At 41.2% G+C, this 144,179-nt stretch overlaps 2 protein-coding genes across 9 annotated transcripts; both read left to right on the top strand.

The window, feature by feature from the left end:
- The first annotated feature begins 11,832 nt into the window (after positions 1-11,832).
- On the top strand, positions 11,833-65,314 carry NUDT4 (nudix hydrolase 4). 6 transcript variants are annotated; one of them, XM_073327555.1, is made up of 5 exons: positions 11,833-12,303; positions 33,150-33,260; positions 51,688-51,732; positions 58,006-58,094; positions 61,429-65,314. In XM_073327555.1, exons 1-5 carry the CDS (start codon positions 12,205-12,207, stop codon positions 61,625-61,627), a joined length of 543 nt encoding a protein of 180 aa, XP_073183656.1. In that variant the 5' UTR covers positions 11,833-12,204; the 3' UTR covers positions 61,628-65,314. The 6 variants fall into 6 exon arrangements, with proteins under 6 accessions (XP_073183656.1, XP_073183654.1, XP_073183653.1 ...); XM_073327553.1 differs by having other exon boundaries at positions 58,003-58,094; XM_073327552.1 differs by having other exon boundaries at positions 11,834-12,303; positions 58,003-58,090; positions 61,425-65,314.
- Positions 65,315-73,622: 8,308 nt separating this feature from the next.
- On the top strand, positions 73,623-128,023 carry MRPL42 (mitochondrial ribosomal protein L42). 3 transcript variants are annotated; one of them, XM_073327546.1, is made up of 7 exons: positions 73,623-73,774; positions 96,050-96,267; positions 120,899-121,086; positions 123,977-124,040; positions 125,169-125,253; positions 126,016-126,179; positions 127,899-128,023. In XM_073327546.1, exons 1-7 carry the CDS (start codon positions 73,697-73,699, stop codon positions 127,942-127,944), a joined length of 843 nt encoding a protein of 280 aa, XP_073183647.1. In that variant the 5' UTR covers positions 73,623-73,696; the 3' UTR covers positions 127,945-128,023. The 3 variants fall into 3 exon arrangements, with proteins under 3 accessions (XP_073183647.1, XP_073183649.1, XP_073183648.1); XM_073327548.1 differs by lacking the exons at positions 73,623-73,774; positions 96,050-96,267 and adding an exon at positions 116,149-116,314; XM_073327547.1 differs by lacking the exons at positions 73,623-73,774; positions 96,050-96,267 and adding an exon at positions 116,346-116,561.
- Positions 128,024-144,179: the final 16,156 nt, after the last annotated feature.

Here is a 144,179-nt window from a genome sequence, read left to right as displayed (position 1 = left end):
TAGAATCCCTGATGGTGGAGGTTTTAAAGAACAGGTAAAACAAACACCCATCAGAGATGGTCTAAATATGCATGATCCTGCCTCAGTGCAGGGGAGCTGAACTAGATGACTTCTGGAGGTCCCTTCCAGCCTTACATTTCTCTGATTATATGTATCCATCTAGGGTGACAACCTCATGTCTTTGGGGCAACATCTTGTGACACCACTGCTGTTTGCAAACAGTATTCCCATCGCAGAGATGCACAGCCTCATTTTCATGAAGTGGTGCAGCCATTCCACACAGCTGCTAAACTAGCCAATGCAGCTGTGGGGGGTACTGCAGCCACATGCACAGAGATAGATTTGAAACCTCCCTCCAGGTCTAGTCTCTAGATCAGTGGCTCTCAACCTTTAGGAGTCTGATTTGTCTTGCGTACCCCAAGTTTCACCTCACTTAAAAATGACTTGCTTACAAAATCAGACATAAAAATACAAACATGGCACAGCACGCTATTACTGGAAAAGTGCTTACTTTTTCATTTTTACCATATAATTATAAAATAATCAATTGGAATATAAATATTGTCCTTACATTTCAGTGTATAATATATAAAGCAGTATAAACGGGTCATTGTATGAAATTTTAGTTTGTACTGACTTCGCTAGTGCTGTTTATGTAGCCTGTGTAGTAAGAAGAGAGCTTCGTGCACATGCACAGCCAAACATCTGTCAACAGCCTCTTGTAAAACCAGGCAAATATCTAGATGAGTTGATGTGCCCCCAGAAAGACCTCTGCGTACGTACCCTGATGGGTACGTATACTTCTGGTTGAGAACCACTGCTATAGATTGCCCACAAACTGCTCTTTCATGTCAGTCCCTTGTAGGTTGGCGGAGAGACCAGCTCTGTGGTGTGCTGGGGTACCCAGGCACCTGTCTATGATCACTCAGTTAACTTCACCCTATAAAACCCTAAGCTGGGCTTTAGTGGTATCTTGTGCTGGCCCTCCACATGGAGCAGAATTTCACTGTGTGCGCAAAAAGATAAATCGCTGTATGAAACAAAGTGATAGTAAATGAACAAAATGAAATAAAATTGATAGTATCAGGCTACCCAGTGATTTGGCACCAGAGTTTGGAACATATTCAAACATCACCTGCCAGCTCTGCTGCTTGAAAATGCAGCAACAAGCTGATGTGTGTGTGCCTACCTACTTCCAGATATCTCATAAGTTTTAGGCTATCAAAGGCATATCCTTTTGTAATATAGCTTGTTATGACAAAGTTCCATAAAAAGCTGATAGGGCAGATGTGATGAGTCTTCCCAGACTCACGTGTAAACTTGCAAAAGAGTGTTTTGTAGGAGAAAGGTTGTGCTTGACTAAACAAAGTGGGGGGGGGTCAAAAGTCAACATTTTTGAAGAGAAGCTTTCTGATGAAAACAGCAAAGAAATTAGGTCCAATTTTTTTATTGCTTTTTCTGCCACCTCACCCCTGCATTAATTTTTTTCCAATAATCTGGTTGATGTTTAAAACATAACAATCCTGCAAAACATTATGAGGTGATACAAGAGGTACATTTATTTAGGAGAATTCATCATTATGTTCTGTCTACTAAAGTTTGCTTCACAAGTTCTATTGGGTATAATGTGGTTCATCACTGCTTTCCCTGCTCTATTGTATAGAGTTCCCATCAACTGTTAAAGGACTGCTGCATTCCACTGTAAAGATGGTTGCATTTCAAAGATTCTAGCATTCAACATTTTGCAGCAAGGTGTCCGAAGTTTGCAAAAATCTGGAGATTCTTTGGATGAAAGTATTCAAGAAAAAAATTCCTAGATCAATGCACAGTGTCATTTGATCTACCTTAGTGGGTTTTTATCTCGGTACTCATGGAGACAGGATATAATTTTACTTATGTTTAGTTTGAATCTTTATCCAGTGTATTGTAGTCAACCACCCAGTACATTTCCATTCCAAAAATAACCACAGACTCCTCTGCTTAAACAAAAGAAAGTGCCCCTCTTTGTTAGGAAAAACCTCACATATTAGATTTCTATAACCTCATATCAGAGAGAAGTTCAAATGCCCTGCCCATTGCCTGGCTACACAAACATATCAACATAAATATAACAAATAAACAAAACCACCTAAGCTGTAGGGCTTGATTATCAGGTCTAGCCAAGTAGATTCTCCAAGCTTCCTAGAGAAAAGGAAAGAAATTTGCTCAAGCAATCTTTTGTCACTGGTCTGTGTATCCTTTATAAGCTCCTCTATTAATAAGAATAGCACCATTGCCTTTCTAGCCAGAATGACCTTCCAGGGGAGGAAGCTCAACAGGGAAGTTCTCTGCAACTGGGGGCCCAACCTGGATGGGACAGGTCTTTATTTTGATATTGCTGGCAGGTTTTACAGAGCAAGGTTGGCTTCAGACCCTGCCTCCAAAGAGACCATTAATCTCTTCCTGCCCTGGTCCGGGGTAGGGTTCATTCACCCCACCAGAAGAATTTTCTTGTAATGGTGCTTCCTCCTACAAGTTTTCTTGTACGGGGTACAGGCTGGCACAGGGACACATCTGCATGCTTCACGGCTCCGCTTGGTATTATGTCTTTTGAGAGGATGTAAAAAACTCAATAGCTAATGCTAGATACAAGACTGGTGTCATTAGAAGAAGCACATTTGGTGCCCAGCTCATTGATTGGTTTCTGTTCTAAATCATACTATATTGTACAAAATTCTGGAAATCCAAACTATGAGTGCATTACTGGTGTAAATTAGTGTAGGAGATTGGTGCTCTGGAGCATGAGGGACAATCTTCAACAAAAAGAGGGCTAATTTCCCTGTCTGATCCATTCGGTCACTGGACCCCATCATATAAGTTTTTGGCATTGTGTCCTGCCCAAAAGGATTATGTATGTACCAGCATTTTCTATATTTCCATATTTTGAGGTGTACTTTCTTCCCTCCCTCCCCCCGCATTACCTGTTTAGAGCAGGATTATCCCTTACCCTATGCACCTGCATAGGAGAGTAAGGGGCATAAAATTAATCCTGAGTGTGAACTACCTACATCATGGGTCACAGTATGGGATGGGTCGCAGTATGGGTCCACTGAGCTGCTACAATGGTACCAATGGTTTTTCAGACTGAACATGAATCTGCAAAATACTGGATTCATATCAGGAAATGTTACTAAATTAGTAATACAATACACCGAAAACACCTATTCCCCACCGCTGATCCTTCCCCAACATGCTCACTGTGCTAGGGATTGGAACAAAGCTATTACATCAGCTCTACACCAGCTTGGGAGGCCTCCTATACAGGGGATATTGCTGGGGACTGTTTCTCCCCTTTCAAGGCCCATTTATGTCGTCGGCAGAGTACAAAGGGGCCATAAGGTAACTAACAATGAGGCCCATTACTCACCAAAATATTTTTCAGTATTTATCCAGTTGTTTTATGGATAAATAGCATCTGAAGTATCTTGTGACATTTTTAAGAGAGTAGCTATCTTCACAGGAATACAATGATTATAATTTTCAGTAACAGAATCACAGAACTATCACCCAGGCCGTTTGACCTGCCTCTCAATAACAAATTGGCTGGAGATATGATTATCAACAACTGCAATGGTTCAGCCTGAAAAAAAGTGATGATATGCATATTGGAAGTTCAATCCACATATCTGGTAAACCTGTACATTTGAATTAAAAAAAAATATTTTTCTAGTATATTAGATTCAAGAAAACAGATTGTAGATCTGGGGCTAAGGAACATAGGACCTAGTATTAAAAACTGCTTCAATGGGGAGTAATAGTTGGAAATAAATATTTACTAGTTTCCTATGTTGCATGTTAATTAAAGAAGCATGTGTGTGTTTCTTGGTAGGCTTCTCTGATGGCAGTGGCATTTACAAAGGTTGTAAGTCTAATGTTGGCACATTCATAACTGGTGAAAGCATCATAGAGATTCTCTATTTACAGTGAAAATAGATTGGCATTTCTCCTGATCACTTCATCAGGGCTAACAAAAAGTGGCATTATTAAATCTCAGAAGAAACATCACCCATTTCATTTGTAACTTGGGAAAGGTGAACTGTGTTAAAATAAGAACCTAGCTAATGAATCTTTGCTCTTCCCTCACTCTGAACCTTTTTTTTTAAGATAAAGAAGATACAGTTAAGGCTGTGTCCTGGCATAGAAAAGGAGATAAAAGTTCTGCAATATGACTGTCTAGTTGACCTTCCCATTCCTGATCACTACAATTCTTGGTAAATTTTATTGATATGATTACAGGGCAGCCTCTTTACTGGGTTGTGATGCAGCTGAATTAGGATATAGTATTCTCTGAGGCATTCAGTGTGCTCCAAAGAGGTTGTTTACCTCTGGACTATAGCATTTCTGTGGCAGTCTAACTGATGATATACCAAAAAGGGTTATAATCATGAAGGAACAAATGGCAATTTAGCATGAAGACAGTTAAAAACAATGAGATCTAATTAATCTGACTCACTGATTTGAGAACAAAGTTGGGTTTTCTCTGGATTCAGGATAAATGGTAAACAAATGACTAAAGCACCTCCAACACAAATATCTTATTTGTATTAATCATAATAAAATACATGAGTGCAAAATATATTTTTTTCTGGTATCAATTCCCAGAATACAGTTATTAAACCCTGCAGTTTCTAATCTGGGCAATAAATGTAGGTCAAGGAAATCAGAAAACCTATGTCTGTAAATTTTTAAACCATTTCTTCAATCTCAAGGAAGAAAAGGTTTGCTCGTAGTCACACCAAGGTAAACTTTGCTTCACTCAAGATTTTAGTTAAAACTAGTTGGAGATCTATTTTTGTTTGATTACCAAGGCTTTTTGAACCTTTGTTACATCATCATTACATATAACATTGTGTAAACTAGTTCTAAATAAATTTGAATTCAAGGTGTCCAATTTTACTTTATAACCAAATCATTATGTTATTGTATGAGCTCCAAACAGAGACACTTCAATAAAATATTATTTTGAATCACTATGAAGTTGAAATACAAGTGACAGATACTGTGACTGCATGGTAATATACAATGTATAACCATTATTTACTTTATTTCTTTTAAAATATGCCATAAGGGCTCCACATTACAGCTACTGGTTTAAAATTCTAAAGTTTAATGATATGTAATTCTAAATAACATGGCCTTTTTACAATTACAAGACCATAAAATGGTCAAAACTTGTAAATTTAAAAAAAATAGACTTTAAAGATTACAAAATCTATAATAATTTCAGATTTCCATCCGTAATGGAAGCCACATCACTCCAGACATTTAAAACTAGACCATGATGTTCAAAAATCATGACTCAGGCTCCTCAAAACTGTGTAATTTTAAAAAAAGAAATGTGTTCTTACTTCCCTTCTGTTTTTTGAATCTTTAGTATATGCTTGGGTCACATTTTCAAGCTTTTTTCCACAACTAGAAGGGTTAGAAACTTTTAAATGAAAGCCTAATCACATGCCTCTCGAAACTAAGGCTTCTGGGAAAACACAAAAACAATGAGACTCATGATTAAATCATAAGAATTGGCAACACTGACTGGACAAAACACAGAAGAATATACTGTTGCTGCTTTAGAAAGGATATGGACTAGATGAGGTAATAGGTCTTTTCCATCTCTAGCTACTATGAATCTAAAGTTTAAAAGGAATTACACACGTTGTTATTCTGCTTCTCTGAATGCATCATCTTGCAGGATTCTTATTCCTGGCTCTTATCTCATCAATACAATATTAATGGAACTACCTAGTTTTTAAAGTTTTTTTGACTCTGAAGGGCAGGGAGTTCTCCTGCTGGCATAGGTAACGCAGCTCCCCAAGAGGTGGTAGCTAGGTCAATGGAAGAATTCTTCCGTCAACCTAGCCAAATCTATACCGGAGCTAGGTCACCTTAACTACGTCTCTCGGGTGTGAATTTTTCACACCCCTGAGCAACATAACTAGGTTGACCTAAATTTTAGGTGTAGACCAGGCCTAAGAAACCTGCAAGATTATCTTTTTAGAAAAGCAGAATGACTCAGGTCCCTTTTAGAGTAACAGCCGTGTTAGTCTGTATTCGCAAAAAGAAAAGGAGTACTTGTGGCACCTTAGAGACTAACCAATTTATTTGAGCATAAGCTTTCGTGAGCTACAGCTCACTTCATCGGATGCATACTGTGGAAAGTGTAGAAGATCTTTTTATATACACACAAAGCATGAAAAAATACCTCCTCCCACCCCACTCTCCTGCTGGTAATAGCTTATCTAAAGTGATCACTCTCCTTACAATGTGTATGATAATCAAGTTGGGCCATTTCCAGCACAAATCCAGGTTTTCTCACCCCCCCCCCACTACCACCACACACACAAACCCACTCTCCTGCTGGTAATAGCTTATCTAAAGTGACCACTCTCCTTACAATGTGTACCTGAGTAATTATGTTGAACACAGTGGGACTACTCATGTATCTGAAGTTAACTACCTTATTGAATTGGGGTAGGGGACAAAAGTAAGGGCTTGGCTACACTCACATTTTATAGCGCTCTAACTTGCTGGCTCAGGGGTATGAAAAATCACCCCCCTGAGTGCAGCAAGTCACAGCCTTTAAAGCGCCAGTGTAAACAGGCTCTGGCACTGGGAGCTGCGCTCCCAGCGTTCAGAGCTAATCCCCTCATGGAGGTGGATTACCAGGAGCACTGGGGGAGCTCTCTCCCAGCACTTTCGCGCGACCACACTCACACTTCAAAGCGCTGCCATGGGAGTACTCCCGCTACAGCGCTTTGAAGTTTCCAGTGTAGCCAGGCCCTAAAGTTACCATCTGAGGAGGATTCCAACTCCTGGAGCTCAAGGGGTGTCCCAAAAGAACATGTGAGCACAACTGCTATGCTAACAGTCTATACAGGAAAGCTTTTTACATATACACAGAAAGAGACTATGTACACGCTATGGTTATCTATATTATATTAAAAAACTATGTAAAGAGAATGTTATGGTTGCCGAGTCAATGAATGGGTAATTACTCAATATTTCTTTCTATTCTCCTCATTCAACACGTAGACACAGGCAGGCTTGTCTCCACTACAGAGCCATTGGGGTAGAGCTATGCCAGCAAAGCCTCCTGATGGAGATGCAGCAAATGCTGGCAAAGGAGTACTTCTACCCATGTAGCTATCCCACCTCATTGATTCCAAGGCCAGAAGGACCATTGTGATTATCTAGTCTGACCTCCTATATAACACAGGCCATAGAACTTCCCCAAAATAATGGCTAGATCATATATTTCAGAAAAACATCCAATCTTGATTTTAAAATTGTCAGTGATGGCTAATGTTAGCTATGCAGACAAAGGCACTCTTCTGTTAGTATAGTTGGGTATCTACTCTAGGGGTTCTACTGGCATAGATATGTTGCTTAGGGGGTGTGAATTTTTCTCCTAGCTGCCATAGCTATGCTGGCAAAACTTTGTAGGGTAGACACAGCCCTTATTTACCACAGACCTTCAAACCCTGCACTGAATACAAAACTAATTACCTCATGGGAATTTCTAAGGTGCTTTCACTATAGTATCTGAGTACTTCACAAATATTGATGAATTTATCTTCACAATGCCCCTGTAAGGTGAGGTGGTTTTAACACCCATCCATACCCTTTTACAGTGGGAGAATGGAGACACAGAGAGATTGAGGCCCAAAACTGTCAAAGTATGCACTAAACTTGGATAGACAGCTTAAGACATCTAAGGCTCTGATTTTCCAGAGTACTTACCATTTTAATAGGACATTATATGCTCAAAATACAGTGTCAATTGACTTCAGGTGAAGTTGTGAGTGCTCAGCACTTCTGCAAATCTGACCTCAGGTGTTTCATGTTCAACACTCTGAAAATGAGCAACACACAATTAGTGGCTAACTGTGAAAATTTTGGCTCAACTTGTTAAGACTAGTATTCTCGTAGGAACTCTGTTGCAGAGGCAGGGATAGAGTCCAATTCTCCAGGCTTGCATTCAGCAGCTTTTGCAACAAATGATAAAGGGGTACTAGAGCCAACAACCTTATTCACTACACAGTCCTGATTCATACCCAGCGTAGGTCCATCCTGTGCACTGAGTGTGCAAAAAATAGCACACAATCATGTAATTAAATACTGAATCATAGTGCATGCTGCACAAGCAACCTTAATGCTGGTATTTTCCAACTTTTGAGTCTTTGACTTTGCAAACTTAATGTTATTTTAATGTTTTATTTGTTTATTTTGGGTGTACTTTCCTAAGTTTCTTAGAAAACAAACTGAAAAAACAGAAATCTGATCATGTGGATCCCAAACTTAAGTCATCAGCAGGGTTTGGACCTTTAGATTCACAGCATAGATTTCTGCCAAGGGAGCTAACAGAGTAACTGATAGTAGTCCTAGGCTGTTATTCTCTTCATGCCCCTGCCACTAAAGCCGTGGTTCTCAACCAGGGGTCTGTGTATCCAGCTACTTTGCACTAAGAGATATAAAATGGCTGAAATGGAACCAAGACTCAATCTATCTATTTTAGGGTTTTATACTTCTGCCCATCACTGTAGTAGCCAAACACCTTCCACATAAAATCAATAACAATACAGTAGTCCCCATGGGAGTTCATGCAGTTGCTAGTTCTTTCCCCTTTTGGGGGTAAAAACCTCCATTTCAGGTAAGTTTTTGTTTGCTTGTTTTTAGGGATTACGGGGTAGAAGAAGGTGTCAGTACAGTGAGTGTAAAATTCTTATGGTGACTTTTTCAAAGATGAAGGTTTTGCAACATTTCATGAAGACAGTCAATCTGCACTGCCTGATTTCCTCTGCAAATTCAGTGCAGAGCCAGACTGCCTTGATTAAAAATGTTTTGTTCCGAGTTCTCATATGCTTCATCCTGGACTTTGTGATCTTCATTGGACCAGAAGAATGCAGCTGTAAGGCCAAATCCTAATAGTAATGCTATGTAAATGTGTAGAGAGAGCAGCATGAAGCTGTTTTGAAGATGTCTGTGTAAAGAACTTCCTTGGGTTAGGCAATGATGGTCTTGTCTCAAATCAAGTGAGCCTGATGATTTTAGCAGCTGATTCAGGATTTTTGAGTACTTGAGATTGACAATACTGTGCCACTCACAGCAAATTGTTCAGATCTTCCCACTTCCTTCTACATACTTTGATCAAAGTGAAATAGTTAATGCTGACATTTAAATGACCACTAACAGGCATCTATATTAACACCCATCCAGATGACTGGTCAGCTCACACTTCTCTGAAGTATTAAATCAGCACAGTATTACTAGAAAGGGTTTGGCTGTATAACTGTATTGGTAACTCCTCCTTTTGTGTAGATGCATGGGCTATACCAGTTCCCCAAAGAAAACTTAACTGGCAAAAGCATTTTGCTGGTACAACTGCATCTACACGAGGGCTTTTGACTGTATAAATATGTCATAAAAAACACACACCATAAGAGACATTACTGGCCAAAGTTTATAGAGTAGATCAGGCCTCAGATACAACCAATGGCATGATGTTTCTGTGAGTTTGCAGAATTGTAATAATTGAGGTTGGTCTACAGCCAGAACTTGCCCCAGTTTAACTAAAATCAGATTTCAAATTGATTTAGGGCTTGTCTACATGAGGAAGTTATACTGGCGTAAGGTAGGGTATGAATTTAAAGCTCTATAGTTATAGTGGTATATCTCCCTGCCTGAACACTTTTATTCTGGAATCAAGCTATGCTAGACTACGGATTTTACAATGGCACAGCTGTGTCGCTGTAAGGTCTCCTATGTAGCTACTTTATGCCAGGAGGAAAAAGCTCTCCTGCCAGCAAAATTAAACCTAAGAAGCAGAGGTAGTTATGTCGGCAGGAGAGCATCTCCCACAGACATAGTGCTGTCCACACCGGCACTTTTGTCAGTGAAACTTTTGTTGATCGCGGGATGTTTTTTTCACACCCCTGACTGACAAAAGTTTTACCAACAAAAGTGCTAGTGTAGACATAGCTTAAGTCTAGTGCCTTTTTCCAGTTTAGCTTATGTCACTTTGAAAGTGTTTTAAACTAAGGGCTTGTCTACACTTAAAATGCCGCAGCTCCACCACTTTAGCACTTCAGTGAACTTTCCTATCGACCTAGCACTTGATCTTAGCCAAAAGGCCGAGAAGCCCCGAGTCTACACCGGGACTTAGACCAGTTTAACTGCATCACTTGGGTGTAGATTTTTCACACCTGGGAACAACATAGTTATATTGACTTAATTTCCTAATGTAGACCAGGCCTTGGAGCATGGCTACACTTGGAGATGTAGAAAGCTTTGAGTTTAACCAGCCTTTGTAGAGCACAGTAGGGAAGGCGCTGCAGTTTGTCCACATCGACAGCTTCAAGCGCTCTGGCGTGGCCACATTTGCGGCACTTACAGCGGCATTGGGAGTGGTGCATTATGGGCAGCTATCCCAGCATCCAAGTGGCTGCAAGGTGCTTTTCAAATGGGGGTGATGGTGGAGTGTGACAGAGAGTGTGTTGTGTGGATGTGAGGGGAGAGAGAGTGGGTTTTTGGGGGGCTGAGAGCAAGTCAGCATGCTGTCTTGTAAGTTCAGACCCCCCTCATTCCCCTGCCTCGCTCTCTCACACGCAGCATTCCACAGTAATGGTTGCTTTGCCTCGGAGGAGACAAGCAGCTGGCTGTCAGAAACAGAGCTTTCAACGGGCATTTCCGCATTCCTACAGCTGATTCCAAACAATGACAAGAGCGGCCACTTGATTTAAGGGGATTATGGGACATTTCCAGAGGCTGATCAGAGCGCAGTAAAGCAACACTTCGTTCACACTGGCACTGCAGCTCTCCAGCAGGGGTGCAGCAAACGTTATTCCACTCGCCAAGGTGGAGTACCAGGAGCGCTGTAGCCGTGGAGTCAGAGCGCTCTACGTGTCTTGCCAGTGCGAACGGGTAGTGAGGTAGTGCACCCAGGGCTCCTTTATTGCGCTGTAACTTGCAAGTGTAGCCAAGCCCTTAGCTAAAAAAGCCACGCTTATTCCAGAATAAGAGTGTTCACATGAGAGAGTTATACCAGTATAGCAGTTTAACTACTAGTATAACTGGAAAAATCTTGTGTGGACAAACCCTTAGTTATTCCCGTGCAAACCCTTAAATGGGCAGCCTGACATCAGTTTGCCGGACTTATCTTTTTTAGGCCTGGTCTATGCTTAAAACTTTTGCCAGCGTAGCTAAGACATTCGGAGCATGATCAACCCCAGTCAACACAACCCTGCTAGCAAAAGCCCTAGCACCCACAAAGTTATATTGGCAAAAAGAGCCCTCCCCCCAACACAGCTCCTTGCATGCCAGGAACTTGCACAGGAGTGAATCTACAGCTCAGGGGTGCTGAGAGCCATTGACCCAAACTGTAAACCATGTATATGATGGAAACTACTTCAAGCCAAGGGGTGCGGCAGCATCCCTGCTTCCAGCACTTATGCTATAGCTAAACCACTAAGTAGACCCGGCCTACCGGTTGACTAAGCAGAGAGAAGGATGGGCCACATCCACCAGTGCCTCGGTCCCTGCTCTGCACTCAGGACACCATCCAGTGACGGACTGGCCTCTCCCTCCAGCTGCCACTCATCGCTTCCAGCCAGCGCTACTACGCCCCGCCCTGCGCTCCCGTCCCCTTCCCTTCCCTTCCCTTGTGCTCCAGCTCTGCTCGCCTCCCTCCGCCTCGCCAGCCCCGCCCGCCTCTGAGCTCCCTCCCCCTTCTCTCTCTCTCTCTCTCTCTCGCGCGCGCGCGCGCGCTCCGCTCCCCCGCCCCTCCCCGGGCCTGGCGGCGCCTGCGCAGTGCGGCGGGGAGGCGGTGGCGCGCGGGGGGCCGCGCGGGCGCAGGAATGTGCGTTACAGTTAAATAGTGGGCGCAGGGGCTGCCGCCGCGGCGCTCGGAGCTGGGCAGCGCAGGGGGGCGGCGGCGGCGAGCCGCTAGGCTAGGCTAGGCAGGGCAACGCAACGGGCGGGCTCCATGGCGCGGTTCCCTAGGCGGTAGCAGCAGCGGTGGCGCCGGCGCCTCGCTCCTGTGAGAGACGCTTCCCCGCCGGGACCGAGCGGAGCTTGGCCGCGGCCGGTGCCGGGCGGAGCGGGGCCGCGTGTGCCGGGCGCGCCGGGGCTTGGGGCGGGCGGGTGGGCGGCGGCCGGGGCACCTCCGCCTCTATGATGAAGCTGAAGCCGAACCAAACGCGGACCTACGACCGGGAGGGCTTCAAGAAGCGGGCGGCGTGTCTGTGCTTCCGCAGCGAGCGGGAGGACGAGGTGAGCGGCCCGGGGCAGCGGCGGGGCAGGGCCGTGAGCTGGGCACTGGGGTGGGGCGGGATCTGGGGCTCCCATCGCCCGTCCCCGCCGCTCCCTTTGTCCCGCGCGGGGTGTCGGGGGAAGGGGCTGTTCCGTGGGGAGTCCCGCTCTCTTTCCACTTCCCTGGCCCCGGGGCAGCGTAGCGGCAGCCGCATGGCTGGGTGCGAGACGCTGTCCCTCCCAGGCTCCGCGGCGCTTGCCTGAGGCCCGCTCGGATCGCTTGGCGGTCTAGGGCGCCGGTCCTAGCGCGGCGCTTCGCCTTGGCGAGCCCGGGGCGCTGGGAGGCGGGCGGCCAGCTCCGGGTTTCAGACAGAACATGTCCCGGTGACGCTGTGAAGAAAGGTTGCGGGGGGGCGGGGTGTCTCAGACCTCTCGGCTGTTGTACGGTGGATGGGGGCTAAAAGCCGCCTGTTCACATCACTGGTTCCGCGCATGTGGCAAAAGCGGCATCATCTCGGCATAACCCGTGCGCATCGCCCTGCCGGGCGTCTCGTTCCACTTGCGCGCCCGTCGGGCTCCAGCAGGCGAAGACCTGTCTCTCTTTCAAAGTATAACGTCGCGAAACATCACTTCGATTACTTTCTTTCATGTGTTTCAACTTCATTATTTCGGGGGACAGATATTTGGGACTGTCACCATTTTATAATCAACAAACCCAGCGTGTAAAGCGGAGTGCTGACAGATAGGCGGCACCAGCTGTGATTTGTGGCCAGAATCGTTATAGTGGGCGAAAACGGTTTCTCTGAATCTATTGTGTTTTAGTTTGTAGGCTATTTAGAATTATGACTTGACTGTACAGCAGTCTTCGTGCTGACGTTAACCAGAACATGATTAGCTTACAATAACTTCTTAAATGCTGACTTTCTCTTAATTAAATGTATATTCATTATTTGCACTTTTTTTACCAAACATTTGATAACGGGATTTGTAATTTAACAGATTGTACTGCATATATTTGAAGATGAGGCATGCTTGGTGTGTGACAACATAGTGTTATGATGAATTTGGGATAAACCTGATTGTGCCCTTCTAATGAATTTGTGTAGTTGTCTTGGATTTTTACTTGTCATTGAAGGAACTTTGAGTCTTTAGCACAGAGTTTTGTGGAGAATGAACACTTTACAGTTTAAAAATATTGCATAGACATTTTCTACATTGCACTGAATTTTAGAGGAAAGTTGAAATGGTGAATTTAGATGTGAGCAGGGTCTTATGTTGCAGCAAATATAGGCGGTAACCAAGTTCTGTACCCTTAATCAAGGTCAATTGCGCAGGCAGTCATTTAAGAACTTTTTTTGATGGTTGCATTGCACAATGTAATTAGACATTATCTGTGACTTGGAAGCATGAACACTAGAAACTTGAGTTAATAATGTTTTTAAATAACTAAAATGGCCATGAAACTTATCTACCAGAAATTTAAGACTTGGATGTTCCCCCCCGCCCTTCATCTGCATATGGGAAGATGTCTTTTCTAAAGACACCATCTTGCAGGTTTCTTATTCCTAGGACATGGCACCTTAGTTTGAGACAGCAGAAGTTCCTTATCAGAGTATCGACCCTTGAGGTCTGCAATAGCTGGGGAGACTATCCTAACTTCTGGACATTCCACTCAATTCCTCCTTTACCATGGTTTGTAAAGGAGCAACCTGCAAGAGACTATGCCTTGGTCCACACTACAAACTTGTCAGTATAACTGTGTTGCTCAAGGGTGTGAAAAATCCACACCCTTGGGGAATGCAGTTATACTAACCAAACTCTCAGTGTAGATAGTGCTCGTGCTTTCTCTGGTTGGTCGCATTTTCACTAAGTGCTACAGCAGCATTGTAGGTATAGACAAGCTCCATGTCTCCTCAGCTATTGCACCACCTTTTCTTTGGATCCCGGCAGCACTTCAGGTGTTCTGGCACACTTCAGTGCTTCTGCAGTTGTTTTTCTCAAATTTGAGTGCCTAGCTCAGTACTCAGGAACTGCTGGTTTTTGCCTTTCTTGGTGCCCAAACAACTGTTTTGTTCAGCACTGTTACAGCTTTCTTGTCTCACTGAGTCAGAAAAAGAAAAGGAGTACTTGTGGCACCTTAGACTAACCAATTTATTTGAGCATAAGCTTTCGTGAGCTACAGCTCACTTCATCAGATGCATACTGTGGAAACTGAATCAGGTGACATTAGCCAGTTGTAGGTGTTTAATTGCAGTGTAGACAGAACCTGTTTTTTCACAGCCCAGAGCAACAAAAGTTTTGCTGACATAAGTGCTGCTGTAGACATGGCCTTAGTTTAGGTGTTCAGAAATATACTGTTTCTTTACATTCCACATACTCCTTTCCACCCAGACAACTCCATTGAACAGCTAGTCATTTGTTGAATTAACTCTTAAGTCACATGAACTATATCATGTAACCTCAATAGAAGGTATGAAAAAGCAGTAACTTAAAATTCTTAATTTCATTAGATTCTTTGTGTTCCTCAAACCTCTTGTTAGGCTCCTGGTGTATGTTCATCACTTGTTCATATTACTTAGCCTAGTGCTTTCAGGAACACTTGGGGTGTGCTCTCTAGTATAGCCTCCCCAGTTTGCTTTTGAGATGGGGCTTGCCAAGTGCTGTAGTAAATTCCAAACAATTAGCTGCTGTAATTAGAGTTCATCCATATCTGCATTTAGCATGCATTAACCTCTTTTTGGTACTGTCCAGGACACCCTGAGAGTGTACACTTTTTTAAATGTGATGCAGTCAGATTGTAAATTAAATCTTTTATGTACCATATTCAAGGCTGGCAAACTCCCCAAACCAGAAGTGTATAGAAAGATGCACAGGTTATCTATTTTGACTTACGTTGAATGTCAATACATTTCTTAAAAACAATGTTGTTGCCTATGTAGCATCATATATAAAAGCATTTACTGTATAGCATAATATAAAAGCTCAAAGAAGCAACTAGCATGTACATGTAGTGAATGTTTGCCTCCTTTTGTATTGTAGCTCCTTATTGATCTCTGTATTCTTTTTTGTGGGGAACTTAATAAAATAGAAGGATCTCCTGCCTGATTTCGTCTGAGCTGTTTCGAACAATGTCTCCTTATTAGTGGGATCACTTTTTCTTCTGTACAGGCCTGGATTGAATGAACTTTCCAAATGGTTAGCTTTGATGTAAAAATCTGTCTGGCTTCTGTGCATTTGAAAGACCAGTTCTGTTCATGTTGCATCCCTGCAGACTGGAGTTACTTAGGATATGTCTGCCCTAGGAAAAAAGGTGTAGTTTTAAAACTTTATCTGATTGAATTAGGGTTTACCTGAGCTGTGTTTAAAAACACAAATGTCTTCTGTACACTAAGATTTTAATATTTAGCTAATACATGTTAAAAATGCGTTCTTTTGCCTAGAAAACGTGGCCACATACCCTGTCTTGACTATGGGAGAGTGTTTTTAAAAATTAGCTAATCTGACATTAAGGTGTCATATGCGCTGTTGCATCCGTGTTGGTCTCAGGATATCAGCGACACAAGGTTCAATAAAAGATATTTCCTTACCCATCTTGTCTCATCAAGATGTCATGTTTAACTTAATTTTAAAAAAGTGACCTTGTTTTTAAAACCACCATTTCCCCCAGTAAATAAAAGTCCTAACTGAGTGTCTGAAATGTGCTTTAGGCAGTATATAATACCTAAATCTGGGGGCATAGGGCTTTTGACTGGAACATATTCTGCTCCCTTAACTGTCAGAGTAGAATTTGTTCACAGGTATATTGCAAAGTTTTTGTTCAGTGGAGTTTTCTATTAGTGCTGGCTTGACAGAGGATGGTCTTGGTTTTGTAGTGTTCTATAATGTTGATATTAGGCCAGTTTGACGTGTTAAGTTTTTGATTTCTTTGGACCTAAAGAATTTTGGAGCCACTCTCTAAATTTAAATACTAATAAAATCAAATACCTAGAAGCAAAACCTCTCCTCTGCAAAAATGTAATGTGCTCTTCTAGGTATCTTAATGCCAAGACAGGTCAGTGATATTTAATTGGTCCTTCCTAAAGCAGTGAAATTATTTTACGCACAACTGAATGATTCTCAAAGGTATGGAACTTCTTCCTGCTTCTGCAAAGGAAATATTGACATGCTGATCCGTAAACCATACTCTTTCCCCACTAACTACAAGCGGCGGTAAGCACAACACAAAGAGGAAAAATGGCTCTTGCAAAGAGCCCAAAGTGATTGTGATACTGAATTACCAGTAAAAACCATATTCTGCTGCAGTTTGGGCTCATTATTCAAGCTCAAGTGAGAGCCTATTTAGTATGGCTGTGGTGTGCATTTAAGGTGAGGGAGGTCTTTGCATAGTGATCTAAGTCTGTCATTTAATTTTCTCAACCAATTTTCAGTAGCGTATAGATCTGTCTAGCTTAATCATACAAAGATGGTCCTGTTCAAGCTCTTGGGTATTAACATATGTAAAGGAACTTGAGTTCATGTCACCTGTAAGTAATGTTGGCCACACCACCCTGTTATGGTGGTGGGGCCTTTCAGCACTATAATTAAAAAAAAAAAAAAAAAATCGGGGAATCTGGTTACAACAGTTTGTACTCAGGATGGATTTAAGATTGTAACAAAATTGGGCAACTAGAGTACAGCTTGGGGTACAACTGTAGGACTAGTAGGATCATGTGATCACAGGTACAAAGATAGTGAAAGTGATTAAATGGAAGGATATTTTTATTTATTGAACACTAATTTAACTTAAATGCTTTACAAATAATTGGGAATGTGTCTGTCAACATTCCTGAATCATCAGTTAAGGAGAGCACAACTTCACAATTTGGGACCTCCAACAAAGTTAGGCTAAACTTCCATGTTTTGTTTCCAAGGGTGGATGGGTGTGGGGTGTGTATAAAGAGGGAAGGTGGTGCAACCGGAAGAGTTTGAGACCTTTCTGGCCTTCATACAACATAAGGGCAAACTCTTTTTTTCCTTTAGAGGTCACCTTTCAATGCAGCAGCTGCATGCTGATTACTCCACATTGTTTAATCTAACTTTAATACGGTCTAAAATGCAGGTAAACTTTCAATTTAAAGTTTTGGTAACTATAACAGTGAAAATGTAGCTAATGAAGTTACAAACTTAATGAAATATTTGTAAAAAAGTGACTTTTTAGCCCATTCACAAATACAGCTACTTAGTGTTGTCTGAGTTAAGAGCGGCACCTTTTAGCATTTCATGTTAAATCACATCAGCCAAAAAGACTGCTTTGCAGTTCTGTCATAGTAACATGATCATGAATTTAGCATGGCAACCAGTCTGTGGCACTTTACATGGAACTGAAGAAAACAATGCCCCCAAACTTTAAGTAAAACTTAAATACCTTACCTTCTTTGCCACTAGCAAACAGGAAGCTTTCCCTGAAAAATGGGGTGGACCAATGCTATCAGGTGTGCATCTAAGGTTTTATTAAGTAGCATTTCACATATATTGATGTCTTAGGGCAGTGGTTCTCAACCTTTCCAGACTACAGTACTCCTTTCAGGAGTCTGATTTGTTTTGTGTACCCCCAAGTTTCATCTCACTTAAACTACTTGCTTACAAAATCAGACATAAAAATACAAAAGCATCACAGCACACTTACAGAAAAATTTCTTACTTTCTCACTTTCTGTGTATGAAATTTTAGCTTGTACTGACTTTGCTAGCTTGTACTGACTTTTATGTAGCCTGTTGTAAAACGAGGCAAATATCTAGATGAATTGATATACCCCGTGGAAAACTGCTGCATGCCCTAGGGGTATGTGTACCCCTGGTTGAGAACCACGGTCTTAGGGCTTGCCTATGTGGGAACATTTACTGGCATAACTATACTGTTGTAATTATCAGTATAACTTCCCATATGGACAGTTATTGCAGAATAAGAGTGCTTTTTTCCAATTTAGTTCGTTGCGAAGAGGAAAAAGGCTCTCTGGAGCAAGTGTGGTGACCAGAGTTACACTGATAACTAAGTTATGCCAATAAATTCCCCATATAGACCATTCCTGAGGAATCAACAGCATTTAAAGTGCTACTTAAAGCTGCACAGCCTGATAGCATTGGTCCTTACTAGTCTTCAGGGGAAGCTTCAGTTTTAAAGTTTCATTGCAGTCTTCTGCAGACTTCAGTTTTCTGGAGTCCAAGCTGAAATGGTAATATTATGGACCCATGGTAAGCTCAGTTACAGAAGAGAAACTGAGAAACTATTTTAGAATTACAGGATTCTTAAAGACAGAGCAAGGAAATATCTAATAGTATTTTAACTTAACTAGAGAAGCAGGCTTAACAGAATTCTTAAGTCCAAAACCCCATATACATCACTTCTTGAAAATGTGATAAACCCTTTGAACAAAATACCACAAGAAGCTGTAAAAGCATCTACTGTGGCATGCAGTCAAGAACACAAGCTTTTCTATGCTCTGTGATATGGGGCGTATGTGTATTACAGGTGTATTATAAGTTAAGGCTTCACTATACTTCCCATTATAAACTTTAACCACACAAGCTGAAATTTTCCATGATGAAAAGGAGTACTTGTGGCATCTTAGACTAACAAATTTATTTGAGCATAAGCTTTCGTGAGCTACAGCTCACTTCATCAGATTCGTTCAGTGGTTTGTTTATTCTCAAATTTTGTTAGTCTCTAAGGTGCCACAAGTACTCCTTTTTGCACATACAGACTAACATGGCTGCTACTCTGAAACCTGTCATTTCCATGATGGTTATCCATCTTGGATTTATTTAAAAAAAAAATCTGAAGTGGCTTCTTGGTTTTTGAGAGTAGGGGAAAAATGTTTGGCCCATATTAAACAACATTTTCAACCATTTTGTTGAGGAGCTCTAGCTTTGGAGCAGAAACTTGAAATCTGGCATAGGAGTTGCCCTGTGCAAATTTGACCAAGCTTCATCAAGTTACAAGATTGTGCAAACTTAGATTTTTCGGATACTCAGAATAGCTAGTTCAGTAGTAACAATTCTCCAAATATTCTGTCTGCACTGAGTAGGGTTATGCATTTGACAAGTCAGATACTGTCAAATGTCAAAAATGGTGTAGTAATTTAAAGCACTAATTTATTAAAATAGTAATAAGAGTAAGAGTTATGGTTCCAGTAAGCTTTGCCTTAGATACTTAGGCCTAATTCCAAAAAACAAGTTGTTGTTTTAACTCAGAAAAATGGGATAGGGAAGTGAAGTTCTAAAAAAAAAACTACCTTTTAGCAATGTTAGGTTAGCACTTAAATGCTAAAGTTTTTTCAAACTAAACAGTTACAAAAGATGTATGAAATTAAACAAATGCATATCAACTGAGACATTTTTAAATGCAGTTATGATAGGTAGGTAGCCTACCAAATTTTCAAGGAGCTAATGGCTATGCATCTATTCTTTTTGTTGAGGGATGAAGTTTAATGACTGAACTCTTCTCCCTCCCCCCACTCTGAGTTAATTTCTGTATGTTTGTCAAGTCAGTTTAGATTGTAAGCTCTTTGGGGCAGGGACCATGTCTGTTTAATGGGCTTTGTAAACTGCCATGTACAGTAGAACCTCAGAGTTACAAACACCTTGGGAATGGAGGTTCGTAACTCTGAACAAACCACTATGGTGGTTCTTTTAAAAGTTTACAACTGACCGTTGACTTAATACAGCTTTGTAATTTTACTATGAAGAAAAGTGTCTTTCCCTTTATTTTTTAGTAGTTTATGTTTAACACCATACTGAACCGTATTTGCTTTTTTTTCTCTGCTGCTGCCTGATTGTGTACTTCTGGTTCCAAATGCAGCATGTGGTTGACTGGTCAGTTTGTAACTCTTCTGTTCCTAACTGAGGTTCTACTGTACATTGATGGCCTAGTATACAAATAAGGAGTGTTTGTTGTAGAAGATTCTAGCCAATTAAGATGCTCAACTTTCAGTTAATTCATCTTGCTAGCAGGTGGCAACCAAAAAGGCAGGCTGCTACCTACATTAGGACTTCCTTGCAGGAGTATTTACTGATACCTGATTATGGTCAAATTGACCAGCTTGCCAGGCCTAGCACTGAGCATGAGTTATCCCCTCTCAACACCTGTGTGCTGTCCAAACTGCATGTGCCATCCCCATAGAGTGATTGAGCATTCCTAGGGCTGCAAGGGCTGAGCAGGACTTACCCTGCAATTGCTTTTTCTAGCTGTTGTGGGTCACTATGGCAATAAACACTGGAATTGAGAGAAGGGAAACGCTCCTGTCTTTCAATAGTCTTCCTGACATGCAGTCAGAGGAGGCGGCGGCGGTGGCAGCAGGTTGAGGAACAGGGTGGATAGAAGAAATGTGTGGGGGAGAAATTGTGGGGCAAGAGCTGCCCAGGAGGAGATGTGTGAGGGAGAGGATACAGATGAGTCTCTAACCACTAGGACATTCCCCCTTCAGAACCTGGTGAAACTGAACAAATTATTCTTGAGTATAAACACACCTTTGCTATCCAGCAAATAGTAGTGAAACCCACTTGTGAAGTGTCTCCATCCCCCTCTAGTGGCTAGACCACATGGAATAACTGGCAGTAGACTGCTATTTTCTATTAGCTAAAGTGGTAGAGGACTGTGCTCTGGATCTAAAGATCCCAAACCTGCTGATTCCACCGTTTGGGGATGGGTGATATGGTTCTACAAGACTGGATTTTTTTTTGTTAACCTTTTAAAAACTGTATCCAAGGAACTTGAGTGGTAAGTTTCCAAAGACAAGCACTCAAAAATTAGGATATGACAGTATTCTGGTACAAGAGTATGCGCAAGGCAACTTTGATTTTGGCATTTTCTAACTTGGAGTGGCTGACTTTGCAACCTTACAATTTAAGTAGATTTTGAATATTATATATAGCTTTATTACATAACATGTTATTCCAGAACATGAGGTGTTGTATCTTAAGCATTTTATTACAAGCCAAGAGATCAAAAGAGCCCAAAAGAAACATGCAATAATGTTTCCTTCAGTTACTAAAGACTAGTCCAGAACTTTTATAGCTGCGTCTTGAGTTTCTTCCCAGAGATTTTTAAATCCTCCTGTTTTTCTAATAGAGCTTTCTGCATAATGAAAGCCCCATGATGCTACATGTTCTGTCAATTGGTATATACCTGTGACTTTTGGTTAACCACAGCTGTGCTAGGCAGCTTCCAATTGCTTCTTATAACCAGGAGATTGCTAGCAGCTTCTCTTCCTCCTTGAATGCAGGGTACAACTATTTCCGTACTTCAGATACGGGGTAAAAACTTGCTCAGTAAGACCTCCTGGGAGACTAGCTTTTGCCTCCCTGCTGCCACACTGGCTAACTTATCTTCTGTGGCAGGTGGAAGAGATTAACTTTCTCTCAGCTTCTGGGAGAAGTTAAATTTAGAGGTGGGTGTAGCTAGCTAACCTATCCGAATCACCTTCTTTTCACAAAGAAAGAATCTCCAAAGAGGGAACTGGTCATCAAAGGCAAAACCTCCCCAGGCTTTTGGGAAAGGGGACAAAATTTGGGTCAGGGATCCCAAATAAGTGATAGTATGGCAAGAAATCGAATTCCTTGCTATACAATTTGAGAGCCTTCCTTCATGGACAAGAAGAGAAATTCCTCAAGCTGTGACCATGTCAAATAAGTGTTGCATTGTGTTCTGAACCTAGTGAGATTTTGATGTAGAACTCCAGGAACTGTCGAAAGCCATGTGTTAAAGTTTGCTTTCTTGCTTGCATTCATCTCATCATTTGTAGTTGACAGCTCCATTGTTTCACTAAAACAGAATTGGTAACGATTATGTAGAGAAAAGCCTTCGGCTAGCATTTCACAGGTTGTCCCAGGTTATCAGAACCTGGAATTTGATTCTCTGAAGAACAGAGCAGTGGGGGAATGGGTTCTTGGCAACTTGTGCAGCTGGGTTGGTGAGCTGCTGTACTCTGAACAGTTGGAGCTTTTCAGTGCTTTCATTAAGTCACAAATGCGTGGATCACTGTGGTCAAATCAGTCTGATGGGGTGGGATGCATCTTCTAGCCAGCTATAGGTGGCAGGTGGTGTTAGTAGCTGTAGTTAGTCTGATATCGAGAGCTAGTGAGGAGTTGAGTCCAAAATTGCATGTTGCCTTCATTGGAGGAAGTGAGCTCTCTATGGAGATTGTATATGTGGTGAGTTCTCCAAAGCACTTCCTTCTCCCCATCAGCATAACCTATTATCTCCCACTTCATTTTCAACCAGTTATTTATTCTGGGGCAGATAATACTCTGCTGGGAGATGGTGCTGGTTTTTATATTGGTAAGAACTAGGTGCCAGTGAATTGGTGACACATCCCATAGGGTCTCATGAATGTCCCAGTAGCTTCATGTTTAATAGGATAAGGGGGAGTATTTTGCATTGTGGAACTTCACACGTGAGGATCCTAGGTGTGGTGTAGTCATTTCTTCATGCTCTGAACCCAGAGGATCATGAAGAGTTGCAGATTTTTGTGCTCATTCATTCAATACTGGTACATCTCTTGAGGCAGGACAGAGATATTTGGTGACTCTCTGTATCAAATGAGAAATCCAGCAGTATGTCTGCCCATTGAAAGATGAAGTCATTCATTGGCACAATAAATACTGTTTGTCCTGTGTCCTGGATGAAACTTACTTGTCAATATTCTGGGTCCTTTTTACTTAACAAATTAGAAGTGACTGTTAGCACCTCTATTGGCTTGCTCACAAATGTGGTCACTGAGTAGCATGTGATAATTTCTTAAGCGTTCGCCATGTTTTTGCCTGGTTCAATTACACTTCCTCCTTCAAAGAAGGTGCTAATTACTTATGGTAGGGGTCCCAGATATTACTGACGGTTCCACTAGCCATGAAGAGTATGGAACTTGCAGGATTTCCTCATCCATGAATGGACCAGATTCTTGGATGGAGATACTCTTATGGTCTTATGTTGCAAAATTAGAATGAACTGAATGAGATCTGTGCCTTAAGATTTTTCTCTTGGGGGGGTGTGTTAATATTTTTGGATATTTAATCTAGTTAATATTGCCTCACATTACACACTTCACAAAACTTTCCAGGACAAATGGGAGTGGGAGGAGGGGTGTGAGCCAGACAAAAGCTTCAAAGTGAGTACTGCTGACTTGTAACCAATGACCTTCACACTTGTGGGTTTCCTTACTGTACCTATAATTGTGAAGTCTATTTGGTAATCTTAACATGCATTTGTGTCAATTTCTCGAAGGGTATGTTCACTCTATAAACAATCCATCATACAAACACAATTTAGTGCTAACTGTTCAGGTCAATGGTAAAATCAAACATTTTATACAGTAGTGTAAAAATGCATGGCTTTATGCTAAGCTTCCAGTCAGGGCAAGCAGTCTGATTTATCCTCTACTAGTAAACTAGAATTTGTTTTCAGTCCTTAACTAAGCAATAAATGCTGATTAAAACCATTCCACTAAGCACTGAATGATTTAATGTAATAGTCATCACTATTACTAGTTGCTTTCACATAAGAGAGCTTTAAACTAGGAATTTGGGGGAGATGGTTGGGAGATGTCCAGGTAATCTCCACGCTGGATTTTAACATTGAGAGGGAAGAAAACAAAGTAAGAAAGGATATAGCCGTGGGTAGGAGAATGGACAAAAGGACAAAGGGCAGTGTGGATACCAGTCTAATAGGTCATACTGGCTGTAGAATGTCAGTGCCTAATTGGGTAAAGAATGTGAGCGAGGCCAAACAGCAAAAATTAAGATGTTTGTACACCAATGCAAGGAGCCTAGGTAACAAAATGGAGGCATTAGAGCTACTGGTGCAGGAAGTGAAAATGGATATTATAGGGATAACAGAAACCTGGTGAAATAGTAGTCATGACTGGACTACAGGTATTGAAGGGTATGTGCTGTTTAGGAAAGACAGAAATAAAAGATGAAGGTGGTGGAGTAGCATTATATATCAGTGATGAGGTAGAATGTAAAGAAATAAGAAGCGATGGAATGGATAAGACAGTCTGTCTGGGCAAAAATCACATTGGGGAAGAAAACTACTAGAGCCTGACCTGGGATAGTGCTTGGGGTGTGCTATAGACCGCTGGGATCTAATTTGGATATGGATAGAGCCCTCTTTAATGTTTTTAATGAAGTAAATACTAATGGAAACTGCATGATGATGGGAGACTTTAACTTCCCAGATATAGACTGGAGGACAAGTGCTAGTAATAGGGCTCAGATTTTCCTAGATGCGATAGCTGATGGATTCCTTCAAGTAGTTGCTGAACCGACAAGAGGGGGATGCCATTTTAGATTTGGTTTTGGTGAGTAGTGAGGACCTCATAGAAGAAATGGTTGTAGGGGACAACCTTGGTTCAAGTGATCATGAGCTAATTCAGTTCAAACTAAATGGAAGGATAAATAAAAATCTGCGACTAGGGTTTTTGATTTCAAAAGGGCTGACCTTCAAAAATTAAGGAAATTAGGGAAGTGGTTTGGACTGAAGAATTTATGGATCTAAAGGCAGAGGCGGTCTGTAATTCAAGTCAAAGTTGCAGATGCTATCAGAAGCCTGCATCCCAAGAAAGGGGAAAAAATTCATAGGCAGGAGTTGTAGACCAAGCTGGATGAGCAAGCATCTCAGGGAGATGATTAAGAAAAAGCAGAAGGCATACAGGGAGTGGAAGATGGGAGGGATCAGCAAGGAAAGCTACCTTATTGAGGTCAGAACATGTAGGGATAAAGTGAGACAGGCTAAAAGTCAAGTAGAGTTGGACCTTGCAAAGGGAATTAAAACCAATAGTAAAAGGTTCTATAGCCATATAAATAAGAAGAAAACAAAGAAAGAAGAAGTGGGACCGCTAAACACTGAGGATGGAGTGGAGGTCAAGGATAATCTAGGCATGGCCCAATATCTAAACAGATACTTTGCTTCAATCTTTAAGGCTAATGAGGATCTTAGGGATAATGGTAGCATGACAAATGGGAATGAGGATATGAAGGCAGATATTACCATATATGAGGTAGAAGTGAAACTGGAACAGCTTAATGGGACTAAATCAGGAGGCCCAGATAATCTTCTTCCAAGAATATTAAAGGAATTTGCACATGAAACTGCGAGCCCATTAGCAAGAACTTTTAATGAATCTGTAAACTTAGGGGTTGTACCATATGACTGGAGAATTGCTAACATAGTTCCTATTTTTAAGAAAGGAGGGAAAAAACGTGATCTGGGTAACTACAGGCCTGTTGGACACCTATAGAATGAAAGGTCTTGGAAAAAATTTTGAAGGAGAAAGTTAAGGACATTGAGGTCAATGATAAATGGGACAAAATACAACATGGTTTTACAAAAGGTAGATTGTGCCAAACCAACCTGATCTCCTTCTTTGAGAAAGTAACAGATTTTTTTTTTTAGACAAAGGAAATGCAGTGGATCTAATTTACCTAGATTTCAGTAAGGCGTTTGATACAGTGCCACATGGGGAATTATTGGTTAAATTGAAAAAGATGGGAATCAATATGAAAATTGAAAGGTGGATAAGGAATTGGTTAAAAGGGAGACTACAGCGGGTCCTACTGAAAGGTGAACTGTCAGGCTGGAGGGAGGTTACCAGTGAAGTCCCTCAGGGATCGGTTTTGGGACCAATGTTGTTTAATCTTTTTATTACTGACCTTGGCACAAAAAGTGGGAGTGTGCTAATAAAGTTTGTGGATGATACAAAGCTGGGAGGTATTGCCAATTTAGAGAAGGACTGGGATATCATACAGGAGGATCTGGATGACCTTGTAAACTGGACTAAGAGTAATAGGATGAAATTTAATAGTGAAAAGTGTAAGGTCATGCATTTAGGGATTAATAACAAGCATTTTAGGTATAAGCTGGGGACGCATCAATTAGAAGTAACAGAGGAGGAGAAGGACCTTGGAGTATTGGTTGACCATAGGATGACTATGAGCCGTCAACGTGATATGGCTGTGAAAAAGGCTAATGTGGTCTTGGGATGCATCAACAAGGTATTTCCAGTAGAGATAAGGAGGTTTTAGTACCATTATACAAGGCACTGGTGAGACCTCACCTGGAATACTGTGTGCAGTTCTAGTCTCCCATGTTTAAGATGAATTCAAACTGGAACAGGTACAAAGAATGGCTACTAGGATGATCCGAGGAATGGAAAACTTGTCTTATGAGAGGAGACTCAAGGAGCTTGGCTTGTTTAGCCTAACTAAAAGAAGGTTGAGGGGAGATATGATTGCTCTCTATAAATATATCAGAGGGATAAATACCTGAGAGGGAGAGGAATTATTTAAGCTCAGTACCAATGTGGACACAAGAACAAATGGATATAAACTGGCCATCAGGAAGTTTAGACTTGAAATTAGACAAAGGTTTCTAACCATTAGAGGAGTGAAGTTCTGGAACAGCCTTCCAAGGGAAGCAGAGGGGGCAAAAGATATATCTGGCTTAAAGATTAAACCCGATAAATTTATGGAGGAGGTGGTATGAGGGGATAATAGGATTTTGGCAGTTTGATCTTTAACTATTCATGGTAAATAGGCCCAATGGCCTGTGATGGGATGTTAGATGGGGTGGGATCTGAGTTACTACAGAAAATTCTTTCCTGGGTATCTGGCTGGTGAATCTTGCCCACATGCTCAGGGTTCAGCTGATCGCCATATTTGGGGTCAGGAAGGAATTTTCCTCCAGGGCAGATTGGCAGAGGCCCTGGGGGTTTTTCACCTTCCTCTGCGACATGGGACATGGGTCACTTGCTGGAGGATTCTCTGCACCTCAAAGTCGTTAAACCATGATTTGAGGACTTCAATAGCTCAGACATAGGTGAGAGGTTTATTGCAGGAGGGGGTGGGTGAGATTCCTACATTGTGCAGGAGGTCAGACTAGATCATAATGGTCCCTTCTGACCTTAATGAGCCTGAGACTCCAATGAATGCTAGTTTGATCAGCATGAAGTTGTGTAATGTTCATGTTATGTGGAATATCAGCTGTGCTTAGCATTTAATCCTCTTGTAAGGTTTTAACGTTGCTCTTTGAGCATTGTTTAAGTGGATCCTACTCAAGGAAATATACATGCCCTCAGGTTACAAGCGCTAAACTTTCTGAATAGCGCCATGTATGTATGCACCCTGCCTATACACCCATACCAAAGGATATAAGGGGGAATCAGCCTTAATACATAAGCATTGAGCAGAATCTTGGTGATGACCATTGCTTAACTCGGTTTTTGTCTGCTAGGAAACTACTCTGGGCTTTCAGTTAAGTAAGTAACTTTGGGGGCCTTGTTTGGCTGTGTTCTTCAGTCTTTATGGTTGTCCACTTGTTGTTGTGGTTCTGCTTCCTTGTTTGGGGGATGGTGGAGACAGTCTTCAAGCTATGTCCCCCTGCATTAGCACATGCTGATGACATGAATACTCCTGGTGTTTGCTCTGCCTTGGAAATATACAATTCCAAATTCTACTCATGTGCCTGAGCTTCTCCAAATTCATATGTGGAGCATGAGCATAGCTCTCAAGAACAATTTGTGGGAGGTGGCAATGCAGGTCTTATTGCCTGCATGGAAGGCACTGATCTGGAACAGACCTTGATGTTGAGTCCAGCATCAGCAGTCAAACACTCTACAGCCAGAGAAGCCTTGATGTTGGGGGTCTCAAGGTCCTGTAAAGCAAGTTCCAGTACATAAGAATATTCTAGAGAATTCTCAGGTACAACTTTCCCATTCCCCAAATATTCTCTTAATGGTTTTAGAAGAGGTAAATGCTGCCATTGAGCACTATGTCAGCATCGCTGTAAAGTCTTCACAGCAACTTTGAGGTGCCTTCAAGTGATGCTGTTCTGACACCATTATTCTTTGGAACCAAGGGAGAAGGGGTAAAAAGTCATGAGTCTCCTGATTCTTTCCAACATAGTAACTGCTTCCACACTGAAAGCTTGGTGTTGGGGAGGAGGCAGGGTTGAGGGACTCATTTAGTGACCAGAATCTGATGCCTTGCTTTTGGATATAATCTTGATAGGCAGTTTTCACTGCTGGATGCGTCTACACCATCAGATTTGGTGATTCAAAATGTCTCTCGCATTTGTGGTGGTGATCCTTTTTATTGCCTTTCCATATGGCAATTTCTTCCTGTGCTGTCCTCAGGAGAGGGCACTCTTATTTGCCCTTTCCATACATCTTCTATTTAGTTCACAAAGATCAGATTGAAAGACCCAGAGGATTAGTCAACCTCACCCTTAATCATGATGGGGATCTGATTTTGAGAGAGATCCTAGAAAAAACATTATGCACCTGTATTTGGGTAAAGAGATGTGCCACTTACAGTATTTGTTAGCCCTTGGATTTCAAAATTGAGATACTGTGAGCTCCTTGACCTGATTGGCAATACAGGCTAAGCAGTTTGAGGTCCAGAAAAGCAAAAGATTCCCCAGTGTCACAGAAGAATTGCCTCCAGTTAAATCTTCATTTGAGCTTCTGTAAGGACTCATGCATCTCGGGTGTCCTTATAAAGGTTGTCCATTCTCTGAACAACTAGTAGCTGCATTTAGAAGAGCTGTTGCCATCTTCAGTTTCTGGAGGGTTGTCCCCAAACTTAGTCTTTCCATCTGATTTCAAGTTTCCATGAACTCTTAAAGGTGACTTGCTGAACTTTTGGAATTATCTGTATAATGAATGACAAAGATCTGACTTTTCATCATTCTTCAATTCAAGCAGTCTTTGAGAGACTTTCTTCAGCTAGATCCTGCATCCCAACTAGAGGTACCAGAGTACAACAGTCTGGTTGCTGACTAGTTCAGCAACTTGGACATATTCTTCTGTAGAAGTCCAGAAAATCGTGTTAGAAAGCAGAAAACTTTCTATTAAATTTCCTTTCATCTCAACAAGATAAAGGATATGCTTCGCTCCAGTTTTCCATTCGTTCCCTTTATTCTGGACTGCCTGCTTTGCTGCAGTCTATTCTCTTCCTGGGCTTGAGTGCACACCTGGCTTCAAATTTCTGTCTTCAGTCTCACTAGTACAGGAATCTTTGATCTCTCCTTGTTAGTGTTGAGACTTTCAAAAGGCATGTGTCTCATTTTCAGGAGTTGTCCCTGTCCTGGAACTTGCATGTAGTGCAAACCAAATCAGTGGCACCACTTATCTAAGATTTTTTTACATCAATTTTTTTTCAGTCTTCATTCCTATTAGACTGTCCAAGCTGGTGCATACTCCTTTTCCATTCTCCATGCTGATGCATCAGTGTGTTCTATAAAGATAAGATGCTGCTCTGACCTCAAAGCTCTTAGCAAAGCCTCTTTATATTAATCTAACCATACTGTCTTTCTCCCACACACCACTTGAGACCAGGGGAGGAGACTAGGCTGCAATATTAAAGTATAGAGAACATTTTGTAATGCATGAAATTTCCAAAGTCTTAGATTTGTAGCACTTGATGTGAGTTGGCTTTCTCCTAGACACTAAGTGGTGAAGACTGACTTCTTGCTTGAGACCAAGGGTATCACTAGGTTGCTTGAGCACATTGAGAAGCCCAGGAGGTAAAACTGTCTAGTGTGGGCTGGTACTCTTTCTGGGAGATTCTATCTTGTGCTTAAAGAAAAAGAAAACGTATGTGACTGTGGCTCTTGTGGTTGCAAAATCTTAAATGCAAATAAAGGCATTCCTGATAGAATAATGGTAAATTAACACACTGATGTCTGCATGAATCTACAGCCTTAAGACAAATATTGTGAATGACTCCATCTCCGTGTTAACTTTAGCATTAACTAATGAAAGCACAGAGGTACCCGGCTGTAGGAGCAGCTTGGTAATCTGCCACTGTTCCTTTCCAGCTCCTACCCCATCTGTTCTAAGGTAGCTTCAACAGTTTCAGTAAGACTTATTCCTGGGGGAATTATGTGCCACTGTGCAATGAATTTTCACAGAATTAAAGTTCTGTGCAGAATTAATTTTTCCCTGCAGAATTGGTGCCACAGAGCTGCTGGGCACCAGTGGGAACCGCTGGACCCAGCAGAGCCTGGCTCTCTGGCTTGCAAATACAGGACTCTGTCAGGGAGAGGGAGCTGGAGGGTTCTGGGCAGCTGTGGTTTCCAGCATGTCCTGAAGGAAGCAGGTGGCTTTATACAAGCTCAGGACCAACATCAGGCTGTTTCTCTCTTGCATGCTCTCGAGATCCCTGGGCTCTGGGGAGGGAGTGTGGATGTCTGAACCAGGGGATGCCTCACAGCTTAGGCTCTGGGGGTGGGAGGGGTGTGTCTGAGACCACAGGGGCATAGTTCCCACACGCACGCACATGTGCCCAAGTGGCATTTGTAACACGCCCAGACTGAGGCACCCAACAAAAAGCATAAGAGGAACTGGAACTGGGTTGTTGTAGGGGGTTTCTTTAATTCTTTACTCCTGGGGGGAATCTTTTTTTCTTTGTTTGTATTGGTACAGACATACTTGCTGACATTTATTTTGGAATAAATTACCAAAATAATTGAAACTGGTATGATTGTAGTATTCTGACAATTAAAATTCTGCATATTTTATAATAGTGTGCAGACTTCCTCCAGGAGTAAATACTGACCCTTGCTAGGACAGCATTTTAGCCATCTTCTTAAAACACACCTTTTCCCCAGAGAGGCAAATAGGCTACCTGGATTTATACTGATATATTTACACAGCATTACCCCTTGTAATTAGCTTGTAGAGCAGATACTTGAATAGGAGAGCAGTTCCACAATCATTGTTCAGTGGGTCTTCACACTCTCCTCCCTGGGTTAAAGACTACTTTGTAATCATCTTGTCTGGGAACCTCGCAGGTAATGCTCTTACATTTAATTAACATAACTGATTTTTGAAGACTCCCTATGTTTGTTCTATATCTCCTTCCCCATAGTCTTATAATAGATTATTGATTTAGTAGGAAGAAATTAGGGGTATAGAGTATGGATCCATATAGGCAACTCCATGAGCCATAGTAATCTCTATTACTAGTAGTTTTAGGTTTTAAACAGCTATGCTAACAAAAGTAGGTTGTAAAATATGTGGGGTGATCCTGTGGTCAGTATTCTGGCCTTCTATACAAGAGACTGAGTTCACTTCAGAGGCCCAGTAAGTAGTGGGTTTCCTTCCCTGCTGTGAGAGAGTCCAACTTAGTTCTACTATACCACCAATAACTGGACCATAGGAGATACTGCAGAGTATTATAGTGCTGTAACTGTCTCCACAAATTAGGACTTTTGTCTTTGACAAAGTATTAAAATAGAAGCCAGTTCTGTCTAAAAATCACTTGAGTGATAGTGGGGGAAAATGTCCACCATTGGTGGTAACACTGGTATGTATGTGAAATTAAAACAAGCTCTCTCCCAGCCGCCGCCCCCCTTTCCCCCCGAGAGTACAAAACACCCCATATCCCAGCCTTAGGTTGTTAAATTGTTCTGTTTAACTTTATTGCAATTGGATAGTAATCTGCATATTTTCTAGAATAATACATAATTAAGAACTCCTTACTGATTTATTTTTGTTCTGTAAAATGTCTCTGCACCCCTCCTCTCCCTGGGCCAATCTCCCAGTAAGGCCAAATGTGATCATCCAAACATCTAGCATTGCTAAACTGAGCAATATGTAGTGGATCTGAATTTTCAATAGAACATAATTTGGTTTTTTGCACTTATTGGCTTCATTTCTGCAAATAGCTCGCTTATAGTACATGTTTGTATTCCTTTCCATCCTTAAAGGAAAATGTATTTCCCAAGGAGAAAAGTGGTTACATAAGCTATCTTGTGCTAACTTCCAAGAAGCTTCATACTAAACTACTATAGATAGAATCTACTAGTCAGAGTGGAAATGACCGCAAATACAGGTAATCTTTTACTAACTCCAGATGCTCTTTCCATCAGAGTTCCATTTTCATGGTCCTCCTTACCATATTTGACTTTTATATAAAACTATCCAATGTAACCTTTAACTTCACTACATTCTTGGATAAATGGTAAAATAAGTATTTTAAACTGCAATGGCTGGCTAATGGTGAGAACTGCACAATGCTAAAATTCTATTGTGGCAACAGTTATACAAGAAAGCTCCTTGGGCGAGAAGCCATCTTTACCCTCTTTGTACACTGCGTAGCACAGTGGAGTCCCACTCTGACTTGGGGTCCTAGGCACTATACTAGTTTTATTAAAGGTCTGTTATACCTTTCTGCCCAAAATGTCCTTTCCAATTTTAATGCAAAATAGATGGCTAAACATGAAGACAAAACACATTTTAAATAGGTTTTTCCTAATTTACTAATAACGGATTAGTACATTTTGAAAACATTTTTATAATTAACTTGTTTTTGATTCTTGCTTTTTGTATTTCTCTAACTTGAACAACAAGTTCCAGTGAAGTTACATCATTAAATCATGCAAAGTAAATATTGTAAAAATTCCAGGGAAATATCTAGTTTAAACTTTATATTTTTGACAATTCTACTTATTTGGACTTTTTACAGAAGCCTCGTTATCAGCCGTCTAGAAAGGTGTCCCTCTAAATCAACTTGATATATTTCATTGTACAACAGTCAGGAAAGTTCTCACCAATATGATGTAAGAAAATGCCCTATTTAAACAAGTGCAGGGAGGTGAATATACGACTGAGGACCTTGACTCTTAACCTTCATTAATCTCAAGATTTTTAATAAGAGTTAGTACTTCACATGTAAATCTAGGTGCAGGTTATTTATTTTTGATTTACGTTTTTGAAAGCTGTAATCCATCTGGCATGAACAAGTACACTGTAGGAAAATGGTCAGTAGCCTTCAGACTCTCCAATCAGATTATTTTCAAATGACTACTTAAATGTGTGTATTTTGACCTTTCAGGTGCTGTTAGTGAGTAGTAGTCGGTACCCAGATCAGTGGATTGTACCAGGTGGAGGAATGGAGCCAGAGGAGGAACCAGGAGGTGCTGCAGTCCGAGAGGTGTATGAAGAGGTAAACCTAGATTTAACAATCCCACTCATATTCAGATAGGGATCCTTTTTCCTTTTTTAAAAGGAACTTCAGCGACTTTTCACAGTTTAATTTGCCAAAATTCAAATGATCCACAAACTCCGAAGAATTTATAGCTTATCCTATTTCATAGACTTAATTTGGATTCAAAATGAGATGAGTCATAAAATAAATGATCAGAATATGTTGCTCTGGAAATAGGTTATAGTCAATATTTAGATTAGATTGAAACCTGGATTTTGCAGATGTTATAGTAAATTCTTAAAGAATGTGACATGCAAAGAGTAAAAGGGGAGTTCCTTTTTTTTCCTGAAGAGTTGTAAAGAAGCCTGCAAGATGGTGGTGGGAAAAAACCCTTTCTGATTATTTTTACCTTGATTTCAGATTTTTCAGTCTTACCTGTAAGACGTTATGGACTACTAGAGGACTAGTAGGTCTCTTAAATCAAGTAACGAGACCTGAGTAGTTGGAAGGAAAGGGATTCTTAGTGTGTTCCTCAGTTTAAAATAATCTGACTCAAACTCCTGACAAAGTATTGAGAAAATATTTTAATAGTTAACCTCTGCCTCTTCATTTGAGGGCTAAGTTTCTATTTTAATACTACAAGAAAATCTAATGTTTTGGCATCATGTAATGTTTGTATACTTGTGTGAGAACACTATATAGGCAGTAGCTTAGTACCTAAAATTTTTGTAAAAGGTTCTGGCAGTGAATATTTTGTTGACGTGCACAGCTGCTAAAAACGTTGCACCACAACATTTCTTCAAGATCATATATAGTAAGTTAAACAATTTACAAGTGGCATGTGGTGAACACCAATCGTGGTAATTCTTAAAGAAGAGACTTGATATTTCAGCGGTAAAAATAGTGCTTCTGGCCATTATCCATCAATAAAGCAAGACGGGAACAACCCACATTTTTCTTCTAAAGACAGGTTTAGATGTCTAAGTTTTGATGAACAAACAGTTCCTTTCAGTAGCTTGACACTTAAAGCAAATGAGGATTTTCTTTAAGTAAACTGCTACTCAAGTTTTAAATATTGTTCTTAGGCAAACTAGTTAAAAATACTAACTAAACACAGTTACAGGCTTCATCTGTATCTTTAGTCTGCAGAAATACTTCAAGAATATCATACTTAATTTTTGATAGCTACTTCACAACTACATTTGCATTGCTAGTTTCTAGCTAAAATAAAATACATCAATGATCAACTGCAGTAAAGTGAAATGTGTATAATTAAACTTAAAGTGAAAGTGTCATGAACTAATAAATGTCACGACTGGAATATTGGTATAGAGGGTTATAACTTCAGGAAGGACAGTCAGGTTAAAAAGAAGGTATTGCGTTGTACATAAAAAAATATGCATTTGTTCTGACCTCCAGAAGGAGGTGACCAGTGAAGTCCCTGGTTGACCATGAAAGGGAAAAATACAGGGATGACGTCCTGGTAAGGGATTTCTGTAGATCCTCAAATCAGGAGGAAATGGAGGAGAGATTTCTAGAACAAATAACGTATCCAAAACACAAGGTAATATATCTTACTGAGGAGGAAGGGGGGCAGTTCACAATTCTAAACTGTTCCAAGCTCTCTGTAGACTCACCAAAACATCTCTCCATTGGCTAAACTAGTTTGTTTTTATGCTTTCAACTATGGTAGCTAGCTTTATTTTAAATGAATACTGAGATTCTAGAGAACAAGTTTGAGAGGTACTGGTAACTGTATTGCTGCATATTCATTTTCCTAACCCTTGCTGCGTGTATCTCGTGAACAGAAGTAGAAACTAGCTGGCTTCTTTAGTAAGCTTTCTGCCTGTGTGAAAGACTGCAGTCTGCACTGGCATTCTTTCAACCTTTTATTTAAAATCATAAAAGCCACAGATTTAAAATATTTAGGTATTGTAAGCAAATGTTTAATCTGGGCTTCAATTAAATTAATTTACATTTTAAATCGCACTCTTATTCCAGGTTTAATTATTGCTTTTTTATAGCGTAAAACTAGCTTTAAAGGATGGCTTCATCTGCTGATAAAAGCAAGTAACAATCTTTAAGATCCCTTGACACCTTGAGTTTTCTATTGTAGTTTGCGTTTAAAGGAAAGAAACTTTGTATGTCCTTGTACAGATATCTATATAATGAGGCATCTGAGTATACTTAAAAAGGAATGCAAAACCTCTTAAACAGCACTTTAAAAAAAATCTGGGTTAAGGAAGAGGCCTTGGCAAGCCACTCCAGTAATTAAGGGTTTCACTTAAAGGATGAAGCCCTTGATTAATAAAGTATGGAGGATGGAAATAAAACAGGCTGTGATTGCAAAAGGGAAGGGTCTCCAAAAGTAGTGAAGGATTGGCCAGCTGAAAGGACCAGGCCCTGTCTCTCAGCAAACTTAAATAAGAGTACCTGAAACAAAGTGAGTCTTGGCATTGTAGAAGATTGAATATAAGGATAGAGATCTATAATTATATTAACCTCTATTAGCTGTAAGCACCTGACTCCTCCCCATCGTCTCCTTCCCCCCCTCCCCCCCACACATGACCTTCTGCAGAAATTTAACATATTGGTAGTCCCATGTCTGAGAGAACTTTCATAGGGGGATTAATTTAGACTAGGAAACTCACTCCAGCAATTCTTAAATACATGGAAAATAATGAAACACAAGTGGTGGAGGGATACATAAGTGCCTACAAAAACTTTTCCTAAAAAGTGTTCTGCAGTATGTATGATATCTACTGACTGCAATTCTTCATTATTTGCAGCAGTTGTGTTCCCTGCAGGAGAAACTCATTGGATTTTACTTTATATGAGCATGCAAAAAAATGCAAGAATAGTGTCATGTCAAAGTAATTTACTGCTTGGTTATTCAGTGTCTTTGGAATATAAATCTGGCAAAGCTTGGATGTCATCTTAATTTCAGCTCACAAAATCAAACTTTTGTAACTGTGTTATAAAATATACAGGAGTTCGCTTCACTAAACTAGATAACTACAGCATGTGTTTTGCTCCACCTAGAGGAAGCAGGAGGTAAGACGGTTAGCATTGTTGCCTGACACTGCAATATATGTATAAATCAGCTGATGGCTTATGACTCCTAGGCCTGAAAGATTACAGGCTAAAACTGAATTTATCTTCCAATTTAGATGCATGTTAAAAGCTACCAATATTTGGGAATGCATAAAATCTGATAAAGCAATGTCTTTCCTGCATCAGGTATTTCAAAGCCATGACTTGACAGTCCTATCCTGCATAGGAGTAACAAGCTAACACTATTTGACTCCCAAAACCTGAATAAAGGCTCTAACTTGCTATTGCAACTGTGAAACAAAATTCTTTTCACATGCAGGAATAACTATTTTTTAAATAGTTTACAGCACAGCTGTTTTTTTACAACCAAGACTTTGCCACCAATATGCATATGGTGGCAAAAAGAAAACTATATATTGGGCAGCAGTAAAGTGGCTGAAGGGTTGTGATTCAACTGATGGATTAGAGTAGGAGTTCACACTCCAGAAGTGTAGTTCTTACCTTGCCTCCTAGGACAAAGCATAAACTACTTTGAGCCTCCCTAACATTTAAATCTTACCTTCATATGCTTAAAACAAAGTGTGGGGGGTGGCAATTTAAGGCAAAGGTCATGTAAACAAAATCAAGTTCTCATATTCCAGGGCATGAAAATGTGTTTATTTTCATACTTCAAGCAATGCTGTGACTTGGACAAGCAAAGAACTATTTATTCTACAAGGAAAACCTCAAACAATTCATCTTAATTCTCACCTTTTCTGTTGTAACTAGTAGACAGCTTCCAACAAAAACTACACTTCTCTTTAGGCAAACTAGAAGAGCCCTGGAGATGGACTATAACAAAAAAAAAAAATCAGGTGGTTTGACTGCTTATCCTACTTAATCCAGTCCTGGTTAGTTGCTCAAATAGAAGCTCTCTTAAGAGTGGGTTTTACTAGAACCTTCTAGTGTATATTCCTGGCCTTTCCTCAAAATTAGAACGAGGAAATGCTCTTTAATTCAGTTCTTCAAAGAAGCTACCTATAGCTACTTAACACAACCTATTAAACCACTATTTGCATAGTAGCTTGACACTTGTTGTTCAGTGGAAATCAAGAAATCAAATAGAATGCCACCTAATGTTTATCTTGAGAGAAACCTGTTCACTTATCTTCAGGAGCATATTGTCCATTTAGGATTTAATAGAAGCTTACCCAATAAGCATAAAGGTATTCAATATTGATCAGTCCAACTTGTAGTATTGCTTATGCAGAACATCCTTAACTGAAGCCTGGTGCTGGATGCCAGTGATATACTACAAAGTATCACTGACTGAGCCCTTTAGATGAATCATTTCCCCTTTCTCTTAATGTTGAAGAGTTGCCATAAAATTGTCCTAAGTAACATGTCAACAGCTTTTGTGCTGACATGCTTGTTCCCAGCTCTGATTTATCTTGGTTGATCCAGAAAAGAAAGCCAAAATGAATTAATGAGTTTGAGTTGGGTATCAGTCTGTTGGCTCACTAACTAGTTGACTGGTCTCAGTTTCTTCAGCAGTTGATGCATATAGATCAGGTAACCTTGTCAGGAGGGAATTTATGATCTTTCATAGCAGAGATGCTCAAGCCTTCTCTACTCAAGGTTTGCTGGCATAGTTATGTCTGGGGGGGAGAGGGAGGGGGTGTATCAAACCCCTAATGAAAGTCCTAGTATAAAAGCAGCATATCAGCAAAAAGGTCATTTGGCTGAGTCTATTTTATTTAGGGGAAGGTGAACTGGTGTAAGTGACACCAGCAAACCCTTCCTACTGTAGACAAGGCTTTAAGCTTATTTGAAAATCCCAGCCTGAAGTCTCCTCTTCTGAAGCATCTTATAATTTAGTAAGTGTCTGAGTATTTGGAAAGAGCCTTTTGAATAAGGTTTTGTAACCTATATTGGACTCCTTTCGGTTTTACATGAAATCCTGAAATTCATACTAAAATATACTTCTAAGCTGTTTTTCATTAAATAGTTCTCTAGGATTCTTGTATAGCTTGGATTTGGGAATAACTGAATGAACAAACCACGATCTTGCAAGTAAAATTATAGATTTGAACAGCTCACGTATTAGCTAAAGGAACACTTAAATACTTGGTGTTGCTCACCGTTCATACTGAAATATCAAGGAGATCATGACAAACACTGCTTTTAGTCATGAAATATTTGATATGAACTAAAATTTAAAAAAAGTAGAGGCACAAATTAATGACTAAATATTTATGCATGAAAAAGTTCAAGTGATTGTCCACACAGACTACACTGTGGTTGTGCATGCACCCTCATACGTGCAAAATCAGATTTTGAATAGTGTCCATTGGGACCATGCAGGAGCTTTTGCAGCCACCGTAGCTGACAGTATAGTTAGACCTTTTTGTTATCTATGAACTGTTAATTATTAGAATAAGTTAGTTTAGACCCATTTGTAAAGTTTTTATTGTAGTTAGTGAGGTTCAAGGTATGGAGGTGGTAAGAAAATCCATCTATCTTCTGTGCAAGGGCTCGACTCCCTGCACATAGGTATAAATGGGCAAAAGCAAGTCTACAGGATTTAAAATAGGCACTGCTGTATTGCGAGGTGCATAACAATGACACACTTGAGGTGCCTCATGCTTGAGAGGGGGACATGTGCTGAGCACTGTTCAGTGTGCAGAACTTCAGAGCACACCCTGAGGGCAAGAAAAGTCAGATGGAAACTTAAACGTTCACGCAAGCATCTGATTCCAGTAAGCAACTGAAGAGGCCACCTTCCTATCTCTCTCATTTGTCCAGTGAGTCATGTCACCCCAAATTTGAGGCACATTCAGAAACCTTGCTCCTATGCTCTGATTTTCCCCAGGAGACGGGAGGTAAAGAGCACCCCTCCAAGGATCAGGGAAGGGACCTAGTTTTCGCTTCTCAGCCAGAAGACGCAGCCCCTCCTAAAGCTCCCATGTGTCAGGGCTTCAAGGCTGAGTCTTGCCTAAGCTCCAAGGCAAAATTTGTACAAAAGATGGTAGCTTTCCACAACAAGCACCACACTGCTACTGGTACCATTCAGGTGGCTGACTCTACACTAGCTCTGGGTGGTGCTGTGCTGATGAATGCAGTGCTGTGGAAAACTTTGGCATTGACCACTCAAGAGCTGGCAGTGTGTTTGGTACCAACAGTCTTATCTGCACTGACAGTTCTACACACCAGCAGACTTAGCTGTAGGAACAGTACCAGAGTCTCCAATCCTGGACAGACTTAGAGGCAATCAGTAGATAGACAGGTCCCTCATGACTGATCAGAACCAGCCATAGATCTGCCTGAGAACAAGACACCTGAATGGGATGCCCCGCTTATGGAGGAGGATTTTGCTGCCTTTGCCTCCCAGGGAGCACAGCAGACAATCCTCATTGAAATATGACCCATCTCCACTGAGGATAGCACAGTGGGACATGGCTACACAATGGAGGAAGGAATCCTATCATTTTTCAGAGTTCAGAAGAGCACCATCAAGCTGGTCTACACGTCCCCACTCCCACAGTGCTCCTATCAACATTGGCTCTATTGGGGCCCCTTGAAATGTCAAACCATACGTCATAAAGTAGGCTTCCAAAATAAACAGATAAGTACTCTGATATTTGGGTATCTTTTATGAATACCCTTAAGTACACTCACCTGCAAGAAAAGTATACCTATCTAATTTCTTCAAATATTAATATTTCGTAGACCTGCCTGGTCTATTAAGTGAAATCTCTACCTATACACATTTGTGATTTTATTAAATTGACATGTTATGCTTGAGAGGTCATCTAGTCCAGTCCCCTGCACTCAAGGCAGGACTAGGTATTATCTAGACCATCCCTGACAGGTATTTGTCCAACCTGCTCTTAAAAATTCCCGATGATGGAGATTCCACAGCCTCCCTAGGCAATTTATTCCAGTGTTTAACCACTCTGACAGTTAAGTTTTTCCTAATGTCCAACCTAAACTGCCCTTGCTCCAATTTAAGCCCATTGCTTCTTGTCCTATCCTCAGAGGTTAAGAAGAACAATTTTTCTCCCTCCTCCTTGTAACAACCTTTTATGTACTTGAAAACTTATCCTGTCCCCTCTGTCTTCTCTGCTCTAGACTAAACAAACCCAATTTTTTTCAATCTTCCTTCATAAGTCATGTTTTCTAGACCTTTAATCATTTTTGTTGCTCTTCCCTGGACTTTCTCCAACTTGTCCACATCTTTCCTAAAATGTGGCGCCCAGAACTGCACACAATACTCCAGTTGAGGCCTAATCAGAGTAGAGGGGAAGAATTACTTCCCATGTCTTGCTTGCAATACTCCTGCTAATACATCCCAGAATGTTTGCTTTTTTTGCAAAAGTATTACACTCGTAACTCCTATTTAGCTTGTGATCCACTGTGACCCCCAGATCCCTTTCCACAGCACTCCTTCCTAGGCAGTCATTTCCCATATGGTAACACCTTGTCAAATAGAAGGATCTGATGATTATTCTGTATAATGTTTCTTTAAAACAAAAGCTATAATGAGGTTTCTTAAAGGACTGACCCATGTCTTTCAACCAGTTGATTCCCCTGTTCGGTAGGATCTCTGTCACACTAGCTGGCTTAATGGGTCCTCCCTTTGAGCCCATGGCTACCTCTCCATGAAGACTACCTTCCTAATGCGCCGTTGGCCAGAAGAATAGGAAATCCGGGCTCTTATGTGGAAGGCTCCTTCTTAAACAAGTAAAGGTTGCTGTGAGGTAGTATCTGAAATTCCTGCCTATGAATGTATCAGACTTCCATATTCATCCTGTTCTTCTGCCAGTTTCTCTTCCCAAACAGTGTTCTTCACTGAAAGCTGCTTGTGCTGATGTAGTTAGAGCATTGTCCTTTTGCCAACCTAGGATCTTGCCAAAGCTATTTGTCACATTCGCAGAAGATGAGGACAAACTCCTAGCCGTGCAGATGCTGTCGAAATGGGTTTTGGACTGCACAAGTGCCTGCTGTCTAAGAAATTCCCTTGGACACATTAAGTCTGATTCGACTCAAGCCCAGGTGACGACTGCTGCCACCTTGAACAATGTCCCCTTGACTGAAATTTATAGGGCATCAACTTGGAGTTCACTCCACTCCAAGCTTCTACCACCCTACGTCCATACCTTGGTGCAGGCCTCTGGATCAGATGCAAGCTTCAGAAGGGTGGTCCTCCAATCTATAGGTAGGACTCTTACCCACCTCCAGGAACAGGATACTGTGAGGACAATCACTCAAAAGAACAAGTTATTTACCTTACAGTAACTCTTATTCTTTAAGATGTGTTGACCATACAAATTCCATGACCCATCCTCTTTCCCTGCTAACTTGGGATTCTTCATTGGCAAAAGAACTGGGGTGTTGAGGCTTCCCCACCCCTTATACCCTCAGCACTGGGGGTCATGAGGGTATCCAGGGCCCAAGCACTGCTCCAAGACGTTGCTATTCAAAAGAATCCAATCTTGTGTGCACATGGTGCATGAGTCTGTGTGGACAACTCAGAACCATGGTAACTGTAAGGTAAACAACCATTCTTTTCTAACCTTTGGGTAAGTGAGTTTTGTAAATACCCTTAAACTTCAAATCTAGGCACATTCTCCCAAAGACTTCCTTTGTTTACTAAACATTCCAGGAGTAAACACTAAACTATTCTAAAACTATTAAGATTGTCTTGAGTAAGAACTTTTAATGAGTTTAAAATCTCTCTCCTTGTTAAGAGATGGGGAGGAGGGGAAAACTTCTATTTCTACCACAGAATAGTGTCGGATATAAAATTGAATAATTTCACTCCTGTCTTTAAACTGGCATTTTGATCAAAACAAGCTCTTTAAGAAACATAAGTGACTTATTTTTGTGAGAACTTGACTGTCATGGGTGCCACAATAGTTTTAAGGGACAGGGTTCTGATATTAAAAAAAAAAGTCAGTGGCATTGGGACAAACAATATAACTTGCGGAACACATTTACAAGGCTTTATGCTAGCTAATGGATAAGCATTCCATAATGAGCAAATCTGGTGACACAGCTGACCCTTTTAAGATCAGCATAGGGCTTCCTTCACCCTAAAAGTGCTGCCCAGCCACCTTGATCTTCTGCTAGTGGTTGGATATTCTAGTCCCCACTACTATGTTTGCAGCAGCATCTGCAGAGGGAACTTTTTTTTAACAATTTTAACAGGGCTCCAGGTACTTCTTTGTAAAGTTCTGGCCACTTATAAAAGCAGCTGGAAACATCTGCTCCTTTGAAACTAGCAATCTCTGAAGACAACCACTTGGGAATCACTAAACTAAGATAAACTTCAAATTCCTGATATCAACTCAGTTCAAAAGTTTGAAATTTATGTCTACAATATATTTAATTCTTGGACATAATTTCAAATTAAGATTTTTATAATGCCGCCTCTAATTGAAACTGAATCACTTTTTGAAGGGATTTTCTTTCATAAGGGCCATTTTGTAGAAAATCTCTAGTAAAAGAAGCCAGACAAACCAGAATGCTGACTGCCTGGGTGTTGGGAGACTTTCTTGTTCACAACTTAAATCTAAAAGCAAACTAAGTTCTTAAATGTGATTCAGTAATTGAGATTTTGAAATATGAAAACAGGACAAGTAATTTATGTAGATGTTGCAACAATACATCCTGTGTACACAGTATTCAGGCAACAGCTCTTAGTCCCTGAAACCCAATGTCACGACAAGTAAGATGAAAGCTAGCCTGCTTGACAGCATGTCAGGGGCGTCTTACCTAATAGTATCTCAAAACTGAAAGCATGTGGATTGCCTTTCTGTATAATTTAATCTAATTCTTTGTAAAGAATTCAAATTTTCACAAATAGAAGTGGCTTAAATGGGCAAAAAGCAGGAAACTCTAAACTGCCAACTCTAAACTGCCCTGTGTTTAGTAATATGTTTCCATTTTAGGAGACTTTTATATACTTACACACTACAATATTTAAGCAGAAAATCTTAGACTAGGACAACTGTCAATTTAAGAAATCGGGTATACTTAATAACATAGGGAGTAAAACTTAGGAAACATTAAGTTGCTATTGTGTAGTAGCAGTTTTCAAAACAGCGGCACCACCTGTCAGAGGCAAAAGCACAGACCATACTGTCCCTACGAAGATTGCCATCAGCACGGAAATCTTCTGTACAAAAACTTCTAAACAACCCTTGTCAGACTGTCCATGTTGAGTAAGGTTGCCAGTTGCCTCAGTACAGACAAATCAACCCTGACAAACTGATCACCACGGCACTGCAGGAGTTTCATTTTTCCAGGGACCTGGTGGTATGAGATCCCAGTAGTCCCCTCTACTTGGTACCAGTACCAAGTGCATCTCAAATCCCAGAATCAACAGCAGCACCAAGGCATTCACTTCCACTCTCCTGATCGGCTCCATGAATATCCAGCAGATCCTCAGATAGGATGTCCTCCTGGTTACTTTCTCTGTATTCTCACCATGGTTCCGCTGTCTACCAGTTGGGGACTTCCCAGATATACCCTTGCTCTGAGCCTCCACTCCTGTGGTATAACCAGCCAAGGGTTCCACCACCCCAGGGGCCATATTGGGATCCGTGGGCAGTCTACAGGCACCATACTTCCTATGTATCTATTGTCAACAACTCTGAGTCTGAGACACTGTCTTTTCTGAGGCTCTAAATACAGAGCCTCAGAACCTTGATGAAACTTTTGAGAACAGGAGACCAGACTAGCAGAGGAGGCCACACCGCAAACAAATCTCATCCTAATCCCCAGACGTGGTGATGCCCCCTCAACTGTCCATAGCAAACTATTTCAGACTCTTTCAGGATTTCACAAAGAGGGTGACAGACACTGCAGATCCCTCTCCCGGAGGTGAAGGACACCTGCCATAAGTTGTTGGACATACTGCACCATCCTCGAGGATTACCCTCCCAGTTAACTTGGTGCTTTTGGGTCCAGCTGAGGTAAGATGGCAAACACCAGCCTCAGTCACACCAACGTGAAAATGGGCCGACTAAAAACTACATACATGCCCATGGATACAGAATTATTTTTTTCACACGCTTCATGTAATTTCATCATTGTGCATGCAGTGAATTCCCATGGCCACCAACATCACACAAAATACCCCCCATAATATAGGGACTGGAAAAGACTTTACTACTTTGAAAGGCAGGCATACTTCTCAATAACCTTGTGCTTCAGAATCACAAATTACCAGGCGTTGGTGGCAAAATGTGACCACATGAATTATGCCAAACTTAATGCTTTTATTGACCACCTGCCAGGAGCACAATGAGAACAGTTTTAGGCCATCATTCATAAAGGGCAGTTAGTGGAGAGAACAGCACTCCAGACTGCACTAAATGCTGCAGATACAGCGGCCTGCTATGCATCACACCTTTCAGAGCTGCCAAAGAAGGTATAGACAACATTTGAGGGCTCCAAATTGTTTGCAGATAAGAGTGACGCATCACTCCATCCTCTCAAAGACTCCAGGGCCACACTGAAATACTTGAGGGTCTACACACTGGGACAGAAAAGAAAATTTAGTCCTCAGTCTTCTGACAAATTATGGCTGCCCCAGTACCTGCTGCAGCACTACTGTGAGCCACAACAAAAGAAGTCTACAGTGAGAGGTGAAAACAGTCAGCCTCTCAATCCTCTATCTCAGCCTTTCACCTCAAAATACCAATTTTGGTGCTCTGATCAAGGCCCTGAGAGACCACTCCCTAAAACAGCTGCAGCTCTCAAACTATTTGCATCCCTTTGAATGCTGCCTTGCTCTGTTCCTCCACACTGGGAAAACTACTGACTGATGGGTCTTGGAGACTATCTCCAATGGATTCTCTGTCCATTTCACCTCCTCCTCCTCCCCATCCCTCTTCAGGGACCCCTCTCCAGAGTGACTGTTAAGATGAGAAATAGGTTACTTGCTATGCCTGGGAGCCATAGAACCCATTCCGGTACACCTCCGAGGCAACTGCTTTTATTCCCAATGTATCCTAATTTCCCAAGAAAAGAGATTGAAGACCAATACTAGACCTCATAGCACTGAACAAATATGTGAAGGCACAAAAATTCATGATGGTCACGCTAGCCGCAAGAGATTTTTTTTTTTTAAATTTCTAAAACAAGGAGATTTTGGTTCTTGCTGTCTACCTCCAGGATTCCTATTTCCACATACCCATTTAACCATTCAAAAGACTATTCCTGAGGTTTACCCTAGGTCAGGACCATTACCAGTACAGAGTACTTTCTTTTGGCCTTTCATCAGCTTCCAGAGTATCTTCGAAGGTCCTCTCCATAGTAGCAGCTCATCTACACACCTGGGAATGGTGATTTACCCATACTTAGGCAGCTGTCTCCTCAGAACCCTCTCCTTTGAAGATGCCCTACAGGGAACTAAGGATGTATTCACAAAGTTGGGTCTACAAATCAGTGACCAAAAATCAACCTTAACTTCAGTACAATGCTTGGAGTTTATAGAGGCCAGTCTCTCCCCAACACAGATTTCACAGCCTGGCCACTCAGTTCAGGCCAGCCCACAAATGTCAGACATTGCCTTCAGCTTCTTGGGCATGTGGTGGCAGGCATGTTTGTAATATCTCATGCCAGACTACACATGAGGTGCCTACAGACATGACTCAATCTGTCCTACAGACCAGACACACCTCTGTCGACGCCCTCCAGGGTCACGCTCCCTGGAGTGGTGGAAAGACCCAACAAATGTCTGTACAGGAGTCTTATTCACGCACTCTCCCCCCCCCCCCAAAACACACACACACACACACACACACACTCTGCTTCTGACTAAGGACACATTCCTAAGAGGCTGGGGAGCACATCTGAACAATCTCAAGACTCAGGGCAAGTGGTCTCCCGTGGAGGCGACTCTCCATATTATCCTACTTGAATTCAGTGGTCAAATGTGTGCTCACTTTCTCCCACTGATCAGGGACACGCACACAAAAAACCATGACAGACAACAGCGTGCATGTACTCAAACCACCAAGGGGATGCCAAGTCATCCCCATTGTGCACAGAAATGCTAAAGCTATGGAATTGGTGCATTTGCCACAATGTTTTGATGTCAGTGGCTTACCTACTGGGAGTACAGAATACAACAGCAGACAGTCTGTTGCAAGTTCTCACATGACCACAAGTGGGAAATAAACACAACAGTACTCCACAGCATATTCTATCAATGGAGGACCCCAACGATGCTTATTCACTCATTATCTGAACAGGAAATGCCCACTCTATTGCTCCATAGCTGGACTGCGAAAACATTTTGTTAGGAGACTGTCTCCCATGGGACAAGGGCCTCCTATACTCCTTTCCCCATTCCCTCTGCTGCAGAAGGTCCTGATAAAAATAAAAAGAGAAAAAGCAAACATTATACTAATTGCTTCTACCTGGTTGAGACAGATATGGTACCTGTACCTGTCACAGCTTGTGATGTGTCCATCAATCCTTCAACCCACTCCTTAACTCCTCTCACAGGACAAACTCTCCATCCAACCTGCAGATACTCTGGCTCAAGTCTTGACTCCTTCATGATTCCAACACAGAGCTACTGCTCTGAGGAGGTACAGGAAATGCTACTAAACAGTAGAAAATTAGCTACCCACCTCACTTATCTGCAAAAGTGGGCAAGGTTTCAGGTTGGTGTGATTCCGAACAAATCACTGACATCTTCCGTCCTCCCCGTGATGTTGGACTGCATACTAGATCTCAAGAGGACAGAGCTATCTCTGTTTGCTCAAAGTAAACCTTGCGGTCATAATGGCTTTCCATCAACAGATAGGGGGAGACTCTGTTTTCACTCACCCAGCTACAAATAGATTCCTCAAGATTTTTCCAAACCAGACACCCCGTTCCAACATGGGATCTAAATGTAGTTTTAAAAAGCCTAACTAGACTGCCCTTTGAACCTGTGGCCACCTGCTTGATTACCTACCTGTCCATGGAGATGGCATTCCTAAGGGCTATCACCTCAGCAAGGAGAATAGGGGAGATTGCAGCACTAATGGCACACCCCACCCATCCTTCATGGTATTCTTTAAAGACTAGGTCACTCTTTGGCCATATTCAAAGTTCATCCCCAAGATGTCCTCATCTTTTCACATAAACCAACTCATTCACCTCCCCACCTTTTACCCAAAGCCTCACCATGACAACAGGGAGGCTATACTAGATACACTCAACATTAGGAGGACCGTGGCCTTTTATTTTGACAGGGCGAGGGCCTTTAGGAAATCACCAAAGCTCTTCCTCTTCATTGCAGAAAGGTCAAAAGGCTCTGCAATGTCAGCTCAGAAATTCTCCAAATCAGTCTTGAACTGTATTAACCATTGCTGTCATGCTTGCAATAGGTTATCTCCATCTGGAATCCAGACACATTCCATGAGATCAGTTTCCACATACATCCCTTCCTCAGGAATATTCCTATCATAAATTTGCAAGGCAGCAACTTGGGCATCTGCTCATATATCTGCAGAACACTATGCGATTGCTGGAGACTCTGCTTCCAATGCTATCTTCGACTCCACAGTGGTGTCATCCATAAAAGACTTGACTCTGAAGCTGCAACCTCCCATCAGAGATACTGCTTGGGAGTCACCTACAGTGGAGCACCCATAGGGACTCTACTCCAAGAAGAGGAAGTTATTCATCTTGTACAGCAACAAAGGCTCTTTGACATTTGTCCCTATGGGTGCTCCAAAACCTCCCCTCCTCCCCTCTACTTCAGATTTCTCAATGGAGACTTTGCAGCAGAGAGGGAACTAAGGGTGGTTTACCCATGCAGCGCTACTTAGCCTCAACACAAGGGAGGGAGAGCATATGTGTGGGCCAAACAGACACTGCTACCAAAGATCTCCAATCAGAAGTGCAGGGATTCAGACACACCTAAAGTGGAGCAACCATAGGGACACAATCTCAAAGAACCATCATTATTATGCAAGGTGAGTAACTTTCTTCTTCTCAGGCTCAAAAACTGAGTACTAAGTCTCCTTTCCTGTCTTATGGTGGAGCCAAAACCTTTTATCTTCAAGTCCTGGTAGTCTGACACACTGTGTGTCTCTGTTCTCTTCTTCTCTCTCCTCCACCCACCACCCCACTCCTGGGAAAGAATATTCTAGATTGCTGCTTAGTGTCAGTCCTCAGTTAGGACCTGCTGGCCTTAGAGCTTTAAATAGACTTGCTCCAAGAAGCAGATGCCAAAGATGGCATTGGAGTCAGGAAGGGATGACCTGCCAGCTGATGTTGCTCCAGTTTGAGACAGGAAAAACAGAAGCTATCTACTTTCTCTGAATAATTTGTTTTATATACTTTTGTCACATCCCTTCTTACTCGTTTCCTAAGGTAAATAATCCTATTTTTTCCCCCTTCACTTCATACTGCTTCTTGGAATCCCTCTATTTCTGCAATATTTTTGAGATGAGGTGACCAATACTGCAGGAGTTGCACCATGTGTGTATATATAAGGCATTATAAATTTACACTCAATCCTATTCCTTATGAATCCTAACACCACCTTTTTTTTTTACACTGCACCTAGAACCGAAGTCTTCATTGAGCTGTCTACAGTGACACTTAGGTTCCTTTCCTGTGTTTAATTTAGAACCTTCTAAAGAGTATGAGCACTTCAGTTTTTCCCCCTCCAGCGTGCATTATCTTGCATTTATCAACAGTGAATTTAAATGGTCATCCTGTTGCCCATTTGCCCAGTTTGCTTAGATCTCTCTGAAATTCCTCTATCCTTCCTGGTCCTGACTAATCTAAACTGAGTCATCTGCAAACTTTGCTACCACACAACTTGCTTGAATTTCCAGTTGATATAAATATATTGAACACTGGACCTAGTATGGAACCTGGAGGCACCCTGCTTGTTGTTAACCCTTTATTGGTGAAAACTGATCATTTAATTCTACTGTCTTGTTTTCTAGCGAAATCTTTTACCAATGCCTCAGGACTTGCACAAAAGGCTACTAAAAATCAGAACCTTTTTGGAAGTCTACATTTGTTAACCAGTTCCCCCATATCCATTACTTTACTGACATGATCAAAATTCTAAGATTGGTGAGACATGATTTTCCTTTGTAGAAACCATACTGATTAGATCGGGTGCATCATGATCTCCTAGGTGTTGGACTAATTAAAAATAGGAAAAATCCTATTTGCCAGGAACAGGTATAAGACTTACTGATCTGTAATTCCCTGGATCACCTCTAAAGCCTTTTTCCAGACTTTCCAATATAAAATGCAGCTCTCCTATAATATAGACTAAGTCATTTGCAGACTCAACCCTGAGTTGCTGGAAGATTTGACTAATACTGCTAAATGATTAAACTAATATGTTATTTTAAAACTTACTACTCTAAGCCAGCAGTTCTCAACCTGCAGCTTAATTAGCACACAGCTGCAGCCCACTTGTTTGCTAAAGGCCGTGGCTGCGCAGGTCCAGGTTACCAGCTGTCCAGTGCCGCAGGGTCCAGGCTGCCCAGCCAGGCAGGGCGGGTCAGGGTCACTGCCCAGCCCCTCATAGTGGGGCTACCACTGAGCCCCACATAATCTGGTTCAGTGTTGGGGCTGCCGTTGGGCCCCCTGCCCAGAGTTTCCCTCCTGGCCCTGCTTTGTGGAGGGATCTCTGGGTGGGAGGTGCATGGGGGGGGTAGAGGGGAGGAGTCTGTGGTTTTCAACCTGTGGCCCAGGTAACATGCACCCCACAATCATAAATAGGTTGAGAACCACTGCTCTAAGCAATTGAATACTTCCTACCGATTTTAACTGGTTTTGTAGAAAAGTCCCTGTACCTTTTGAGGTAGGGAGGAGCCATACTGATGTATTTGTAGTGAAGTGCGCTAAGCAACTCTGCCAGACTTCTGGAACCCAATTTAACATGGTCTGTCAGACTAGGGTGCTTTAGAATCGGGACAAAGTTGAAAAACAAGCAAGCAGAACAAATCAATTTACTTAGAGCTTTTCTGGGTCAGATGAAACATAACCTAACTATATACTAAAAAAGTTGTCAGTAGGGTAGCTTCTGGAATGACACAATTTTCTCAGTTCACTGAACCATTCTTGTTTTCTTTTTTCTGACTTTCTCAAATGACACCCACTGCCTATCATTTTTGTCTTGGTACAGTTAAAGAGAATCAACAGGTTTCCTTTATTTGCCTTAACTCTAGCCACACTCTCCATTAACTTTACTTCCAGTAAGCTGTCATTTTTACTACAGAATAGCTGGTTCTTTCAGGCTTTGGATTCTAGGAGCAGCAAGACAAGAACTTCTGGAGAGAATAAAAAATGAATACTTCTGATCTTGTACAATAAAGTTTAGAATTGACACATGCTAAAAAGGGTATGGTTAAAAATACAAGTGTGTTTCAGGCAATTTACTAAATTGCCAAGTTTTACTTATACACTAGGAGAGTAGACTGGTCAAATAAGAATGTCTGGGCCGCTGCACCTCAGCAGAACAACCAGAGAAATTCCATCTGAAGTTACAATAGACACAGGGACCTCCAATGAATTACATAAGGTGGTAAATATTCTGAATCTCTGCTGTATTGTTCAGTGGTATACAAAGAATTATTTAGTAAGTATGCTCAACAGATGGCTCACTGCTGTTTTCGTTGAGGGTATGACTACACGACAAGCCGCTACAGCAGGACAGATGTGGCGCTGCAGCTGCGCTGCTGTAGCGTAGACACTCACTACAATGACAGGGTTTTTCTATCACTAGTAAATCCAACCCCTCACGAGGTGGTAGCTAGGTCAGTGTTCTCAGACATCACTGGCTGGACTTCTACTTATGGAATGACGAATGACCCGTTAAAGGGGTTTCTGTTAGTTCTTTAGTTTTAATTTATTACTCAACCTCAGTAAATTATGCTTCTAATACTTTCATTTATTTCATTCTACTCACCTTAGCTTGCTGTGTCCATTTGGTTTCTTATTAATGTGTAAGCTTACAAGGAACATGGCAAATAAAATAACATTTAGGTCCAGATGCATATGTGAGTTAAGCTATTCTTTGTTCTCTGCACTTTGGTGCTAATATACTCTTGCACACCACCTTACGTCAGTAAAATCAGATCTGTACCTTCCTATTCCTATTAGGCCCACAAATTATTGAATACGCAAATTTGTTGCACCACAAGCATATTCAGATGCCAGAAAGTTTGGGGTCATTTTGAAGTAACATAATGGTGTCTAGGTAAAATTTCTCTGTGAACTAATATTCTACAGTATCTTCTAATAAAACTCTGTAATCCACTTCTATATGGCTTGTAACAACTCCATTACAAAAGCACAAGTCAGACTTCAGCTTTGAACTAAAAAAATTGATATGGTAACAGTCTTTTTTTTTTTTTTTTTTTCTTCGTAGGCTGGAGTAAAGGGAAAACTAGGCAGACTGCTGGGGATATTTGAGGTGAGCTATTTAAAAACAAAACAAAAAACCCCCACATACCTAACTACAGATGTGTTGACTGTGCAAGTAGATAGGCTGGTGAAACTGACATCTATGCAGTAGTACCAGATTAGAAGTTCTCTAAGAAAAGTTACTTGTTTTAATCTTCCAAAGTAGATTTAAACATGGTTGGAAAAGGAGGAGGGGAAATGGGCTTGTGCTGTTTTGCTTCTCTAATGTGTAGGGCCTGGAAAGCAGAATTTCCAACATCTTGAAGACTTTCTAGTGTTCTTTTCCCTATTTTCTGGGAAGAAATGTATGGATATCTGAAGAACTAATAAGTTTGACACTTGGAAACCAAAAAAGTGAAGCCAGACTGAGCAGGGAGAGGCTTTTTAATTCAGACTAAACATTTTGTTCAACACCCAACTTTCTAAAATAGCCAAAGATCTTAAGCCCAGAAAAGACCACCAGATTATCTGGTCTGACCACCAGTATATCACGGGTCACTGAACACTACCCAAGCACCTGCACACTAAAGCCCACTGGAACTAAACCAAAGTATTACTGCCGTTGTAAGACTTCTCTGTTGTATGCCACATAGAACAGGAGAGACTGAGGTGAACCAGTGCCTGAAGCCTCTGAAATCGGAGAATGAGACATCCAGGTGATTCTAGCAAGTGACTAGTCCCATGCTGCAGGGAAGGTGGTTGTGGGTTTGTTTGTTTGGGGGGGGGTGTAAACCAGAAAAACTAGTCACTGCTGGGTGGGGGGGCATTCCTTCCTAATATGAATATGGGCATCAGTTAGTTGTTGAGCAAGACCTGAGAGAATGGCTGATACCACCTTAGACCACTGGTCAGTACCATCCAGTGTCCCTTCTCCAGCTGTGGCCATCTCTGGTGCTTCATATGAAAGACCCCCCCCAAAAAAAAGTGGGGAAAACTCAGATTCAATACCTAGGCCTTTTAAGGTCTCTGAGAGCTTTCAGTCCATTTCCTTGGTTTTACTTTTGGCTTCAGGCAAGATAAGATTAAACATTCTTAGTATCTTGGAGATTTCATAAATCAATTCTAAAAATCAGGCAAAAAGAGAACAAATTCCTTTTCCCTTCAAGTGTGGGTGACAGAGACCCAATCTAGTCCACTTGAGTTACTTTTTAGCTTCTGGTGGTACAACTGCATCTTCCAGTTTCTGTGGTTTGACAATCACTATATATTTTTTTTTAAATGTTTCCCCTGATGCTTTGTGACAGACCCACACAAATGGGGGAACTGATACAAAGTAATGTCAAATGCTCACAAAGAATTGGGGAATAAAACCTCTAATTTTTTCTATAGTTATTTTAAATGTTGATTGCAACAGTAGCAGGCCAGACATTATGTTCTTTATTCCTTGAAAAGATTACCACATCAATAGTTTGAGACAAGTGGAGTCTTCCCCTGCTCCACAATCAAAGCAAACCTTGAGGTAGATGTGTTAATTATATCTCCCATATAAAAGCCTTTCCAGGTACTGTAAATAAATAGCTTATATTAACAATGCCAAAATAACTAAAATAGTTTATATGGTCCAATTTAATACATAATACAATATGCACCTGAAGCACCACTTAAGTGTGTGGTGGGATCTATTAAATGATGTCAGGCTGTCCGGGAAAAGGAATGCTATACAAAATAAAGGTGTTTACTGAAAAAGGCATGTTGAACACATTGCATTGACTGGCCACTGTATGAAAACCGTTTTATTAGGAGAAGGTGTTATGTATAAGCTAACAGATGCTGTCTGGCACAGGAAATTAAGTTATAAGGAAAGGTAGAGGTGAGTTACGTCTACTACAAAAGGTTCTAAAGTGATAATTTTACCATTATTTCATGGCTGAAATCTAACACATACACTTGAACTCATTGCCAGTATGAAAAATAAGTGGTGTGATCTTAAACTAAATTGGAGTAAGTAAAAAGATAGTCTCAGTATAGCATTGCTGCTTTAAAGAAAATTAATGTTTAGGATTACAGATTGTTAAAGAATAGATTAAAAATTACAAATCTTATTTTACATAGACCCTGAAAATAGTTCTCAATTTCCACCTTATTTATCTCCCCAAACTATGTCTCTCAGAGTCTGATTCTCAGATAGTAGCTTAGCTGATGACATAACACACCAGGAAGTGCAGTGAATGTAGCTCTATTTTAGATGGTTATGTCAACTGTTGCACAAGTGTCTGAACTGGAGTCTTAACAAGTGTTTAGAAACCTGTAGCTGCCTCAGAGGCAGACAAAGATAATATACCTGCATACTTCGATACCATGCAGAGCAGAAATTCCTTGAGAGAGCTGATAGTAAGCTGGGATGTATAGTACCGATGTTCAGAGTAACTCTTAGCCCAGTTAAACTACAAGTGCTTTTATTTTAATCCGGTTCTTGTCTGTTTTCCATATTGTGCACCAGTCAGTCCCATAGGCTGATCATACCCTGTTTCAAAATTTCCAGTCATGTGACTGTCAGACTTTATGTTGAACTGTTATGAATCATCAACAGATTAAAAACTAGAAATAAAATTAAAACAAATTCACTTGATTGTCAGATATTTAGTTTTAAGACATGAGTTAAAAGATACGGCTTCATATACCATCTGAGATAAAATATGGCTTCCGTGGCTAAATGATGTCTGAATACTCGCATTCCTAATTTTTTCTTTCAACTTTGAAAACCCAGATGGCTTGAAATTTTCTTCCTCCTTTGGATCGTAAATGGCAGTCCTAGTAGAGACATACTATTTTTCTATTTGGTGGTATGAAATACATCAAGGAGAGACACTCAGATTACAAAAGTTCTGAATCAAATATTAGGTGGAGTTTATCTACAGCAGCAATCTGCCAGTGAACAGACTTAAAAAAAAAAAAAAGGCATTTTATCCTACTCACAGGCTGAACAACAAACTTTGAATTAGCTAAAACATAAATGGCCCAGGGATACACCTCCATCTTTAGAAATAGCAAAAATCTGTCTCCCATACTTAAAATACCTCTTCCACGTTCCATGTCAAATGACACCAACAGAAGTTGGTCCAGTAAAAACTATTACCTCACCCACCTTGTTTCTCTAACATCTTTAACAGTATAATACTCTTACCCCTTGAGGAGGATACTGTGGAACTGATGGATTGATGCCCAAGTCACGTAGAGTGAGGCAGTGAGATTACTGCATCTGCCATATCTACTTTAGCTGTAGGTTTCCAGAAACCAATAATGTTGGAGATCAGCCTCATTGGTGAATATTTTCTCCAAGTTCAGCCACTGTTCGTGCGAGTGTCGCCATAGTATCCAAATATTTCAGAGGTAAACTAGATATGCATGAGATCCCTAATAGGTAGACTTTTTGGAAGCTTCTGTGCAGTTTTCTTCCTAAACTTGTAAAGGTTATATACACAAACTATCATTTCGGTACAAAATCTTACTCGGATAGGATTTGTGGCATGCCCTAAAGGTGGTCAGATTTGGATTAGCCTAATTGCAGGCAGCCTATTCCTGTGGATCCCCCCCCTCAATGGAGAACACCCAAGATTTTTTTTTTTTTTTGGTACCTCTATTCTTTGGTTGCTTCCACTTTATTGCTCAGATTGTTTCATAGTGTAGCCCTTGCATTTCTTTTAGGCTGCATCTAACACTATAGGACTCCTAGGCCTGGCTCCACTGCCGCTCAAGTTGATGTAAGTTATGTCGCTCAGGGATATGAAAAAATCACCCCCCAAGCAATGTAGCTTACATCGACCTAGCGCGGTGTCTGCACTGCGCTATGTCGGTTGGAGATGCTCAAGGAGGTGGAGCACTTAAGTCAACAGGAGAGCGCTCTGCCATGAACTTATCACATCTTCACGAAACCTGCTAAATCAGTGCTTCTGCATTGATCGCAGCGGTACCAATTTAGCGTGCAGATCTAGGTAACACAGCTGTACCATGTCTGTCTAGTTACTCATCCCTTATTTGGCTCTTCAGCTGGAGGCCTGGCCACACCTTAAACAGCTTCACTCCCCCTAGGTAACTGACTTCAGTTTTAGGGCACATTGGATGGAGCTCCTTACCAGCTAATATAGTTAACTTTTTAAATCAAAGGCAGTTTGTGATGCCTCATCTCTAAAGCAAGGCTAGAAGGTAAGGAACTAGCCACTAAGTACAACCTCTTTTAGGAGAAGAGTTTAAAGCTAGGAGTTAAGCTACATATTTGAATGGTTTGTTAGGTTGTTTTTGGGCAGGCATGCTGGACACCAGTGGTAAAGCAATAAAAGATGCCTACACTGTGAGGACTAAGTTGACTGAATTGCAGAAGTTCCCTCTACCACTGTTGCGGTTACATGGCTAACTACACCTTTTCCCCCCCTTTTTAGTCTGAGTTTACCCACTTTAGGTGTTTGGTCTCTTGTCCTTATCTGTCCCTGTGTGGAATTTCTCAATTCTTCTACCCTTAGACTGGGATCTGGGTACACTACTTGCTTATTAGCCTGCAGCTCTAACAGGGTTTTAGGAATTTATGACTGTGATGTTGACCAACAACCTTCTTAGAATGTTATTTAGTAATTAGAACAAAACATTAAACTATTTAAAACAGCCTACATGTGCACAGTTAGGGCATGTCTACACGAGACAGTACTGCATGGCAATCTAATACACTGTAGATGCACACCTCTGCTTGCCACACAGTAACATCCAGTGTAGATAAGTTAGAAGTCTCATATGTCACTACATACCAAGTTAGATGGTTGAGTTTTGTTCCAGTCGCCAACTTAAAAATTCCCCGACAAACCCTCCTGTCTCTGATGCTCAATCTGTTTCTCTATTCTCCCTTGTCAAAACTGGCTTTGGAGCTCCCCAAAGAGCAGCCGTTAACAGTACTTACTTTGATATCGTCCATGAGTTACCCATAATTGTAAGGTGTTAGAGCCTCTTTCCTTCTTCCCTAGTCACCCTTCTAATAGGTTAGTGGGGGGTCTGCTAACCAGTCAGACCTCCAGGGTGAACACAGCATTCTGTTACATAGTAAGTCACCTGTGTTCCCTCTAAGCTGTGCAGTTGGGCGGCCGCCCAGGAGTGATTCAAGTGCTGCGCACTTGATTAGCAGAGCTGTGCACATCCGGTAGCTGTGTGTTCAGGTGCTCCTCCCCCCAGCTGCTTTGCAGCCACATTGCTCTTGCAGCTGCTCCTGGGACCCTCCTGCTGGCTGTGCAGGGAGGGGTGGAGTGGGGAAAGGGGGTGCTGATGGCAGGGTATTCCCCCTGTCCCCACCCCATACCCCATCTCTGCAGAGCAGGGGAGGGGGGACATGGCTCAGGATAGGAGCAGGAGAGCCTCCAGTGAGTGCCTTAAGGAGACAGCACACAGTGTCTCAAACTTCCCCAGCAGCCAGCACACCCAGTCTGTGTCACACTCACCTCCCAGTACATACTTATGGTATTGTTGTTGTTACTACTTGGTACTTCCTGCAATGCACATATATTCTCTGTAATTTTATTCTTTCCAAGTGTGTTGTTTTAGTGTTTTGACTGGTCTATGCATTTTCATAGCTTTTATTTCTTACACTTAAATTTAATTTTTAGTGAGTTCTAAAATGCTTAACCTGTGCTGGCTGGAGTAATTATCCCTATGATAACTTAAAAAAAAATTAATCTAGGTTTTTTGTTTCTACTGGTAGCACACATCTGCACATTATCTTGGTGTACATAAAAATTATTCCACACGGGTGAAAAAAATTAGAGGGCGCATTAAGTCATACCCTGCTATTGGCAGATCTAGATACAGTATTAATTATTAGAGTACTCAGTCTTGCTCATGAATCTAGGATACTTACCCTTGTCAATTTCACCTATGCTGAGTGAAATTCTATAGTCTCCATTATGCGTGTGGTCAGACTAGATGATCATGATGGTCCTTTGTGGACTCTCTCCTAGGTGTAGATGTTTGAGAGTTAAGTAAATGAATATCATCCAGTTTTCACACCATAGCATCCACTATGCTTTCAATTTTGATTCTATTCAATACTAGGGGTGGCTTTCCTGTTTGATGGGAAAATGGAAGTTTAAATACTCTTGTGTTTCTTACTGCAATAGTAAGACTTATGAAGGATTTTATAACCATATCAAATATAGTAAATAAGAGTTGGTTTTGTTGTCTAGCAGATACATTGCACACTTTAATCTAAGGTAAATTTAAGAATATGAATTTTAAAAAGTGTATGTCTTTTTAAAAATAACTTCTAAATTACTGTGAATTGAAATGTGTGTTTCTAACATTCAAGCAGAACCAAGACCGGAAGCATAGAACTTACGTTTATGTTCTTACGGTGACTGAAATATTGGAAGACTGGGAGGATTCAGTTAATATAGGCAAGTTTTGTTTTTATCCTTGCTATGTGCTAACTTTAAGTGTATTTTATTTTCTGGAACCTACAACAATGGATTCTTTTCTAAATCTGGAGAGAACCCTAATCTGTGGCAAAACTGAAATGATTGTAAATGGTTTTTCCTCAGCTGTACAAAACTTAACCTTCAAATATAATGTAGAAGTAACACAATCTAGGAAGTAGGCCTTGTAAAGCAATAAGATGGGGGAAAACAGCAACTTTTTTAGACCTAATTGGAACTCCTAGTTGTCTAGTCATAATTAGTCTAGTCTTAATTGCAAGTGTTCAGAAAATGGGTGTGTTTTATGGAAAACTATTTGTAGCGGATTTTTGCTTTTTGTTGAAAAATTTTCAATTTCTTTCCAGAAAACAGAAAGAAAGATGTATTGATTTCCATAAGAAAACAATAAAAAGGCCATTATCAAACTTTAATGAAAAACTTTGACTAGCTTTTAGTCAAACTTATACTTCATCACTTCCCTAGCTCTTGAGCAATGCCAGTATTAGTCAAAAGTAAGGATAAGATTAGATCATGGAAGTCACAGGTTCCGTAACTTTGAGACCTCTGTGACATTTTCCACTTCAGGCTCAGGGCGGCAGGGCCAGAGCTCTCAGCCAGCAGTGGGGTACTTGGAGCCACTGGCTCCCCCTCCCACAGTGGGGCCTGGGCTCTCTTCCCCCTGCTTGGGCTCTGGTCTCACACACCTCTCCCCCCAATTATTTTTAGTAAAAGTCACGGACAGGTCGCAGGCTTCTGTGAATTTTTGTTTGCCTACAACCTGTCTGTGACTTTTACTAAAAAAACCGTGAGAAAATTTTAACCTTAGACACAAGTTATGTTTACTGGCTAAAGCCTGCTAAGTTTAGAGGCATAGAGTATCTAGTCCAGTGGTTCTCAACCCATTTACCATTGTGGGCTGCATATGCAGTTCCCTGTATTATGTGGGCTGAATTCACACAATGTATACTACCTGTATGGCCCTGAGGCCATCATATGGGCTGCAGCTCTGTGCTGATTGGACAGTAGGCGGCCCGTAGATTGAGAACCACTGATGTAGTCAGTCTAGTTAAACAGCATTTTTTTGAAATGTATCACATGACTCTACCCTTTTGCTAAAGTTAATCAGTTACAGAGATCCCTAACTATTTAGTCTGCCTTCCATATGGCTTTACCTAAATATTAACATGTTGCACTCATTGAGCAGTATGTTGGTCAGTTATCTGATGGATCACAAAGGAATCTGCACCAAAACAGTATCCTTGGTTGGTTGGTTGGCTTTTCCATTTCAGGAACTGAACTTTAACAGAATACAATAAATTATAGTTTGTGTTTTTGTTTTTTTTTCCCCCATCAAGTGGTATGTCAGTCATGACTGTGTCCCTTTAAAAGAATGTTTTAAAAATTACAATAGCAGCACAATATATGTAATGCAAGTTGTACAGAAAATGAAAATGGAATTAACAGATTTTTCATGTTTTCAGTGCAGAAATAACTCCTTTAAAAAAAAAAAACACCTTAGTGCAAGGGTCCCCAAACTGTGATAACTGTATCCCCAGGGATATGGAAGTCATCTCTGAGGGGTATGTGGGAGAAATTGTGCAATGGTGGATTTTATTTATTGCATTTTCATAGTAGGCTACTCAAATGAAGCTTTAAAACGCTGAACATTTGTTATATAAAATATGGTAGTTTAATTTACTTCAAGATATACCAATGAAAACACAGATGCTGACGTACAGAGACCTCACCTCCAATCACTATACAGTGCGGGTTCAGTTGCCCAACAACTGTCCAGTGTACTGAGCTCAGAATTTAAAGGGTTTTTTCAGTACTATACATTACACTATAACTATATCTGTACGTAACAGTGAAATATGGACAGATGGCTTAAGACAGTGGGATAGGGGTATGCAGGCAGCTAGTAGATCTGGAATAGGGTACACAAAAGTTTGGGAACCTCCGCTTTAGTGCGTTATGGTACTTTCTGGATCATTAAAGGTGTCACAATCATGTGTTTTGTGGTATCAAATAAGATTGTATAGGTTAAAATGAATACTAGAGTTTGTTTCATTTTGGGATACCCTTCATGAACCAGGAAGGAACACATTGATTTCAGGATACAGTAGCAACATTTTTGCAGTTTTAGTGGAAGAGGATTGGGCTTGTGGTTCGAGTCTGGTATACAAACATCTTCAAATACAAATGGTAAAGAAATACTGACAACTTTTGTCAATATATTTGAAAAACAAAATGGAATAACTTATACTTAACTAATTCAGATATTTTTAAAATATTCGTTAAAGGACACACTTCTTAACAGCTGTGCTTTAGATGGCTTCAATTAGTCTGATCAGCGGAGACATGAGGTTTAAGAGCATTTTAGCAACTTAAAGGGGTTGCTTCGGCAAACTTCCAGGTTGCTCTGTTCTCATTGGCTGGAGGTATTCCTCAGGAGTTGCCTGTTTTTCCTTATCAGTTACCAATGCCTGGAGTTCTGCTACTAATCGATCGTCTGACAAATGTCCGATGTTAAACTTACTACCCCTCTATCATCTTGAAGAAGGCAGATTAATATTGCATCATCATAATAATAATGAATAATGTTCCCTCTGGTATGTTTAAAGTGAAATAGCTATTCCAGAATAACTTCAGGCATGAACACTTAAAGTGGATTATGCTACTTTGGAAAAAGGCACTGCTTTCATAAGTGTTCACACACAGTTATTCAGGAGGAGTTTGTGTATACATGCCCTATGCCATAAAGAAGCCAACCATGAATCTGTTCCTGTTCCCAGCCATTAGGACTAGATGTCTTTGTTTTAAAGAGCATGGATTCTGCATAAACTGATCTACTGGATAGAGTAGGTATAGGACCTCTGCAAAAGAGACCCTGTGTCTAAAACGTTTTGTTAGCATCTATTTAGTTTCAATGAACAAGATAAATTTGACTAAATCTTTGTTGTCCAACTTGCTCTTGATGTCACTTTCCCATTCTCCAGTTGTCAGTCTAGCAGAGCACAGACACCCTGGATTTCCAATGTAAAGAAACAAGGGAAAACGAACCTTTTAGAACTCTATACCCTAAAGAGGGGGAGGCACAAAGACCACCTTTCCTCTGCTCAGCTGTTACTCCTGTGTTACATGCTACCCCCACTTACACTTGTGGGGAGGATGCATGATCTTAATTCAGTTCGTATTTTTGCTTTGCACTTTTAAGTTTTTGGACCTGGAGTTTTTGGAACTGGCTGTTGTAGCTGAACTGCTATTGAAACTTGTTTGTAACATATTTTTCTTTGATTGTAAATTACTCCTTCAGGAAGGAAAAGAGAATGGTTTAAAGTAGAAGATGCTATCAAGGTTCTCCAGTGTCATAAGCCTGTTCATGCGGAATACCTGGAAAAACTGAAACTGGGCTGCTCCCCAACCAATGGGAATTCTGTGGTCCCCAGTCTTCCTGATAACAACTCCTTATATGTCACTTCTGCACAGACTTCTGGGTTGCCCTCTACTGTGAGATAAAAATTTGGATTACCTTTTTACTCAAGCGCCATCACAAGGTGGGGGGTGGGGGAATGTCTGTGTTCACATGCAGACACCTTTGACTGTCAGTCCTCAGCAAAATGTGTGAATACATCATAACATTGACACTGACTTTTTCCCTTTTAGCAATGTAAAATAGTATTTCAGCAAACTAAAGCCATATATGGATCTTTTTAAGATGCCTTAACTGGCCATTTTTTAAAAACTATCAATATATAAATTTACACATCTGCTAAAATAGTGAACATCTGGGTTAAGTGGAGCTTATTCCAGATTTTGGTTTAAATGTTTTTAGTCAGGTAGTCTTAAAAAAAAAAAAAAAAATTTAAAAAAAAGTTTAGTAGGAAAATTCTTGAACAAATGGCAGTGACATTTCTCTTAAACTTCCACTCAAAGTGTACAATTAAAGTGCTAGATGACCTCTAAAATACTACCACTATCTGGGAAACTGAGCATGCTATTCAGCTTAGATTACATAAGCATGACTACAATAAAGCACTAAATACATCCAGCCAATCACAGAAAAGGATTCAGTCATCAAGCAATGTTTTCCCCCGTTACCTGGACCTATGGAAACTTAACATACAAAATGTAGTCAGTTTGAGCAAAGATTCGGAAAAGAGGCTCAACCGTTGATGCTCTGTTGCTACAATTCCGAAAGCTGTTCTAAGACTTTTTTTTGTAGTACTTGGCCAAATACGCAAGAAATTCATAATTGTAGAAAGAGGTACATGAAAACTGAAAACATGCTGCTGATCTCCCTTCCCCCTCCTCCAATGATTAAGTGTTGCCTTCCTCTGATATCCTAGCATTCATTTTGCTGATGATGCGATCCCATAGTTTTCTAGGATTGTTCAATTAGTAAAGAAATAGCATCAGTTTCTTCCAGTTTTGTGTCTCTTGTAGCTTCTGTGGCATATAAGACTAAAGTACAGGGTTTGGAAGAAAATTATACCTATAAGGGAACAACCTGGCTAGGTCTAAGTCTGTTAGCAAACTAGTGATCAAGAGGAAATGGCACTTTGGACTAGGAGCAGAAAGGGCTGGTGTTAACGTTTCAGATGTACCAAAATTTTTGTTACCTTATTAATGACTGTGCTGGATATCTCAATTAAAGTTGTAATATTCAGAAATATTTTTGATCATTCAAAATAACTGTTTTTGCTCTCTGAAGTGAAAGTAGAGCTAATGCTACAACTTAGCTGGAATAAACTTGGGACAGCATCCTGTCATAATTACCATTTTCCCCCCTGTACCTGTCAACCAAAAAAGGATGGAAACTGAACATGGGTCCCAAACATGTTCTTGCCACTGTGCCATTAAGACAGTTTTCTGCAAAGAATGCCATCTAGCTCATGCAGATACTTAACTTTTGGAATTTGTAGGATCTAAATATTAATTCCATCACCGCCTCTTTCTGGGCAGCAAGCCAAAACTGAGGTTGTGGTAAACGTGTCTTGTGAAGGTTGTTTTGGGTAAACTCATTCTTTTACATAGCATTTGAATCCTTTGTAAATAGTCCAACTGGTAAATAGTGAGTGTAAAATGAAAAGTAAATGTAATTTAAACATTTTGTTACTCAATACACAACTTCTACTTTTTTAGCACAAATTGTGTACAATGCTGCTATAAATTAAACTTTTGCGTGCTGTTACACTTTTTTAGGAAAATATTGGTGCCACAAGTGATCCTTTTTGAAAAATGAGATCTTTGTGCCATATATAAATGCATTTAAACCATGGATAGTAATGTTTTAGAGGTTTCACCTCATGTAAACTGCTCTTTGAAGAGGCCATAAGTACTACTGATTAGAGATGGCCCTGAACATGAGCCACAAAACAGAAGCCACCTGAACTTTGAGGTGGGGTGTTTTTTAAATTGCTAGATTAGCACTAGCCCTATGGTTCTAGTTCCAGGTCACTTCTAAAACGGGAAGAGCAGGCAGGTCTTTTATTTATAGTTCAGATGCACCACAAAATGGTGGAATCATCATGAACAGTTGATCTCATGAGACTTCAGGTATTTGAGGGCCAAAATCTCAACAATTCATGAGATTTTAAACCCATTTTAATTCTTCTGATCTAAATACCACCAACATTGCCTAGCTTTTGTCCTGACTGAAGGGCTTACAAAATTGGAGAGACTTACTAACTAAAACATCTAGAGAGCTGAAGTCAGGTGCTTTGAAAAGAAGGTCTAATGTACTATGACAGAGAATGGTTTAATGGTAATAGAAATGTCATTAAGTTGATCTAGTCTGCCTATTTGAAACAGTGAACCATTTAATGTTTCAGTCATGTACATGGACACTCATTTTTGTGCAGTAGTCATTAACACACTAAACTGAGCTCATAACTATTAGCCTTTTGAGAAGTTGCTTTTGATTGTACAAAATCCATGAAACTACATACAAAAGTCCAAAGTAGTTACTTGGCTTCTAGTTCATAACTGCTTCTATCTCAAAACCATTTCAGACTCCTGGAATTAAAAGAAAATCCATACTTGTATAAGATATTAGTGGTAATGCATGATCTTTCTTTGTAGCTCTCTGTATTTGATAATGGTGTAAAAATGTACAGAATTGCTGTTGCTAACAAACTGTTGATTGCCTATAAATATTTTAATATTTTGGTTGCACACATTTGGACTGTTAATAGTGCCACTTGAATTCTTAAATGCCATTCATTGTACAGATCTCTTCAGTCTCTATGCAGCTTTCAAAATGAAGCCCCATATTGTTCAATTTGATTTCCTATGCTTTTCTATTCACAGAATTTTGCAGTATGTGACCGTAAAGGTAAACGGACAATACTGTGCAGGCTGTTTTAAGTATGCTACAGGAAACTATTCTAGCAAATTCCTTTTGTATGTTTGAGTCTTTTAAGAGTCAGTGAACACTAAAGTTAAATTCTACAGAAATGGATGGTGTAAAACTTGGGATAAGACAGATAAAATTTTGCATCAGTTCCTGCTGTCAAGATTAAATATAGAAGCATGTTGCTGCTAGCAGTTTCCTCACATTCTTACAAAGGCTTCCAGTTTGGTTTATGAAGTAAACTAGTGGTGGTTTTATGACTTACTGTGGTGCATTATTTGTGCAAATAGGACTGAATTTACATTTTTAATCCCCCCTCCAAAAAAAAAAAAAGTGAGCTGCTGGCAGCTCTGAGGCTTGCCTGGCTATGTGAACAGAAAAAGGAATCTGATTTGCACCAATGGTTTTCCTGTAGCAGCCATGGTTTGGGATAATCATGACCTAAGATAAAATAGATGTGATAGGTATTGCCAATGGAAATAGCTTCAGCTCCACCTGAAGTGGAAGTTTTGTTACAATAAATACCTACTTGAAAATGGATGTTTTAACACTGCAAAAGTATCAAGTGTATTGCACAGAGGCTGTTAAAATGAAAAGCATAGATTGGTGATTCATTGCACATTAACTTTGCCCAAAGTTGGCCTATTGACAAGTCACTGTGGAGAAAATCAAAAGGAAAAATCTAGTTGGTCTGTTTATCAACTGGGTTCTCAGAAGAGAATTTGAAGAAAACCCCCCTAATTTAAGTTGTAAACATTTTGAACTGCTTGCATGGATTTTCTTTAAAGATTGATGTAAGAATTTTGACTTTTTATATTTGAGATAAATATCAAAATAAAACCTGAACTAGTGCTGTGGGTGTCATCTTTTGGTAGGCACTAGTTTTACCAGTGATGGCAAAGTGCTGATATATAATGCTTATGCCCACCTGAAAAGGGTTTAAGGCCTACTTAAATATAGCTCCATCAAGAATCTTTATAACCTTGGTTAGCCCTCTCCATGCTCCAGTTCAGACATGGTAAATGTGGCCTAAAACTGACAGTCATGCACATGTGTTCTTGTTGTGTTCTGAATAGTCCAGGTAATAGTGTGGGTGTGCAAATGTAATTGAGAAATAAAACTCTGCTTCTACAGATCTGTGCTGTAGGAGTTGTCTAGCCACAAACCTTTTTAAACAGAACTTGGCTGAGTTAAGCTGTTTTAATTTTTCAGGTCACCTATTTAATTGCTAGGGTGTGTAAATGTTCAAGACCTCTGCTCCAGCCAGATCAGTCATATTCCTTACTCCTGTCTACTATGTAGACATTTGTTGACAAGCCAAACTAGTGCTACTGTTTAGGACTTTTGTAGGAAAAGCAGTTTTGAAGTTTCCTTTTTGTCTTTTAGTGCCAGCTTTGGAGGGCAGGTTCTCTTCCCCCATCATGGCATGTGTTCCCATGTTGAGAGAGGGAATCTTAACTAAGCTTCATACTCATTCATTCTCCCATATGATAAATGTCTCATGTAGGACACCCAGCAAACAGCAATGCTACTTTCTGAGAGAGCCATGGAGGCTAGCACCAAAACATTTCACTCTTTTCCTGCAGGAAGGCCCTAGGCTAAAAGGAATAGTGTTGGAGAACATCTAGAAAGGTCACAGCCATTTGCAGAGGCTGAGGTTCAAGCACCATGTTTGTGTACCATTCTGAAAGATGGGATCAAGGGCAGTCTGTATTTACTGTCAAAGTGCTGCTCCCAAAAAAACCCCATCCTGACAACTGCCTTTTCCTCTTGTCTCCTCTCTTCTCCCCCCATATACTCCCAGCCCTGTCTATAGGAGATGAAAGAGGGCAAGGATTGGCTGTGTATCATGCAATATTCACCTCCCTACTGCTCTCACTGTGACAAACCACTACCAGTTAATCCTGTTGCACTCAAGACTGAAGCTGGAGAATTTTGACATAAATGGGTGCATATGGTGTGTGTTGGGGAAGTGTTATAGAAGAGTATATTTTAACATCTCTATCTGCTGTGTAGGTTTGAAGCTCTGACACAGGGCCTTGATTCTGGTTGACTTGTAATAAGCTAGTCAGAGTGGTCTTAAGCAGCTGTTGTGCCCCTTTGGTCTGCTTGGTTACATGTAACCTAAGCAAATTGGAAGCCTGAGAGCATTCTAGTCTACCCTGTTTCAGTTGCTGCTGATTAAGCACAACCCCTACATACATGTGATATTTATAGCTAGGTATCTCTTAAGACATGAAGGTATATTATCTCAGTTTGGGCAGCTGGTCCTCTGCTGTAGCATTTTTTTAATTGGTATGTACTAGTGATGAGGCCTACATTTGTATTTGATTGTCTGCCTCCTAATGTAGAAAAAACAAATGGGTATCTCAACATTCCTGCTTACCTCTGTGGTATTGCCAGAGGTGGCTTTGCTCAGCAACCCTGCAGGCACAAATTGGTCTGATGTATCTAACCTCAGCACCTAATAAAGCAGCATATAAACTAGAGGAGTAGGCCAGCAGTAGTTTTCATCTCATCCCTGACCCTAAACTACATCCTTACTTTTTTGAAGGCTGCTTCAGCAACACAATTGAAATTAGGTATACCTTAGAGGTGAGAGGCACCAATAGGTCTTAAGTGCTATCCCTGTGTAAGGATGTTATCTACCTCACAGGCATAAAGCCAGATTTCTACTGTAGTCCCCTACTGAGCGCAGTGGAAGTGTAGAGTAGTTACTGGAGGCAGGAGAACAGCTATCATCTTCTCTAAAACTGTCAGCTGGGGCTTCTGCATTTTTTATAGGTAAGAGGTACTATTCTGCCACATTTGTTCAAGGACATAAGCTGTGTTCAGTACCTCTCACCAATGGAAAAGACAGGTACAGTCTGTCTAACCCTTGGAAAGCAGCAGGTAAGATATTAACCTGGTTACTGCAATCTCAACTACTTTTGCTATATAGCCAAGTTGTCATTTTAGGACAATTTTGCCACCTGTGCCCTGGCCTTTACATAAGGGGAAATGTTTGTTAAAAGAAATGGAATCCAAGAACTGCACTACCAGTGGCTGAGGTAGTTGATTGAAAGCTATGAACACCTCAAGGGCAATGAACAAACCTGTTGTATAATCAGTTTCTACTTGTCTAAGGGGCTAGGTTTAACTCCTACATTGTCAGTTAATGTTCCCAACATTTTTCCTTACTTATACCACCTTTGTCACCTTCAGTTAGTCAAGTCTTGCCCCAGAGGTTAGCTGCACAGAACCCCCATCTTAAGTGATCAAGCCCTTGATCTAGGGCCTGCTCCCTTCCTCCTGGTTGGAGATGCAGCAGTTGAAACCCATCAAAGAGAAGCAGTTAGCTGGGTGTGCCTGCTACTACACTGCAACATCTAAACCGGTATCAATATGCTGCATATAGTTACAACCCAGTGCAACAAGCAGGCTGGTTTATCTGTCAGCTTAACTGTTCTGGACTATCTGCAGCCTCAGGAAGGTATAATTTTTCCACAATCTTAGAGGCAAGAAACTTTGTGTAGCAGGAATGCTGCAAACCACAACTAAAGACCCATGTGACCAATCTTCCAGTGATGTCTGTCTTATCACACAATCAACCATGTTTTCATGTCATGTGTGAACCTCTTCTTTGGGCAAAGAAATACAAATTTGCATAGATTAATCCCTCAACTTTCTCTTTAATGTGAACATGTCTCCTCTAGTATCTGATGTTCTGGGGCTAGTCAAATTGACAGCTTGTCAACATGCATATCTAGGTTAGTTAAATCAGGTATATTTTCCTTTACTAGTGCATGTTACCTGAGTAATGGTGTTTTGCTAAAATAGTTAGACATTTAGTCCACCTCTTGCAGTCACCATATACTTTGTTTGGTCAGTGCTTAGAAAAAATAAAGCAGCCCTCATTACTCATTCCACTCACATCCAGGCTGCTACTTACTATAGATGATGCAGCAAACATCAGGAATAAAGCAATTTAGCTACTGTGTGCCACTCTTCACACAAAACTGCAATACTACAGAATTATTAAGTGGTCACTAGGAAAATGAACATTTTGATAGCATGAGTTGGATTTATGCCCTGAAGTCCATTACCTGTGGTGGACTTATGCAGTTTTATTAACACCTCAGTGTTTTACAGGTGGTGTAAGTATATATTTTTACATTAAGCAATTAGGAATGTTGGCTGGATAGTTTAATTACACTTCCAAAGCATTCAAAACTCCTATATTGTGCAAGAAACCAGAAAATAACCTTTCAAGACCAAGGGAACACAGTCGAACCTTTCTCCCAGAGAGGTTTTGGACAGAATGGTTTACTTGTCTTCCCACTACAAAGCAGCAGCAGCAAATGGAAAACAAGAGTTATGGAGGGCTTAAAAATTTGTCAAAGTTTATTTTATTTTGCACAGACATTATTTAAAGACTACTGTGAAACTGAACAATACCATGGTCATACTACAAAAGGGACCACTTTTTGTAAAATGATGCTCAATGTATATGCAATGAATAATCACTTCCTTTTATTTCAAGTGTCTATTACATTACAGTCATGACAGGTTCTGTTTATAACATAGACATTTTATTTTAAAGTAACCCTCAACATAATTCCAAGTAGGAACACACAAATTGAGGGAAATTTCACAACTTTTGATTTTACTATTCCATTAAGATGTTTTACAGTAACCATAATGTGTTGGAGATACGCTTTCTTGAAAGCTAGAGAAGCAACGCTTCACTGGTTTAGGCTACAGAAGTCATCTAATATCCAAGACATTTATTCTATCAGTTCTAAGTGATTTATACACAACCTCATTTCCTTGTAAAATCATGGCTAAATGTTTAAAAGACAGTTCAGATTTCAGAATGTTAAATGCAAGAAAAAAAGGACCTTCCAGTGTATTTCCTTGACCTAGATTAGTTATTGCAAAAAAGAAATAAAAAAAAATTTAGGGTCTGGTTTACAATGTATGCCTTCTACCTACACAATCATCATCCATAAACTAATATGTAAAATATAGCTTCAACTCTTGTTTAGGCTTTCAGGCCAGTTAGCTCTTAGCACCAATAGCATTGAAGGAAAGCTATACATGGAAATACTATAATTCTTCTGTAAAGGTTAAAAATTCTAACTAGTACTCATGGTAAGGCAACCACATTTGTACTTGTGGCAAATTTTAATTTTAGAGGTCATGGAATGAGCATTAGATAACAGAACATTGTGGGGCATCTCTAATCTCATTTCAGATAATTCAGGCAACTATACAGATGAGCTAAGAACTTCAAACATTCTCAGATAGGAGTCGAAGTCAAATATATCTGCAAGCATCACTTGATGCAAGGCAGAAAACATCCGACATTCTATGTTAAGCTTCATTAAAAGCACAAGATTCAGATGTTAAGTGACTATTGTAATATAAAATTATATTTTCATAGATCCTACTTGGCTTTAATTTATTTTGGACTTGAAGTCCACACTGAAGGATTCTTACAATCAGAGTGCATATCACTGAAGTTATGCCATGAGAAGTTTTTAGAATCCACACTTGTTTTAAAAATAAGCATTTAAGGGCACGTCCTTCAAAGCAACTGAAATCTGTAGACATCTCACAGCTATTTACCCCACACATTTACATTGTCCAACAGTACCGAGAAAAAGCAGATTGGGAAGCGATTCAACACCCAACCAGTGGCCCTCTCAGCTACATTCCAGAATTAGATCCTTCAAAACCCTGGGATGCATTGGCTTCTCTATGCACATGAAGTTTACTGCACTCCCCTTTCCTTTACCCTGGCTTCATTGGAGGAGTACTTTTTCCATTCAATTACATATTCAGAGTATGCTAATAAAGGCATTAATTGGTAAATGTGAACAGTAATAGTATTAAAGGTTTGGGGGTTTTTTAAGTGTATCTTTAGCTAGATTTATTTTATAAGAATTCAGAAGAGCCATCTACCATGTTAAAAATCAGTTACCGTACAATTAAGGGTACATGTATGCTCAGTTAATTAGTCACCCAAATAATGACACGCAAGAGAACTACACTAACTAAACTGCACAAATGTTCATCTCAATAACAAAAAACCTGATTTGTTAGTAACAGTAAAGAGGCCTGGCTACTCAACCTGAAGACTGAAGTTCTGCTGCAAGCCACAGACGTGAGAAACTCCATCCAATAAGGAAATCTAACTTTAAATCCATCTTTTTAAGTGTCTTAATCTTGTGCTGAACTAGATCATTCTGAACCAAGTTTTATAATGTTACTATGCAGTGCACTTTGAGGGACAATACCAGTTACCAGTCACTGAAAGCATTTGTATGTTGAAAATGTAACTTTAATAGATAATCTTCATCTTACATAAGAGCACAATAAATACACCACATTCTATAGAAACTCCAGATGACACTAGAATAGGAGTGTGGGAGGCAGAGAATACCAACGGGCTACATAACCATCACCATGAATTGCAAGACATACATTCCCACTTCAGGCTGTCATTTATACAGTTCAGACTCACCACACAAAGCTTAGAGATCAGAAAACATTCCTGGGTTGGGGGTGGGTGGGAGCGGGGGCAACTAGGAAAAAAAAAAAAAAAGGAAAGAAAAAAGCATTTAAAGGGATATGAAGTTGAACTGAAAAGGAGATTAAAATGGGCTTCCAAGAGACATGAAAAAAAAGATAAATGTAAGAGCGAGGAAGCAAGAAGCTATTATTTACTTCCTCCAAATGAATAAACCTTTGTGATATTTATCTTAATTAGGGTTATAGATAACTCAGTGGTTAAATGGGGCTAGTTGAAAGTAGTTTAGCAAATATCAACTGACTGATCAGCTGGTCTGTAACAGTTGTACTGTACACTGGTGTTTTATGCTGTTTTTGAGACATGAGTTAGAATGAAAGAGCATAGTATAATACCTGATTAATATTCAGCACAAAAACAGACAAGTCACACATTTACCTAGTTACTGCTGTCATTTGCTCTGTTAGCCTCCTGCTTTAATGATCCATAACATCTTATGTATGGACACGCTAAAGCATGGTCAAACCTTTCTGACTGATAAATCATACTCATCAGAGGCTCATTTTGAAAGAACCAGTTACCAATATAATTGTGCACTATCTTGGCCAATTCAGGAACACGCTGTGGCATGAGCTAGTAATACCAGTCAGCAGCAACAGAAAGTAATGGAATTCGCAAATTCTTCCTCTTACTATTTAATCTGTCAGACTGGAGAAGACAAATTGTTCTGTTCTGGTTTCAATTTTTTTAAATACAATTGTCACAGTAGAGAAATGAAAACCACAGCAAAATAAACTGTACAACAGCAAAGTAGAATAACAAAAAATATTTTACTAAAACAGAAGATTTACAGAAGATTTTCCAGAAAAGCCATACAAAATAGTCACAAGCTTTTTCTTGAAAGGAGGTTTCTACACTTGACAGCAGAATCACAATATTATTAGTGAAGGTGATGGATGTTTAATGTTCCCATTTTTGTTCAAACAATCAGGCTTGTCCATCTACAGCATCTAAGTTAGACTTAGCTAGAGGGCATATCCTAAAGTGTAACTGGTTAGCTGCTTTAACCAATGCATTTAGCATCACCATAAAAAAGGGAAGAGGAGGAGCTCACAAAATTAAAACAAAAAACCCTGCAGCTAACCCTGACTACCTTCATTCACAGTGCTTATACTTAAGCCATGATGGAAAAAATGATTAAAAGCAGAGATATGCTACTGCTTTTAAACAGTTTCACAACAATCCAGATGATGCTTCTAGCCTCTGCTCATGCGTTACAACAGTGAATTAGGACAAGACACAGATTTGCTAATGTGCATTTTATCACCAAAGGACTGAAGATGTCTGGACTTTTATTCTGTAATGTTTCTAAGACTGTGTCCATTAAATGCAAAGAAAAGAGGTCTTGGCAGAATAGGAGAAGTGATGCACACTTGATGTTCAGAGCGAATTTAAATATTATTCATGGCATATAGCCGAGTCCATGCTCTGGCTGTAAAGAAAAAAAGATGCATACTCTTAAAGTGAAATAAATCTCATTTTATTCATTTCAATATACTCCATTTCCCAAACTTTTGATTAGAAGAGCTTGTTAAACAGAGGCACCTGAGTATTTTAAATTAAGCGTTATGTCACTGTTTCACAAATATAAGCATGTTAGTTGTGGAATGTTAGTCACAATCCAAGCCCACAAGATTCACAGAAACAGATGCCACTGGGAACAGATGGCCTGGCTGCAGAGGATCCTTTAATGGGAAGGCGTAATGCAGCCTGTTTATTCTATTATCTCAGAAACTACATTCTATTAGAGCCTGCAACAGAAGCAGATTTAGAGATGCTGCAGAGCTCTGTGGAACTAAACTGCAATTTATTAAAGAATCTCTCTCATGATGTACAAGGAATGGATGTAAAGTACAAAACTGAATGGTTTCTCTTTCCCAATTAAGAGTTCAGTCAAATACTCTTGTACTTTTAGCAATGTGAAATGTGCAAACTAAGTGGATCCTCAGAAAAGAAAGACCTCCACTCTGGCACTGATTCTGCACCTGCATTCAGGGCTATCAACTGCACAAGCAAACAACTGTTCTTGTGAGTCACAAGCACTAAACCGGAGGTCAGGTTTTAAAATTAAGTTCCAAAATAAAAACACATGAGTAATCTAGTTTTCATAAAATTTCACACAAATACAAAAGTAACAAGTGTGATACACTACCTGTTTCTATGGCTTGGGCTTCATTGGTCTTCCACTGCTCTGCTACATCATTTGCTAAAGGATCATCTGGATTGGGAGCGCTTAGCAAAGCCTGGATTGATAGCAGAACTGTACGGATCTGCAAAGCTGGGGACCATTTATCTAAAGAGAAAGATTTACAGAAGTATGATATACCACATTCTTTATTACCACCCCCAGATTTAATATGTTTTCCTCTCAGATTAAAGCCATTTAAACCAGCCTCGTGACCAAGCTAAAATAAAAAAAGTTTGTAATCCTTTTAACAACTGAATTGTCAGTTTTCCCTGCTTAGAATGAATTAAGAGAAATGTACTTACCTTTCAAAATATCTAAACATATTCTTCCCAACTTGTCTACATTAGGGTGATAAATTTTGGTCATGAAACGTACTTTAGGAGCTGCCATTGGATATTCTTCTGGAAGGAATAGTTCAAGTTTAAATGTCCCACCCTCAAAGGGGGAATCCTGTGGACCTGCAATGACCACATGAAAATAACGTGCGTTGCTCTCATCTGGCTCTGCTTTTATCCCAGGGACTGGTTCTGCCAGCAAGCGCTGGGTTTCCTGGAGGAGGAGGAGGAGGAGGAAGGAGTCATGGTGTAACAAAGGCAAGCTATTTAAAACACAGCAAACATTTAGACAAAATTTGTACCAGGATACCAAATATTCATTTTAAGTAGATTTATGCAAAACCATAGAAAATGACTTTTCATATTAGGTGAAGTATAAAAAGAAAAACAACAACAAAAATCACATAGGAAGAGCGAGACAAATTCAGAATGGAAATTAGGCATGAGAGTAATTAATCATTGAACAATTTACCAAGCATCATGGTGGATTCTCCATCTCTGACAATTTTTAAATTAAGGTTGAATGTTGCTAGACAGGAGGTCAGACTAGATCATTACCAGGATGAATAAAAATCAATGGTTTTTAAATTTTTTTTTTTTTAAAAAACCCACTTTTTTTTAAATTTAAATCTGATTCTTTTGATAAAATGCCTTTTGAGGGAAAAACCTATCTAAAGATAGTTTTAATTAAGATACCTTTGAGCAATAATGTATTTCATCATGAAACAGGGATTATAAATTCTAATTCTGTAGTATGACACAATATATTCATGTCATGTTTAAGAAAAAAGTTTTGTTAATGAGTTCCAATAGTTCAAAGATTAGGGACCCAATCTTATGAGGTTCCACAGGCTTCTGTATAGATTATTTAGGTTAATCTTTCTATCTACTTAATAGGACCGAGTGCTCAGTCTAGAATAGGGGTGGGCAAACTTTCTGGCCACACTGGGGTGCAAAACTGTACGGAGGGCCAGGTAGGGAAGGCTGTGACTAACCAAACAGCCTGGCCCCTGCCCCCTAACCGCCCCCTCCCAGCCCCCCTCAGAACTCCCCCCCAATCCAACTCCCCCCTTGTCCCCTGACCTCCCCCTCCCAGGACCCCCACCCCTAACTCCCCCCGTGACTCCACCCCCATCTAACCCCCCCCCCCCACTTCCCCACCCCCTGAACCTCTGCCCTATCCAACTGCCCCTGATCCCCATCCCCTGACCACCCCCTCCCAGGACCCCTCACTGCCCCGCCCCCTATCCAACATCCACTTTTCCCTGACTGCCCCCCAGGATCCCCTGCCCCTTATCCAACCCCCCAGCCCCCTTACCATGCTGCTCAGAGCGGCATGTCTGGGAGCTGCACTGGAGCAGCTGCGCTGCCCTGCACGAGCGCGCAGACACGCTGCCCAGAGCACTGTCCATGCAGTGGCGTGGCTGCAGGGGGTCAGCAGGGGAGGGGCTGGGGGCTAGCCTCCTGGGCCAGGAGCTCAGGGGCCGGGCAGAATGGTCCCATGGGCCAGACGTGGCCCACGGGCAGTAGTTTCCCCACCTCTGGTCTAGAAGATACCATCAGAGAGGCTTAGTTTTGCAGTTCTCAAAACTGTGGATGTGTATCTCCAGAGGTAACATGCTTGTTAACAGCAAAAAATGTTTTAACATATATACAGGTGAGAAATAAGACCTCAACTCTACTGTCCCTCTGCAAATTTGTGTACAGAGTCAATCCCTTACCTCTCTCTAAAAGTGCAAAGTTTCAAAAAGTTCAATGAATAGAAGATTGTTGGGGGCGGAATAGATCTGGACAAGAAGAAGTCTGGAGATAAATGTGAGAAGTGAAGGACATGCAATATTTTAACAAAACAAGTGTATGTTTGCTGTTGAAGAAAAAAATCCAGAATATTTAATGTAAATTGTTTTATTTAACTAAAACAACAAAATGTCTGTTTGTCTCGTGATGTTCTCCTCCTAATACAGCATGGCAAGAAAATCCTCCAAATATTAATGATTAACCTGTTGAATTGAAGATATTTATGAAGTCATTGGGAGGTGAACTATCTGCTTCAATTACCTTTGGTAAATGAAATAACCAAACAATCATTCATTTTCTAATACAGCTGTAAAACTAATCTGAAAAGTTTCCAAGATAAATCACTGTTTAAAAAATATAGTGTGTACCTTCTAAAAACGAAACCTACAGCTCTGAGTTGTGAAGAATACGTATTAAGGTTATAACAACCAACAAAAATGCACTTTTATGTAGAAAACCGTGGTTAAATCTAGTCTTCTTGACTAGTGATTTAAATCAAATCCACCCTGATCATTACAATGGTCCCATCTGACCTTAAAAACTGATGAACCTATGAACAGGATGGATTGCTACAGAGAACTCTCCAAGGAAAACCACACCACCATGATGCTGAGGAAAGTGCTTCCCACTCTGCACTACACAAAAGTGCCTAGCAGACAAAATCAGAAGGAAGAGCTATTTCATATGCAATGTAGTAGTGCGAGGACTTGAGAATGATTCAATAAAACAAACGTCTGTGCAATGTATTCACAGCCATAAACCAAATTTAAGGTATCAGACTAAACTTGCACAATTCAATTCTTCTGCATTACTAAAAAAGCTTTATGGGGTATATCACTTTAAAGAGAAACCCATCCTGGTGTTGAAGTATTTTTAATCTATTTCTGTTACTGTGACCAATATTGCAAACACATGCAGCATCTTTATTTTATGTTTAGAACATGAAAACCTGTGGAATCTGGAATCCCTAAGGGGTGATTAATGCGGCGGGGGGGGGGGGGGGAGACAGAAAAAAACAAACAAAACAAAAAAAGCCTTTTGAAGCTCCCCCGGGGAGGAAAGGGCCACTGACTTGTATTACCTGTTACAGGAGATCAGAGATCAAAAGATCAAACTGATAAAGAAACAGTTATACTGTCCAGAGGAGTCTGGATCTGAAACCTGAAACTGGTAGCCAGGAGAGCAGACCAAGTTGAGGGGTTTGACAGACTGATATCTACCAGAGCCATATGTTGGACAGGGGGCGCAACGTGACCTCTGGTAAGCTTTTAGCTTGTACATAGGAACTTTTTTTTTTATGTAATGCTTTTACCCTAAAACTAAGTATTTTACTTTGTGAAGACTGCTTGATAAGTGGTAGAGAAAGATTAACCACAAATGCTGGACCATGCTCAGATCCACTGGGGGAAAAAAATCACAGTGAGGTACAGAGGGACTGCAAGCCTAAGTCCTTGATCTGAAGGAGAGAGGGTCAAAGGTGTAGTTAACCCTGAAACTGTAACTATTACCATATTTAAAATTACTGTAACTGAAATAAAGAAAAACAGCTGTTTTCTCTCTCCTTTGTGTGTTTGACTACTTCTATCTAGTCAGTTTCACTATTTCCCCTCTGAATCCTTCACAAAGCAATAAGGGAGAGAAAATTATAAAAGTAAAACAAGTTGTACAACTACAAGAATTAAAGCTTATGCAGTGCACACTACATGACGTTTATAAAAATATTTTATGTTGGGTGCCCACAAAACATAACCCCAAATACTGAAGCGCTACTACAGCTGAAAATCAGCAAGATTACAAAACAAGATGGATGTGCCTCTTTGTACTGCAGTGCAAAGTAATGTTTTGATAAAATACACTTATTAACAAAGAAACTAATAATATTTAAAAGGCTATGTTTACCATTTCAACACAGGTGTCTTTCTCAGAGCCAAAAGGGCATCCATTACTTTGAGCAGAAAAACCTCAGTTTATAGAAAAGCATCAGATCATAAAGAAAGTAAAGCACCACAATCATTAATGGCAAATAATATCAGTTTACTCATCTCATACAGTAATTAGCTGTAAAGCACTTGCCAAATAATAATCTGCTACAAGCTATATTATAAAAAGACAAAGATAATACAAAATGTTTTATTCAAAGGTCACTGTTAAAACCATTCTTGATCAGCTATGATTAAGCAGATAATACCCACAAAATGAGAAAAAACTAAATTAAGAGTCTTAAATGGAAATAGAATCGAGAAAGGAAAAAAAGCACCCAAATCACAACAGACTGTCCACACCACCAAGTTAGTAAATTAAATATATAAAAAAAGGAAAGTCCATAAAAAACGCCTGCTAGGTTATATAACACTCATGACCTTAATCTCTGGCTAAATATGTTCTATTTCATTTTGTATCAACAAAGGTAGTATTCATCTTTTTCTAGAAGCGACAGTTAGCACATTTTTTGGTATATCCACCAGTTTAAAGCTCTGAGTGATAGTAACTAGGTATAAATGGTGGGAAGCTTTTCACAGAAGTGTTCATTAAATTTCTATTTTCTTCAACTTTCATCAACAAAATTTTGCCAATCAGGTGTAGGGGAGAAAAGCTAGGCTTAGACCTCACTGACTGAAAGCACTGACTGCCTAGGGCTGCGTCATAAATTTGGTGTAAGGCTATCTATGTATTGTGCCAGGGTCGGGCCAGATGGCTACAGGAGAGTGACAGAAGGCAGATATATTAGCCCCAGGTTAAGTAGGTCCCTTTTCCCTGGGTAAGGTAACAGGGGAGGTTCCAGAACAATCAAGAACTTTCTGGAAACAATTAAGGCAGACAGGCTGATTAGAACACCTGCAGCCAATCAAGAAGCTGCTAAAATCAATTAAGGCAGGCTAATCAGGGCACCTGGGTTTAAAAAGGAGCTCACTTCAGTTTTTTGGTATGCATGAAAGGAGCTGGGAGCAAGAGGCTGAGAGTGAGAAGGCGAAGGCATACTACTGGAAGACTGAGAAGTACAAGCATCATCAGACATCAGGAGGAAGGTCCTGTGGTGAGAAGAAAGAAGGTGTTGGGAGGAGGCCATGGGGAAGTAGCCCAGGGAGTTGAAGCTGTCACGCAGCTGTTACAGGAGCCACTGTAGACAGCTGCAGTTCAGAGGGCCCTGGGCTGGAACCCGGAGTAGAGGGTGGGCCTAAGTTCCCCACAACTCCCTACTTGATACTGGAGGAGTTGAACTGAACTGTGGGTTCCACCAGAGGGGAAGGTCTCTGGCCTGTTCCCCGATCCGCTAGGTGGATCAGCAGAGACCGTGAGGATTGTTCTTCCTTTCCCCATGCTGGCCAGTGATGAGGCTAACTGAGTGAACGGCAGATTTGAGCCACGAAAGTGGCCAAACTGAGGGCTGCTGTGAACCTCTGAAGCGAGAAAATCCGCCAATAAGCATAGGACCCACCAAGGTAGAGGAGGAAATTTGTCACAGTATTCACAGCCAAAAAGGGTGTTTGTTGTTTTGTTTTAAACAGAAATAAAACTAATTCATGTTAGTTATCATGCTATCTCTACCAGGATTTACAAGGGACAGCTAGTTTTACAAACCATGAGGTAGCAAGGCATGATCAATACTATACCCCCACCTAGCTACAGCAGGCAGCCTGGTCTCTGCTAGGATTTTAAAGCAAGATAGATAACTAATGCAAGTTAGCTATGTTAAAAAAAAAAAAAAAAAGGGAGGGAGGGAGAGCAGTGAAGACATAGCCTTAGGCCATGTCTGTACTACAATATTATGTTGACCTAAACTTACTCTGGCATACAGCCACCATAGTTATTAAATCACTTCTGCGTGCACACACTTGTCTCCTTGTGTCAGTGGTGCACATCCTCACTGGGAGGTTGTATTGTCAATGCAGGATAACGCCTGAAAGCCAACAGCTGATGCAAGCAACACAATGTCTACACTGATATGGCACTGACCGTGATGCTGCCGCTCAGGGAGGTGGTATTACTAAACTGGAGCAGAGAGGAACTTATGTCGGCAGGAGCCAAATTTAAGTGAAGACACTTTCACAGCTAGGTTGATGCAAGGCAACCTGCGTCGACCTAACAGTGTGATGCAGACCAGGCTGTAGTCTTTGGCCAGGTCTGAACTTGAGTTGTACCACTATAACCTTAACTTTGGTTAAGGGTGTTTGGATTATTTTTAGATCAATATAGTTATACTAATACAATCCCTAATGTGGATACAATTATTCCAGTAAAGAGAAGTCTTACACCAGAATAGCTTATTCCCTTTCCCATGAGGGAATAAACCATACTGGTATAAACACAATAAAACTATGCCCACATCGGGGGGGGTTATAACTGTTTTATCTATATCAGTACAACTTTTATGCACTTCATATATTTCTTGCAGACTCTTCTGCTTGTTAACCCAATGTTTGCTGTCCCAGCAGCAAAGCTCCCATTAAAGTGCTTTCTGCCTTGTGGAGCTTTTTAATTCCTTGAAGGGAAGCAAAATGTCAGGTATAGAAACAGAAGTAGTGACACCACACGGGTAGGTTATGCAGCATCTAAGTACAGTAAATTTTGTCCCTGGTTGCCCTGATTCTCATACTTGAGCAAAACACCCAAACAAGGCACTAGAACACACAAACTTGTTGGAATATGAAGCCAGGCATTAAAAAAACCCAAAGGTTCTTAATCATTACCTTTTAGAGAATGCTGCATAGATTAATTATAAAAGGCAAGGTAATGCTTGCATTTTAATACCCTTTTACACCATGTGCTAAATTCTTACAGTGGGAACTGGAAAGTGACTGGAAAATAAAGTTCTCAGACAAATGCTGAATGCCCTTCTTGTACCTGCCATTTTGAAAATAAAGGATATTTCATATTTCCCCATGTTAAGTATTTGCCAGTCTCCCATAAATTCAACTCACTAAGGCCCTGATACTACAGAGCACTTCAGCATGTGAAGAGTGCCAATAACATCAATGTAACTACAGCTCTACCCCGCTATAAGGCGGTCCGCAGGAGCCAAAAACTCTTACCATGTTATATGTGAAACAGCTTGTATTGACCTTGCCTTGTCTCCCCTGCTCCTTGTCCCCTGACCGCCCCCTCCAGAGATCCCCCGTCCCTAATCACCCCAGGATCCCACCCAACCCCCCTGGCTCCCTGTCTGCCCCGACCGGCATTCACCAGCAGCAGCGGAAGCAGAGCAGCCTGGCCCCAGCCGTGCTGCTCCACTTTCTGCCGCCAGTAAGTGCGGGGAGCTTGGGGAAAGGACACCCCCGGCGCTCACCGGCGACGGGAAGCGGAGCGCTGCGGCTGGAAGCTGGCGGAGTGGAGCAGGCTGGGGCCGCGCTGCTCCACTTCCGCCGCTGCCGGTGAGTGCGGGGAGGTTGGGGAAAGGACGCCCCCTGCGCTCTCCTGCGGCGGGAAGCGGAACAACGCGGCCCCAGTCCACTCCACTCCGCCAGCTCCCAGCCACGTCACTCCACTTCCCGCTGCCGGTGAGTGTGGGCAGGTTAGGGACAGGACGCTCACCGGCGGTGGGAACCAGAGCGCCGCGGCTAGGAGCTGATGGAGTGGAGCAGGCTGGGGCCGGGCTGCTCTGCTTCTGCCGCTGCTGGTGAGTGCGGGGGGGGGGGGGGGGGGATATCCTTTCCCCCAAGCAACACGGCTGGGGCCGGGGAAGCGCAGGGGGCTGCTCCCGTCCCCCCACTTATCACCCGGGCCACTCTGGGCCTGCAGGGCCCCCAAAAGTGCCCCCCCACAGCTCCTGCCTCCCAGACGTGGGGGGGGGGGGGGAAGGCACGTGAAGAGTGAACCCATGCGAACCCGTGTTACATCGGGTCGCGTTATATCGGGGTAGAGGTGTACTCAAAAACTTGGAGCATGTGCTTGTGTACTTTACTGGCTCAGGACCTATGAAAGTCCTATGTTTAGAATTAACAGGAGATTTTAATCAGACAGCAGACTTATTCACAGAAAAATAAGAGACAGACCAAGATTTTTACAGGTATTTAGACATTGCTGTGCTCAGTGTCACAATGCTTAACTGATTTAGGAGCCTAAGTCCCATTTTCAAAAGGGATTTAGGTAGTCAGGAGTCTAAATCCCATCAAATATCTTTACAAATCTCAGCCTAAATAAATGAATTAAATTATGTCTGAACTCCCTATTTTATAGGAGATAGAAAAAATATGCAGTATTCTCTATTGTTGTTGCAAAAATATTTAAGGGTATGTCTATACTACCTGCCGCATCAGCGGGCGGCGATCGATCCAGCGGCGGGGGAGGTGTCTATTTATCGCTTCTAGTCTAGAAGCGATAAGTCGACCCTCAAGCACTCTCCCGTCAATTCCTGTACTCCAGCACCGCGAGAGGCGCGGGCAGCAGCAGTTGACTCGCGGTAGAGAAGACACTGCAGGGGTAGGTCTAAGTATGTCAGCTTCAGCTATGTAATTCACCTAAATTGACATACTTCCCTGAATGAAAGGAATTAAGAGGATTTCCTGCTGTAGGGTATCCCTAAAGTTGGATTTTTACCTGACCAGTTAGGTCACGTTTTAGCTTCTGTTAATCTTCATTAAACTTTTTTTTTTAAGAGATGGCCAATTCCATGGCCTTCACAAAGGAAATGTCAATTCAAGAAATCTGTAAACAGAGTTCTATTTATACTAGCCTCTAAGACAACATCTTGTAAGGGTGGGGTGGGTTTTTTTGGGGGGGAAGGGAGGCTGTTTTGTACCTGTTCTCGTTTCATTTTAGTCCTTAACATGCTATCCTGCTTGACATATCTTCCTATTGAATGAATTGGCACCAGTACGTGGGACATGGAATTCATTGAGAGAAAAAACAAGAGGAATTTATTTCCCTCCTGTAACTAGCAGTTGATGTAGCATATCAGAACACTGCATTCTCTTTCTTCTGTGATCAGCTTCAAAAACTATCCCGGCCAGTTATGTGTTATAAATGGCCAATTCAGCAACTTTTTATACTAGTAAGAGTATGGGTACAGCAACCTTATGAGAAGTAACTTTACAACACTGCCTTACTGTTACTGTCTGCCTTGTTTTAAGTACAGAATCAGCTCAGTACCAAATGGAAGTATCATCTGAGCAGTCTGAAATCTCTCAACACAAATGATTAGTTTTCACATTTCCATAGCCTGTTAATTTGAACATTAATGTAACACCCCCTAACTCAAAAGAAAAAAAAAGTTACAGGTCAGTTAAACTTCAGAAACACCGAGGAGTATTTTTTTTAAACCCTGTTACTTCCCCTCCACCCCCCTCCTTTTTTTTTTTTAATCCAGAGTCACAGGACAATGACTCTTCCTCACCAAAATACGTAATTGCTAGTAGAGAAAGCCTTGCTATACGGAAATTTCAGCCAATCAAGCAATTTGACTGACTATTCCCAGATGCACTATGGAGCATTCTACTAGACAGACTGCTCTACTGGCTTAAAATTCTGACACCTTTTGCCAAGACTCAAGAGACATGTCAGTTCATACAAACGAGACTGCTCCACTGTGCTACTGGGATTTAAAAAAAAAAAAGAAACCTCTGTGCCAAGAAGCCAGTTAAAACACCTCACCACATTCATAAGTGGACCCCAAGAGCACAGCTCCCCCCATCCAGCAAAAAACCCTCACACACATACTCTAGCTTAGTACTTTTGCAAAGACAAAAGCATGGGAACCATTCCCTGCCCCCCCCTCCCCAAATTCACTAGTACTTTGCAAGACTTAGAGTGCCTGATTTTTCACATATTACATGCTCTTGCTCACTTAAGCAATTCCAAGATCCACTTGCTTGCAGCTTAGAGTTTCCTATCATCCAAACAATTCACAAGAGCACTTTATAACCGAAGTGTATCATATAAAAACACCTTTCTAAATATGTTTTAGGAACTGGATTAACTAATCACAGCAACTTTGGTACCAGCTGAAGATAAGAGAAAGATAAGAAATGAGGAAGAAGTTTTAAAAGGAATGCTCAGAAGATTTAAACATGTACAATTCAACCAGTCTCGACAACATGCATGATAGCGTACTAAGGGAATTAGAAGGTGATATTACTTGTAACAAGTTATTTTTGAATAGCTGTGAAAAAGCAAATTTAGTACTTGTCTCCAAAAACAAAAAATAAAAAAAAAATAAAAACCCACCACACCAAACACCTTCACAAGGGGTGCGACTCCCAGCACTGGTGCACTGTCTACACTGGCACTTTACAGTGCTGAACTTGCTGCGCTCAGGAGGCGGTTATTTCACACCCCTGAGCCAGAAAGTTGCAGCACTGTAAACTGCCAGGGTAGATAAGCCCCAACTTTCAGTCTGGGACTTAAACTCCACTCAGACCATGTCTACACTACACACTTATTTCAGTATAATTATACTACTCAGGGGTGTGAAAAATCCACATTCCTGTGCGACATCTTTATACTGACCGTAACTCCCCACCCCACCATGTAGACAGCAGTGTTGGCAGAAAAGCTTCTCCTACTGACATAGCTACCACATCTCACAGAGGTGGAGTTAAGCTGATGGGACAGCTCTCTCCCCTGTCTGCTTAGAGTGTCTTCACAGAAGCGCTACGGTGATGCAGCTGCGCCAATGCAAGTTTGTTATGTAGACCTGCCCTCAGTGCACTGCCAGGAAGCTATTTCTTTGTAGAGAAGAAATTTGGGGGGTGTGTCTACTCTACAATTAGATACATGTGGCTGGCTCATGCCAGATGACTTGGGATAAGGGGCTGTTTAATTATGGTGTAGATGTTCAAGGTTGGCCTTCAGCCTGAGCTCTGGGACCCTCCCACCTCACAGGGTCCTAGCACCCGAGCTCCAGACTGAGCCTGAATGTTTACATCACAATTAAACATACCACTGGCCCAAGCCCAGTGTGTCTACTGCAATGTAGACATACCTTGGTGGCCCAAAAGCCACTGGTCTTTTCTTGGGAGAGAAGCAGAGATTGAAGGGCAGAAGGGGGAGTGGATGTATGCTTGAGACAGAGGGAAAGAATATGGAGGTGCACACTTGTGGATGCTCAAAAATGCAACAAAGTAGGAGACTGAAAGGTTTGGGAGAAGGAGAGAAAATCTAGGAGATGACAGAGACCCAAGTAATAAAAGCAAGAGGAAGGTAAAGGGATAGAAGGAGCAAGGAGGAAAGAGGAAAAGATAAACAGTGATCAATGACTGAAAAGCAGCAGCACTGCTATGGGTACCCGCATGGCACCACAGTATGCCAACATTTTTATGGCTGACTTAGAACAACGCTTCCTCAGCTCTCGTCCCCTAATGCCCCTATTCTACTTGCGCTACATTGATGACATCTTCATCATCTGGACCCATGGAAAAGAAGCCCTTGAGGAATTCCACCATGATTTCAACAATTTCCATCCCAATATCATCAACCTCAGCCTGAACCAGTCCACACAAGAGATCCACTTCCTGGACACTACGGTGCTAATAAGCGATAGTCACATAAACACCACCCTATACCAGAAACCTACTGACTGCTATTCCTACCTACATGCCTCCAGCTTTCACCCAGATCACACCACACGATCCATCGTCTACAGCCAAGCTCTACGATACCACCGCATTTGCTCCAACCCCTCAGACAGAGACAAATACCTACAAGAGCTCTATCAAGCATTCTTACAACCACAATACCCACCTGCGGAAGTGAAGAAACAAATTGACAGAGCCAGAAGAGTACCCAGAAGTCACCTACTATAGGACAGGCCCAACAAAGAAAATAACAGAACACCACTAGCCAACACCTTCAGCCCCCAACTAAAACCTCTCCAACGCATCATCAAAGATCTACAACCTATCCTGAAGGATGACCCAACACTCTCACAAATCTTGGGAGACAGGCCAGTCCTTGCCTACAGACAGCCCCCCAACCTGAAGCAAATACTCACCAGCAACCACATATCGCACAACAGAACCACTAACCCAGGAAGCTATCCTTGCAACAAAGCCCGTTGCCAACTGTGTCCACATATCTATTCAGAGGACACCATCATAGGGCCTAAATCACATTAGCCACACTATCAGAGGCTCGTTCACCTGTACATCTACCAATGTGATATATGCCATCATGTGCCAACAATACCCCTCTGCCATATACATTGGTCAAACTGGACAGTCTCTACGTGAAAGAATAAATGGACACAAATCAGATGTCAAAAATCATAACGTTCATAAACCAGTCAGAGAACACTTCAATCTCTCTGGTCACTCGATTTCAGACCTGAAGGTCGCAATATTACAACAAAGAGACTTCAAAAACAGTCTCCAACGAGAGACTGCTGAATTGGAATTAATTTGCAAACTGGATACAATTATCTTAGGCTTGAATAGAGACTGGGAGTGGATGGGTCATTACACAAAGTAAAACTATTTCCCCATGTTTATTTCCCTCCCCCCACTGCTCCATGGATGTTCCTGTTAACTGCTGGAAATGGCCCACCTTGATTATCACTACAAAAGGTTTTCTCCCCCCCCTTCACCCGCTGGTAATAGCTCATCTTAAGTGATCACTCTCGTTACAGTGTGCATGATAAACACCCATTTTTTCATGTTCTGTGTGTATATAAATCTCCTCACTGTATTTTCCACTGAATGCATCCGATGAAGTGAGCTGTAGCTCACGAAAGCTTATGCTCAAATAAATGTTAGTCTCTAAGGAGCCACAAGTCCTCCTTTTCTTTTTGCGAATACAGACTAACACAGCTGCTACTCTGAAACCTGTGATTGTGAAGCCAGAAAGGGAAATATATACACTAGCAGAAATAAGTTATAATCATAAGACTGTAAAAGTCAAGTCCTGAAACCAGTTGTGTGTGACTGAGCCAGAGCTTTCGTAATTGTGAATGTTCACTCAATCCTAAGTATTTACATGATATGGGTGATAGAATATCCCACTCTTCTCCACCCACAAAGAATTCCTGAAACCAGGAGAGAACCAGATATATGTTCATGCATCTAGTGTTTCACCAACAGGAGAAGATTCACAATTCCCTGCTGCAGGGCTGATTAAGACAAAACAGAAAGATATTCACTGAGAAGAAAGAGGGAGAAAAACAGGAAACTTCCTAAAGGAATGTAGGTTTGGGGTCAGTGATTAAATAGTTCAAACTTCAGCCTGATCCTTTTCTCGTCAAGCCAAAAGGAGCAGTATTCTCCCTTGTGGAAAGGGCACCTTACCTTGCCTCTCATCCTCCAGGCTGGCTGAACACAATGATGGACTCTGGAAAAAAAAAGATTCCATCTCTCCTTTTTCACGAGAGTCCCACTGATAGTGAGAGGTTTCAGAGTAGCAGCCGTGTTAGTCTGTATCCGCAGAGAGAACTTGTGGCACCTTAGAGACTAACATTTATTTGAGCATAAGCTTTCGTGAGCTACAGCTCACTTCATTGCTGTAGCTCATGAAAGCTTATGCTCAAATAAATTTGTTAGTCTCTAAGGTGCCACAAGTACTCTTTTTACTGATAGTGAAGTGATCCCAGAAAACTCCCCAAAAGGAAGAGGGACAGATTGAGTCTGGGGGACTAATGGGGAAGAGATGTATAGGGAACAGGAGGGGAATGAGGATGGAAGACATACAAAAAAAAAGGAGGGGGGTGTTGGAAGGAGAAAGGGTCAACTATTTTATTTTAAGAACAAAGAATACACGATTTGTTTTTGAATGAATCCAGTTAACTGCTATAGCCAAAAGGAACTCAAATACTCCACCCCTTGCAGGTGTCTGGCTTTTTTTATTTGAGTTGGGAGAAAGGGAGGATAGCAGAGAGAAAAGATTCTCCTCCCAACATACAGAAAGTGAACCCCAGCAAAGTGAGAAATCTCACCTATGGGACAGATTATATTCAGTGTGGTTAAGCTCCACAACATTGTTCTCATTGTTTAGAGAGTGATAGTTGAGATCAGAGAAGATCAATATTTCCTATTTATACTACGCCACGGAGCAACAGCATGCTGAAGCTACTAAAATATACACAAGGGTATATACAGATTATTGCAGAGTGCCGTAGCACCTTACATCAAAGGATCCCAAAGCATTTGACAAAAATGGGACAGTATTCTTTTTATTTTAGAGGGGAAACTGAGCCACAACAATTACATGAATTTCAGAAGTGCCTTTTATATTGATTATAATTGTTTCGCTGATCTGCAGAGCCAATATGGAAGTCCTTTTAAACACACTATGCCTTCCCATTTAAGTTTCCTAGTCTTTACAGGATAAATGCTATAAAAAGTATACATGCACTCTGTTAAAGCTTATCAAGGTGAAAGTTAAGTCAACTCCACCTACTGTACATACAAACAGCTTGATCTTATTGTGCATGACTAGCAAATCAGCAGAAGTAAAGGCAAGAATTGGTTGGTGGCTGTAAATCCTACACCTCTAGTTATCTGCAAAGTTTTCCATCTTCAGGAAAACCTGGAATAGTTTAGTGTTACAATATAAGAATTCCTTAATCTGCCTGTTTCTGTAGCTGCTGACTGTGCTCATCTTCTATACACTCCCCTCGACTTTTTGCCTATGTTTTACTGGTTCTATCTTTTGGCGCATTCTTTAATGGCTCCTCACCCTCATCTACTGGTTCTCCTCGTGGTTCTTTTCTTGGATCCTTTCTCCTCACTCTGAACATATCTTTCCCCCCAACCCCAGTAGAGTTTAAGCCACTACCTCCACCCCTGATCTCACCTCTTCTATTCAGCCTCACACCTATTTTAAAAGGTTTTCACTATGTTTAACTTTGATGGGTGAATAGTCACTTAGCCACTATGTAGTTAGAGAAAACATCTACACAGCAGTTGGTTAGAGAACCATTTTACATTTTTCCTCCTCTCATTACATATTAAGTGTCAGTTATGCCAAGAAGGCACACCCAAATTTGAAAGGGATTTGTTATTTTTTGTTTTACAGTCGTTCAAAGGGAGATCTTTTGCCCCCCCCCCCCAAAAATAGCTCCAACAACTTCCACAAAAATAACTGTCACAACCCATCCAATATAAGTCCAATTGTCAAAAATAAGTGAATGTTTTAATCTTAAGATTTGTTTCCAGTTTATATCAGTGTTCATAATTAAAACACTTTAAATGCTACATAGATGTGCTACCTTTTAGTCGAAGTTTAAAACAAACTCCAGATCAAGATTCATCAGCATGCATCACTCCCTAGCACATTTGAAATATCCAGTAAAAGATATCTATAATAAAACTCTGTTTACCCACAAAAATTCTGATATGATCAAATTAATTTAAGAATTGATTTAGTTACATCAGTGTAACCTCAAATGGCACTCTTAAAATGGCATAAAGGACAGACAAGTTACAGTCAATATCAAGTACTCAAACCAGAGTGCCCACAAAAGGGAGTTGCACCATATTAAGTAAGTCAGTTTAGACAATGATTTAGTTAAAATGATACAACCTATGTTTAGACCAGGTCTAAGCTAGCAGTAACTAGATCTGTGTAAATCACCAAAATAAGTTTCAAATATGATAATTAACTGGTGTACATAAAAGCCTGTTATTAAAGCTGCACTTGTCAGCGTCAGGTTCTGGAGACAACTGCTGTTGAAAATTATGACTTAAAAAAGGTTTATTGTACCTTTATTTACTGAACTGAAATGAAAAATGGGTCAGTAATATTTTCCAAGACTGGATCTCTTCAATTTCACTTTCTGCAACGGTCATAAGGATGACATTTAGTACTTGGAGGATGCCATGCAAATAGTTGGGGTAAGAATGTAGGAACAATGAAAATGAAGAGAAATGGCTTTTAGTTTAAAATGCCTACTAGTTTGATTCTTTAATATTTGCTGTCTAGCTGAGATTTAGGTGTGATCCCTGCTCTCCACAAAAATGTCTAAAAGAGACAGAAACAGCAAGTCTTAGCCAGTAATCAGAGATCAGTCAAGTGATCATTTAAAGAACCTGAAATTATCACTCACCTGCCAACCATACAGGCCAGGTCATTTCTTTTATTCTACCCTGCCTTCAACTACTGACTCCCCCATTGAGTCAGACCCATTTTTCTCCTCCCTGCGATTTCAGTTTGAGTCATAGACCCATTTCATCCCAGCCATGCTCATGCAAGTCATGGACCTGTTTCCCAGTTTTGGCATCCCACCATTTCCTTCCCATGTGCACATGACTGACCTGAGCATAACTGTCTGGGGATTTCCCCCTGCCCCAACTTAGTCAATACACTGGTAAACCAATGTAATCACTATGCATCTAACTATCTTATTACAATGTTGATATTAATATTAAACCATTTATTTTGCCGGGACTTGTTTGAATTAAGACTTTAACATAAATGTATTATCATAAATTTACCTCCGGTTAGTAAGAATCTGGAGTAAAGTAAATTAAGATGTTCTACCACTATCTAACTCCATTACACAACAGGAGAGTTAAACTGAAGTATATGGAATGGAAACTACAGCTGGTTAGAGAGCAGTTGGGGTTAAAATTATTAAGCAGCATACTGGCATGAGGACCAAAAAACAGATTGCAGCCAGCTGCATGACATGAGTGAACATTCATTTTTTCACTCTGTCAGAGTGGGGAAATATGATTTTCTCCCTCTCCAAGGCAGATTGGCTCTATGTAAGAAGGTAAAATGTGTGTGTTGGGGGGGGCACTCATCTCATTATGAGTGTAACAGTATATTGAATAAAGAAAAAGGAGTACTTGTGGCACCTTAGAGACTAAAATTTATTTGAGCATAAGCTTTCGTGAGCTTCAGCTCACTTCATCGGATGCATGCAGTGGAAAATACAATAGGGAGATTTTATATACACAGAGAACACGAAACAATGGGTGTTACCATACACACTGTAACAAGAGTGATCAGATAAGGTGAGCTATTACCAGCTGGAAGGGGCAGCAGGGGAGAGAATTTTTTTTCTCTTTTTTTTCTTTTTTCTCTCCCCTGCTGCCCCTTCCAGCTGGTAATAGCTCACCTTATCTGATCACTCTTGTTACAGTGTGTATGGTAACACCCATTGTTTCGTGTTCTCTGTGTATATAAAATCTCCCTATTGTATTTTCCACTGCATGCATCCGATGAAGTGAGCTGAAGCTCACGAAAGCTTATGCTCAAATAAATTTTAGTCTCTAAGGTGCCACAAGTACTCCTTTTCTTTTTGTGAATACAGACTAACACGGCAGCTACTCTGAAACCTGTCAGTATATTAAATATTGATGGGAAAATAGTTTTTTTGTTTTGGGACAGAGCTGTCTGAGGAGATGCAACTGCAGACCTATTTCACTGACTTCATATATCAATACATCATCTTCTGTATTTTCACACACAAAGTCTAGAAAAGGAGTTTAGCAGATGCACAGGTAATGAAGAAGAAAACAAAGTAGCCATAGCCAGCACCATATGATATGAACCAAACTGGTTTTATTTTACTTGCTAATATCTTAATACAACGCGGCATATTCTCAAGTTTTAAAACATTTAGGTATAAAACATCTGAGTTGATTGTAAACTTCCATTAGTTACTTTTAAGAAAATCACTGGACAGAATGCTATACTTTTCTCAAAAGAAAATGTCAGCATAGAAATGTTCGTACGAATGTGCACAGTGAAGGTCAACTATCCATAATTAGGCACCTACCATCACCTGCAGAACCATCAAAAACCAAAAGATAGTTCTATCCTTAGGCTCATCATCACCACACTGTTGATTCTGAAGATCAGTAATGCAGTTAAGCAACTTTGCAAAGTATACTTGCTTTTACCTCATTGTAGCAAAACAGTTCTTTAAGATCAGTGTAACTGGAAACAGTCTTTTATATCTCTTCACCAAAAGTGACCACACACAACCATTCCCCAGAAGTATTAATACAATGAAGCTGAGTTCCTGTCTACGCTGGGGATGGGTTGCATTGGTGTAATTACACTGATGTAGTTACACTGGTGCAAATTTCTCTAATGCAGATGCACTACTCCAATGAAATTCACTGAATTAAAAAAAAAATCACATTGATGTGCCATTTACATTAATGAAGTCCCCAATGCAGAAAACACTGCATCAATGTAGCTATTCTGGTGCAAGTTTCTCTAACAAACAATGTCTTAGGCTCAGGACTTGAAAATATTACCAACCCAGCTGAAATACACCAGCCACTAGCCTCAAGCTACACCCCATCCAGCTTTGTCTCCCACCCCCATTGTGTAGGCCCAAACAGCCTAGTCTCTCCTGCTGCCTGAACTCAGTGCTCCCAATTAATTAATCCTGATGAACACACACACACCAAATCAACTAAATTTTACGCCCTATAATACATTAATGCTTGGCAGTAGTGCCATTAAATAACTTTATGCTACCCTCCAAAATCCTTTACTGGAGAAGCAAGTAGTCCCACATACATGCAGAGTCCTCTACTGAGGAGGGATGGGGCAGGTTTCCTTCCTCCTGGAGGAGACCCAGCCTGTACAAAAACATGAAGCAGCAAACTGAAGAGTACTGAGACCTTGCCCTGGCCAACCAGAAGACCAGAAACAGCAAGTCCTTTGCCAACAGCAGACCCAACAAGAAGAGGAATGTCAATCCCCTGCAGAAGAGAGGGGGCTGGATTCCACATGGCCCATCGGCCAGAACATACATTTAGAACTTCATACTCTCCTCAATCCACAGCTATCAGTAGAAGGCTTGCAAAGATATCAAGGGGAGAACAGAGTCTTTATTTAGTAACTAAACTTTTATTTATTCATACACTCAGATTCAGTAAAAAAAATGCTCTCCTTTAGGCCACCACTCTTTCCAACCTTCTCTGTTTCTCTCCCTTGGACCTGTCTTTCCTCTATTTTTCTCTGCATTTGCTTCCCCACAGCTCCAAATCCAACCACCAAGGACTTCACTCCCACTCCCTTTCCTATGCCATTAAAACGATCAGCAATCAAATCTCTGATGTTGACATTCAAGTATCACTGGCTTTTGGAATTCACCATAGCTATTTGTTTCAGACATAACCAGTTTAGATTGGGAAGGATCTCTCTCTGCAGCCATGGTGGCTAGAAACTTTCATTTAGACAAATAAACTCAGACTCTGGACAATCTTTGCCACGTAGGCCAAATGTGACCCAAAGGCTGTATGTCTGACACCCCTATTTCAAGGCACAGTATGGACATTACAAAATGGACCACTACAATCCACAATGACCAATCCAAAATTCAAAAGCTCTGGAGTCTATGGAGGCATCATAATACATTCATCTATATATTTAACCTAAAGCACATATTATCCTCTTAATAATCAGCACTCTCCAAAAGATCAAACAGCATCCCCAAAAATAACACAAATATTGAGTGTCTAGTTTTAAGCTGCAAGGGACAAAAAAGGATTGGGATACTCTTCTAGATGTCACACTTCCATCCATACCTTGGAAATAAATTGTGTTATTTGTTTCAAAGTTCTCATGAAAAGAAAGCAAAAAACTCAGGGAGAGGAACCTGTTACCAACTCAGAGGTAGTTTCATTAATTTTTGGTGACGATAAGGAGGAGAATCTAAAGCCACCTAAAACATAATGGGAGATTCATCTTAACTATAGAGCATTTGCTGCATCTCCATAACAAACAGTGTGGGCTTATTTAAACCAAAGCAATTTAAATAATGGATTTTAATCAGCAAGCAGGACAGTTATTTAAATCTTCAATTTTAAATTGTGTTTTGTATTTGTACTTTAGTTTTTTCCTAAAGAAAAGCTTGATTCTCACTGGTTGGTAAGAATTAAAACATGTTGATTTACAATTAAATAAATCCTTTACACTAATTTTTATTCTTCTTTTTGTTAACCAGGAGGATACACCATACTACACGTCTATTTAAGCAATTTATATAGCTTAATTTACATTTATTCAGGTTCTTATTTTTTCTATGTTTTATTGTTTGAGACATTTCTTATTTACTAGAGGATTATTATTTCATTTGTGATGAGTCTAGCTTTGAATTTTCACCCAAATACAATTAAAAATGAACAAAAATATTTTATATATTTAGGTGAGAACTTTTCTGGATTAAATAAAATTAACTTTTTAAAAACATGTTTTGCATATAATACTCTTAAATCAGTTTAACTGGAGTTAGTGAATTGAACCAATTATTTCTGGTTTCCATCTCCTTCAAGATTTTAGATCTAGTATATATTTCATCTTCTCACACCTAGTATTTATTCACATATTGGAAGAGAAAAAAAGTAGCTTCCTTGCTTTCTCAACTCTCAATTAGTTGTTTAACTTTGAATGAACTAGTCGTTTAATTAAATTGAACAAACAGAAGTGAAGAAAATTTTCTCTACACCTGCAGAAGAGGCTATTGCTGTCAAAAGCTGATTTAGCATTCAACAAATTCCAGTTCTAGATGCTCTGCCAGTAACTTCCACCAGTTCATTGATTAAAACTTTCTTTAAAACATGGTAGCAAATATGTACTTTTTTTTTTTTAATTTATATGATTGTACTAGATTATAAATTTAGGCCTTAACAGGTTGTCAATTTCAAATTTAATTTTAAACAGATTTACATACTTAAATTAAAATCCAATTTAGATTAAAATCATTGATTTTTTTCAGCCCCAATAATCTTGTCTCCACTACATGTTGTAATACTAAGTAGTCTACCCTTACATATTTCAGTAACATTTCCAGTGTTTGCTGTTCATTGAGATAGCTGAATGGAGTGACAAATCAATTAATACAGTTTTGACCTTAAATTCTTAACATGGCTTGTAAACATTAAGAAATTGGTAATAAACTTTAGTCTTAATAATACCCTTGCATAGTTTTACTGCAATTTGTTTTTCTATTCTAATTATCCCAGCCATTTATTATGCAACTTTTCATTTTAAGACAAACTAACTTGCACATTTTCCTGTTCTTTGCTGTTTGCATTAGTTGCAAACTTTCAGTGTGTTCAGCCAAGAACAGCTTCACAGCATTATAAATTATTTGTATAACATTCATTCAATTTAACAGGAAACAAGAGTGTTATTGCCCATCAAACCTAATGGACCTTACTTGAATAAGATAAGTTACTTTTATAGAACTAGTCATCACATCACTTCTTAAAAGTTGGAGTTGTAGATGCATGTAGTAAGAAGGATATTTATGTTGTACTAACAAGAGGCGACAGATCCATATCAGGTCAATATTATGCTGCATTCGTGAATTTGTGTTGTGTGATTTCACTTCCATCTGTTGTAACATTTATATAAGTTGATACCAAAGAAGTTTTACCAGATTCAGTTAGAGCACTCAGGGGTTTGAACTAACTAGAGTAGTTCTGAAGTAATCATATTATTACATTATTTTAGCAAACATCATATTAGTGTGAGCCAAGAAATTTGTTGGATTCACATTGCACTGCATGAATGTATTGTTACAAGACAGATATCATTAACACAGTGCTTGGTTTATACAAATGCTACTGAAAGAACTCTACTTACAATATCCAAAAATATTTAAGCCCTTATTCCATATACAATTTTATGTACACACCACCAAATATCCGGAATTCAAGGGGTCTTCATTGTTCTGACATTTCAATGTAATATACACTTTAAAGATTAGTCTGAATTCTTGTTTACTACATTAGATGCATAGAAAAAGTCTTTTTAGAATTATCTTGCTCACTACATACAAGTTACCATCCACTTAGGAAGAAGCATCTACAATGAAAATAATTTCAGACCTACTCTAAGTGTTAAAGATGCAGAAACAGCTAATTTGCTGGAGTTATTTAATAAAACATTTTAAAGTTAAAATTCAAGCAAAACACATACTTCACAGATACTGTAAACAGTCACAACACGTTAACAATTCCTAATTGGTGTAACCTTACTTCCTCAGACAGTCAGTCCTGAGTCATCAAGAGATTAACAAATCGTCATTAGCGCAAACTAGGAAGCCCTAATTGCAAGGCTGAAGATGGGTTTCAGTGGCGTGTGGGTGTCACAATCTTTCCTTGGAAAACCCGGGTGGGAGCAGGATGTTGGTGCCCGACGCACGGAAGCACATTCAGTTTCATTCAGCCCGATACCGCGTTTTCCTCGTTGCCGCTGTCACAGAAGGCGCAGCCCCCTGTGAAATCCACTCCCGGGCCCTGCCCCGCTGAGAAGCCCGGGGCGCTCTGCGCAGTAGCTGAGCGTCTCCTCCCACGAGGGGGCTCACAGGCACCGAGGCCGGGGTGGGGCGGGCAGGGGGAGCCACGCCGCGGCGGACGGATGCGGTGCTCGCGGCTCACGCCGCTCCCGGGGCCAAGAGACAGGGGGCCCAGAGGCGGCGCACAGGCCGCGGCCTCATCTGTTCATTCATTCCCCGCGCCGCGTCGGCGGCGCCAAGACTCCGCCCGAGCCCCGCAGCCGCTCCTCTGGCCGCCGCATGGGGCCTCCAGCGGCACCGTGCTCGCTCACACAGGCCGGAGGTGGGAGGGGGGCAAATGGTTCCACAGGCACGGGCCCCACCCGCTCCCGCGCCGCTCCCAGCCCGGCGGGGCCTGTCCGTGGCTCCCCTGGTCAACGGAGCGGCCGAACCCGGCTCCCCGCGCTCTACCCAGCCCCGCTCACCGGAAACTCCGCGCTCTGCGCCCCGGCACAGGGGGATAGCGGCCTGAGGGGGCCGGGAAAGACGGGCCGAGTGGGGGAGGGGGGTGGTAGTTACCTTGATGATCCTGCGGGGCAGCCCGGCCATCTTGTCTTATCGGGATTCAGGCTCCGCTGGGTCTCGGCTCCGCTCGGCACTCACGCACAACCGGAAGGAACGCGTGCTCTATTTCCGCTGACGTCACTGCACTACCTACAGCCTTCTGGGAAATGTAGTCACGGCAACGGGGTGGAGCGAGAGGCCAATCTAGGTTCCGGGACCGCCGCCATAACCGGGTGAGTGGGGGCGTAACTGCTGTGAGGTCCGCGGACCTACCGCTGCCCCTCACAGAGCACTGCCCCTTCTCCCGCAGTGCCTAGCCCCGCTGCAGCTCCTGGATCCCCGCCATACCCTGCAGCCTCCAAACCCACCGGCCTAAAGCCCCCAGGCCCCCCTCACACGCCCCTTGTAGTCCCCAGCCCCCACTCCTTACGCGCCAGGCCCCATACACACCCCTCAGCACCCAGCTCCACCACACGCTCCCTCAGCCTCCTGACTGTCTGCCGTACACACCCGGCAGCCCCCAGACCCCCGTGCCAGGTAGCACTCAGATCCCAGACACATACGCACGGCAACACCCAGCAATACGTAACTACAGCCCCCCGCACACGCACACAGCTATACCTAGACACCAAGCCCCACCGATGCTGCCAACCAGCAACACGCAAGAAAAGACCTCCTGCCTCTCAGCTACAGGTTCCCCAACAGACCTAGTCAACCACAGGCTCACCCACGCAGTTATAGGTTCTTCCATACACGGGTGTTAAATTTACTGCAGTTTTCTCTGTTGTTCAAGGCCTTTCTTACCTTTCTTATCTCCATGTCATCCTAGTCTCACACTCATAGGGGAGTTATGGTCTCAAAAATAAATTTTAAAGCAAGATATAGTTCTGTGACACAAGATAAAAAGAAAAGGAGTAGTTGTGGCACCTTAGAGACTAAGAAATTTATTTGAGCATAAGCTTTTGTGAGCTACAGCTCACTTCATCAGATGCTGTAGCTCACGAAAGCTTATGCTGAAATAAATTGGTTAGTCTCTAAGGTGCCACAAGTACTCCTTTTCTTTTTGCGAATACAGACTAACACGGCTGCTATGCTGAAACCTGTCAAGATAAAAAGACTTTCCACAAATAATCTTTCAAATTACTCACACGTTCTTGTCAACTTGTAAACTTCTTGTAATGGGCCACTCTCTTACCACTTCAAAAGTTATTTTTCCTTTCTTGGTATCCTGTTGTTAATTGATTTATCTCGTTAGACTGACCTCACACTTGGTAAATCAACCCCCATCCTTTTATGTATTTATACCTGCTCCTGTATTTTCACTCCATGCATCTGATGAAGTGGGTTCTAGCCCACGAAAGCTTATGCCCAAATCAATTTGTTAGTCTCTAAGGTGCCACAAGGACTCCTCATTATTTTTGGTGATACAGACTAACACGGTTACCACTCTGAAACCTTCAACTGTGTGTTTATGCTTTCTACAGGTGAATTTATTATCAGGAACCTTTACCAAAAGAGCACATTATAAGTAGGCTTGAAAGGATTAGACTCTTATTGTTAAATGTTGATTTCCCTGTACACACAAACTGATTAAAAATATTTCCATCATTGATAATCAAAATTTACAGATAAGCAAAGTACAAAAAATGCTGCTTGAGAACTTATTAGAGTTTGATTTAAGGACATTTACTTTGTATATTTTGACATAAGGTTGACAGCTTGTATTTTAATGGTTATAAAGCTTTAACTTTTTGAATCTCAAGGTCTACTGTCATTAAATAATTTTCTGATTCCCCTATAGCTGCTTACAGCTGTGAAAATTTAAATAAATAAAAATTGAAAAAGAAATGTTTAAAACCTACAATTTTGTGCAACTGTGAAAATTTAAGTAGATAAAGAAAAAATTCTTAAAAATAAAAATTGATAATATCTGTCAGTTACATAAAAAATCAAGTTCTGACAAACATAATTTAAGGGAATATTGCAGAAAGCAAATTTTGTCCTCCTCCAAACAAGAAACAAAAACACAACATGCAACTTGTGCGTCCATAACTTGAATTCTGAATACTGTATCAAAATCTTGCAACTGTTTTTGAGCAAGCTGTGGGTCAGGGTTATTGACAGAAATGATTTGACTTCAAATTACAAATAAATTCAAGAAAATGCTAATCTTTTGCAGTCAACTCATGAAAAAGGATCAAAATTTGTTGAATAAGGTCCCAATCCAGTAAATGTTTATACACCTTCTTAACTTTATGCATGTGAGTAGCTCTGTTGACTTAATTGACTTCAATGACACTACTCCTACTTAAAGTTAGGCATGTATTTGCAGAATTGTTTGCCCTCTGTCATGTGCTGATGGAAGAGAGTCCAACCTGAATGCATTGCTGGGCCTGCGAAACAGCATGTTTAAGCATGAATGTATAACATATTGGTCTTGCCAATGTATATAGACCCAAATTGTTTATTAAAAAAAAAAAAAGTCTAGGACTTTTTTTTTGACCTAGTTACAACAATTTGGTTTCCACCCAGTTAGTCAGGTATTAAGCAACCAAACTTAATGGGATCAGTTTCACAGGTTAGATGAGTGCTGTCACACAGTACACAAATGAAATCCTAATCCTTAGAGGAAGAGGCTATAACACACAGAGAAAAACCTTTCTGAACTAAACTATGTTTTTAACCGGGTGTTAGCATAGATTTGTCCTTGCATATAGGCAGGACCAAACTGTCAACCCAGTCCCTTATAAATAACTATATGTTTAGCATGGGTTCTTCTGTCTGGGGATACTCTACGATTTGCTAAGTGTTTTTTCAACAGGAGAAACATACTGTTTTATTCATCATAGTTTGAAATCTCCTTTTCAGTCTGATCCAGCAGCAGCTTGAAAGCAGCCAGCTACACCAACTGTGTGTCTTAACTGTCAGCAGCTGGACCCTGGCTGAAATGAAATCAAGATAATTTGAGACATATCTTGGTGCAAGTAATTATTACATCTAAGAGCTTTCATCTTGTGAATAGACATGGCAGTTTTAGAACCATACAGGTTTTTTAATTACTACTCATTTGAAAAATCCATATGGTACTAAAAGTGCCATCTCAAGAAACTTTTGGTTAATTGACTCAGGGAATTCTGAGACAAATAACCCCTATTTAGCACACATTTCCAACAGTCAAAATTAAATCTTCTCAAGCATGACAAACCTGCAGCAAATTGTAACAAAGAGTAAAATACAGTGGCATTCTCAAGAATTTTAGCATTTTGGAAAATGGTGGGAATGGGATAAATAAATTAGTTCAGACAATGAACTGTAGCGCCTGCATATTAATAATTACTTAACACGGTCCAGCATAAGGAAGGATTAGAGGATCTGATCACTTCAGAGGGATGGGATTACAGAAGGAGATATCTGACCACTTGAGGGGGATCGGATTGCACTTGTGGTTTATCAATGAGATGGAAGAGGAGGGTAGGGGGAGGGGATTACTGAAAAGATGAAGTTAGTATTCAAATCATCCAGAGACAGCCTTAGTAACTGAGAAGTAATTAGTTATTAAAACATATACCTTTATCTGTAATAATGATGTGCTATTCAATGGTAACTGGGAATCATTATTCTAACTTAATAGATCTATTAATTATGGACTATGAACAACATATCTATTTAACGTATTTTTAAGCATCTTCATTTTCAGTTTAAACTGATTTTTACCGAAAAAATCCCAGATTTTACAAAAAGTATTATCTGGGTTTTTTTTTTTCCAATTTTCACCCTACTTTTGTATCTTTCAAATATGTAAAAGATAACTTGTTTTGTTAGGAAAATACAATACATTTCATAAGATATACGTATTATGATAATACATTAGTCTGTATATGCAAAGCTGCATGTTGAAGTAAGGCTATGTATTGGTCTAGAAGATATATATATGCAAACAGGCACGAATTTACTGATGAGTCTCACACCGACCATGCACACATTTCAAGTCGTTAGCAGATAATGGTTTAAAGATCTAAACAAAAATGGGAAGAAAACAAAAATCCATATTGGAATACATTTCAGAACAGAAACAAATACTGTATTCAAACGATTTTAAAAAAACAAAAACGGGAGAAAAGGATGAAGTTGGGTGTATGCACTGCAAATGTAGCATCGAAGTTACAGGCTAATAGTTCTAAGTATACAATAGTAAATTGTTTATTCAAATGAAAAGTTTTACTTGGGGATTAGAGATAAGTTTAAGAAAACAATATATCAGTGGCATTTTGTTTTGAGTTCTGTTTTAGTTCTGCAGCAAACCACACTGAATTCCGTTCATCAAAGCATTAATCTACTGAATACTTTTCCCCCCTGTCCTTCCGTCCACCAAAATAAACCCCGATATTTACCCAGAACAATTATTATTAATAGTTTTGTACCGATTTTCACCTGTTTTTGTTGTAGTAATAAACACTGAGAAATTCCTGAGAAAAATTAAATTAAAATAAAAACCGAAAACAAAGGGCCGTAGGTATTTTTAGGGTGGTTATCACTGTGCTATCTAAACTCCATATGATAACTCTAGGTATCTTAAACCAACTCTAAATGAGTTTCATTCTTCCATCTATTCATATTCCAGAACATTTTTCTCAGTGTTCTTTTTAATCTTGTCTTTCCTCTTCCTCCTCTTTCTCTTACCCTCCGTCTTGAATAGTGGTCATAGCAGGGGCTGGTGTTACTGAAGAAGGGCCCGGGAAAAAAGATTGGTCTTGCATTTAGATTATAAACAAAGTAAGGTCTTCTAATAATGAGCTGCATAGCTTGCTGAGGAGACTCTATCCTCTGCCCTGACAGTCTTATCTCATGTCTATCTAGCAGCAGCATCCTTATTGGAGTATAGTTGTCTTGGTGTGTTGTTTCTGAGGTGCCACTAAAATTAAAGGTACTGTAGATTAGGATTTTGAATTCAAGAGAGCCAGTGGGGTGCATGATGTTTTGCTAGTTTTTGTCACTCACTTGGTGACCTGTTGTATGCTGGGCGAATTTCAGTTTTCTTGTGGCATTTACCTTCATACGCATGTAGAATGAGTTGTTGTAGACTGTTTATTCTGGATGTGACAAAAAGGCAGATCACAGAGGCAAAGTCTTCACTTAAAAGAAAAAGACAGTTTCCTGACTGCCTGAAGATGGAAAAGGTATTTCTCATTAATATTGCAATCTGTATGTACAGGAAAGGAGCCATCAACATTTTTTGGCTGCTTAATAAACTTTGTCTTCTGTGGTCAGACCTACAAAGACCTAGCCCCAAGACCTACAATGAGTTTCCCATGTGGACCACCCCTGGGCACAGGGGTCACCACTTATAATGGGATCATTGGACAAATCCAAAGCTCCATCTATCAATGGGTATCTTCCACAAGGGAGTATAGTAAGACTTGTGCTTCATTTATGGTCTTTTTAAATTCTACTAAGATGCATCTTAATGCACTTCTGCGTGGAATGGTTTGTTCATGCATCATGGGCTTTCAAAGTAGTTACTATCCAGGTACCAAATGAGTTAATTCCTTTCTGTCATATCATAACTTTGAAATGGCATGGCAAAGGAATTCTAGCAACCATATAGTTACGCAATGACACAAATGGTGCTTCTCTGGTTTGTGTGTCATTAAAAAGTGTGTTTGAAGGGAAAAAGGGCAAGAAAAAATAGATTTGAAAAAATGGATTTCCACACAGGCTATAATGTATGGGTTCCAAAACAACATTTTTTAAATGTTATCCAGGTAATAGGAGTTGCCTTCTTTCAGCTTGACACAAACGCACATTGTCCTTTAAAATTTCCTATCTTGTATTAAAAACATTTGATTGTGTGCATGGCTCAATATGCTTTTTCTCCCCCACACAATAGCGAGTTTTTAAATGGTAACAGGCTTGTAGAAGCCATGGGCACTGAGACAGCATTCTGAAAGCAGACTGTAGGGTCTCTATCTCCTCATTTCTTCTTATATGGCAATATTTTTCCCACAATGGCTTATCCAGTTTTAGTCCCCTTGAGAAAGAAGTCCTTCTTTCTAGAAGCAGTTCTTGTTGGTTTCTTACCTGTGCCATTATCCTTTCTTTAAATTCATACCAGCATTGTTTATTACTCCATTTCTTACTGGAAAGGGGGGCTTTCCCCTTAGCTATACCAAAAGATACATTATTTTAGCTTCTATGAAAATGATGCATAATAGATATATGTTCATTATTATTATTTAACATTTATATTGTGATAGCTCCTAAAGGCCATAGTGAGGTTGGGCCTTTGTGCAAGGTGCTGCACGACCATGTAATAAATGATAGTCCCTGCCCAAAAAAGCCTAGTTCTACCTAAGCTTTTACTTGAATAATTACATTCTGCTTACCCAAATTTCCCCTACATTTTTAACAGGGTATAGTATCCTCCAGGTCCTGTCTTACACTCCAATTCTGCAGGCTGTTCCATATGGGTGGAATTCTATTGACTTCAGTGGAGCTCTAGGTAGAAACCTCTTGCTGATGTAAATCCAATGAAGTCAGTGAAATTACACCAAGCATAAATTTGGCTCACCAGATACATCTCTGACACACCTCCTTCAGCAACTGATTATTGCCTATGCGCTGAGGTCATTTAAGAGCAATTTTACTGTATTCTGAGAGTCTTGAATGAGTGGTGCTATACAAGTCCAAAGTATTATTATTAATGAAATTATGCAACGTCATGTGGACAGCTGCTCCCTAGCATGACATAAGCTGTAATTTTTCATGGTCTGGTAATTATCCAGGATTATCCTTTTTGGCAGTAATTTAGACTGATATGTTAGTTTAACTAAAACTAGAAAACTGACTCTAAAGCTGATAAAGCTTTAGGAGAATGTTAGCATTGCTACCCCTAGGACATTTTACCACACCACGCAGCTACACATGACAGTTTTCACAATGGTGAACTAGTGTTTCACCCCATCGCTGTGACTGCACTCACTCTAAGAACAAGGCTAAGCATCATGTCATCCACCAACGTTCCATTCTGCACAGTTGCAGTCCCACTGCAGGTGCAAGCATAAATAATTAATTTCATTATGCAGTTCTCCCAGGGCAATCCTTCAGTGCGCCTGTTCACCCTTCAGTGTCAGCTCTGGCTCTGGTCAAGTTACTCACGCCCAGATCCTCTAAGATATTTAGGCACCTAGCCCTAGCTAATTTAAATGGGAATAGGTACCTAAATATCTGTGGCAGGTTTCAGAGTAGGAGCCGTGTTAGTCTGTATCCACAAAAAGAACAGGAGTGCTTGTGGCACCTTAGAGACTAACAAATTTATTTGAGCATAAGCTTTTGTGAGCTACAGCTCACGTCATCAGATGCATAGAATGGAACATATAGTAAGAAGATATCTATACATACAGAGAACATGAGAAGGTGGAAGTTGCCACACCAACTCTAAGAGGCTAATTAATTAAGATGAGCTATTATCACTACAAAAGTTTTTTTTCTCCTGCTGATAATAGCTCATCTTAATTAATTAGCCTCTAAATTAGCACTTCTAATTATGATTCTTTTTGTAATAATGTAGCACCTTTTCTTTTAAGGATCTCAGAGGACTTTCATACATTTTAATTAAGCTTCACAAACCCCCTGTAAGATAGGTAGCTATTGGACACATTTCACAGATGGGCAAACTGAAACACAGAGAAGAAGCTTCCCAAGGTCACATTGCAAGACAATGGGAGAGCTAGCACTAGAAGTCCTGACATTCAGGCCTCTCTACTAATTACCATGGAACACTTCCTGCTTGAGTATTGCTCTGCTGATAGGCTAATTCCTCAGAATGTTTCCTACTGATGTTCTCATCTGAATTTTTAGGAAAGTATAGATGTGTTTTTGATTTGGCAGAAAAGCCAGTCTAGAATAAAACTGACCACCATATGATTTTCCAAAGGCGTAGGCTCCCAGGGGCCGAGACTCACAGTCCCATATTATTACAAGTATATGCCTTTACATTGGCCCTCATCATTGAACAATTAGTGGGCAGCACAGTCTATCTCAGATTTAGTTAACAGAGAATGAGACTTTCCTCTTCACTATCCATGACCTGCTAAGGCAAATGAAGTAGTTGGTAGTTCTTCAAGTAGATGCAGACTTGTATTTCACTTAGGTGTGTGCGCGCCCAGCATGCCGGAGCCAGGGATTTTGCTTAGCAGTACCCATAGAGGGGCAGTACTCATGCCTTGTGGCTGTGGCCCATCTCCTGGCTATATGAGGTAGCGCCACCCCAAGCCTCCTCAGTTCCTTCTCACCACCCGGGGCTGGAGCCAGAGCTCTGTGTGGTTGTAGCCTCACAACCTCGCAAATAGACTTATCGCATATAGTTAGTGGTTGTTAGTAATTAGTGTTCGTTAGTTGTCTGCTTCTCTAGTGATGCCCTCACCAGGGTTTAAACGTTGTCCTTCAGGTGGAGAAGCAATCCCCACATGTGGTGTGCTTACTCTGTCTCGGCAAGGCTCACCTCAAGGAGTGTTGCATGATCTCTAGATTATTCAAGAAAAGAACTCAGGTGACTCATTTCGCCTCCAGCAGCACCTGCTCGAACAGGCCATGTGGCTTGAACTGGTACCGAGGCCCTCATGGGGTCAAAGATCAACCTTGGGCTTCGAGAGCTCTGCCGCTTCATGTTGGGGAGCAGGCATCTCTCCAAAGAAATGGAGGAGCCCCTAGTATCTTGCTGTCATAAATATAAAGGGAAGGGTAACCACCTTTCTGTATACAGTGCTATAAAATCCCTCCTGGCCAGAGGCAAAACCCTTTCACCTGTAAAGGGTTAAGAAGCTCAGATAACCTCGCTGGCACCTGACCAAAATGACCAATGAGTGGACAAGATACTTTCAAATCTGGGCGGGGGGGACAAAGGTTTTGTCTGTCTGTGTGATGCTTTTGCTGGGAACAGATCAGGAATGCAGCCTTACAACTCCTGTTAAGTTAGTAAGTAATCTAGCTAGAACATGCGTTAGATTTCCTTTTGTTTAATGGCTGGTAAAATAAGCTGTGCGGATGGAATGTATAGTCCTGTTTTTGTGTCTTTTTGTAACTTAAGGTTTTGAATCTGATTACCCTGTAAGGTATTTACCATCCTGATTTTACAGAGGTGATTCTTTTACCTTTGCTTTCATTAAAATTCTTCTTTTAAGAACCTGATTGATTTTTCATTGTTCTTAAGATGCAAGCGTTTGGGTCTGTGTTCACCTGTACAAATTGGTGAGGATTCTTATCAAGCCTTCCCCAGGAAAGGGGGTGTAGGGCTTGGGGGGGAATATTTTGGGGGAAGACTTCTCCAAGTGGGCTCTTTCCCTGTTCTTTGTTTAAAACGCTTGGTGGTGGCAGCATACGGTTCAAGGACAAGGCAAAGTTTGTCCCTTGGGGAAGTTTTTAACCTAAGCTGGTAAGAATAAGCTTAGGGGGTCTTTCATGCAGGTCCCCACATCTGTACCCTAGAGTTCAGAGTGGGGAAGGAATCTTGACACTTGTCCACTGCTCCTCTTGGGACAGAAAACTGCATTCCTGGTAGCGATTACATCCGCAAGGAGGGTGTGTGAGTTGCAGGCTCTGATGACAGGGCTTCCTTAGACACAGTTCTCCAAAGACAAGATAATTTTACGACTACACCCCAAATTTTTGTCTAAAGTGGGGTCTCAGTTTCATTTGAACCAGGAGTATATTTACCTGTTTTTCTCCCTAAGCTGCATTCATTTGTGGAGGAGCAGAGTCTACATATCTTGGACTGAACCATTTTGTGTTTCACCTTGCCTGTTCGTATCATATGCAGACCACATGAAGGGTCAAGTAGTCTCTTCACAGACCATCTCTCAGTGAATAACATCCTGTATCAAGACTGCATATGAAATAGCTTTGGCTGTGCCTCCTCAGCAGATAAGAATGCATCCAACAAGAGAGGAAGCAATGTCAATAGCATTCCTCAGTAACATATGCAAATTGAATATTTGCAAGGCTGCCCTGTGGTTTTCCATTCATATATTTACAGACCATTATGCCATTACTGCATCTTCCAGAGTGGATACAATCTTCGGAAAGGTGGTCCTGTGATCCTTATTTAGGTAGACTCCAAGCCCCACCTTCTGGGGGTATTACTTGGGAGTCACCTAAGAGGAATACACATTGCAGCTACACAAAAAAGAAGAAATGGTAACTTACTGTAACTGGTTCTTCGCGATATGATGCAGATTGTGTATTCCATGACCCACCCTCTGTCCCTTCTGCATCAGAGTCTCCTCTCGTGGGTGTTTGGTGCAAAGGAACTGAGGGGGGTCAGGGCAGCACCACCTCATATAGCCAGGGGAGGGGCCACAGCCACAAGGTGCAAGTGGCAGAACTCTACGGGTATTGCTAAGCGGAATCTCTGGCTCCAGCAGGCTGGGTGTGCACACCCCAAAGTGGAATACACATCTGCATCACATCCCAAAGAACCACAGTTCTAATAAGAAACCATTTCTTATTAACTGCATTTCCAGATGTACTTGGGAAGTGTGCAGTCATGCTTCTTAAGAGTCTTGAAGCAATTCCTGTCAGTCTCCCAGAAAGCTGTTATCTGGCAGAACCTGTTTCTAAGAATAGAATTTCGGAACATTATGTGTCTGAGGCGAAATGGAGTTAGTATACTGTAGCTTAAATAATTGTTTGCTGTTTTCAAGATATAGTCTTGAAATATACTGGGGCAATTTGGTTGACTTGGAAAACATTTTTTGCAGATACCGCCAATTGTGACCTTTTAGAATTTAGAGATAGGGGTTAGGTTACAGGATTTTCAACTTCAGTCCTAGCTCTAAAATGGACACATTTCAGGAAGGGAATTGCTCAGTAATCCAGTGGCTACTTCATTTAGAACTAATTAGATCAGAGGATGTAAAATTAGGGAATCTTAAAATCCAGTGGAAGGAGGCCTTGGGAATCACAGTTCCATAGCTATTGGCAAGTAGATTAGGTTTATACATGGGATAGTTGATTACATGTAGTCCGTGGTAAACTATTGCACAGAATGTTACTTCTGGGGAAATTCTGTGCCACTGCATGTGTGCAGAATTCATGTTCCCCCAAGATTTCTTTGCTTCCCCACAGAAAAATGATTGTCTGATGGGGAAGCAAAGGGAGGCCGTAAAAGTGGTCACGTGCCCCTCCCCAGAAGTATGGGTGCATTGTTTTGGGCACCTGGAGCACCTGGCAGAGAGGTAAATCACCGTGGGCGCTGAGAATGCCCCAGCCAGTGGCTCCTATCCTGCAGTGGGCTCAGTTGCTAGTCCCAGCTGAGCTAGGGACGGGCAGGCCAGGACTTGCTCTTCCCCCTGCAAGGAGTGACCTGGGCCGGGGCCAGGTCAGACCCACCCCAGAAACCTCCTCCGGCTGCAAGAAGCACCCACCCCCCTGCTTTCTGCCCCCATTACACCTCAGATGTGGGGGAAGCGTCCCTGTACAGGGAGCTGCTCCCCTGTCCACCCAAACCCCATGCATCCAGACCCCTGTGATGGGTTCACCCCAGGGTGCCACCTGGAACTGGGGTACCACTGAGCCCTCCTGGCCTACCAGCCTGGACTCCTTTTACACTCTACTGCTGTGACAGGCCCTCAGGCCCCCACCAGCACTCATATGGGTAGAGACACACCGAGCTGCAGCTATATACACACATGCTGAGATCAGCTCTGCGTGGGAAGGCTCAGTTAAGGCACCTCCCACTTCCTAAGGCACGCAGCCCCCTCTGGAGTGTAAACCCAAAATTATACCGTCTTGCGCTGCACAGGGAACTGTACAGCATAAGATCATACCATTTGCCACCTCCCTTAATGTGGAGAGAGATATGCAAGAGCTTTCTGCCCCAAGTTATAATTTCCACACACTGGTGTTACACAAAACAAAAACAAGTTTATTAACTATAAAAGATAGATTTTAAATGATTAGAAGAGATAGCAAACAGATCAAAGCAGATTCTCACCTAGCAAATAAACAAAACCGCAAACTGAGCTTAACACGCTAGATAGGTAGGATATGATTTAGCAAATTCTCAACTGAGTGATAAACAGGCTGGCAGATTCTTAAAGCACAAGCTGCCTCGGCTTTTCAGCTTGGGTTTCCCAGGTTTTCATACACAGGCTAGAAATCCCTCTAGCCTGGGACCATCACTTCCCACAGTTCCGTCTTTGTTCCTCGGATGTTTCCAGGTGTGTTGTTGTAGGGGGAGTGAGGTACCATCATGATGTCATTGTCCCCCTTTTATATCTTCTTCCCACTTGCTGGAAAGCTCTTTTGCTGTGACCTGGGCCAAACAGTTGCCATTGTGTAGGGCTAGCTCTGACAGGTTTCTGTTGTACACAGTTCCTGGGGTAATCCTTGTGCTTGTGTGAATTTCCTCAATAACATTAACATTGTTTGGCCTTTATACTGTTGTACCTGAAAGGCTGCTTGTGGGTGTTTTCAACCTCACAACATTTTTCAGTAACACATACATAGCCTAACTTCACATATGACGATAACACATACAATCCAGTGAGATATTAATATCTAGCAGATCAAGACTTTTAGAATGATACCACACAAGGCATACTTTGTACAAAACATATCCTAATTACGTGATGGTGGTGAATATTGGGGTATGAGGGTGTCACCCCACCCATACCCAGACTCCCCACCAAGCTTCACCCCCCCACACACACACCGAGAACCTTCCATGGAACCCACCACTCCTGAAAACCCCACCCCACTGAACCTCACCCTCTGCATCTGGACCCTCCCCAGATCCTCCCCAATCAAACCCACCCTGCCAAGCCTCACCTCTTGCATATGGAGCCCCCCTGCACACGGACCCCCCAGTGAGTCTCTTCCCCACCCCCCAGCAACTGGACCCCATGACTGCATCCAGACTACGCCCTATATTTGGAGCCCCAACACCTCTGCATCTGAACAACCCCGACAAACCCCCTGCACCTGGACCCCCAACCCACTGAGCCCCAAGCAGCTGCACCTGGACCCCCACCTCACCAAGCCCAACTCCCCCACTGTGCCCCCCACACCCAGACCCCTCCTGCTGAGCCCCTACCACTATCACCTGGAGCCCCCTGCAGAGTCCCATTGCCCCTGCACCCAAAACACACCCCCCATGAGCCCCTTTGCATCCAGATCCCGCTGCACCACCCATTGAGCCACTTGCACCCAGTTTGCCCCACACAGAAACTGCTCATGAGTCTCACCCCACATAAAGCCACTCCACATGTGGATCCATGCTGCTCTGTATTTAAATTAGAGAAGACAGGTTGAAGAAGTAAACTTTGGACTGGAAGGTGGTGAGGTTTGTGATGGTCTTTAATTTCTGGGAGAGCTTGCTCCACAGTCTTGTCCCAAGAAAGATCTGTCTCCTGGACAGTTGAATTTTACCTTTATTGTACAAAGCTCCATTGGGCCTGAGGAGCAGAGTTGTCAACTGTAGTCTTCATTCCAAAGCATTAGGTGATCTTGTAGATGTCCTAGGCCCAGGCTAGGGAGTATCTGGAGGATAAGACTGAGGTCTTGAACTTGACTGGAAATTCTATAGAAAGCCAGTGTAGAGAGCAGAGGATAGGTCTGATGTGCTTCCAGCACATGCTACAGCATTCTGTACTAGCTGAGGTTTCTTAACTGCTGATGGTTTCATGTCAAGGTGTATTGCTTGGCTGTAGTTCAGATAGGAGGTGACATAGGCTTGTATAACCAAAGCAGATCATTGTCTGCCAGGATGCGACAGTCTTCTAGCCAACTAGAGATACTAAAAGCTTTACTCATGGATGCTGTTGTATGTGAGAGGTTAGAATTGGCAAGAATCTAGGAGCATTCCTAAGCTACGGACTGAACTGATCAAGTGATGTGTGTGCTTTGTCATCCCACTTGGAGGACCGTCCTGTAGCCAAACAGATCTGTTTGCCTAAGTTTCCCCTTTAAGACACTCCACAACATTCTTTTTTGACTCAGAAATACCCTGCTGGCAGCCAGTTTATTACAAAAACATAGTACAAACAGTCCATAACAAAAGTCCCCCACATAGTCCATTTCTCACCTCCCTGCATGTACTCCTTAAAATCTCAAGACATCTAGTCCTTCAGCACCCCTCATACCACACTCCATCACACCTGGGCTCTTTGTCAGTCCTTTTCTGTCCCTCTGCTAGGACTGCCACCCAGTTGGAGTGCAACCCTGGTCTTCCCAGCAGGAACCTCCACAGCCTCTCTACTAGGAGATTATCCTCATCAGGAGAGCATCCCTCACTCCCTGGCCCGCAGCCTTCTCCGGCTCAGAAGTCAGCAGGCTAATCTTTCTGCTGCTCTCCTGCCTTCAGCCTCCTCCATCCTGGCTTGAGGAGGTCAGTCAGCAAGCCTCTCTTTCTGCTTTCCTGCCTTCAGCCTTCCTCAGGGACCTTCTACAGACTTCTGATCTTTAATAGCTCTCCCCTTCTCCTTTTCCTGACTGACCCTCCAGGAAGCTCCCATTTATGTGGCCCATGTGCCTCTCTTGACCCAGTTAGAAAGCAGCTGATACAGGTGCACTGGTTTCTTCCTTGTTAAAGGGCCCGTGCCACCCTGTGATATGCCTTAAATGAAACAAAGCAGCACTGTGGTTGCAAGTTCTTCAAAGTGCTTTCTTCTGCCCAACAGCATAACCTCTGTCTTGCTTGGGTTTGGCTTCAACCAGCTGTTCATCTATAACTATCTCTACTTTACACACTACTGGTAGCTGCATGTAGTGTACTTGTAACTACATGCTGCAGAGAAAAGCAACCTGCCTTTATACCATGGTATGTAGCTACATGCTACAGTGTAAGGCTCTGTCAGGGGTGAAGTAGAAAGGAAAGGCTTTAGGAGCTCTCTGCTGCCAGAGCCTTTCACTGCCGTGAGAAAAGGCCCTGGCAGGGTGTAGCCTTTTCCCACAGCCGGACTACTTCCCTAAAGTAGGGGAAGGGTTCCAGCAGCAAGAAGCTATCAGAGCCTTTCCCCACTGCCGGAGTCTTTCCCTGCGGCAAGGAAAGGCTCCGGCAGCAGGACACTTCACTGCTAAAAATAACAGCGTAAATACCCACAACCCATACTTTACCCTACTTGCCTAAACCATGCTTCATCATCTACACTCCTATTTATACCATGCTAGCGGGCTATACAGGTATATACTCTACATGCTGGCAAAAGGAGAATGCAGTCTACATTGCTCCTACTGGAACTCTGCATCACTATATAATGCAGAATTTGCACAGAACTAATAGGCCCTGCAGAATTTTATTTTTTCATGCAGAATTTGTGATTTCCACCAGAATGTTTCCTTTGTCCAGTTTTTCCAGCTGGGACGCCGCTGTCAGCCCCAGGTAGCTGGGGCTGACAGCCTGAGCTGCAACCACCTGGAGCTGAAAGCCTAAGTCCCAGCTGTGCGAGATTATACTGTGTTGTTTTGACAAAATATGCAGAATTTTAAAATATTGTGCAGAATTTTTAATTTTTTGGCACAGAATTTCTCCAGGAGTAGTAGATGTACCCTATGAGCTGATCTACTCCAATCACTGGGCTATCTTGGTGGTAGTGGTATGTGATGAAGGATAGATAGACCTGTGTCTGATCTGCATATTGCTAGCAAATGAGTGCATAACTAGGTCTGGACAACATTTTTTGACAAACTTTTTTGGTGAAAAATACAGATTGTGTGACACTGAAATATTTTGCAAATTTGTGCCAGTTTTGCTGAATTGTTTGAGTTGGAATAAAACCTTTTTTTAAATCTAAATGTCTTGTTTTGCTGTTTTCAAAATGAAATGAACAGATTTTTCAATTCAAAATGACTTTTCATTTACAAATCTCCTTCAATTTTATTTTTAAGCATTTAAACATATATAAAAAATGCTTGAAACCAAAATGAAATGTTTCAGGTCAAAATGTTTAGCTTAATCCACAATTTAAAAAGATGTTCATTTTCAATATGACCCAGAACAAAGGTTTTATTGATTGATTGATTACAGCATTGCCAGCAAAACAACAACTTTGTTATTTGGCCAGCTCTGTCTAATAAAACATCTTACCAGGTCACCTAGAGGCAGCATGTTAAAGTTGAATAAGACTTAAGAGAGAATTGAACCTTCACAAGTGACAGAGTCTAGTGGTGGAAGTGCAGTTTCCCATCACTGCTTTTTGGCTGAGTCCTTCTAGGAAGGACTTAAACCATTTTAGAGCATCACTGCAGCATCTCATGATCAGCAGTATCAAAAGCTGCAGAGGTCCAGGAGGATGAGAATGGATATCTGCCTTTGACAAGAGGAGATCATCAAGGGCAAAAATAAAAAGAGGACTTGTGGCACCTTAGAGACTAACCAATTTATTAGAGCATAAGCTTTCGTGAGCTACAGCTCACTTCCTCAGATGCATATCGTGGAAACTGCAGCAGGCTTTATATATACACAGAGAATATGAAACAATACCTATTCCCACCCCACTGTCCTGCTGGTAATAGCTTATCTAAAGTGATTTCCAGCACAAATCCAGGTTTTCTCACCCTCCACCCCCCCCCACACAAATTCACTCTCCTGCTGGTGATAGCCCATCCAAAGTGACAACTCTTTACACAATGTGCATGACAATCAAGCTGGGCTATTTCCTGCACAAATCCAGGTTCTCACATCCCCCCCACCCCCATACACACACAAACTCACTCTCCTGCTGGTAATAGCTCATCCAAACTGACCACTCTTCAAGTTAAAATCCAAGTTAAACCAGAACATCTGGGGGGGGGGGGGTAGGAAAAAACAAGAGGAAACAGGCTACCTTGCATAATGACTTAGCCACTCCAAGTCTCTACTGAGAGATCACTGACTAGTGAGTTCTAGTTAAAATCCTACATGTAGCCTTGCAAATTTAGCAGGGCAACTAATTATTCTGCAGCAATAGACATAATTGCAGAATGAGGTAAATTTTGCTGAAGGGGGTGAGGCTTCCAAAGATGACTGCACTGAAAAAAGATGACACCTAGGATCAAAGGTAAACAAGATCAAATGGTGTGAAGATGTCTCTCAGGCCCTAGAGCAGTGGTTCTCAACCTATTTGTCATTGTGGGCCGCATATTCCCTGCTGGCCGGCTCAGACCCCTGCGTACACCAGGCTAGTCAGGTGTCCCAGACCGCTGACCGTGCTAGCCGGCCACCCCAGGCGACCGGACAGCCAGAAACCCAGACCCCAGTGTGTGAGCCTGGTGGCCTTTAGCACACAGCTGGGATGCAGCTCTGTGCTAACTGGGCTGCAGGTTGAGAACTGCTGTCCTACAGACTTTTAATAGGAGAAAATCTGAGTATTTCCAAAATGGGAAACGACCCCACTGAAGGAGTTAAGAACTGGCTGAAGTGACCTCGAAGGACAGGGATGTTCCAATGGCATGCCAGTAATGTATGAGACTGATCTGTCTCCTTCATTTTCGTAGTTTTATCATTGTTACTGGGACTATAAAGACACACTTGAATTGTGCTGGGACTCAAATGCCAAATCAATACTGCATCTCCACAGCAACTGAATCGCTACACACTTCAAGCATCTGAAATGTAACTAATTCAATTTTATAAGTCAACAGAGAAATAAAAATGCCTTCATTCCCCCTCCTGAGCAGTTACAATGGAACTGGCTCTTGCTCCAGAAGCCACTCCAGTCTGAAAGATCCTGTACCATTACTACAAAATAAGGTTACAAATATTCTCCCAGTACAGCAAGCTGATAAACTGAACCTCTCAACTACTATGCAATTTAATGCAGAAAGCTGCTGCCAACCCACAAGTTTATGAAATCAGTAATAATTATCAATTAGAAACGTACCATCAAATTATTGTATCAATATACTTTATTTTCTAGCTATCACTGAATTATTACTAAATGCTTAGGAAGAAAATTCCCCATGTACATGTTAATATGTCATTATACATTGTAAAAAGAAAAGGTGTACTTGTGGCACCTTAGAGACTAACAAATTTATTTGAGCATAAGCTTTGGTGAGCTACAGCTCACTTCAACGGATGCATTCAGTGGAAAATACAGTGGGGAGATTTATATACACAGAGAACATGAAACAATGGGTGTTATCATACACACTGTAAGGAGAGTGATCACTTAAGATGAGCTAATACCAGCAGGAGAGTGGGGGGCGAGAGGGGGGAAGAAAACCTTTTGTAGTGATAATCAAGGTGGGCCATTTCCAGCAGTTGACAAGAACGTCTGAGGAACAGTGGCTGGGAGGGGGGGAAATAAACATGGGGAAATAGTTTTACTTTGTGTAATGACCCATCCACTCCCAGTCTCTATTCAAGCCTAAGTTAATTGTATCCGGTTTGCAAATTAATGCCAGTTCAGCAGTCTCTCGTTGGAATCTATTTTTGAAGTCTTTTTGTTGTAATATTGCGACTTTTAGGTCTGTAATCGAGTGACCAGAAAGACTGAAGTATTCTCCGACTGGTTTATGAATGTTATAATTCTTGACATCTGATTTGTGTCCATTTATTCTTTTACGTAGAGACTGTCCAGTTTGGCCAATGTACATGGCAGAGGGGCATTGTTGGCACATGATGGCATATATCACATTGGTAGATGTGCAGGTGAACGAGCCTCTGATAGTGTGACTGATGTGATTAGCCCTATGATGGTGTCCCCTGAACAGATATGTGGGCACAGTTGGCAACGGGCTTTGTTACAAGGATAGGTTCCTGGGTTAGTGGTTCTGTTGTTTGGTATGTGGTTGCTGGTGAGTATTTGCTTCAGGTTGGGGGGTTGTCTGTAAGCGAGGACTGGTCTGTCTCCCAAGATCTGTGAGAGTAATGGGTCGTCCTTCAGGATAGGTTGTAGATCCTTGATGATGCGTTGGAGAGGTTTTAGTTGGGGGCTAAAGTTTGAGCATAAGCTTTCGTGAGCTACAGTTCACTTCATCGGATGCATGCTCAAATAAATTGGTTAGTCTCTAAGGTGCCACTACTACTCCTTTTCTTTTTGCGAATACAGACTAACACGGCTGCTACCCTGAAACCTCTCCTTACAGTGTGTATGATAACACCCATTGTTTCATGTTCTCTGTGTATATAAATCTCCCCACGGTATTTTCCACTGAATGCATCCGATGAAGTGAGCTTTTACTGAAACATCTCAATTTAGCAACTTGCCTAGATGGACCACTTGTCTGATCTCCTCTGTGGAAATTCCTGTTTCCATCTAATAAAGTATCTGTTAAATACTAGTCCAAATATAGGGACCATTAGGAGAGAAACAAAAGCCAGTAAACAATCTAACCATGAAGCATTTAAGGAGCCAAAAATTAAACAAGCCATTGCCTGTAAACTGCCTAGAATTAATGCTGGGTATTTATCAGTGACCTATGAAGATAACCTGGGCCCAATCCTGCAACCCTTATTTCAGGCAAGACTCCCACTGAAGATTAATGGAAGCATTACCTAAATAAAGACTGAAGAGAACAACTTTTGAGGTAACATTACAGAGATGACCTTGCACTTCAGCTAAAGGTCATGCGGCTGGGCACACTGAGCCCAACACCACTAGGACTGGGGGGATACTAGGGCCTGGCACCCCGGCTGGTGGCAGGCAGGGCGGGGGTGGGCCTGGTACCCTTGGTTGCTGGCAGGAGGGAGAGAGACGTGGGGCTGGGCCTGGCACCCCTGGCTGGTGGTGGGACAGAGCTGCTGGGCCTGGCACCCGTGACACCCCTAGGGGTGAGGTTGGGCCTGGCACCCCTAGCTTGTGGCCGGCAGGGGAGGCGAAGCTGGCACCCCCAGCTGATGGTGGGCAGGGTTGGACTTGGCGCCCCCACTGGTGGCACGTGAGAGAGAGTGGGGTTGGGCCTGGCGCTCCTGGGTGGGGGCGGGGGGTAGATGCTGGGCCTGGGTCCCCCCACCCCCGGCTGGTGGTGGGGGGGAGGGACGTCTGGGTCTGGCCCCTCCCCTCGCAGCTGGTGGTGGGTGGGAGAGACGGGTGGGTCTGGGCCGGGCAGAACACCCCGCGGGAGGGAGGTTTGGTCGCTGGCTGTTTGTATCTAGCCTATACACGGCTTAGGACTACAATTCCCAGCATGCTTTGCGGGTGAGTCTACGTCACCGGAAATGTACGTCGCACTGCGTCCGGTCCCCGTGAGGAAGGCAGCGGGCCAGAGTGTACAGACTGATTGGTTGATTGAACGTCTCTCAGTCGAATCTGTGGAGCCCCGCAGGACAAGATGATGGCGCCGCTCTCCGGGCTGGGCCAGGTAAGCGCTGCTCCCCTAGCGGTGCCGTTCCCAACTGGCCGGGCGCGGCCTGGCTCTGCGCTCCCGCGGCGCTGTGGGACTGGCGGGCTCGGCGGGGCCGCGGCTCCCGGGTTGGGGGTGCAGAGGGATGGAAGGCGATGATGGGCTGTGGCGGGAGCCTGAACAGCGCGGGAGCGGCCAGAGACGTAACGTCACAATCTGCTCCTGCCGGCAAACCGAATTGTTCGGCTGCTAATCAGCCTGCGAAGTGAGCATGCGCAGTAACATCCGCTGTCGTCTCTGCCACTCTCCCAGCCCGGTCCCTGCCGTTCACGGGGCTGGAAGGGGGAGGCGAGGGAGGGGCAGGATCTGAGGAGGGGGGGGAGTATGGAAGCCCCGGAGGGTCAAACAACTGTTCTTGTGGCTGTTTTGTGGCTTCCGGTTCCGAACGCGTTTGTTGGTTCTCTGGGGCGCTCTCCGGTGGGTGCTTCTCGGGACCCTCGGGGAGACCGACCGACTCCGGAACAATCCGTGTGTAGGTCGCACTTAGGGGATAACAGGGTTATAAGGAGTAGCCAGCAGGGATTTGTCAAGAGCCAATCATGCCAACCAACCTAATCGCCACCTTTGTCAGGGTGAGCGGCCCAGGGGCTAGGGGGAAGCATTAGACGTGATAAGTTCGTTGCATTAAGGCTTCTGACCGTCCCATACGATCGTCTCAGAAGCAAACTAGCGATTTGTTAGTAGTCTATGTGAAACTAGTGTAAGGTGGGTGCACAACTGGTTGAAAGATCATACTCAGAGTTGTTATGAATGGTTCGTTGTCAAAGTACATGGGCATATCTAATGGAGTCCCGCAGCGCTCAGTTCTGGGTCCTGTACTAGTCAATGTTTTCATTAATGAAATAGATAAGGAAGTGGAGAGAGTGCTTATACAATTTGTGGATGATGCCAAGCTGGGCAGGAGTGATGAGTATTTTGGTGGACAGGATTAGAGTTCAAAGTGAGCTTGACAAATTACAGAATTAGTCTAAAATCAACCAGATGAAATTCAATAGAAACAAGTACAAAGTACTGCATTTAGGAAGGAAACCTCAAATGCACAGCTACAAAATGGGGAATAACTGGTTAAATTGTAGTACTGCTGAAGAGGATGTGGGGATTATAGTGGATAAGGAATTGAATATGCATCAACAATGTGATGCCTTTGTGAAAAAGGTTAATAACATTTTGTGGTATATTAACAAGAGTGTAATATGTAAGATGCAGGAGGTAATTGTCCCACTCTACTCAGCCCTGATGAGACCCCAGCTGGAATACTGTGTCCACTTCTGTGCGCCACGGTTCAGGAAAGATGTGGATAAATTGGAGAGAGCCCAGAGGAGAGAAACAAAAATGATAAAACGTTTAGAAAACTTGACCTCTGAGGAAAGGTTAAAAAAACTGGGCATGTTTAGTCTTGAGGAAAAAAGACTGCGAGGGGACCTTAATCCTTTATATCGGTTGGATGGAATCCTACTGCTGACCATAACTAGTTTGTCTTTTGGTGAAACTGAAGTGCCTTGTGTCCACTATGTTTTTACAGTGGGATAGTGAATACATGTTAGTTACTCCATGGTAAAAACACACACTGTCTTAGCACAGGGACAGACTATAATGCTGACTCATATATTAGATGCACCATTATTGTTCATGGCTTTGCAACTCTCATGCTGATTGTGTGGTTAATACTGCATCAGAAGCATTTGCATCTGATCGTCTGCAGCGCCTCCCCCTCCCCCCAATTTGTATGGGTGTCATGGAAAACCAGTTAAAGCATTTTAATGTAAAGGAATTAACAGTAGCTTTTCCTCCTTCAAATTCCCTTTCCTTACTAAGGGCTTGTCAATGTGGACACAATGGAGGTGTGAAGTTAATGCACATCCATTACAGCTCTTTAAATCGCTGTATGGATGCTCTTGTTCATAAGTAAAGTGGCCTTAATTTTGATGACAGGGCAACCTAGAAGATTACAGGAATCTTTCCCCAAAACACGATATATTAATCATCCATCCTTTGATCTGTCTTGAACATTTCTAAAGGCTTTTATAGTCCCAGTGTAACTTAGTTTTGCTTTTTATTTAAAGTCCAAAGAGAAGGAGGGAAGCAATGGAGCTTAACTTTTCTGAGTGTGGCTCTTTGTAAAAAGCCTTTACAGTAGTTCACAGGGATCTGTTTTGTGCTGACAAAGTTTCACTACATGGTTCAAAGTTAATTTAAGGTGACGTGCTCCTTCTCTGTGCTATGTGCTGTTCAGGACAATGAAGGCCTGGCAGTGTCATGGTAGATCCTGCCAGGCATGCAGAGGTTGTTGGCACTCCCCTGTATAAGCAATGCACACAAAGTGGTGGCACTCTTGTCCCATAAGAATTAACCAATTAATCTACAGTTTGGTGCTTTAAACTGTAAAGATTCCCTTTTGATCTCAGCCCACACATGATGTAAACCATATCTTTATTAACTATGTGCTCCCAGGAAGATTTAACTTACAAACACAGCATCATCTTACATCTCTCTTACATTATGATGGTAATATTAATGAGTCCTTAGTGCAATATCCACAAACATGCGAGAACACAGTCTGCATAGGCTACAACAAAAATATTTTCAGCTCACTACGCATTGTGATGTTATGTCTCAGCACATTTGAAAAGTGCAGAGCAGATGTCCTGATCCAGAAATGGGGTGTGGCAGTTACTAGACATACTCTGCATTTGTTTCTGATGAAGTTGCATAGGATGTCTTTCATTATAGGCAAGCTACCGGGCAAGTCATTGCCTCTTTACACACCTGATTGGCATAGCTATTAGGACTCAAGGGGAAATGTTTAAATATATCTGTTTGACAGCAGTGCCAGATGCTATACATGTCTGCTGTGAGGGGTGGTTTTGCTGACAACACTAATTCTGAAGTGTTCTGAACAGGATGCCGATGTTCTTACCAAGATCTGAAGAAGCCAGGCCCATATACTGTATATTATAACCACATTATAGAGACTGAGGCCTAGATTCACAGAGATACTTAAAGGCCCAAGTCCAAGTTTTATGTTGCTAAAACTTCCAATGAACCTTGTAGGTGCCTAAACTCACTCAGTGCCTACATTTCCAGGATAAAAGTTCCCAAGTCGTCTAACTTTCTGCCTTTGAGCATGCGCAGTGCTTCCTTACTCTAAGCATCCAGACGCCGATCTCCTGCTTAAGCTGCAGGGCAGTTCATGAAGGGAAGGGAAGATAGGTATTTGTCCACATAAGTCAAGTGCTGGGCCTGATCTGGTCGGTGTGCTTAGAGGCTGCTTACTAGGGTGGGTCCCATTCAAAATCTGGCTGTAGGAGGTAGTGGTATCCACCGTATAACTTTTAGCACAGTGGGTAGAACACTCACCATAGGCTCCTCCTCCTGAAAAGCTTCTAGTGTTAGTGCACCAGTGCTTATTCACCCCTCCTTGGCAGTGCAGATAAGTCTCTCTCCCCCTCCCCTGCAGGGAGCAGCCAGGGCTGGGTCAAATAAACCACCAGAAATCTCCCTCGACTGCAGGAAGCTCTACACTGTTGCAGGAAGGTCTGCATGAAGAGCGGGTCAGGATCAGTGAGGTGGTGAGGCTTGGCAGGGAGGGGTTAGGTGCAGGGGGATTGGGCAGACAGGGGGAGCAGCACTGCATAAAGTGATCCCTTCCCCCCACTTCCTGGCCCCATTGCTCCTCAGCCACAGGGGGAGGGGTCACAGTACAGGAAGCTGGTCTCCCTGATTCTCCCCCCCCCCACTGCCCCTCCAACCCCCTCCCTGTTGAGCCTCATTTCCCCACCCCCCTGCACCCAGAACCCTCCCACCAAACCACCCCGCCGAGCCTGACCTCCTGAATCAGAAGCCTCTGGCACCCAGACCTCTCTGCATCCAGAATCCCTGCACCCCCCCCCCCCAGCCTCACCCTCTGCATTGGGAGCCCCCCACTGAACCCCAACCAGCTGTACCCTGACCCCTACCCCACCAAGCCCCACTCCCCCAGCACCCAGACTGCCTGCTGAGCCCCCACACCTCCCCCCGGCTGAGCCCTGAGCCCCATTCCCCCTGCACCCAGAACCCCCCAACAAGCCCTATGCATCCTGATCTCCCCCCCACACATATACACACACACCTGGATCCTCCACTGAGTTCCCACAGCCAGATTGGTTCTGTGTGGCACAATGTACTCTTGAGGGAATTCCGCACCAAAAATTAAAAATACAGTGCCTAAAAATTTTAAAGTTTTGCATAATTTTATTTGTCAAAATAACACAATATAATCACACCATTTTCAATTATTTTGGTAATTCATTTCAAAATACTTGTAAGCAAATAATTGAAAGTGGTGTGATTATATTGTGTTATTTCACAGAATTTTATAATATTGTGCACAGAATTTTTAATTTTTTGGCACAGAATTCCCTCAGGAGTACTAATTCTTAATTCATTACAAATATTTCCAGCACTTATTGAACAATATTTAAGGTGCTGTGCAAGTCATATATTTCATAGATCTTGAATCTTTTATTAATAAACTAATTGTCAACCCTTTTGTCTCCTGAACAGTGATGAAACCTGCTCCTTCAGAAGAGTGTTCTGCAGTAAAAAGGATACCATTTATGTCCAGAATATTTCTTTCTCCATCACCAATTTTCTGTCTCCTGTGAGCATGGCAGTAGCATTGAGAAGAGCTTTGTGGTCCCGTACCATGTGGATGCATTTAGCAACATTCAGTAGGCAGGCCTCAGTACAGAGTAAGACATAGTGCTGCTTTATAAAAATCCTATGTTTAGAAATTTTCTGTTTTTTGTTGTTTTTTCCCCAAAGACACTCTTGCATTGATACTTGTTCTGAGCAACATTTACAGTAACACAGGCAGGGAAGTGATCTTTATATTTCACCTGCTTAAAGTTTGATATTTATGGAGTTATGTGCTTTGTTACTAAGTCATGTTTCGACTTGACTGCCTTTGAAGTTTCCAGTGTTGAACTTTAAAATAGATTAGCTCCATTAACCAGGCTTTAAAGAGCATTTTAACATTAGGAGGAATCTGAGATTTGAAAACTTGATTTCTTAGGCTCACGTTTACCTTCTCTTGAACTGAAAAAATATTGCTGAGAAAAAGTCTGTAAGAAAATATAATTCCTTGACATAAGCGGACAAGGAACAATAATATGCAGTGTTGCCTGATTTTGCAATATTTCAGATTGGCTTTTGGGGAGGTGTTAGTTGACGGTAGCAATATGTGAAAGAAAAAGCGCTGGGAATCTGGAGTTGTAGGCAGCGCCAAGAACATCGTATTTGTAGTATCTCCATCTTGATATAAAATCGAAGATGAGCTACGTCGCTTCTTCTAAAATGTGAAAGCAAAAGTTGGAAGAAAAACATTCTGTCAGTTGTACTGATTCTGGGTTTTCTGCTTCCAAAACTCCTTATTGTTTCCTGTGAATGTAATTCAGAGCTTGAAGTGTAGTGGTAATAAAAAGAAAAGGAGGACTTGTGGCACCTTAGAGACTAACCAATTTATTTGAGCATGAGCTTTCGTGAGCTACATCCGATGAAGTGAGCTGTAGCTCACGAAAGCTCATGCTCAGATAAATTGGTTAGTCTCTAAGGTGCCTCAAGTACTCCTTTTCTTTTTGCAAATACAGACTAACACGGCTGTTACTCTGAAACCAGTGGTAATAAAATCTCTCACCACGCTGAAGCTTAAGTGTGAATGAACACTAGGCAGTGCCAACAAATGTAGAGTTTTGCCAGTAAAACTTGTTGTAGACTTGGCCTAGCTTTAGGTTTCTGTGCCTGTTCTTGTGAAATATGTGGGACGTAAGATACTTGTGGTGTTTCTGCCATAAGCAATGGAGTATTAATAGTTAACAATATCCACGCTTGTAGTAAATAGTAAAATAATGGAACATTACAAGAACTGTACCCAGACTAATTATTTTTATGATCCCTTTCAGATATCAGAAATGAGTTTGGAGTTCTTGAGCCTAATTTCTTACAAAGATATGCATATCATCCTAACAAATCCCTGAAAAATATCAGTTTAAAAAAACCCATAAATGTCAGTTCAGGTTACTATTACACATGCTTCTTGATAAAATCATCCTCAAAGTGGAGACACACTGAAACTCAAGTATTTTAAAAAAAATCCAACCCACACGTGGAAGAGTACATCATAAGATAGCTGTAAAATGTATGCGTTTACTACCCTGTGATCTGGCCAGAACCCAAAAATAATGCATGAGCTCATGAATTACTGTTGAACTAAAACCCCATACAGTTTTGGGCCTGAAGATGCTGCAATTCCATGAAACATGAAAGCATTTTTGGAATTGGATGTCATGGATAACAGTCTTTGTATTCATAATTTCTCATTCTGTATATCTGTTAGCCTGGCAAAGCAAGGTTCTACGTAACTTTCTGGCATTTCTGTTTGTCTGTATGTAACGTGATAGTTTTTGAACACTGCATCTGATCAATTCCAACATTTCAGGGAATGTTCTAGGCATCAGTGGGCAGAATCATACTGATTTTGGTGAAAATCAGAAAACCAGGACAGCCAGCTTTACAGGAAAATCAGACTGCCTAGTACTGCAGGCAGAGGAATCTCTGCAGTGCCCCCTGCTGTGTCATATCAGAGGCAGTATCTTAACTTGCATGGGGAGATTGTCTGTAGCCTTGAGTATAAGAAAAGTAAGGGTTTTAAAGGAAGGAGTTTTGGGTGTCAGGGAGAAACAGACATGGAGCAGGGAGGAGTTGGGTTGGGGAAAGCAGCAGGTACTGGGGTGGCAGGGGAGAGCAGGGACCTGGGGGTTGAGAGGCAGGGGGTTGGGAGTTATGGTGGTGAGGAAGCAGGGACCAGGAATGGGGGAAGTAGAGATGGAAAAATCAGGGACTAGAAGTGTGGGGGCAGGGTAGAGACTGTCTATAAAAAACCCTAGGGTTTCAGCTCCACCTCTGCAAAAATTGCCTGGAAGGAGAAAGGCAGGTCCTGTGTTTGGGGGAACTGATTCCCAGCCAGGGCTTTGGGCAAGGGGTCAACCTCTGGGATCAGGTGAGAAGACGACGGAGGCATAGGCTGAGTAACTAGAGAGTAAAGGGCAAGGCAGCTCTATGAGCAGGGGCTGGGGAATGTAACCCCCACCTCCCCGATCCCTATTTCTGCCTCCCTCATGGTTCCTGTCATCGCTCCTGTACACACGCTTGCAACAGGCAGCAGCTTAAGATGGGACTTTCTGTAATTGAGTGCAAGTTTGGCCTACAGAAGCAACGAAGTAATGCAACCTTCTAGTATAGCAGTGTTCTTATTTCACTGTGTAAGAAACTTACTTTAGGAGTTGTGTGCTTGGCCAGTTTCATATGGTGTGGGTTTTTTGCAACTTCTTAAGAATTGTACCTGGATAACACTGGGATAGCACCCAGATACTGGGCCAGTTGCAGTTTTAGAAATATGTATTATAATAGGATTGAAATATTGGCATGATATTCCAGACACTTTCTAAATGGATTGGTTAAACTTAAACTAAATGTGCATTTCTGGTTGAGCTCACTCACGTTTGAGATAACGGAATGCAGGTGTAAAGTTATTTCTGCTGCAGTTTCATTTGTTCTCATTGGTGTTTTTTCTCATCTTTGCAGCTGGAGCAATGCATTGTACTCGCCATAAATCTACATATTCAGTTCTTCCAGAAGACTATAACTGGTACACAGTTAAATCTATTTTGACCCACTATGGACTTCATTTGACCCATAGCTTCAGGGATACATATTGGAGTAATTGCCCTACCAGCTGTTAGTCTTGCTGTTTTATTTATGCCAATTATTCCTTTTGCAAGTTTTGGATCTAGCCATTTTCTGAAGAATAGCCTTGTTTCTAGACATAAGGCTTGTGAAACTAATGTTCCAAATGTGAATCAAGGGAAAAATCAATGCAGTGTTGTCTTCCTCAATCTATAGACAAAGGGCTGTCATGCCTCTGCTGATATTCATAGGTTTGTCAAGAAGCCTGGTGAAATTAAAGAGCATGGCTGCTTTTCAGTACTTCGACAAAAGTCATGGCACTGTCATGCAGCTGCTTGGGAAAGTTGAGTAGCAACATAATCCGTTACTGGAGTTCTTTACTGGGTAGAAATCTAAAAAAGATGGGGAAGGGAGGGTAGAATAGTGTAGACCCTCTCACCTCCTAGACGCTAACAGGCTCTCCAGGGAAGATGAGACAAGCCTCATCTCTTCCAGCAAAATGAGTTTGGTGGAGCTACACATTTATCATGCTTACTAGGTAGAAGCTGACTGGTAGGGCCTCGCACTTGGTAGAAATCCCAGCTCCCTTTCCTGCCCAGTGGATTAGAGGTGCTGGACACTTCTGTAGGGCATTGGCCCTGAAATTCATTGAGAGGGGTTAGTTGCCATCGTCTTTCGTGCTTTATTTCTGGCTTCTAGGTATCTTGTAGACATTTTAAGCCTAGTTTCCAAATATTTTCAAAAAAACAAACAAGATACAAAATACAATGAGGAAACTATCTGGAAATCTTATGTACTTAACCCTGGTAGTGGGTACAATTTTCAAAGATGTCTAAGTGACTCAGGAGTCTTAAGTCCCATTGAAAGTTTGTGGTTCTTAGGCTGCTAAATCACGTAGTAAAATTTTCGAGATTGCTGTCTAAAGTTCAAAAGACAACTTGTGCACAGAAATCCCTAGACTTTCCACCGGTTTCTTGGTCAGCCAATCTGACTCATGTCTCTTCCGGAGTGCTCTCACCTGAGCAAGAGGGTGGACTTTATTGGAATACGGGGATACAACTGATCTAGATAATTTTTTCATCTTTTATAGTAAAGTGGAACTTTCCATGACATCAGATGGAAGGACAATTGTCTGCTACCATCCTTCCATTGAAATTCCATATGAGCACACACAGGTATATACAGATTGCACAACTATGTTTCCTGTTTGCTTGAAAGCACAGACAATCTTTAATTTGGCCAATAATGTTCTTTTGAGCTATCCCTTTTTTAGCTCTTACAAAGTGTCTCAGTACACTGGATAACATAGCCAGAATATTGTGATATAAATTTATAATGAATTTGGCTACTATCTAGAGGTAGTTCAAACTGTTAGTGGAAGCAGGGAAAATATACCATGAAGATGCGTGCAGTATATGAATCTGAATAGAACAGATCTGGGTTCTCCTTATGACTGCCACTCACTCCTGTGTGGTCTTGGACCAGTCAGTTCATATCTCTGTGCTATAGTTCCACAGGAGAGATTCACCTGCAGGGGATGCAAATAGATTCCCATGTAGGCATGGGAGATATAATTCTGGGAAAGAGATTCCAACCAGAGTAGGACAAGCACAGAGTGGATTGATTTAAATCAAAGCAAATCTGGCAGTCTGTGGGAGCCTAACCTGCCTCTAAAACCTTAAATTTTGAGAAATTAATTTTCTTTCCATCATTTGTGCCCTTTGTATTCTTTGCACTTACTCAGCTTGCATAAGATAAAACAGACTAGATAGACTTTTTGTTTAGAGACAGTTTCACTTTCTAATTCTTATGCACTAGTAAAATACTACAGTGATTGGATTGCGAACAGTTCAGAGAAGTGTTTAAATGTTTTAATTAGAGTTAAAGAATACTAAAAGCTTACTAAAGTAATGTGCTCATTACTGATGATTTTGTAGCCCATACCTCGACCAGATCCAGTGGATAACAAAGAAGAAACACATGATCAAGTGCTGAAATCCAGATTGGAAGTGAAGGAGCTAAAGAATAGCAAAGGTCCTACATTTGAGGAGCTCAGCAAAATGTTTTATACAACAAAACATCGCTGGTACCCTGTGGGACAGTAAGTGTCTTTTCTGAAGTATTTGTTCTTTGGGGGGTTGAAAAGAAAGAGGAATAAATAACATGGGCTAAATTCACCCCTACTGAAACTCATTAGGTACAACACAGTAATGTTAGCATCAAACTGTTAAATTTAAGTGTTATGTAAAATACTTATGTAGGGATAAATTCCTTAAGGAATTTTCACTGGAGATACTGTCTTAGAATCTCACCAAAAAGAGTATTGTATAGTAATGTCAAGGGAGATTTTTCTTCATCTGATTGATTAGATGATGATTCTGATATTCTTCGTTAATGTCTCACTATGAAACCAATTTATTATGTAAAGTACCTTTTGACCAAGAACATTAGATTCTGCCTAGTATCTCTGTTGTAGATTAGACCCGCTCTGAGCAGCGTTAGATGACATGGTGCTTACCAGTGGCAGTCTACACTAGGGCTTCCACCATGACGAACAACAGTGGAGTTACACCAATATTAGCAGTGGTGATAAGCTTGGTAATATGTCCGTAGTGTAGACAAGACCTTAGTTAGTGACCTCAGTTTTCCCACTTTGGTCAAATTATTTTCTCTTCAGAGACTTATAGCCCTTGGGAAATAAAATTCTCAGCATTCTCTACCCCCTTTTGAATACTTACCTTCTCCAGTGATAACTTTCTAGAATCCTTCACAGTAGTAATTGCTTTTAGTCTTAAGTTACTGTGAAAAACACTGGATGCTCCTTGTTTGAAAGGGCCTGTGATAGGGAAACATTGTTAGCTCTTATATTTGCAGTCTCTTAAAAAGGTAAGATTTGTGAGGAGGAAGCACTCCTGATAAAGGTACTTCCACTTTAAGCATTATCTATGTTCAGCTGTGCCAGTGGAAACAAAGCTTGTTTTAGTCTCTGTCATGAGTCCTTTCTAAAAAGTGGCTTCATAACACTTTAAGTTAGCTGAAACTAACAGAGAACTGAAGAGCTGAATTCTTCCCTGAATGATTGCAATTATATAAGAAAAAGCATGTGGGACTAGATGAGGAGGAACTGGTTGTAGAAACTTGTTCCAGTTGAAAAAACTGCTCTTTCACAATAAGCAACAAAATTTTGTTTCCTTGTATATGAAATCAGGGATATCTTCTTCTGATCTAGTGTGGTGTTAGTTTTAGTTGAAAGTGAATTTTTGAATTTTTAGTTGAATTGACTATTAAAAAGATACCAGTTAGGCCAAACTGTTTTGTTTTTTTAAAGCTTTTAGAAAGTGGGAGGGAGTCATTGGTGGACTCATCTGAGCAGATCCTGATGAAGGATCAGGTCATTTTTTTATTTTCTTGATGTTTGAGGACCCTTTTAAGCAAGGGAGAAGCTGACCATCTAGTGAAATGAATTTTATCCAAAGTGCTGTCAAGTGCATAGAGTAAATAAGCTTGGAAAACCTGAAGTTTTATTTGCCAATTGCTTTTAATAATCTTGGTGGTGGTTGTAACTAAAGTAGATACAAAATTCAGATGTGAATTTTCAAGTTGGTTGTATTGTGTACTTGTTCATGCAGCAGTAAATAGGGCAGTGTTCTTTATGTAGGTAACGCCTTGTGAACAGAAAAAAAAGTGTTGAGTAGCTCTTGTGTATCTTTTTATAGCTCTATTAATATGTAGGCTGTAGCCTACTGGTTACAAACAAATCCTGACAGGAAAATCCAAGACGACGTACCAAATTATCATCATTGCAATTTTTTTCTTCCAGGTATCACAGAAGACGCAAGAAACTCAATCCTCCTAAAGACAGATGATTACAATAATTTGTGTGTCTGCTCTGTGTCATCAACTATACTGGAAATAAACAATAAAAAGAGGAGTTTTGCTGATCAATTCTGTATTAGTGTTCTATCATTAGTCTTTTTTCCATAAATAAAACTTGATTCTAAAATTCTTGTATGGGTAGGAACAGAAGGTCAGCATGGAAAGTCCCAGCAATAGAGCTGAATGCCTCAGGCTTCCTAGAAAACTGAAATTAAATAAGTGAAACACAGATGACCTTTAAGATTGAGATGAAAAGAATATTAGGCTCCTACAGCTGTTGATAGTTTCAAGTCATGTAATTGCCTCCAGGTACCACCTTACAAGTGTCTAAAATTATCCTCTCCTACTGAAACTGGCTAGGTCTAGTTACAGCTTAGTTTCAAGGTATAATTACTCATTTTTACAGACTGCCTGGAGCTCCCAAATATAGCTATTTATAAAGCTAACATTCAGGAAGGTTAAGTCAGATACATGTGACCGTATGGTTGTAGCTGTGTGGAGGAAGGGATGTCTGCCATGGCAGGGTAGTCCCTGACGATACCAGAGCCTTCCAACCTGTCATAGGACGGCTTGGCTCTTAAGAAGCACTTCTTCTAAAGTCTCTCTAAAGTTCAGAAGATTGTGATGTTTATATCCTCCATGTCCTAGTTGAAGTTTGCCTCATGTGGGTGATATTTGTGGGTAGTCAGGACAGTAGAAAATAGGGTTTGACTACAAGCAATTTGAGCTAATAGATTAATGCTACCAAGGGCAAGCTTTAGCTGCCTTTTGGACCCTGGAAGGCTGAAAGCCTGGCAAATGCTCCATTTTATGGGAAGGGGCAGAGGACTGAAACCAGCCCCATTGAATCTGTTTAATGAAAGAAGTGACTCCTGCTGTATGGCACTAAGTATAAATACATATAAATATTTGTTAGCTGTATTTGACATTACTTCTGAACACTTCAGTGTAACTGAAGCTCTCTTCCAGGCCAAAATCTAAAAGGTCTGTATAGTGCCTAGCAAAATGGGGCGGGGGCACTTGGGGTTGCTTGCTTTTTTTAGAGTAACAGCCCTGTTAGTCTGTATTCGCAAAAAGAAAAGAAGTACTTGTGGCACCTTAGAGACTAACCAATTTATTTGAGCATAAGCTTTCGTGAGCTACAGCTCACTTCATCAGATGTATACTGTGGAAAGTACAGACGATGTTTTTATACACACAAACCATGAAAAAATGGGTGATTATAAAAACGTCTTCTGTACTTTCCACAGTATACATCCGATGAAGTGAGCTGTAGCTCACGAAGCTTATGCTCAAATAAATTGGTTAGTCTCTAAGGTGCCACAAGTACTCCTATTCTTGCTTTTTTTGTTTTTCCATGGTAGCCTCCAGCAACCATTACACAGATTCTATTCCTGTATCTCTTTGTCCTCTGGGCTTTGGAGGCCTGACCTACCTTCTCCTGGGAAGAAAATGTCATGGTTGCTGGACATTAGATGGGGACGAAGTGCAATTTGGAAAGGAAAAAACTCCTCAAACAACCAAGCACTCCACCATCTGCTCAAGTATTTTTATATTAAATTCCCTACAACAGTAGCCACCTCTCTCAGTAACATAAGGAGTTTCTTTGGATCTCTTATGCCTACTATTGTTTTAGGCACCAGTCCTGTGTTAGGCAGTGCTAGCATGGATCCTTGTGTGTCTGGAGAGATCCAAATGACTTTGGTGGAGTCAGATTAGCAGATCCTGGTGCAGGATCAGGTCATTATTATTTTCTAGAGCGGCACCTAGATGCCCCAAACTAGATCATAGCCAGATGCTGTACAGTCAGTCAGTCACAGCCCTGAAGAGCTAACAACCAAAATAGAAAGAGGGTTGGAACAAGCAGGCACAAAAAGGCCAAGGTCAAACAGGTAAATGGTAGAGCCAGGAACAGAACTGTGGTCTCTTGAGTCTGTCCATTGTCCTACCCACACAATTGCATTGCCTCTGTCATACTGCCAAATCATAGATTCCAAGGTCAAAAGCAATCATGATCATCTAGTCTCACCTCAAGTGTGTTACCTGTTCATTTTCATAGACCGTTGAGTACCACACAGGTTTAATCCTCAATTCATTTTGATCACTGTTTCTGCAAACAAGTCTTTTTTTTTGGGGGGGGGGGGTAATAATTACAAAGCATTTTATTTCCATAGGGGAGGGGGAGTGGGAAAAACTGGTCTGTCAGTCTGCCATAAGGGTTAAACATCCTCTAAAGAGCTATGTACACTAAGGAGGTTGCTGTAAATAGTAATTAATGGGATAATGAAGGTATTATTACCAAAAGAAATAGAGCACAGGTGATGTGTGAAGTTGAAAGTTCCGGTACACAAAAATTGGTAGCAAATAATTCAATTTTATTTAACCACATGACCGTGAATGGTGACTTTTGTGCGACATACAATATATACTCCTGGAAAAACTATACATAAGGTAATTCAATGTATTTAGAAGATAATCTGTAAAATTCAATTTTAAAAAAGCTTTATCCAAATCTGAATGCAAGTTGGTTTGTTGACCAAGCCCCCCCAGCTCCCCAAACAGACATTCTTGCTAGCAGAGCATGAAGTGGTCGCACTACCCCCTGCTGCTGTGCAGTCAAGATAACTGCTTTAAAATTAATTCTGAAATTGGCTGGTGACTTTTGGCAGCATATTATACTTTTTTTTTATTATCCAGCATGCCAAAAACAAAAAGCAGGCTACCACGAAAGAGGATTTGGTATGCCAGTGTAAAGAGTTATGTTGTCTGCTCCAGATATTAAATGACAATCACAAATTGAATGAGAAAGGACTTTTTTTTCCCCCCTTACCTGCCAAAATGCTTATTTCCTATGAAATACCAGTTAAAAATGCATAATATGTCTAAAGTCCATGTTCATAGCAGTTTACATTGCACAGGGATATTGTTAGTGTGTAGTTTGGAGCTGCAACTTTTGATCTTAGGACTAAACTATTGGGTGTATTGTCTTGCACACAGATTATGCCCCCAAATACTAAAGATTGTAGAGAAGGCATTGTTAAAATGGGCCTGACATAGTGGGGTTGATTCAATGCCATTAACATGGTAATACTCTGCACCTAACTTTTCTTCTGAATATATTGCCTCTACCTTTTCATGCTGTCTCTTACAAAGAAATTAATACCATGTCAAGTTTTCCCATGAGGAGTAAGTCAGTCAGTCTTGATCTTAACCTGTTCCCATTTGTTTTTTCCTTCAAATACTCAGTGATAGTGTGGTGCTGTCCTGCAAAATCCCCTGATGAGAACTGACTTGCTATGTTTGGAATTGCCTATCATCCTTCCAGTTGGCATTATTTCCTTCAGTAATTTTCCCCAAACCTATTAAGTATTCAGAGTGTCCTGAGCATTATTACTACAATGATACACTACAGAAAGCACTAATAGAGAGATGGATTGTTTAAAACTTCCATTAATCAATCACGGAGCCTAAATCTACCCCTCCTTGGCTTAATCCCAAATTTAAAAATCACTAGATTCTCTGATCAAATTGTTTTCTTTAGACTTTCCATTTCCCCCTCCCTTCTCCACCTATACTTTTATTTTATGCTGCCCCATGCCTTTCTCCATTATAACGACAGTTTGCTTTACAGAAATCTCATGTTAGAATATCATTACTTGCTACTCTTCCCCTTCTTTGCATCTTAAATTCAGTTAGTTTGTGATCAAATGTCTTCAACTAGAATTAAAAATGTCAGACGTCTTGGGGTATGTCTACATCCTTTCAGGCCACAGAGAGAGACTTGTGCTGGAAAAGCTTGGGCTAGCGCAATTAAAATAGCTGTGGGCTTCAGAGCCCACACTCTAGCCCAAACTGCAGGGTCCACACTCTTAAGGCCACTACCTCGAGCCCTGCTAGCAGAAGTCTGTCTACCTAGCCTGGGTGGCTCAGTCCCAGCTGCAGTGTAGACATATCCTTGGTGGCTAAAAATCTTCAAGATTTTAAATATCGAGATTAACAGTATTTCCTCTTCTCTCCTATTCTGTGATATTCAGACTCTAAAACACACCCTTATTATGAAGTCCCCTCTGCTTTCTTGTTTTCCTTGTATTAACCCATAGTCTTTGGTGGCATATGTAGTGTCAAAAGTATCCATTCTGCCTTTTCCCATCTGATTTTTCCAGGATATCATCCTCTACCAACATTCCAGTTGGATGCTCTAAAACCCAAATCAGTCAATGGTAGAGTTCTTTAGGATTCTCTTCCATGCTTTAAACAGCCGTGTAGAAACTAGAGGTTAGCAAGAGAGCTTTCTGGACTATTGTTTCAGCTCACTTGGACTTGTAGTTTTGAGCTTAACCATATTTTTGTTTAATTGTAGTGTCTAGGAGCCTTAGTCCTGAAGCAGGACTTCACTGTGCTAGGCACTGTACAAACACAGAACAAAAAGACTATCCCTGCCCCAAAGAGCTTACAATATAAGTACAAGAGATGACACAGGGGTACATACCCAACCGACTGGGGGAGTACAACTGGGTTTGAATGGTTTAGTTTTCACTTGAAACTAGTCACCCCGGGGCCATTTGAAGTCAGACCAGAATTACCAAAATCTCTTTTACAAATTTGGCTCTAGTGTTATGTTTGCAATAAAACCTGAAAGCAGGCACATTTCTCTGGGTTGTGAGTTTTGCTATAAGAGTTTTGTTCAGCTCTATTAGACACTTTGTGTTTTGCATGCACATTATCAGATGCTTTTTTAATGTTGCCTTTCAAACTCTGCCCCTATCTGTGGTCACTGAGAGGGTTTGGTATACTACATCCTTCTAGCTTACTGTGGCCTTCATTTATTTCTGATTTAAAGCCCTCTATGCTTGCTACCCTATGACTGGGAAAGTTTGATTTCAGTCTAATACCAAAGAAAGCTTGTACCCAGATTCATATATAATTTAAGTGGACTGAGTTCTTTATCTCCAAGTGCAAGGAAGATTGTTTCATCTTAACAAACTGTCCAAACCTCCACAAACACATCTGAGACAGCACAGCAATGCATGAGAAGAGGTTTTCATTTGCCAAACCGGGCCTTCCCTTTCCCAGGTACAAAGGATGTGATTCTGTAGATTACTAATAAAACCAGCAGAGGGCAGTCTTGTAAAAGCTCAATTAGATTAGTCTCAGAGCAGATCTAAAAGAGTTGTATACTTGAATACTGTGAAAGAAGGGATGGTGGAAGTGCATGATTTATTTTAAATAGCTTTTTCTGACGCAGACTCAGGACTTTGAAATACTTGAGAGAAGAGAACTAACCCATCCATATGTATGCAGAAAGACCGATATACCTTGCATGTTGAGGATGGAGGGGTATGAAGGTGGCTGGGGTTTGAATGGGAGTGAGGGCTCTTCTGTTGTGGGCGGAGTGGTGCTGATGGCTATTGCTAGTGTTGTTTGCTAGTTTTAGCTCATTTGTTTTTTGTAATTTATGCCAAAAGGTAGTGGAGAGCCTTTTTATACTTTTAAAAAATCAAGAGTAATCTAATAATCAACACTGTTTCTTTGGAAAATGCACTAGGTAGGCAGGAATCCGCTAGGAGATGCTCTCATTCCCTGCACTAGAGAAAAGAGGATACTCACTTGATTTCTTTGCTGCCAGGAGTAGATCTGTGGCAAGCAAGCAAGTAGCTTGAAGTGTGTAGGGGGACACATGCACAAAAGAGAGAGGCTTTGAGATGAGTAAGATCCTGGTGCAGTTTGTAATTCAGTGACCCAACCTTGGGAATGTCTCCCCCCCCCAGCATGTAGTGAGTTCAGATAAATGAATTAAATATACATTACAATAAAAGGCAAAGCAGACCTATTATCAGCCATTACTGTAAAAGACTGCCCCAACTACAGACATGGAAGACCCTCCAATTCAGCCCTCCTCCTCAGGAAGGCTTGAATTAAAGAGGTTCTGGAGGATGTTTTAAGGTGAACACATCTGGGCTTTGTTGCACCAAGGAGTTTTTACACAAGTTAAGTCCAGAAGGGCCCATTAGATCTAGTCTGAGCTCCAGTATGTCACAAGCCATTGTGTCATCCAATTATCCCTGTATTGAGCCCAATAAGAGGAGTGAAGCTCCTCTTCTGTGCCTACTTCTTCTTTCCTATCTAGTGACTCCTGAGTCCCCTTCCACTCCACCTGTTGCTGCCTCCTGTTTCCTTCTCCTATGAGCTACTAGAAAGGAAGGATGATCATTTGGCAAAGGCACTGAGACAGGAATGCAGAAGATCTAGGCTCAGTTCTTGGATTGCCATAGACTCTCTAGGAGACCTTGGGCAAGAAAGTTAATCTTTAAAAGGGAGATAGTAATATTTCCTTCCTCTTACTTTGCCTGCCTTGTTTACATAGGTTGTAAATGCTTTGGCACAGAAAATGGTCTCGTATGTTGCTTTCCTTGCCCAGTATAAGGAGGCCCTGATTTCAATTGTGAACACTAGGTTCTACTAAACTACAAATAATCACTGTTCTACCACCACATCTCAGTGATTAGATTAGCCATGATTAGAGCTGGACAGAAAACTTTTGGGTAAACAGTTTTTGTTGGGAAAAGCCTTTCATCTAAAACTGAAAATTTTCACAGAAATCCTATCAATTTGGACAATTTCCTTTGAAAAAATTTGAAATGAAAAATTGTGTGTAGGAAAAATTTTGGAGTTTCAAAAATTTCACGTTTTATTTTATGCCTTTATTTTTGTATCTTATAGCATTTATAAAATAAATTGAAAAATTTCAACATTCTGAAACATTTCCCCCCCCCGATGAAAAATTTTGGAATTTTCATTTTGCAGGAAATTTCAAAAAGTTACTTTAGTTCCTATTCAGAACTAAAAACATATTTCCAACAAAACAAACTCCAAGTTTTGACAATTCTAGTCAGGATTTTTACTATCCTAAAATAACTGTCATTTACAGTTAATCTAGGTTAAGTCCCAATTGCTTTTGAATCTTTAAGGGCCTGCTCTACTAGAGTTTTCTAATATTTTCATGCCCTTCTTAAAATTAGTATGAGATTGAGTGAGCACAAGAAAAAAGGGATCATCTTTGTCTTTCCATTGGCATTAATGGGCTTTAAAATAAAATCCTATCTCTATAGAATTTAGTATCAGAGGGGTAGCAGTGTTAGTCTGGATCTGTAAAAGCGGTAAAGAGTCCTGTGGCACTTTAAAGACTAACAGATGTATTGGAGCATAAGCTTTCGTAGGTGAATACCCACTTCTTCAGATGCATCCCCCGAAAGCTTATGCTCCAATATGTCTGTTAGTCTATAAGGTGCCACAGGACTCTTTGCCGCTTTTATAGAATTTAGATATCTTTTGTCAGTAGGCGAGTTAGAGGCCATATTTTCTACATAGAAAAGTCATTCTATTCTGAACTTAATGTATTGTCCTTTCCATTTATCAAATGGGGTGTGCTGGTGTGCATGCAGGCGGGGCTGACAAATGAGTACATTGAAAAAGGCTATATATGGCAAATAGAAACAGACATATACTGTTCTTTAATAGGTATTCTCTTCCACTTCTGTGTCTAAATCAGAACTGATTAGCTGGAACTGATCCTTAGCATTACTGTCATGCAGTAGTAGTTACTTGCACATCAGTCTTAAAACACTTTTCAATATCTAGAGGAAAATAAGGGTGGACTTGAGTAGGCTTTGCCTATATTATATGAATGGTATTTCTGTACATTTTGCAGGTTTCCATGTCTTAAAAGCCTGGAAATAGAACAGCTACCAGAAACCATTCTTGCTATTTTTCTTGGTACTTACAGTAGTATTCATATAGGAGGAAAATGCATTTCTATTTAGACCTGTGATAAGATGATCCTTCCTGCTGCTGAGTCTCATTAGCACATCATTCAGATAAAAGAATCAACAAATACAGATGTGGATGAGTCAGTGAAGTGTGTTAAGTGTCTTCACACACACACTCATCTTAAAGGATATTTAGAACTTTCTTGCTAAAGAACTTTGTACAAGATGGCTTGTTCTTCAAAGTTACTGATTTTTACCAATTCTTCGTTTTAAATTTCCCCTGTTTACTCCTAACCCTTGATCAACCCCTTAAGTCTCAAAGACAGACTACAAATAATTGGAGTTATGTTTAGTTTCATTACATTTGTTCTCCCGTCTCTCATAACATGGACATTAGTTTTCCATATCTCTCAAGCACCTGACTTGGGACCTGGGGCTCTGATACTGATTGCGGCCTCCAGGCACTTCTGAAATATAAGTAGTAACTTTCATTGACTTCTACTTTTAATACAATTTAGAGACTTAGTTCTACCTTATTTAACTATAGTATTTAGAACACTGTGCACAGTAGAAATCAAATGAAAACCGCTCGTACAACAAGCATGATGATGGGCCTGGAGGTTTGACTTCTATGCTTCTTAAACTAGTAAAAAGTGGGCCACCTGATTTTGATTTGAGGCATAGCATGATATAATTGAGATGTTATAATCACATTTTATTGTTTCTCATATAACAAGGGCGATATCACAAAGGGCCTGTAAAAAGGCACTCACCTCTTGAAGCTTCCAAGCAACTGGATGAGGAATCACAGTCCTTTTCTTGCCTTCACTGACCCTTGCAGGCTGCTGACTGATCTTGGCAGATCTTCAGTGGTTTGGCCCTCCAGTCAAGTCACAAAATCTAGTCTGGGATATTAAACAGTCCAGCAAATAAGTCTCTTTGCCCTTACTAGGGTCTTCAGCCAAGCTCTGGGCCCTTTAAATTCAGCCCTTTGTTTGGGCTCCCAAGTCAGCCCTGCCCCCTTTTTGAGTTTGACACTTTACCTGTGGCCAGTAGGTTCCAACCCAGGAACCCTATACACAACAGCCACATACTGCCCAAATCCAAACAACTGTTGCTATTGGGCCCTTTTATCTCCAGCCCCATCTCAGGACCAACATCCTCAGGTTCTTCTCCCACTGCAATCTTAGTGGGAGTTCAGCCAACCATAACCTCTTCTTGTTAAGCTCCTTGGGCCAAAGAGGAGCTCTCTTCTTCACTCTTCTGGTCCCAGTCAGGAACTAATGGGCTAAGGCCCTACATCTCCTTTTATCTGAGCCTGCTGGCCATTGATTTGCTGTTTGTAGCCCTTGGAGGACCAAGGCTTTCTAGCTTCAAAGATGGCTGCCCTGGTGAGGCCTCTCTAGGTAGGCCTGGAAGACCTACCTTTGCTGCTCTTCTCCTCCCATCTTGCCGCTTCCTGGGGCAGGGTGTGGCAGAAGGGGCCATAAAGGCCTGTTACACCCTGTCACAGAGGCATATCACCAGTCTGACTGCAAATTGGTCCTGTTTACAGTATTAGTCTATATATGTGTATAACTTGTGTTATGATTAAGAATAAGCTATAATTGAAGCAATTATACCTCCTCTATTACTCACAACCTTAATGCTGAACATGTGTTCTCAAGAGAGAGACACACAAGATGGCAATAAGAGGTGCACCAATGTTTGTGGGAAGAAGCATGGTTGTGTTGTGACATACCCAGGATACAATGGACTGATGAACAGCTGTGTCACCTCAGCTCTCTAACCTGGGGTGCCTTTTAAACCGCTTCTCTGTGAGAGCTACCACTCCTGCTCTGCTCTCACACAGCCTCCAGCCTGTACGTTACTCCTAGTTATAGTGTAGGAGTGCTGCAGCCAGCCACTCTTGAATCTCACTACAGAGCAACACCAGCAAACTCCCAGTTGCAGACTTTCCCCAGAAATGTATGTCTTATACTGCCCAGCTCTGTCTTGGACAATACAAGTGCATATAAAGTCCATCATTTTATTAATAAAAATGATATGCACAAATCCTGTTATCCCAAACACTTCCATTCATACACACTGGTTTAGATAAAATAAAACAAGTTGACTTATATTCACTTAAAATCTATCCTTTTGTAGTTAATAAAGAGGCATAAAAGTCAGAATTGATTACAAGAAAAATAAAAGTAAAATGCAACTAATGCCTAACTTAAACTAGACATATTTTATCAGGACAATATTGACCAGTGAGTTATGAGTTTCAAATGATACCTCACAAGGCATTCTTGTACGAAGATTGTCATAATAGCGTACAAGGGATAAATACAGGGGTTCAGACCACAAGTGTCTTATGGTTTCTTTTCATTTGCATATGAAGCTATTGTGACAGCAATGCAACAGAGGAAATAAAAATGGTGTAAGGTGTCATTGTAGTAACAAGATGGGAATATATTATGAAATAATGGTCAGAGTTAAGGTTGCATAAGTGCAAAAGTCAATACAATCTTGACTTTTTATTCTATTTTAATTTGGAGGGATTTCCAAGCTGGTAGGTTTTTGTTTGTTTTTTAAATATATCAATATTGATAGCTTGTCATGTACATGTTCTCTTTAGGACCTCATGTCCCACCCCCCACAAAGATGCTATCCTTTCCTGTGTTCCCTGTACCACCAAATCCCCCCAACAGCTGGAATTATCCCCAAGCACCCACATCTGCACAGCACAACACCTTAACATACTTCACCTCCTAACTCTGGTTCTCATCACAGGACTCTCAAATCCCTTACCACATTTAGCTTTCAAATATATTCCCTGCTACCATGCCTGTCTCACTGGCTCCCCAAGGTCACTGTGAAGAGTGATGCTGGTCAGACAGGCTGGCAGTGTCAGAGAATAGAAGTAGCTAGCAGAACTTGACTGTTCTGTCAGCTAGTTTTTGTGAAGATGAAATATGGGGAATAATTGTTTTTGTGTTGACATTTTACATTTTTAAATGGCCTTGTCCTTGAGCTATTATAAAAGAGAGAGAGAGAGAGCCCCAGAAATGTGAGCCTCTCAAGAAAAATTTCAAATGGAGCTCATTTTCATAAGTTACTCTGACAAAGTTAGAAAATATTGTGGAAAATTCCGTGGAACCATGAAAAGTTAGTGATAGATTTGTAAACTACATTTAGTTATTTACATGTGAAGTAGAAGGATTGTAAATACTGTTTCTAAGTACAAATCTCAGTACTTTAACTATGAAACCAATAAAGAATGTTCATTTTATTCACTCTCTCACACTTATTTCCTACTCATACTATATATATATATATATATATATATATATATAGCTAAATAGCTGGGTGTGAACTTTCATCCAACAGTTATCATTTTTAAAATAATTCTAATCTCTATTATATCTGTTAAAGAAATGGCTAGGAATCTTATTTTGGAATGGTCAGACATAGGAATTGCCATACTGGATCAGACCCATGGTCAGACCCAGCCAGTATGACCCAAGGCCAGCACCAGCTGGTAGTATAAAAACCCTGCAGTAGGCAGTTATGGGGTAATCTGCCCACAGGCAAAGTTTTCTTCAATTAGTTAGAGATTGCTTTATGCCCTGCAAGTTGTACTGTAGTACTAAATGGCAAAGAGATTGAGGGATAATAGAAGGAGGGATGAATCCCAGCTTCCTCAATGTCACCAGAAGTCTTGCCTTAACCAGAAATAACAGCAGCATAGGAAATGATGATATCCCAAAACTGATGTTCTGACCTAAACCTTTGCCCTTCAGGTTCTGTCCTAATCTCTTTCTACTCCTGATCCCCAACAGGAAGACTCTCCTCACTTAGGAAGGGAAAACAGGATTGGATGGATGGATGGATGGAACTCCTAAACCAGTGACTGATAAGTATCACTATCTCTAGAAATTATAAAGACGCCCAACTAAATGCATGAAAAAAGCTAGAACATAAACACAGTGAGATATTTTAAAATATGTGCAGAGGTTTGTTAAAATAGATACTTGTAAATCTAAATAATCCCATATGAATAATTGGAGATGGGCCTGGCCCAAGCCATTATGACCTCCCCAAGGGCCCTATGGAGGGAAACCAATAGGATTTGGTGTATAGCCCAGAACCACAAAACCAGACTGACCTATAGTGCCATCCCTACCAATGAAAAAGAACTGCAGCTAAAATAATGAATAAAAGAGCTAATATGCAAAAGCAGAAAGCTGTTTTAAAATCCTATGACCCCACCCAAGGCCCACCTTTTTTAGGGAAGGAAGCCAATAGGATTTAGTTCAGGAGCCAGATCCTTTAAACCAATAATTTACATGTAGTGCCAACCCTAGCAATCATAAAGAGCTTCAACTAAAAGTATGAGAAAAGATAAAATGTAAGAAGAAAGATGTGCATATGTACAAAGGAAAAAATACAGAAAAATAAATCTAAATGTTAACTAAAATGCCCCAGTGTGTGTTCACACAGAATAATTGAAGAGAAACAAGCACTGAAAATACAAAACTACATTCTTAGTTGTGGCTGCCCACTGACAAATGAAAAAGAAAACTGCAGACATCTGTTGAGGCAAGGTATGTGGGAGGGCATGCAAGGTCATGTGCCCCCCACCTGCTGCTTGGCTTTTTCTGATCATGCTTGCACAGACTGAACATGCTCAGTAATACTGCTGAAGACAGCTACCCTCACTCTGCCTCCCCACCCACACAAGCAGGAGGCATGGGTCATATGACTGCTGCTTAAACTGTCCCAAACTCCTGAGAAAAGTTTCTTGAAGGGGCAATTGATTTCACTCTTGTAACTTCTCAGAGGGGCTTTATCAGTGATCATCAGGTAGCAGTTTTCCATTATAACCCAGACACCTGTTAAAACTAGTTTTTATAAGGCACAGAGAAAAAGTATTGCTTTCTGAATCACTGGTAGCAAGGGTGCCCAGGTTACCTTCCTATCACACCCTGGTCCCAATTCCCCCTCTCCTTTTCCCCATGTTTTACACCCAGCTTTGATAACATTAATGTAGATAAACCCCAAAGTATGCAGACACACTCATATTTGTTTTTTCAAAATAATTGTATAGTAAAAACACAAACATCCTACTTTAAAAGAAATTAACAGTAAATACCGAATGTATATTTCTATCAGAGAGAGACATTATTCAACTTGTGAGTAAAGAGATGGGTTGAGTAAATTAATGCACACTTTGCTTAAACTATTCTTGGTAAAAGGATTTGATAACATTTTTGCTTGTTCTTATCACAAAGTATCTCCATTCTGCTAACAAACTAACTCTTTCAGAATGGACATTTTAGTATTTGTAAGACTGTAAACACAAACAAAAGGCTTTCTGTAAGATTCAGCTCATCAAATGCTTTAGCAGTGAATATTTTGCTTATGTAGCAAATGACATTCAGAAAACAAAAAGCATGAATCTCTTTTGCATAGGTCTACACTGCAGGTGAAGGTATGATTGTAGACAGAACTGTGCCAGGGTTAATCTAGCCAGCACAGGTAACAATAGTAGTGTAGACATGGTAGCGCATTCTAGCAATCTGAGTTTAAGCAGTCCAGGGAGCCTGCATTGTATACTCAGTTGCTTGCTAGCCTGTGATAAAGCCTGTGTCACCCTGCCTACTATTGTTATCTATGCTGCTAAATTAAAGCTAGCATGAGGTCCGCCTACCCTTGCTACAATCACAGTTTCACTTGCAGTTTACACATAAGGGGTTGATGCTTATTATTTTCTGTTTGTAGTTTGCTACATGAGCAAAATATTTACAGCTAAAGCAGGTAAGATAAGCTGAATCTTGCTACAATCACACCCTTGCACTGTAGACATAGCCTAAGGGTGTGCAATCCAAGGTGTGACTGCAACAGGGGTAGGCAGGCCTGCCTAGCTTGCCTAAAAATAGCAGTGTAGAGGTGGCAGCCTGGGCTTCAGCAAAGATCTGCAGCCATATTCCAGGAGGGTTTGTACAGCCCACACCACATCTACAGTGCTATGTTTAGCAGTGCTAGCATAGGTAAAACTAGCACAAGTATGTCTACTGAGGTGTGGTCACATCTTGGATTGCGCTATACACATCCCCCCAGATACAAACACATACACACTGCTGCAAACTAAACATACGTCATGGCTGATAGTTAACTAGTTTAAAATGAAAACAAATTGCTCACATCACTGATCTTCAGAAAAAGCTGCCTTGCTTTCTTTCTCACTTCTTCTAGTTTGTCAAAAGGTCTGATTGCAAGAGTGCATCTAGCCCTTGTGCCTACAACCAATGAGGCAGAAGTTACAGCCCATACTTGGTAAGCAAGGCACACATGTTTGCGGACTACCTTGCCCCACCCACCCATTCCCTCTCTTTATTCAAAGAGTAGAAAACTGGAGTTTGTGGGAAAGTTAAGGCATATATAGATTTTTACCTAACAGGGCTTTGCCAATTTTGCAAATACATACAGGGACCTCATGAACATCAGCTGTAATAAGGACAAGTCACACAAATAGAAGCACAGAAAGTTAGACATACACATGCAGAGGAACACAAAGAAGCCACTTCCAAACATTTTTTTTAAATTATTAAAAAATACATAAGGCACCCCCACATGTATGCAAAACCAATGTACTCGCTGAGTGAGAGAGAAAGTGCATTGAGCAGGTTAATAAAGTCACCAGACTGCAAAGCGAGCTAGACAATGTCACAGGCCTTCTGAGCCAATAAGAAAGCAGGTCACTCAAGTCCATTGAAGCATTTGTTACCCTACAGTCACATCTTCAGGATACACAGGAGTAGTTGCAGAAAGAGATGTGCCAGAAGCTGAGGCAGAGGGAGGAAGAGGAGAGCTCCAAGAAGCAGCAAAAGGAGGGGGGTAAGACCATGAGGTCCACCTTGTGACTGAGAATCAGTTGCCCAGCTTTGGTGATGGAAGAACAAAAACATGGAGAAGAGAAAGTGGTGAAAGGACACAGTGGAGCTGAGAGGGGAGGTCTTACTCATATAACAATGTGGGTGGAAGAAGAATGGATGGGGGGTTGGTTAAATGAAACCCAAAAGTTTGAGGCAAGGTGATTCTGACCTTAGTAATTGGAAACCCCAAGAGGAGGCTAGATATTGTCACGGTCATTCTCAGTGCTGACGGGGGTTATGCATATTTTGGAAAACTCCCAAAGAGTAGTGAAATAGCTTTATATAAATTTAACCAGTCACAGCCTGACCTTGCTGACTTACTTCACAGGTAGCCCAAGGACTGGATGTTCAAAATATACAGAAAGGTATAAATTATGACATGCCAAGAACCCTTGAAGACCATAGGAGTTGTATGAAGTGCACCAGACACAGTGCTGGCCAAGCTTTGATCACACTGTGGATGCCAAGATGGGGGCTATCAATAAAGATTTACAAGATCTTTTCCTGTCAGAAGTGCCCCCTTGGCTGGAGAATTGACAAAAAGAGTATCACAGAGCCTAACTTTGGGCATAGGAAGACTCTGGGGATGGGGAGAGGTCACTGAATGACTGGTCTCTTTAAGAGAAAGGGGGGTCCAGTGACCTAGGCTGATTATCTGCTCCCCAACTGGGCGAAAGGGAAGGCACCTGGGCCTTACAAAGGAGAAGACAGCTGTAGGTAACCAATGTCTGCAGACACTGCAGGGGCTAAGAAGGCTCCTGCAGTGCCTTGAGTCAGGAGTGGAAAGATCCTAGTTTACGGCTGGAGAAGGCCAAGCCCTAGGCAAGAGGTGCTGGGAGAGAAGGAAGACAGATCCTGGGGAGTCAGCTCAGTAGAAACTAGGAGGAAGCCCTTGTGAGTTTTCTTTTGTAAGGTTTTGTGTAGGACTTAATAAATTGGACCCCAGACGAGGAATGTTTTAAATATCTTGGCAATGTGAACTTTTTAAGGGTTCCTGAGTAAATGGAAAACTGAGTATAGCCTCACCAGAACCATATTTGGCCAGAAGGGAGCACTAGAGGGCAGACATGGCCTCTGACAACATAATAAAGAATAGAGTTCCTAATTTGATATGGACCTATCTCAATCTGTCATACATGGAGTCAGGGTGTCTGGGATAGGAGTAAGAGTGAACTAACAGTGGGATTTTTTGTTTGACTTCCTTTACAGTACTGCACATTCACTGGTATAATAAACATAGCTAAAGACAAAGCATAACAAAACAGTAACTGGTGCAGAACAGGGTAACCTACATATTATTTTAACCTTTAACTTAAAAAACAGGCAGCAGTGTACTCACCTTCTGACAATTTTAGAACAAGACTGTGGAAGCAGGAGAGGTGGAGGTTTATATAAAGGTTCTAAATAGATATAGGAGGTGTTATAAACTTATTCATGACCAAGAATTCACATTTTACTAATGCCGTATGTGGATTAGGATACACAATGGATGGGAAACCTGTAGCCAGACTGGGGCTGCTCACTAAGCAGCCATGA

This window comes from Lepidochelys kempii, chromosome 1, assembly GCF_965140265.1.
Source record: "Lepidochelys kempii isolate rLepKem1 chromosome 1, rLepKem1.hap2, whole genome shotgun sequence".
NCBI lineage: Eukaryota > Metazoa > Chordata > Testudines > Cheloniidae > Lepidochelys > Lepidochelys kempii.
The sequence above is the reverse complement of the archived record's forward strand: the minus strand, read 5'-3'. Positions and strand labels throughout refer to the sequence as shown.

Excerpts from the sequence above, each read along its gene's own strand:
- NUDT4 (XM_073327553.1), top strand. The coding sequence starts at position 12,205 with ATGATGAAGCTGAAGCCGAACCAAACGCGGACCTACGACCGGGAGGGC. Across the intron at positions 12,304-33,149 it reads GCAGCGAGCGGGAGGACGAG|GTGCTGTTAGTGAGTAGTAG; the intron begins GTGAGCGGCCCG and ends TTGACCTTTCAG. Across the intron at positions 51,733-58,002 it reads GACTGCTGGGGATATTTGAG|CAGAACCAAGACCGGAAGCA; the intron begins GTGAGCTATTTA and ends CTAACATTCAAG.
- MRPL42 (XM_073327546.1), top strand. The coding sequence starts at position 73,697 with ATGAAAATAACGTGCGTTGCTCTCATCTGGCTCTGCTTTTATCCCAGG. Across the intron at positions 121,087-123,976 it reads TAGGCAGGCCTCAGTACAGA|CTGGAGCAATGCATTGTACT; the intron begins GTAAGACATAGT and ends TCATCTTTGCAG. Across the intron at positions 125,254-126,015 it reads TTCCATATGAGCACACACAG|CCCATACCTCGACCAGATCC; the intron begins GTATATACAGAT and ends ATGATTTTGTAG.